The sequence below is a fragment of the Gigantopelta aegis genome, chromosome 11 (genome assembly GCF_016097555.1).
Source record: "Gigantopelta aegis isolate Gae_Host chromosome 11, Gae_host_genome, whole genome shotgun sequence".
NCBI lineage: Eukaryota > Metazoa > Mollusca > Gastropoda > Neomphalida > Peltospiridae > Gigantopelta > Gigantopelta aegis.
The window spans coordinates 26,401,469-26,545,647 of NC_054709.1; the positions used below are offsets into that span (position 1 = coordinate 26,401,469).

At 38.9% G+C, this 144,179-nt stretch overlaps 3 protein-coding genes across 5 annotated transcripts in view; 1 reads left to right on the top strand and 2 right to left on the bottom strand.

Annotated features, from left to right (window-relative positions):
• Positions 1–5,162: 5,162 nt before the first annotated feature.
• On the bottom strand, positions 5,163–24,182 carry LOC121385592 (probable 39S ribosomal protein L45, mitochondrial). Its single transcript, XM_041516333.1, has 8 exons — positions 23,997–24,182; positions 20,768–20,887; positions 16,615–16,750; positions 15,272–15,336; positions 12,532–12,683; positions 9,437–9,491; positions 7,794–7,943; positions 5,163–5,939 (listed from the first exon to the last, which is right to left on the bottom strand). Exons 1-8 carry the CDS (start codon positions 24,042–24,044, stop codon positions 5,688–5,690), a joined length of 978 nt encoding a protein of 325 aa, XP_041372267.1. The 5' UTR covers positions 24,045–24,182; the 3' UTR covers positions 5,163–5,687.
• Positions 24,183–29,878: 5,696 nt separating this feature from the next.
• LOC121384975 (basic leucine zipper and W2 domain-containing protein 1-like) lies at positions 29,879–67,196 on the top strand. Of its 3 annotated transcripts, none has more exons than XM_041515484.1 (13): positions 29,879–29,944; positions 39,961–40,031; positions 42,287–42,369; positions 45,518–45,611; positions 46,874–46,983; positions 50,566–50,767; positions 53,338–53,447; positions 56,572–56,658; positions 57,270–57,353; positions 58,258–58,323; positions 59,699–59,918; positions 63,902–64,024; positions 65,270–67,196. In XM_041515484.1, exons 2-13 carry the CDS (start codon positions 39,968–39,970, stop codon positions 65,290–65,292), a joined length of 1,266 nt encoding a protein of 421 aa, XP_041371418.1. In that variant the 5' UTR covers positions 29,879–29,944; positions 39,961–39,967; the 3' UTR covers positions 65,293–67,196. The 3 variants fall into 3 exon arrangements, with proteins under 3 accessions (XP_041371418.1, XP_041371417.1, XP_041371416.1); XM_041515483.1 differs by having other exon boundaries at positions 29,889–29,953; XM_041515482.1 differs by having other exon boundaries at positions 29,909–29,965.
• Positions 67,197–137,925: 70,729 nt separating this feature from the next.
• Positions 137,926–144,179, bottom strand: part of LOC121385369 (peroxisomal trans-2-enoyl-CoA reductase-like) — a 13,032-nt gene continuing 6,778 nt past the window's right edge. The window contains exons 5-8 of the mRNA XM_041516030.1: positions 142,437–142,533; positions 140,699–140,806; positions 140,133–140,247; positions 137,926–138,136 (exon numbers count right to left, since the gene is read on the bottom strand). Of these exons, the coding sequence (XP_041371964.1) occupies positions 138,060–138,136; positions 140,133–140,247; positions 140,699–140,806; positions 142,437–142,533 (397 nt within the window). The 3' untranslated portion in view covers positions 137,926–138,059. The remainder of the gene's footprint in view (positions 138,137–140,132; positions 140,248–140,698; positions 140,807–142,436; positions 142,534–144,179) is intronic.

Below are 144,179 nucleotides of genomic sequence, written 5' to 3' on the forward strand. Positions count from 1 at the left end.
ATATAAAACGATTCCTTGTAGCCGGTTTCCTCCCTATGACTGTGTCAAAATAGCCGATGTGCTCTAGTGGTGTCGTTAAACAATACCAGTCGTGGTGGTACGAGAAATAACATACCTACAGTTAAAACGTCAATATCAATAATCAGTAAATTGTCCCCTTCTTTTTTCTTCTTTTTTCATCCCCTGCTAGCTACGGTCCTGGTAAAGTGCTCGGTCGATCTAAAAAAAAAACAGAAAGAAATGTTTTATTTAACGACGCACTTGACACATTTTATTTACGCTTATATGGCGTCAGACATATGGTTAAGGACCACACAGATATTGAGAGAGGAAACCCGCTGTCGCCACTTCATGGGCTACGCTTTTCGATTAGCAGCAAGGGATCTTTTATATGCACCATCCCACAGACATGGTGGTACATACCACGGCCTTTGATATACCAGTCGTGGTGCACTGGCTGGAACGAGAAATAGCCCAATGGGCCCACCGACGGGGATCGATCCCACACCGACCGCGCATCGAGCGAGCGTTGTACCACTGGGTTACGTCCCGCCCCCGGTCGATCTAGCATTGATCCCTGTTTGTGACCGCCCACCGGAATATTTCTCATTCCAGCCAGTGCTCCACAACTGATGAAAAAAAGGCTGTGGTATGTTTGATCGCTTGCTACTAATTGAAAAGAGTGACCCATTATGAGGAAGCGGGGGGGGGGGGGGGGGGGGGGTCCTCTCATCTGTGTGATCGATAACCATGTCTGACGCTGTATAACCGTAATTAAAATGTATCGAGTGCGTCATTAAACAAAACATTCCTTTCTTCCTTTCCTTCCTTTCTGTCACTGATTCATGGTTGCCTTCATGACTGTCATAACCTCTTTTGGACTCACCAGAATTATTACATTGTACATAGATATGACATTCGCCTAGTCGGAATTTTAGGCGGTGGATGGACTAAAACTTTTGATGGGGTTTTCAACCTGACATCTCTACAAGTTCCCATCATTTAAAATCGACTGGTATATCAAAGGCCGTGGTATGTGCCATCCTGTCTGTGGGATGGTGCATATGAAAGATCCTTTGCTATAAATGAAAACAAATGTAGTGGGTTTCCTTCTCTATGTATATGTCAAAATTACCAAATGTTTGAATAGTCAATGATTAATAAATCAATGTGCTCTAGTGGTGTCGTTAAACCGTATACAGTTAAAGTGGGAACCCTTCAACGTGGTCAAGACCAGGTTTCGTATTCGTTAACATACTAAAATCAACCAATGGTTTCTGTCTACCTTTGATATTTACATAAGTATAATACGTTGACTTGAGTATACATGTTTATGAATACAGACACGATCCCCTTCAAAGCCGTTATTCATGGCTAGACACCCTTGGGACTGTCACAACTTCTTTAGAACTCACGATTATTTAATTGCTTTTGAAATTCGTTTTGTGCATAGATACATGTACGACATTTAGGTGCGGGAGCCCAGTGTTGCGCAATCTGTCTAGGATCGATCGGTCTGTCGGAATATTTCTCAATCCAGCCAGTGCTTCACAACTGATGAAACAAATGGCTGCGATATGTGGTATCCTGTCTGTGGGACGCTGCATATAAAAGATTGCTTGTTGCTAATTGGGGAAAAGTGGGCTATTGCATAGTGGCAACGGGTTTCCTCTCCCATTATCTGTGTGCTCCTTAACTATATGTCCGAGGCCATGTGGTCATAATTAAAATGGGTCGAGTTCCTCATTAAATAAAATATTCCTTCCTTCCTGGGATGGGACATAGCCCAGTGGTAAAGCATCCGCTTGATGGGCGATCAGTTTCGGATCGATCCCCGTCGGTGGACCCATTAGGCTATTTCTCTTTCCAGCCAGTGCACCACGACTGGTATATCAAAGGCCGTGGTATGTGTTATCCTGTCTGTGGGATGTTGCATATAAAAGATTCCTTGCTTCCAATGGAAGAAATGTAGCGGGTTTCCTCTCTATTACTGTATCAAAATAGCCGATGTGCTCTAGAGGTGTCGTTAAACAATACCAGTCGTAGTGGTACGAGAAATAACATACTTAAAGTTAAAACGTCAATATCAATAATCAGTAAATTGTCCCTTTTTTCTTTTTTTTCATCCCCTGCTAGCTACGGTCCTGATAAAGTGCTCGGTCGATCTAAAAAAACCCAGAAAGAAATGTTTTATTTAACAACGCACTCAACACATTTTATTTACGGTTATATGGCGTCAGACATATGGTTACGGACAACACAGATATTGAGAGAGGAAACCTGCTGTCGGCACTTCATGGGCTACGCTTTTCGATTAGCAGCAAGGGATCTTTTATATGCACTATCCCACAGACAGGGTGGTACATAGCACGGCCTTTGATATACCAGTCGTGGTGCACTGGCTGGAACGAGGAATAGCCTAATGGGCCCACCGACGGGGATCGATCCCACACCGGCCGCGCATCGAGCGAGCGTTGTACCACTGGGTTACGTCCCGTCCCCGGTCGATCTAGGATTGATCCCTGTTTGTGCGCGCCCACCGGAATATTTCTCATTCCAGCCAGTGCTCCACAACTGATGAAAAAAAGGCTGTGGTATGTTTGATCGCTTGCTACTAATTGAAAAGAGTGACCCATTATGAGGAAGCGGGGGGGGGGGGGGGGGGGGGGGGCGGGGGCGGGTCCTCTCTCATCTAGGTGATCGATAACCATGTCTGACGCTGTATAACCGTAATTAAAATGTGTTGAGTGCGTCATTAAACAAAACATTCCTTTCTTCCTTTCCTTCCTTCCTGACACTGGCCTTGTCGGAATTTAGGCGGTGGATGGACTAATACTTTTGAGAGTATTTTCAACCTGACATCTCTACAAGTTGCCATCATTTAAAATTGACTGGTATATCAAAGGCTGTGGTATGTGCTATCCTGTCTGTCCATACCATAATACGACCCATCATAGACGTATAAATATCATTAGAGAACTGTAAACATGATATGACTCAAAAAGGTACACCAAAGCACATCAATTAAAACAAATCTTTCCCATCTTTGGAACAGATACAAAATTGAATTTAAAAGACAATCTTTAATTACTTTTTTTAATTAAAACAAATATTTATGCACCAACCAACATGTTCATGCAATAATGAGTGACCAAGTAAGTATTTGCACACAATACTATACAAGGACAACTTTAATGTATGTAACATGATTATATTACATCCTGGGGGAAAACAAATGGTTAGAAGGCTCCTTTGTTATTAAGAAATTTGGCAAATTTTATCTTTATTTGGATGGGCTTTAAGGGTAAATCAGGGCTTGTAGCATTTTTATAAAATCCACTAGCCATGGGATTTAAAACATTTACTAGCCATGATTAAAAATTCACTAGCCCTACTTTACTTTAAGTTAATACAATATTACTACATAATAGTAATAATCAGATGTCACCTAAAGAGGAAGATACAGCTTAAAAACACTATATTCATATAGGATATTCATATTTACAGAACAGACATATCTGTAACATTTGACAACTTTTTTTCTGCTAGCCATCGGGCATGGCAATAGTAGTTATTTACTAGCCCAACACTGAATATCACTAGCCATGGGAGTGGGGCTACCATAATCTAGAAGCCCCGTCTGCCATGGCAATAGTAGTTATTTACTAGCCCAACACTGAATATCACTAGCCATGGGAGTGGGACTACCATAATCTAGAAGCCCCGTCAGCCATGGCAATAGTAGTTATTTACTAGCCCAACACTGAATATCACTAGCCATGGGAGTGGGGCTACCATAATCTAGAAGCCCCGTCTGCCATGGCAATAGTAGTTATTTACTAGCCCAACACTGAATATCACTAGCCATGGGAGTGGGACTACCATAATCTAGAAGCCCCGTCAGCCATGGCAATAGTAGTTATTTACTAGCCCAACACTGAATATCACTAGCCATGGGAGTGGGACTACCATAATCTAGAAGCCCCGTCAGCCATGGCAATAGTAGTTATTTACTAGCCCAACACTGAATATCACTAGCCATGGGAGTGGAGCTACCATAATCTAGAAGCCCCGTCTGGTATGGTAATATTAGTTATTTACTAGCCCAACACTGAATATCACTAGCCATGGGAGTGGGGCTACCATAATCTAGAAGCCCTGGGTAAGTAAACCTTTTAAGATAAAATATTATAAAACTTTTAATACAACAATGTTTCACAAGGTATCTTGGTTTGTTATGGGCAGCATCTTGCTCAGCCAGTAGAGTGCTCGCCTGAGGTACTTGTGTCTAGGGATTGAATCACCTCGGTGGACTCGTTGTCTGATTAGGGTTTCACATACACACACACACACACACACACACCCCCAAATCACAACAGGTAAATCAAATATTAGTGTTTATAAAGTGAAACCTCTCAAAACCGGTCCCTCTGTTACCTGGAATTCATCCAAAACCGGACATTTTTCATGGTCCGTTTTTTTAAATCAATACAGAACTTAACCTCTCTAAACCAGATACCTCTTAAAACCAGACATTTTACTTCATCCTGAAGGTGTGTGGTTTGGAGGAGTTTTACTATATAGTAAACATGTTTCTGATCATTCTAATATTTGCAACTATAGTCCTTCCCACAGGGAATACCTTTTTTCATACTATGGAATTTACTATAAGTTATTTACTTCTGAGCAGATTGTTTTCTATATTGCACACAAAAATAGTGTGTGTTTTTCATTATTTCCAAAACACTTTAACTTTTTTCTCACGTCAAACAAAACTGAAATTATTTACAAAAAAATACAAATTGTAGGAGTATGGGACGGACTGTAGGTCAAACTTTATTTTATTATTGGGAAGGAAGAAAAATGGTTTATTTACCGACGCACTCAATACATTTTATTTACGGTTATATGGCGGCAGACATATGGTTAATGACCACATAGATATTGAGGGAGGAAACCCGCTGTCACCACTTCATGGGCTACTCTTTTCAATTAGCAGCAAGAATTTTTTTATATGCACCATCCCATAGACAGGATAGCACATACCACAGCCTTTGATGTACCAGTCGTGTTTATTATTGGGATACCAAATCCAGTTTGGGCTACTTATAAATAAAATAACAACCAGCAAAACCTTGAATATAAAGACACTAATATTCTAATCCAGAAAATATATTTAATATGTAACAATAGTCATTACAAAATGTTAAAGTTCAAACACATTTTAGCAAACCCAGCATACTGGTAGTCCTTTTAAATAATAATAATGTAATAAAAAAAAAAATTGACAGTTTTTAACACTCGGCATACTCTAGCCATATTCTCACATATACCGTGAAACCGCTCAAAACCAGACCCTCTGTAAACCGGAATTCCTTGAAAACCGGACCATTATTACAGTCCCTTTTAAAAATCAGTATAAAATTTTACCTCTCTAAACCAGATACCTCTTATTACCGGACATTTTTCTTGATCCTGAGGTTGTCCCGTTTAGAGGGGTTTCACTGTAAACAGAACACGGCCAGAGGCCACTTGAGCTCCTCAGGCGAGCGCATCCGACCCACTATAATATTCTGAAACACAGTATTGCAGCCGAAATCTCTAAAATATTGACCACACTTTGAGTTCAGCAGAAGAGACATTCTTGCAAAATGTCCACTACATTTGCGACTTTTATTCCTTCTACATCATGTGGTCGCAGGAACCGAGGAGTCTTCTTCGGTTTCTTCAGCAGGCAAGGGAGAGAACTCTGGTTTGAGAAATGTCTTTAAGAGAGGTTCGCGTGGTGGCATCCAGTCTGGGATGATCTTGCCGTGAATTCTCCACAAGCCGTACTCGTTAGCGATGTGCTTCTCTAGCACCACATACTCCAAGACATCCTTCGCTATTCTGTCACTGCCGTACATCAACCGGCCAAAACGGTCGTACACCGCAAGTATCTGCAAGTAGAAAATGAATCACATTAAAACATGGGTGGATACCAGGAGCAAGACCGAAGTGGCTGGGATACTTATGGAATAATTTCTGTATCCCATATTGTGGGACATGCATTTTGAGAGATTAGCAGATCAACAGTGCCACACTGTATGATTCTTCATAGTGGCTGATGCAAAAAATGTGTGTGCTGTTCATAATTGCACAAATACATGTAGCAAAATATTCATGATCAGTTCTTAAAGGTAGTCGCATACTTTAACCAAACTTTTAAGTTTAAATACTTTTGTTTAGTCCAGAATATATTTTGTACAAACTTCAATAAGAAATGTCTGAAATATAATAATAATGAAGTCTCATTTATAAATAGCGACATCATTTTCCCTTGTCAAAAGTAGCTGTTTATTCCCTTGATTCATTTAGTTATTTTGGCAGAAATTGTCCCAATTTTGTTTTAATGAACAGAATACTCTCCTCATTCTCTCAAGATGTATGATCAAAAAACATACTTAAAATATAAAACGTCTCCTAGGACAACTCGTTTACTATAACGTATTCTCTCTAAAAATGCTAGGTCATGCTTAAATAAAGGCTATTTTTTTTTCAGCATTTCATATGCATTTAATCAGAAATAGAACAGCATATAGGTTCTATATACAAATGAAACAGTGAGTGAGTGAGTGAGTGAGTGAGTGAGAATGAATAAGTCACATTAATACAATAATTCTACATTAATTTAATTTTATTTATCTCTGAAAATGCTCTATCATCCTTAAATAAAGGCTATTTATTTTTGAGCATTTCATATGCATTTTCCAAGAAACAGAACAGCATGTAGGTTCTGTATACAAATGAAACAGTGAGTGAGTGAGTGAGTGAGTGAGTGAGTGAGTCAGTGAGAATGAATTAATCACATTAATACAATAATTCTACATTCATTTAATTTTATTAAAAACAACAATGTAAAATGATAATATGCAAAAATATATAATTATATCACAGAAAAAACATTATTTAAAATTTTTGCGTAAAAAAACTGCTCTTTTAAAAATGTTATGGAATATCACAGTACTAGCTAGAATGGGAAACAAAATCTAACGTGATGATTGACAGAATTTGATCCTATGGCCATCACACCGTAGGAAAACAATACATATACATAAATGAAAAAGATAGTGGTGGTGTCGTGGTTAAGCCACCAGACTCAAGGCTACTAGGTACTGGGTTCGCAGCCCAGTACCTGCTCCCACCCAGAGTGAGTTTTAACGACTCAATGGGTAGGTTTAAGATCAGTACACAGACTTCTCTCTCACTAACCACTAATCCACTGTCATGGATGGGCCAGATAGCTGATGTGTGTTCTCACGACAGCATGCTTGAATATAAGCACGAAAAAAGTATAAATGAATGAATGAACGAACAAACGGATGAATGAATGATACCCTAGCACAAAAAAATACCTCTGCTATTAGGTGTGAAAAAAAAGGTAAGCACATTTATTACCCATATGCTTAAAAATATCTTGCTACATATCAAAGTAGTACGTCCCACTTGGCGTAACGCCAAGTGGGATGCGTCACTTCTACATTATCGATTGGTGCATTACAATACAGGAATGTCAACTAAACGAGTTGAGTGAGATAAAGTAAGATCGATTATGGGTAATAAATAGAATATTAAACTTGCTACTGTTTCATATCATGTTTATGTCCCTCGTGAATTTTTTTTTATTGTTACTCACTAAAGCTCATGACAATTGAAATCACTCAGAACACAAATATGATACGAAATAGAAGCTTGTTTAATATCCTATAAGTATGTATATGAAAAAGTGAAATACACTTCGAAGTTTAACCCACCTGTTTCGTGTGCATCCTGACTGTGATCTGCGCAAACAGATTGTCTTTACCAAACATCTCCTGTGTGCGCACCTGTGTTACTCGCGGGGGTTCGATCGACTCGACAAACGTCCACCTGAACGTCTTGTTCTCCAAGCCAAACACCATCTCCTGCAGAAGAGGACATTTAGTACTATAAATTATTACTTCGATCACGTACACTACACATTTATAAGTGGTAAAGCACACACCTGATGCACGGCCAGTCTAGGACCGATGCCTATCAGACGGCCCATTGGGCTTTTTCTCGTTCCAGCCAGTGCACCACAACTGGTATATCAATGACTGTGGTATGTGCTATCCTGTCTGTGGGATGGCGCATATAAAAGATCCCTTGCTACTAATGGAAAAATGTAGCGGGTTTCCTCTCTATGACTGTGTCAAAATGAACATGTTTGACATCCAATAGCTGATGATAAATAAATCAATGTGCTCTAGTGGTGTTGTTAATCAAAACAAACTTTTCCTCTCTTTCATCCTTCCAGTCAGTGATTCATGGCTACCTACCTTCATGACTGTCAGAATGTCTTTTGGAGTAACCACAATTATTTCATTGTACACAGACATGACATTGACATTTGTAATTTTTTTCACACATTTAACAATATTACTAATATAAACCGTTGGAAAGAAATAAAGGATCACACCAACACTAACAGGAAAGTGAGCCTGTAAGTAAAACCCTCATCAATAATATAAGGAAGTCAACCATGTTATCGACATTCAGTCTCACATTACTGACATTCAGTCTCACATTACTGACATTCAGTCTCACATTACTGACATACAGTCTCACATTACTAACAATCAATCTAACATTACTGACATTCAATCTCACATTACTGACATTCAGTCTCACATTACTGACATTCAATTTCACATTACTGACAATCAGTCTCACATTACTGACATTCAGTCTCACATTACTGACATACAGTCTCACATTACTGATATCCAGTCCCACATTACTGACATCCAGTCTCCAGTCCCACATTACTGACATTCAGTCTCACATTACTGACATTCAGTCTCACATTACTGACATTCAAAGACACATTACATCTTTGTACTTTATCCAGACATTGCGACACCGATAGCAAATGAAATTTGGTCTACAATACAAAGTGTTCCCATATTTATTTATCTCAGTATACCTACACAGGCTCATCTTTCATTTCATTTCAACTTATTTCTGTGCTTATATCCAATTAAGGTTCAAGCACGCTGTCCTGGGCACACACATATTAGCATGTTGTTGATGAGTCCGTACTTGAGCTATCGGACACAAGGCTGGTAGGTACAGGGTTCGCAGCCCGGTACCGGCTCCTACCCAGAGAGAGTTTTAACAACTCAATGGGTAGATGTAAGACCACTACACCCTCTTCTCTCTCACTAAACACTAACAACTAAGCCACTGTTCTGGACAGACAGCCCAGATAGCTGAAGTGTGCGCCCAGGAAACCCGCTACATATTTTCCATTAGTAGCAAGGGATCTTTTAAATGCACCATCCCACATACCACAGCCTTTGATATACCAGTCGTGGTGCACATAAGTGAGAAAGACAGATGGACTGGTAGGGGACTACTAAATCATTATACTCACTGGAAAAGCTTTCTCCGTGACTAGATCATGGAGTCTATCTTCATTTTTATAAACACTGAAAACAAACATAAAACAAAAATACACATGTACGTCACTCCAAATTTAATGTGTTTTTTTTAATTATTATTTCATCACAATCTTTTTTAAACACAACGGAAACCAACACAAACAAAGAAAGATGTTAATTGATATGGGTTTTTTTAATTCCTTCACAACTAGTGGTATTCCTATTTATCAAGTTTTTCAGTTGTTAGTGAAGGAAGGAAGGCAATGTTTTATTTAACGAAGCACTCAACGGTTATATGGTGTCGGACATATGGTTAAGGACCACATGGTTAAGGACCACACAAATATAGAGAGGAAACCCGCTGTCACCACTTCATGGGCTACTCTTTTCAATTAGCAGCAAGGGATCTTTTATATGCACCATCCCATAGACAGGACGGCACCAGTTATTAATGAAGTACAATGTTTCTAAGTTGTAGTACTAAACCAAACTACTTCCGACTGGGTCAAAGTTTGAGGTGCACCAAACTTTTGACAGAGACCTTAACACCACAAGTGCTGTGATTGGTGATAAATGTGACTGTGTTGGTTGTAAAAAAAAAAAATAGTTTTATCTAGGCCAAAAATGTATGCAATTTTATTTTATCTAGTACCACCCTGTGTCAATTAGCCTTGTTCTTGAAACATGTATGGGGTATATGTACCTGTAAACAAGAGTAGTCGAATTTTGTGTGTACTTGTACTGTCTTTGCCATGAGTAAAATGATCTCCCTTTGTTTGACACCCGATAGCCGACATATTTTTGGTGCTGGGGTGTCACTAAACATTCAGTTCATTCATTCATTAATGTACAAAAATCTTTATTGCAGCGCAATTAATTTGTCCAGGCAAGTGTGGATTGGATTCGATTGGATAACATAGTAACGTGCCTATATCCAATTAAGGTTCAAGCATGTCTCTCCTGGACACAATATCCGACTTTGCCAGTGACTGGGTCCGGGCCAGAAGGGACGGGTGGGGGGTTAGAGTTGAAAATGGGCAGAACTGTGAAAATAGCAATTAGTGAAAAAGTTAATATATTTTTAAAAGTATAATAAAAAGTTAACAAGTCGAAAATAAAATAACCGACTTCTCGGCCGAATATTGATATAATTTGGAACATTTTAGATGGACAGTCCAAAAATATATACAAGAAAGAAGAAAGGCTCGGACTATTTAATAATATTTTTACAAAAGAAGTAATTTCAACATAAAATTTTGAATGAAGATCTATATGTCCATGTTGGTGGCCTCATTAAGGCTGTTAAGGTGCACAAGATGGGTTGCATCCCATCAAGGAAACCCCTAGATTGACAGTCATTAGATGTTGAAGGTGTAGTGCTGTGCTGAAATACAGATCTTGAGAAGCCGGATCCGGCTGAACAAGAGAGAATCAGACTAGGGTATAGTCCACTCGTCATGGGTTGATATAGTGGTGTGGACGTGCCCAACTCCAGAGAATACGAGATGGTATCACAATAAAACAAAAGTAAAGTCTAGAAAAAGAGTAGTAGGGGCCGACCCCACCTCCTATTTCTTCTTAAGAGTGGGGCGGTCAATCTTCCAGTGCTGCTAGGACAGGCTCGGACATGTAGAGACTAAACGCGAACAACCATGGCCTTTTGCAGAATGGCCGTCAGACAAGTCACGGAAAAATGTCAACAAAAAGTAAGCCAGAAAAATGGCGTGGGGGCAAGAAATCTCGCTAAAAAGAATCCAACCTTGTGGTGCTGGCTGTTAAAACAAGAAGTGTCCCAGCATTCAATCAGTCACGATGGCCACATACATCCCAGTAGAAAAGTCCATTTCGTTGAAAAATAAAACAAAATGGAGGATTCCCAAGTTGAGCACACGAAAACACGTGCAGTGTGCACAGGCGAAACAAAACACATCTTACTGTGGCAAGCTCCAGACTGGGAATGGATAGTGCGGAGGGGAAGCGGGAGTGATTACCTATCTATTCTGGCAAAGACTGTTTACTTATTTTGTCTAGGGTGCACTAATAACTAGATTCGTTGCTAAATAAAATTTAAATTAGTCTTTATTAAGAGGCTTTCGTAGTCCGATTGATCAACCATTATTTTTAATGGAGTGATGTAAGTCTACATAATGATATACATATTATATAATATATATATTTCTTCTTGGACTTTTCAATTTTTTAAACGTTACGCCTGGTATATCGTCAACCATAGCAGGCCATAGTTTTTCAAATTTCATGGGAAACCACTCTGCATAGAACATAAGAGTATACTGCAGGATAAGTTACTTCCCTTTAGTGTTGTGCTCTTCTACTGTGTTAGTGACGACAGGTATGGTTGAATTGTAGGAATTTACTTTTAACCCGGATTCTATTTTATTTCTGAGAATAAGTTTATTTGTATTTTCAAAACATCCTGTTTATATATAAAATTGGAAGGAAGGAAGGAAATGTTTTATTTAACAACGCACTCAACACATTTTATTTACGGTTATATGGCGTCGGACATATAGTTAAGGACCACACAGATACTGAGAGGGGAAACCCGCTGTCGCCACTTCATGGGCTACTCTTTTCGATTAGCAGCAATGGATCTTTTATATGCACCATCCCAGAGACAGGATAGTACATACCACAGCCTTTGTTACACAAGTTGTGGAGCACTGGCTGGAACGAGAAATAGCCCAATGGGTCCACCGACAGGTATGGATCCTAGACCAACCGCGCATCAAGCGAATGCTTTACCACTGGGCTACATCCCGCCCCATACAATTGGACTGATACGAAAAATCTTTGTTGGTGTCAGTTTCACTATAATGATCAAATTCTAACCACACTTTTTTTTAGTTCCGTGCCTTGTGATCATGGGAAGCCATCGGATCGGATCGGATTTTAAAAAAATTATTATATATATTATTTTCGCTGAATATTTGTACTCGATATAATCATAGGAAACGAAATTTCGTTTCCGTGATTTTATGGACACGGTATAGGAAACGATCGTTTCCGTGATATCAGTGGGCCTGCCATAACTAAGTTTTGGATGTGAGTCCTCGATATAAAAACTCACTCCTGCAAACATTCCTGTGCCTCTATGACGATGTCCTGCGCCTGTTGTGCAAATTCCTTCGTGTCAAAGTCCTCTTCAAACTGTCGCACTTTTCGCAATTCCATAAACGATTTTCCCTTCTTCTCAAATTCTTTATACTTTGTTTTCACCCCCTGAAAAAGAGTATCCATTGCAGCGATAGAAATAAGCAGAATTTTTCATTTGTCCACCGGACAAGAACATGGAGAAATCTACTTGTCCAGCAATATTTTCACATGTCCAAATAAATGTTTTCTTTTATTCAAGTACAGGGACTGTATTTTTTATTTCTCAAAATTAAACTGCATTGAACATTTTTACTTGTCCACTGGACAACCAATAAGTTACATTTTGCTTGTCCGAGCAGATTTTCACTTGTCAGGAAAAACGGACAAGTGCTTATTTCGAAAACTGCATTGTAACAGCAAAATTTATACACCTAGTTTTCTACATGGCATTATGAATTATAACAAGAGGCCCATAGGTCTAAACGGTCACCTGAGTAAACTGTTCACCCGCATCTACCCATGATACCCATTTTCTGTGGGTGGGTGGGGTGGGGGGGGGGGGGGGTTTGTATCAGAATGAGCAAATTCACAAATTAATTTTTACATGTGTCAAGGCATTTACGGAAGAAGAGAAAATTATTTTAATAATGGTCTTAGTTGTTTTCCCTTTTGGGCCCTACCACTCGGGCCCCTACCACTCGGGGCCCCTACCACTCGGGCCCCTACCACTCGGGCCCCTACCACTCGGGCCTTACCACTCGGGCCTTACCACCTTACCACTCAGGCCCCTATTTTGAGTCTCCATGGGTCAAATTTAGTTGAAATTAATGGATCTTCTAGATCTGAAGAAATTAGTTTAAATGCATTTCTTTATATAACAAAAGTAACCTTCACCCTCTCCCCAGTGGACATGACAAAGAAAGAAAGGTTTTATTTAATGACGCACTCAACACATTTTATTTACGGTTATATGGCGTCAGACATATGGTTAAGGACCACACATATTTTGAGAGGAAACCCGCTGTCGCCACTACATGGGCTACTCTTTCCTATTAGCAGCAAGGGATCTTTTATTTGCGCTTCCCACAGGCAGGATAGCACAAATCATGGCCTTTTTTTTAACCAGTTATGGATCACTGGTCGGTGCAAGTGGTTTACACCTACCCATTGAGCCTTGCGGAGCACTCACTCAGGGTTTGGAGTCGGTATCTGGATTAAAAATCCCATGCCTCGACTGGAATCCGAACCCAGTACCTACCAGCATGTTGACCGATGGCCTAACCACGACGTCACCGAGGCCGGTCAGTGGACATGACATTCACAAATAAGATAAACCATCTATAGACCCTAACATATATGAAGACCGTTTGGTTGTAGCATTTGTAACCTTCTCCCTCTGCCCGGTGGACATGACATTCACAAATAAGATAAACCATCTATAGATCGTAACATATATGAAGACCGTTTGGTTGTAGCATTTGTTGAAGTAGAGGGTGGAGCGAGATTTAGCTCAGTGGTAAAGCGCTCGCCTGATGCGCAGTCAGTCGAGGATCGATCCCAATCGGTTGGCCCATTGGGCTATTTCTCGTTCCAGCCAATGCAAAGGCAGTGATATGTGCTATCCTCTTTGTGGGATGGTGCATATAAAAGATCCCTTATTACTAATGGAAAAATGTAGTGGGTTTCCATTCTATGACTATATGTCAAAATTACCAAATGTTTCACATCCAATAGCCGATGATTAAAAAGTCAATGTGCTCAAAACAAACTTTTGTTGAAGTAGAGATGAAGATTTGTTTAAATTGGCTTAATTTTCTTGTTTTGACCCCCTATATACTATAGGTGTATTTAATGGACTTACTGACAGTGTGTACATGATTCAAGGAGGGGGTGCCAATTGCTTGCACATGAAGCTTTGTAAAAAAAAAAGTAAAGTTTGTTTTATTTAACGACGCCGGTAGAGCACATTGATTTTTTATCTTATCATCGGCTATTGGACGTCAAACATATGGTCATTCTGACACTGTTTTTAGAGGAAACCCGCTGTCGCCACATAGGCTACTCTTTTTACGACAGGCAGCAAGGGATCTTCCCACAGGCAGGATAGCACAAACCATGGCCTTTGTTGAACCAGTTATGGATCACTGGTCGGTGCAAGTGGTTTACACCTACCCATTGAGCCTTGCGGAGCACTCACTCAGGGTTTGGAGTCGGTATCTCGATTAAAAATCCCATGCCTCGACTGGGATCCGAACCCAGTACTTACCAGCCTGTAGACCGATGGCCTGCCACGCCGCCACCGAGGCCGGTATGAAGCTTTGTGTACAAGTAACCCATTTTTCATCTGTGCAATGCATTTTACACATCACTGACACCATCTTATAAATGATATGTCTTACCTTAAATTGTTCTTTTGTTTGTAACACCATAAACGATTTTGTTTTTAAATTTTTCCCTATAAATGATTTTATGCAAAACTTCAATTCCTAGATGCTGGTTCAGGCCTCGTAGAATTGAAAATCTGCGTGACCCATTTATCGGCTACGCAGAAATAAATCCAGGTAACCCATTTTCTTATTGCATAACCCGTTATATATCCAAGTAAATGGTGATCCAAATTTCGCGCACACAAAAAATTGGTTATGCAAATTTAAATTCACAGGATCGTTCTTGCAATTTTCAGAGGTCTGTGGTTGATTTCTCAAGTTAGTTACCTGTGGGGAAATTAGAGATTTTTTACCATCTCCCTCTGGTGGGACGAACTCCTCAATGATGGCACCTGGAAAAGATATATTCATATGTAAAACATAAAATCAATCTTATTAAACTCATTACATGACCCTCTACACGATCAGACATTAAAATAAGTCGTGAACTGTCATTCTGCATTTCATTTTAACTCATATTCGTGCTTATATCCAATTAAGGTTTAAGCACACTGTCCTGGGCACACACCTCAGCTATCTGGGCATTCAGAACAGTGGGTTAGTTGTCAGTGGTTAGTGAGAGATAACAGGGTGTAGTGGTTGTACACCTACCCATTGAGTCATTAAAACTCGCTCTGGGTTGGAACCAGTACCGGGCTGCGAACCCTGTACCAGCCAGGCTTAGATCGATGGCTTAAACACAACACCACTGAGGCTGGACAGTTATCCAGCTTACCACAATGTTACCACATGTCACTAAACTCGAGAACTGAACATTTAACAAAACCACCACAACCTAAAGTTTGATCACCTGTGTTATGTGCTGTTTAAATGTAAATTATGAGTACAATCAATCTAATTAAAATTAGCTCCACTATTACATGTGGATCTAACAGCAGCCCGTTGGAGCTCATGTCCAGTTGACCTTTTATTCGACCAATCAAAACCGTACTTGCAAATTCATGCCAGTGATTTGAAAAGAATTTGAAAACATTCGGGATTATGCTGAGGGTATACGAAATTATTCGGGTGAATTACAAAGTATGCCGGAAACTAATTTCAATATAAAATTTTTTTATAAAATTTGTTTTAAGACGAAAAAAACTGTGATGGTAAAGCCATAAAATCTGTTTATACTAGTATACAATCCAGAGTTTATTACTGTACTTTTCCCCCTGTTTTTTAATGTTGAAATAGACCAACAAGTTCGCCTATTGCATAAATAGTCTCACCCGATATTTTTAGAATTGGTATGCTCCCGAATAATGCTATAAAAGGCGAAGTCTAATTGGTTGATATTTAAATTGTTATTTAAAGATGAAATGTCACCTGGACATGGGAGTACACGCAATGCTGTTAGATCTACTGGTAGACCAGTAGAGCCAATTTTAATCAGATTGGAGTACAATGAGAACAATGACATGAATGAATAACAAAGTATCGACATATTAGTGGAAAGATTATAATGAACTTCATAAAAGTGTTGTAACTTATCAGGCCTGTAATTTGTGGTAACCTGTAAGTCGGTTAACGTTACCATGCACTGTGCTAATTCAATGCCTGCATCCCTGTGTCATGTACATATATATATATATATATATATATATATATATATCCGATTCTTAACAAACCTGTTGCTGAAATGTTGAGTGGGCGATCCTGGTGGTGTCGCGGTGGTAAGCGGCCTTCTTTCTTCATTCTCGTTCTCATTTCATCAGGGGACATCTTGAGATCGGCCATCATCTGACGGAAGTCCGGAAGGTCGACCTACATGAAATATGTATACACAATATCAAAGGTTCATATAGTACAATACGGTTTTATCACTTATGTTTCTAGACTCCGATAATTAACATCATTTCCCAAAGGCCATGTCGTTTTTTATTCCCAGTTTTAGAGTAAAATATTCCAGAACTGAATGTAAATAATTTCCATTTTTAATTATTATATAAAGATATATTTTGAAAACAATATGTAACACTTGGCAAACAGCCCTTCTCTTTCCTATAACGTTTCATAATGCAAAAATTAAATAGATATACTAATTTGAATAAGTACTCAAATTTTGTGCGAAACTAAGACAGTCATAAATACAAGTATAGTAGTACTCTTTTAAATTCTAACTTAGCTTAATGAGATGTTTTTGAAATGAAACTGAAAAATCCCAATTTTTTTAAAAAGAAGCTAAAATTCCCAAAGTCAAATCCATGGGTGTCAAGTCAAATTTGAGAAACAAAACCGTGTAATATTCACACATGTACACGCAAACTGCCATATTAAAGGTTAGCTTTGCCACTCGCCAAATTCACCAATTATGAATTTTAAAAACAACTGGCAAATTTTATGACAATTTGACGAAAAAATTACATGTAGTAACTGATATTTTGTTAGAAAATAGCTCAGTGTCTGCCATTTTTGAAGTTTTATAGATAATTTGGTGAAACTGTTTGCTTGCCAAGAGCTAGACCTGATATTTGTTGTATTTTTACGTTTATTCAAAATTCTCAAAATTGACAGGGAGCAGGCAGCAAATGCTGCTCAAAATGCACAATATACAATCCAATATCCATACATACTCACGGGAAAACGTTCTTGTGCACCCTTAAAATCTCAGAAATACTTACAAACCTTTTGTTTTGCATACATGTACGTGTATTATTTATCTGTTAAAAGCATGATCGACCAGTCCTGTCTTCTGAACCTGAAGTTTGTTTGTTTTGTTTAACAAAGCCACTAGAGCACATTGATTAATTAATCATCGGCTATTAGAAGTGAAACATGTGGTAATAATGACTCGTAGTCAACAGAGGAAACCCTCTACATTTTTCCTATTGTCCGAACCAAATTGTTAATAACTACAAAAAATTACTCTCCTACCTTTAATTGCCGTTAGATTTCCTCCAAAGTTTGTCCAGACACAAATCGCAAAAAAAACACTACAAATATACAGATTCCACACACGAGACTGCAACGATGTCGCCAATATTTTCTTTGCTGAGATTGCATAGGGAAAAATACATGCAGTTTTCTGCCGTCTGCCATGATGCTTGTTTATGGAATACTCTTCAAGAGGGGTGAAAGCCTCCAAAGTATGTGACACAATTAATATGAAATCGATTATCTCTAGTGGTATCATTAAAATAATAATAATAATAATAAAAAATAATAATAATGACGTCATCACGTTTGCTTTTATATCATGTTATGACAGATTAGTCCTAACAAGAACATCCATTGGCAGCCGATACAAAATTACATGCTTTTTTCCCTATGCGCTCTCAGCGTAGTCGATATAGGTGACATGGTTATCATCTGTTATGTGGAATCTGTGTCACTGTAATGTTTTTTTCAAGATTTGTGTCTGGACAAACTTTGGAGGAAATCTAACGGCAATTAAAGGTAGGAGAGTAATTTTTCGTAGTTGTTAACAATTTGGTTCGGACAATAATGCAGCAAAGGATCTTTTATATGTACTTTGCCACAGACAGGAAAGCACATAACACAGTCTTCATCCAGTTGTGGTGCACTGGTTGGAACAAAACAAAAACTAATCAGCTGAATGGATTCACTAAGGTGGTTCGATCCTGCGATGCAAGCACCTCAAGCGAGCACTAACCGACTGAGCTAAATCCCTCCCCTTTGAACCTAAAGAGTAGTCTATACCATGTGTAGTGCACCGTTGATGACATTGTAACAGAACTACAGTACGTATTGCTGAATGGTCGTAGTCGTCTTTTGTGATTACGTAACCGGCTGCGTACAATTCTTTCACTATTTGGCCATAACTCAGGGATGGTTCGGGATGTCAGTATTGTCGTTTCAAAATGATTCCGTAGCCTGATATAGGCATCTTGCAAACGTGATGTCATACATAAGATTCCCTAAATACAGAAGATGTGTTGATAACATCTCAGTAGCCACTGTATAGTGTTCACGGCCCCGTTCCACGAAGCGATCTTAGCCCTAAGATCAACTTTAGTGCATAGGGTAGCTATGTGCTAACGGTAATCTTAGGGCTAAGATCGCTTCGTGGAACGGGGCCCTGATGAACACTAATGAACACTGTGTGTAAACAACTATGTCACAATGTGTTATCAAAAATAATGCATGGTGCTCTCACCAACAGGTGTGTAAGAAAGAATATTAATGGTCCATTATCATAGATGCAAACTGCCATATATCTTTATATTTTTATATTTAGGCTTAAAATTCTAATAATTATTGTTGTTGTTTGGTGCAGGGTTGAAAATTAACACGAAAACCATGGCCCACCTCAAATTCAACTAGCCCTCCAATTATCACACTGAAACTGAACATTAGAATGTTCTTGGTTAAATAATAGCCATGTACTGACCGTATATAGTCTGTCTGCATCAAATGGAAATCAATAATAAATAAATAAAGTTAAAATTCATATAAACACATGTTATATATAGTATTAAGTTTTAAAAAGAAATTCATTATAAATAAAAATGTTTCTGTAAAAAGTACCATTAAATTATATACAAATTAAATATAATTTTTAAATTAAATATCATCTAGGTGAAAACAAAATGCTAGAACAGCCAATGCATGCAGCTTGACTTGCATCGTCTAAGAAATAAAATATAATGCAGAAAGAACTAAAGGTAGAACTGCAGGTGCTTTAGTATTTAGTTTGGGCATGGCAGTTCTCTTTGTGGCAATGCAAGAGGGATGGAATAAACTTTGTGGCGATGCAAGAGGGACGAAATTTCCAGTAAAGGATTTCCTCAGGAGCGGCTGTCCTCCTATAGAAGAGGCACTAGATAGAGATCCATGGAATCTTCTACTATTTTGTCAAATGCTCATTCGACTGAAGTTTGCAGAGATATGGCCCTGGTCATGTATTTCGGTTTTGTTGTTTAGATTACCTTGGATTTTACATCAATTGCCTTAAAGGAATGCATAAGCAAGGCTTTTGGACTGGTATGCATATTCAACAATATATATAATGCACATTATTGCTTAATATCAACAAGTATATTATTATAATTAATTAATAAAACGGTTAAATGTGACGGCTATGATATATAACAGGAGCAACCATTTTGTTCCATTCCAGTGAATACGCCCTCTGGCGAGCTGGTGGTTACATAATAGTATATTATTATATTTAATACATAAAATGGTTAAATGTGAAGGCTATGATATATAACGGGCACAAGCATTTTGTTCCATTCCAGTGAATAAGCCTTCTGGCCAGATGGTGGTTACGTAATATTTAACGTGTAATGTTAGGAATGTGTCTTAGAACTAGAGAAACAAATCTACCTGGCTTTTACACCATGATCAAATAGACATGCATTGCAATGTTCTGTAATAATATACATCCCAATAAGCCAGCAATAAGTATATTATTATTATTCTTCAATACAAAATAAACCACCATCTTTATTGCTTTTCATATACATGTATCTTGAAATCTTTATTAAAATAATATTAAAACTTTGATCAGTTCAGCAAAACTGGAACTACCTGTGAATGTCAGACCACATCTTCAGTTCAACTAAAAGATGAGTCGGCTTGTATTTCAACTTTTTTGTACCAAATACTGAGAAGCAAAATAAGGAGTGTCTTTCCACAAAGTCTACCAACACACAACGATATGTGGAACCAAGCTCTCCCCCCCCCCCTTTCGTTTAATGGTATGGTGCCATGCAGCCGCCCGCCTTTAATTTTCACCCAGTGAGAACACTGTACTTACAATAAACAGTCGCTTAAGTAGTTTAAAACATAATAAATGATGAAACCATCTGTACATACCTTCCTGACTTTTTCTCTTCTCTGTTTCCTCCATTTTGGATCATAGTGTTTGGCCGATGGATATCGAATCTGACCAACAGCTGGTGCCGACTTAAGAACCCAGCTGATAGATTGGATATTCTGGAAATATTACACAGTTTGTAATACAATGTACACAGGGCTGGCCACAGTTTGTAATACAATGTACACAGGGCTGACCACAGTTTGTAATACAATGTACACAGGGCTGGCCACAGTTTGTAATACAATGTACACAGGGCTGGCCACAGTTTGTAATACAATGTACACAGGGCTGGCCACAGTTTGTAATACAATGTACACAGGGCTGGCCATATTCTAAAATATTCAATTGCCTGCCGGGCAAGTTATTATCAAATTTCACTTGCCCACAAATATATTAACTCGTCCCAAAACGTATGTAATTTAAATCAAAATTAAACTGTTGGTGTCAAACAATTTCACGCACTTGTAAACCCTGTATTACTAAATATGTTTATTTCCTTTAATTTGTGAATGTAAAAAAAAAAATTGCTATCGGAATGAAGAAAAATTGGAAATGAGTTTATGATCTTTTTTTAAACTTTAACACTTTACATTAGAATTATCATCGAAAATATGCTACTTTGAGTTAATGATTTCACAGTCAATAACATTAACTTTGCGGGGTTGTGGGTTTGCTTTTGTTTGTTTTGGGGGGGGGGGGGGGTTTTGGAGGGGAAGGGGAGTCATGATGGACGAGTGTACTAAAGAGATTTTTTGTTTTTAAATATTAAAAAAATTATACTCTTCTATTTTTCAGGATGAATTTTACTTGTAGAATTCTGGACATTTAATTTTCACAATTTTCCGGGGGAGTATACCTTCTGTTTTTCCTTAGAAATTCCAGCGTTTGGTGCTCTCGATCTGAGTACAAAACACAAACTCAGTCGGAGACTGCTTTGATCTTGTTACAAATTGTCCTGCATATGCGCCTACTCGCTGTTCTTTAACAGTGTAACAGTTATAGTTTTCTTACTTGCACAACCAAGCGAAGTCTGTAAAAGGCCTCACGGTCTTGGCCAAGTTTTGAAATGACAGACAACACTTGCTGCAAACTACGGAATTACAAAAATTCAGGGCTTCTAGATCATGGTAGCCCCACTTCCATGGCTAGTGATATTTAATGTTGGGCTAGTAAATAACTACTATTGCCATGCCCGACAGCTAGTGAATTTTTCATGTCAAATGTTGCAGTTAAGTCTATTTTGTAAATATAAATATCCTAACCCCAACCCAGCCCTCCAATGTTAGTATTTTTAAGCTATATCTCCCTCTTTAGGTGACATATCTGATTACTACTACTATTTAGTAAAATTGTTATAACTTAAAAATATAGTAGGGCTAGTGGATTTTTAATCGTGGCTAGTAAATGTTTAAAATCACTTATCCCATGGCTAGTAGATTTTTTTTTAAATCTAAAAGCACTGAAATTGCAAGTGTAGCAAAGGGATAAAGAGACAGTTTGTGTTCGGAAATTTCGGTCGCCCAGCGGACGACCGAATTATAAATTTTGCTTGTCCGAGCAAACTTTTACTCGTCTGGGGGGAGAAGACAAGTACTTTTGGCCATTCCTGGTACACACGACCAATTCGGAAAGCCACTGGTCAGTTTTAAGGATTTCTGGAGTTTATTTTAAAAGTTTGTATCAAAGCTGTGATTCACTGGCAGATCTAGAGGATGGTCACAGGGGTCCCATGAGCCCCACCCCTACTCCACCAACTGAAGTGCCCTTTTTAATTTCTTTTTTTGTCCCTCTCTTTTTTTCTTTTGTTTTATTCTTCAGGAATTCCTCATTCTCAGAAAATACAAAGTGTCTTTATTTTAAAATTTTCCTAAGAGCATGTACCCAAAACCCACATACAGATCTCGATCCCTTTGCCTTCCACAAACTGAACTTGGAAAGAGTTCGACCCATACCCCTCTATATCAAAGGCACTAAACTAAAAGACTAACCCTATCCTAGTTCACCAAGATTAACCTCGAGTGCAAGAACAATGCGAGGTTTATCCTGCCGAGGCATTAAGCCGTTAGCAGATCTGGACGGTTCCAAGGAATTTTGCTCAGAACAAATTGCGGTCAAAATAATGACTACCATCATGTTTTCCCACCCTAATCGTGTATTGTGATCTATTTCGAACTCATGGAGACCAAGAAATACTTACTCAATCGGGTTGTGGTCTTTACGAAACTAGTTGAACACCCCCATCTTACCGTAGTACAGAATGATTTTAAAGTGATACTTCAGATGTTAAAAAAGTGCTCAATAAAACTGTTATGTTGTATAAATTATAGAGATATAAGTAACGATATAAGACTATGAAAATGAGTCTTGGTTGTTATTTTGTTTTTGTGTGTTTTTTTATATGAAGATAATTAGCATAACAGTGTGTTTAAAAGTGTGGGAAATACAGATAACAACCGAAAGGCGTATGAATCCGGTGTTTAGAATGTCGCCATGTGTGTCTGCTGAAATTGTCTGCCAGCGTAATTGGCTGCTAGAAATCGATCGGTGGGAAAAAAAACACAGTTGGGACTTTTTTTGTTTATTCAAAGTGAAGATCGTTTCAAAGTAAGTATTTCTTGGTCTCCATGAGCTCAAAATAGATCACAATACATGATTAGGGTGGGAAAACGTGATGGTAGTAGTTATTTTGACCACAATTCGTTCTGAACAAAATTCCTCAGAACCGCCCAGATCTGCTACGGCAGGATAAACCTCGCATTGTGCTTGCATTCAAGGTTAATCTTGATGAACTAACCCTAACCATATACCTAAAACTACCGTAACCATTGAAACGGGGGGCACGGGTTGAACTCATGCCCTGAAATTACCATTTTTAGAATTTTGTTAGCCACCCAGACCCAACCCCCGCCCTTACACAATCCTGATTACCATTGTGATTTACCAAGTGTCCAACAGGCAATTAACTAGTAAAAAAAAAAAGGAAGGACTTTCCTTTGGTCTACCAAAAAAAAATCATGTTGCCTGGAATAGTGTCTATAAAACTTTTTTTGTTAAAAATATATTTTAAAAAAAACACACCAAAAAACCTGTTTGTTGTCGACCTAAGAAATAAAATGCACACCATGCAATTAGTAATGAGATTGTATCTAATAATCTTGACCGGCAATTAACTGGTGACGTCAAATGAATAAATAAATTAATAATCATTTTATTTTTATAACAAACCTGACAGTGTTTAGCTTGTCCAAGGACTTTGGTGATGCACGCTGCCATTCCTCTTTTGTTGTAGATTTCCTCCTTATTGCTTGAGATCCGTCCACTAGGGTAGCGTACAATGTTAATAAATTCACTTCGGTCACTGCCGAGAAATCTGATGGGAGTAATAACTCTTACACTCTGTGCCGACAGAGAATTTTTGTTTTATTATATATAATTTCTATAGATTACATTTTATGTGTCTGCCAAAATTAGAGTAAATTCCATGTTTGTAATCCGTCTGCGTACATACGTATTTCCACATGCGTACGGAGGAGGCATAAGATGTAGGCCTACCAAACCCTCATACTGCTGTCGTTCTCCATATGAGAATAGGACCATTTCCTACACTCCTAACTTTCAGTTCACTTTTGATAGGGATATGCTCATATAGTACAAGTACGTTTTCTATATCAGGGTGAATTGGAAGTTTGTTTTCTTTAAAATAAAATTTAATATCTCTCAGTGAATTTGAACCAAGTACACCAGGAACTTGCTGCTTTCATTTTAACATGCTTGGATCAAGGGCATCTTTAACAACTAAGAAACCTACACTATCTTATTGTTGGTCAAATACACGAACAAGTAATGCAATAAAGCCAAGGTAGGGAATGTCCTGTCCATTTGCTGCAGATATCTGAACCATCCCACCAATATCTATAAGGTCATGTGGTGCAAGGTTTGCCTTGTAGAATTGTAACAGATAAAAATCAACCTCCACTGAGGGGATTCGAACCACAGACTCTCAGTACGAGTGTTCAGTGCTCTACCAACTGAGCTAATAGGGAAGTTACCACTAACTGCTGCCAGTACGAGCACTTTATACCAACACTACTATCGTATTAAGAACACACCGAGTCCCTACATCAGCTCCATTGTTACTTCCCCCGAACAGACAACTGGACTCGGTGAAGATGGTTTTATATAGGGTTCTTTATTCCGGAGAATAGGGATATATAGTCAAACAAACCCTATAAGCAAAAATAGCATTATTAAAATACATTCACAACTATACATAAACAGTCTTAAAAGACCATATTACAATGCGTCTATACACTTTACGGCAATCTGATTGGTCCAGAGGTGCCTTTTTTCCCCGTTCATATCGATGAACCCAACAATATTAAGCCACGCCTATTCCCTAAATAATATATTAAACAAGGCGCATTCATCGTCAGTCTAATCATTACTTGGTTACAGACATCTACTATTGGTACCTGTTTCGTTTACAAAATATGAAAATTGAAGATTTTAGTGTTCGAAGTTAATCATTTAATTGGTTATTTGCAAAAGCAATACTCGTCTACAGATTTCGCAGACATCGGTAGCTCGGACAGCATGTGACACAGTCGGCTTACTACGAGATCAAGGAATCTAATTGGTTGTGTGTGTACTGCCAATATGCTACGGTATCTGTGATTATGTAATGACGCTGTAAAGAGGTGTTTTCAGACGTCGTATGCACGTTTGTTCCTAATTTGCTCTGTCGGTGTCGGAAGGTGTGAATTCCGTTGTAATGAACAGAATAACACTGATGTACGTTTGTTCCCGACAATTTGTGGTCGGGTGGTGTAAATGTCGCAGTAACGACGGTCATTGTAGCGAGGTCTGACTGTATATGTTAAAACAATAAATGTAGGAAAAATATTTTTTGGAAACAAATCGCATCAACATTCGGTAGGCCTATCTGTTTTAAGTTTTAGGAAATAAAATTAAATTTACGCTAGTAGGGCCTACAAATATTAGAACGATCAGAAACACGTTTAATATACAGCTACCAATATGTTGTGTAGGAAAATACATTTGATATGTAATTACAATCTCTACAAAGTCTCTGTTAGTCGATAACATGTTAAAAATTGCAGCAAACTCAGGAATGTCCCTTTAATTAGTTACGTTATTTGTGGTTGTGTCTGCGACAGGATGAGGATGACTGCCCATGGAATCAAGTTTGATACGACTGGTTGGCTGCCCGCTTGCAGTCGTAAACACTAACAAAAGAAAAGAAAGTTTGCCACGGTACCATTGGTGGACTTTCACACTTGTGACAAAACGAGATATTGTCAAGCGTTTTTTAGTTGAATTCAGACCTGTGATAACCCTGTATGCATTCAGAGGAATGCAAGTATTTTATTATAAAAACAAATATATATATATACATATACATATATACATACATACATACATACATACATACATACATACATATATATATATATATATTAATAAATTCTTCTTCAAAAGAGGTGCAAAAATATATATTGTAATAATTAACCAATTTCAATTTAGGCTTAAAATAGTGTAATATTGATCTGTAGATGATATTTGTCAAACATTTTAAAACCTTGATATAATTTAACCAAAATTTATTAATGTCAGTTTCGATTCGTTGGAAATTAGAAATTCTGTAAAATGCTATTCCTAGTAATAACGAGAACACAATTTTCTCGTGGTGGTGACACGAGATCGCGCGCACCGCGGTGCCTGTTCGTAATACATAGTACATACTCTGTCGACAGGTAAAATGGGTTTTAAACTAAATCAATCTAACGGTAGCTGCACAGGTACCTTCGTATGAGCCAGATGAGGCTATGTATTGGCATGCTTTGACAGTCACAAAGTTGTCCGACATTAGGTACAGTCGCTAGAATGGGGTTATAGCTAAAACGGAACCGTGCCAAAACGGCACCAAGCAAAAACGGAACCAAATTGGACAAAACGGTACCTGCGTTGGCTAAAACGGCACCGAAATTTATGGCTAAAACGGAACCTACGATGGCTAAAACGGCACCATAATTGAATTTTATTTGAAGAATAGTAAATAAGACCCAAAAAACCAACAAAACAACTTAACTTAAGATGGCGAAATCACATCGATTCAGCTGCTTTCAAGCTGTTCTGATGTCCATGGCTCAGTCCATTTTGATTAAAAATTTGCAGTACATTTTGTGTCAAAGTGTCAAATCACTATTAAACAAATAAAATGTTTTAATCTTGTCAACTTTGTTGTTAGTGTGTTATCGGCTATTGGATGTCAAACATATGGTCATTCTGACACAGTTTTTAGAGAAAACCCGCTGTTGCCACATATGCAACTCTTTTATGATAGGCAGCAAGAGATCTTTCATTTGTGATTCCCACAGGGAGGATAGGACAAACCATGGCCTTTGTTGAACCAGTTATGGTAAAGACTTCCGAATTCACCCCCCCCCCCCCCCCCAACCCCAACCTATTCATCGCTCTGAACCCTAACCCTAATCCTGAAATTAAAAATAAGATAAGTTATATATATTTATATATGGTGCCGTTTTAGCCATGATAGGTTCCGTTTTCGCCAAAGAAAATGGTTCCGTTTTGGCACGGTTCCGTTTTAGCCTGCACCCCTAGAATGTCATCACATTTGCTAGTAATACTAGGCTATATTAAATCTGAACGGCAAAACTATTTATCTGCAATCAAGACCGTGTCTCTGCGCAATACAGAGTACAATGGACATTTGGCCAAAATAGTGGTTCCGCTTGTCGTATGAGCGGTAGTATGAGAGTATACGCCTAGTAGGTGGTTACAAGTGCCTCTTAACAATGCATATCGCGGTTGGAGAGACAAGGACTGGGATGTGGAGGCGGGAAGCGAAAGACGTTGAAAGATAGGAGCTGCCAGATCGGGAAGAAATGAGATGGAAGTCAAAAGGATAGGACGAAAAGGGGACAGTGGGATAAAAACATTTTTATCACATTTCCCTTTGTCGGTATACGTGCATGCATGGTGTGGGTGATCATAATTATAGAATAAAGTAAAAAAAAGTAAAGTTTGTTTTATTTAACGACGCCACTAGAGCACATTGATTTTTTTATCTTATCATCGGCTATTGGACGTCAAACATATGGTCATTCTGACACTGGGTTTTTTTTAGAGGAAACCCGCTGTCGCCACATAGGCTACTCTTTTACGACAGGCAGCAAGGGATATTTTATTTGCGCTTCCCACAGGCAGGATAGCACAAACCATGGCCTTTGTTGAACCAATTATGGATCACTGGTCGGTGCAAGTGGTTTACACCTACCCACTGAGCCTTGCGGAGTATTCATTCAGGGTTTGGAGTCGGTATTTGGATTAAAAATACCATGCCTCGACTGGGATCCGAACCCAGTATCTACCAGCCTGTAGACCGATGGCCTAACCACGACGTCACCGAGGCCGGTATAGAATAAAGAGTAAGCCTATTAGATTCTACCACTAGGCCTACTGATATCGGTATGTGGTTTTTGTTTTGTTTCAGGGATATGCGGAGCAACATAAGCGGGGTAGGTGGGAGGGCGGATGGATCGGGCATAAAGAGAAGATACTAGTTACTGGTAAAGTGGAATTTCGTAAAATAAAGTAAAATAATAATTAATTAATTTAAAAAAAAAACGTTTTGAAGATTTTGCCGCCCCCTAACATAATGTAGCCCAATGCTAAAGCGCTCGCCTGATGCGCGGTCTGTCTAGGATCGATCTCCGTCGGTAGGTCCACTGGGTTATTTCTCGTTCCAGCCAATGCACCACGACTGGTATATTAAAGGCACCACATGTCTGAGGGATGATGCATATAAGAGATCCCTTTTAGCTACTAATGGACAAATTTAGCGTTTCCTCTTTTAGACTATATAGGAAGGAAGGAAATGGTTTATTTAACGACGCACTCAACACATTTATTTACGGTTATATGGTGTCGGACATATGGTTAAGGACTAGGCTACATAGATATTGAGGGTGGAAACCCGATGTCGCCACGTCATGGGCTACTCTTTTAGATTAGCATCAAGGGATCTTTTATATGCACCATCCCATAGACTGGATAGCACATACCACGGCCTTTGATGTACCAGTCGTGGTGCACTGGCTAGAGCGAGAAATAGCCCGATGGGCCCATCGACGGGGATCGATCCCAAACCGACCGCGCACCAAGCGAGCTCTTTACCACTGGGCTACGTCTCGCCCTTTAGACTATATATGTAAAAATTACCAAATGTTCCAACAGCCGATGATTAATAAATCAGTGTGCTCTAGTGGTGTAGTTAAACGAAACAAACTATTTTCTGAAGCTTCTTTTTAAGCTTCTAGCTTCTTCTTAAGCTTTTTCATATATTTATTTTATTTTTATTATTTATTTTTTGGTATCCACATAGCAACCAGTCCTTTGTCAATAGCAGTGGCGGATCCAGAAAATCCATGGGGGGGGGGGCAGTGGCATGAAGTGGAATGCCAAGGGAACTTTGGGGGAGGTTTGGAGGGGATCGTAAAAAAAATGAAAATTAATATATAATAAAATTATAACTATCGCAAAATTTAGGGGGGACGGGCCCCTGGGGCCCCCTAGATCCGCCTCGTTTTGAACAAATTAATCACTTTTATCATTACTGTATGATTTTCTTACCACTAACCCCAAACCTAACCCATTTTCTTTCTTGGGGAGGCCCCCATACCCTCTTTTGACTGGTTGGATTCAATTCCAGCGCCATCAGCCCTGCCCAAAATTTCTTTCTAACAGAAATACTGACAGTATATACAAATCTGCTATTTTTATTATTATCTTAACATCTATAAATAGCCGTAGTTTAAAATAAGTTGGGGAGTAGTTTCAGAAATAAACATTCCTTTTCTATTACAGGAACTAAATTTCAAAATATGTTCAGGTCGCCAGTACAAGGACAACACTATTAATTGACGATACTACATAGAAGGCAACATAAATGTTTCATAGACCGTTTACATTTTTAGTTTATACAGTACACATATTGTGTAGGTGCGCAGCAGGTGAATTGATTAGCGACGGCGAAGCTAGTCTATGAGCTTCGAGATGTTTCGAGATTTCACGAGAGTTTGCACGAAAAAAACCATTTGCTTTCTTGGTGAAAAAGAAAGGCTGTGGTGAACGTAAGTCAGGTGATAAATTTGGTAAATATTTTATTTAAGTATAAAACTACAAACATTAAATAATGCCTCTATGTTTTTAAAGTAACAAATGATCTATATTTCGTCTTTCGTAGGGTTTTTTAAAAATAACAATAAGGTTTAAATCGAGTTTTATATTCGCGATTTCCGCCTGGATTGGAAATTCCAAAATGGATGGAGGATTAAGCGTCATTTGCACATGTGGTGAAATATTTTAATTACTAAAGAAGGAATATGTATTTCAAGTGAAAATAAAATTATACAAGTGAAACTTGATTCATGGACATTTAAAAAAAACAAAAAAAACGTAGGACGTTATTCATCATTTTAAGTAAAAACAACAACAAACCGAAACAAAATGCCAGACAAAACAAACATCCAGAAGGCTGAACAGGCTGATGTGCTTTACATTAAAAATCACTGAGCTGTTTGTTTCAGTTTTGATTTATAGTCATACTTTGGTCTTTGGAAGTTTAAATGGACTACAGGCTGCTAAGGTACTGGGTTCGGATCCCAGTCGAGGCATGGGATTTTTAATCCAGATACCGACTCCAAACCCTGACTGAGTGCTCCGCAAGGCTCAATTGGTAGGTGTAAACGCTTTCCAGGGGACAATATTTCAAAATCTGAGGTAACTGGAAGTCTGTTCACATGTTTTTTAGGCCAAAAAAAAAAAATTGTTTGTTTCCGGTCACCTGACCGACCCTGAACTTTATGCGACCAAAATGTTGGCGTGGTGACTGACTGAATTTATTACCGTCTCCATCTGGCGACCGACTCCAAGAACGTCTAAATATTAAATTATTTGCCATGTGCGTTCAGAGTCCTAGCAGCGAAAACAAATGAAATTTGTTGACATCATTGTGCAGTCGGAACATTTCACTATTTACGAAGTTGTCCGATCACTGTGAATTCCGTATTAATTGTCGGTACAATTCGGAACTCATCGTTGATTTTAGTAATTTGGCGAAAACAATCCAGATACTTGCAACACATTCATAAATGATACAAAATGAGTAGTGTCGCACTGTGGCGAGTAACATTTTAAGCTTGGCTAGTAAATTTTGTTTGTCCACTAGCCAAAGAAGAGTAAGTTATAAAACCGAGTGTAGAACACTGTTAATAACACATGCTCTTATTAGGTACCACGGTAATTAGCGACACACGAGATCGCATGACACTACGGTAACGTATGTGGCGATTAAACGGCTTTTAATAAAAACTGCTAAATACTGTAGGCCTATAGAGGAAAATATATCGTATTATCGTAACTCTACTCATCTCATACATTGTAAGTTTATTTTCCAAAAACAACAATGTGCGATCTCAACAAAACAATCAAGGATTTCTCGATACCACATGCACAAACTACAAGTCATCGCGTTTTTTTTCGCATGCAAAGGTGAAGGTCATTTGAAGAAGACGTGGTACAATTTTCGTTGTTGGCTACTGCTTAGGCCTAGTACCCAAAATTTGTTAATATACACGGGTGTAGCCTGTAGGAAGATACCAAAAAGTGGGGTGGGTGGATACACACACGTACAAAGTTCCCCGCTTCCTACGCCAGTGATGTAGATAGGCCTATCAACTGCTGAGCATGGGTAATAATTAAATAAACGGAATATTCAAGAATAACCACAAACATTAAACAGTTCACATTTATTTCAGTGTTTCAGTTAATTGGGAATAAATTAATTTGGGTGATTTTAGCATGGGTCCGTTCAATAGGCTAATAAACATTAAAACTATAAGTCTGTCCCACAGGGAATGCCTTAGCCCGAGTACTCTGACTGTAAGAGAGCTAGACGGACATTTGAACATAAACACGCTCTCATTATTTATGTCCAAATGTCCGTCGTCTAGATCTCTTACAGTCAAGAGTACTCGGGCTAGGAACGCCTTTTTTATTACTATGAAATTTACTACAAGTTATTAATTTCTAAGCCGATTGATTTGTAAATTGCACACAAAATTAGTATTGTTTTATTATTTACAATACAAGTTGGACAAATCTGTGAAGTTTTTGTGCAGTCATCTACTGACTGGAAAAATCTGAACTTCTTGTGCAAACATCTATTGACCAACTTGGACAAATTTGTGCAGTCATCCTCTGACAAAACTGGACAAAGCTGTGAAGTTTCTGTGCAGTCATCTACTGACTTTTATTGGTGAAAGGAATAGTTTGAACTTTTTTTGTTTTCCTGTCTTTTGAAAATGGCATGTGAAACATAAAACTGACACTGACCGTGAAATTGTTTTTATTTCTCTCTGGCTGCAAAGAGTATTTAAGTTAGGGTAACCTTTGAACTAAAAAAAAAAAAATCCTACCTACCTACCCTACTTTTTTTGGCCATGTTACCTGAAACAAACATCTTTCTTTTTTTGGCCTTACCTACGTAACCAATTGTTCGGTTACGTGTATTATATTTACGTAACCCATGGGTTATCTGATCGGTTACCTCAAAATTACTTTGAAATTATATTTTAAATACATAGTTTTTAGCTGAAACAAAAAGTTAAATACAAAAGAAAAATTTTACAAAAAAAAATAATTCTTTAATGCTTGCTAAAGTTAACAATATTATAAAATAACTGAATATTAGCCCCAGTAATGAAACAAAATACAGGGTCGTAGCCAGAAATTTTCTTAAAATTACGCACGCCAAGGGCGTGCCCGAGCGGGGGGATTCGGGGGGCCTCCCCCTGTGAAAATTTTGAAACTCCGGATGCCTGTAGATGCATTTTTTAAAATCTGCTTTCGAGTCAATTTTAAGAGGATATTTTATAGAACAATTACAGACAGCCTCGACCTATTCACAGATTTTGTTTTTGCATAATTACGCGTACTGTGCGCAATGGGCGCCTTTGAAATAGATAAATACACATTTGTAGGGATTCCTTTTTGCGATTTGCAGTGGCTATGCTACTTTCACTTCATCGATGGTACTTATAATAAAAGTTATATATTACAGTGACGTTCCAAATGTTTTTTTAAAGCTCATTATGCGATGTTAGTATTTTTTAATTTTTGTGACACTTTTGGATTCCTGTTTACGTTAAAACTGTTTTTAACATATGTAAAATTTTAGCCAATCCAATAGTATGTCTACATATATTCCTTTAGAGATAAAATAGCAGCAGAAAATTTAGCCGTGCCAAGCGGTCCGAGCACATTTCTTTAAAACTTTTTTAAGCTGTAGACTTCGCAAGTTACAACTGTTGCAATATAACGTTGTTTACTGGTTTGCTGCGCATCAAGTATCTAAAAATCAGTCTAAAACATTTGTTGGAATACCAATAGTATGTCTGCATGAATAAATTTCCTGTAATCGTGAAGTTTGCAAGTTTTCATTTCTGAACGTTTACAGTTCATGACGTAACCGATTTGCGGTTCGCGTAAATTTAATTTTGCATAACCGACATGCGAACAGAACAGCGGTTCGTGTGAAATATTGTGCCCTGCTTTCCAGACGGTTCGTCCACTGGACAATTTGTCCACCGGACGATTCGTCCACTCGCATCGGACAATTCGATGACTGCATTTTTTTTCAAACATATTAATAGTTATTTCTTTGACATTGTAATCGTTTCTTAACATGTTCTCCTTCAATGGCGTAAATTCTATCCACTGTACCCTCCCTCGTCACGTTATCCCCATATGCCTAATAACCTCGAAATAAAATAAAAACTTGTCTTCAATTCCAATTTAATTAAATGTACATTAAAAAACAATTCAACAAAACAACAAATGTCTTCAAAAGTTAACATATTTGACAGTAGTAGAAATGCACAAGCGAATGTTTTTGGTCAATTAAATCAGTGTAGAATCGATGAATGGTATTTCGTCGTTGTTAACTGCACAAATCACTGTAGGAGATAATCCATTCAAATATCACTGGAAGAGAAACATCCAACAGTCAGCCGACTAATGAATGGATAATCTCGCAACAGCACGAATCAATTCTTTGGCAGTAATGTCGTCTTTGGTGTAGTGTCTCCAAATGGCAAAGAATTCACCCTGCCGGGTCCTATGCTGCAGCAGTTGCATCCGTCCATACACCCTTGAACGTGCTGTAACCTCACCGTGGTGCAGGGGTGTAACATTCTCTTTGAGAATGGCCAATACAGCACAAATTGAAATTTTGAGTAAAAATCAGTATCTGTGAAATTTGTATTTTTGCACAATTCTTTGCACTGTTTTTATTTAAATCTTGAATTTTTATATTGATGTTGATCATCACCTTATTTGTTTGCATTACCATAGTTTGACACCCAGTAGCCGATGTATTTTTCGTGCTGGGATGTCGTTAAACATTCATTCATTCATTCATTCCGTCCATACAGGTAGTTAGCGGTGCAGCTTTGAAATAAGGCATGTTGTTTTAGACGCTACTGGATCCAACTTGGTGAAACAAGCTTAAGCAGTAATGAGCCTGCATTGCTAATTACTTCACGATATCACAATAGAGTACACCTGTACACTTAATTGGTCAAGCAAACAGAAACCAAACAAGTTGAAAGGGAAGGGCTAAAGATTATCTTTACTGGGCATATTGTACTAAAAACATCCTACGACATGTAGCGTGAAAGGCGTACATTATAGAAACAAATAATAACCGAATAAATAGAAACACCAAGGAATTATGTCTGCAGAGCATTGTTACAAAAACATCTACCAAGCGTAATCTAATGCAATATAATTTATTTTCACCTTTGTAAATTTATGACACAGCAAAAAAAATACGGGGTAAAATATATCTAATAATTTATTTAGCCCCCATGTACATGTAGTACACATTATTTAGGTCGTGGACGAAATGTACTGGGGAAATAAAAATCCAGTGGACGAATCGTCCGGAACTGATTTTGTGTAGTGGACGGATCGTCCGTTGACGAATTGTCCAGTGGACGAATCGACTGCATCCCGTGTAAACCACTTGCACCGACCAGTGATCCATAACTGGTTCAACAAAGGCCATGGTTTGTGCTATCCTACCTGTGGGAAAATTGGATCTCCAAAATTTATTTTAGAGTATTATGGATTTAGAATATATCTCCACAGCTGATCTTTATTGACTCAGGGCGACTATGAATTTAAAAAAAATTGTGCATGGCGAACAGCGATTTTAGGGTCTGGTGAACATGGTGTCGGTTAAAAAAAAAAATGCACTGAAACTGAATCGAATGTGTAAAACACACTGCGTCTGTGCTAGCAGCAGAAGACATAGAATATGATTATGATGAAATCAGAACAGATACCAAGACTTACACCAGACCATGCCTTTTAAGATGCATAGTTGCGATTGCGCATGTAATTTCAATCTTGACGAGTGCGCATAAAATAATTTTGTATATTGATTGCCACTATTAATCTTATGTTGCTGATAGAAAGATCCGTTTAATAATACCAGGAAAAAAAATGTTACAAGAACGGTAGCGTCCATGCAAGATTTTAATATATGACTAATACTTATCTTTGCTATACAAATCGGAAAACACAGGGATAACTAGTCTAACTTTAGGGTCTCGAAATTACAATACTCAACTGTATAATAAATTTCCTGTAATCGTGTTTGCAAGCTTTAATTTCTGGACGTCTACAGGTCACGACGTAACTGATTTGCGGTTCGCATAAATTTAATTTTGCGTAACCGACACGCGAACATAACAGAGGTTCGCGTGAAATATTGTGCCCTGGGTCTACAGAATGAAACTGCTTTTTGCAGGTCGCGATTTCCAGCCCTGAAAAATATTTTGGACAAAAATTGATAGTGGGTTATTGCAAAATGCATTAGTTATAAAAATTTGTATTTTAAGCAAAAAAAATGGAGTAGGTAAATTGTTATGATCTTCCGATGCCAATTTAGTATAGATAATTAGAGCTAGGCGGAATAGAAATTTGAGGTTCGGCATCGAGATCAGTATTTTTGGGTGCTTTACCTCGGTGTCGGTACAGTATTCGGTATTGACATAATACCGATATCGAGCAGTATTTTCTTTATATTCAGCTTTAAATCCATGCCTGAGTTGAGGCTTACCCGCTAATTTTATCCAAATAAAATTTAAATTCCATACACAAGGTCCTCGTATGATTTCTACCTAACCCATTTTGCGTTTGTCAGATATATTGGTAGTGCTTTACTAAATAGCGGGAAGCATTTTTTAATACCAAAATTTCTGTATTTTGAAATTTGCTGGTTAGGGTAAATCATTATTGACATACAGTATATACATAGATGCCAACCATTACAAATTTGGCGGAATCATTACGAATTTAAAGCATAGATTACGCTATTACTATTGTCTTGTTCGAAATACCGATTTTTAGAAAGAAAAATGCAATTTCGCGTATTTGCGTCTGATCGTATTTTTGAAGGCACAAATGTTGTTAAAGGTAGGGTCAACTCAAACAAGAGCCTTATGTGTTGGAAAGATGCATACCGGGACCACCAACACATACTGACACTTTAGCAAATGAAAAACGCGTAATTTTAGAGTTAATAAAAAACCCATGATTATTCCTGCTAACTGGGGGCAGCCATTTTGTTTCGTTTTTGTGACGTCCGGTGGAATAGTTTGGGGCAAAGTGACGTCAGCTCCTGACCATCTCCTGTATGTACAGTGTAAACAAAAGCAGTAATTTTCGACAAGGCGCTTCTGTTTGATCAATCTGACTTGTAAAACAGCATAAATGACGTAATAATATAATAAACTATTTAACTAAATATATTTGAAGTTGCATTAACGGAACAAAATGGGGTTATAGTATTTTTCTCTGTTTAATAATCCAAAGGAAAAATGTACACTATTACGCCTATTGATATGCTATGTTGGAGCAAAAACGACAACCCACGATACCTAAGTAGAGGCACTGATTTTCCGTTTCAGATTTTTCCCTTATCCGTTTCATAATGTTACAAATTCCGGGTTTTTTCCGTTTCAGTATTAAACAAATTCTGTTTTTGTTTCACACACACACCGCAGTTAATTGCTGGTATAAAATAAATATGCAATGAGGAAAAACATGTCGGTGTTTATTTTTGGTTTAAATTTAAACACGAAAATTCGCTACGACACAGACTTCGCACATTTTCGGTTTTCTTTACGATATGATCAGGAAAATCATTACAAACGATCACACTAGTGTCACTATAAACCACTTCCCTTGTATAATTTATTTTGAACAAAGCCTGGCATACAGTATGCAATTACTGCATTCCTTTGTGAGATCGGAAATATGGCAATGCCGCAAATGTTAAAAATTAATAAGCAAGCATAACATAATATATCTTTCACTTCAGTAAATATCAGACAATTTTAGCTCACAATGTTCAGTTTTTCCCGTTAAATCGCCGGGAATAAGCGAAGAAAACACGACTGGTAAAACGTCTAGATACTCTACATTAAACATTTGGTGTAACATACAAAGGTACTAGTGTCGTAGCGTAGCACAGGCAGATGTCGGTGTCCATAGTTTCTAGCTCGAAAAATAAATTTTAATTAATCAAATGCGCTAATTAAAGTTAAATAATGTTTTGGAAAAATATCGGTAATTCCGTTTCAGATAGGTATTTCCGCGATTCCGCGATCGCGGAAAATCAGTGCCTCTACCTAAGTGATAATTTTATTTTCTTTGGGACTACATAATTGGTCAGTTCTGTGGTTTTAGATGGAAAAGTCTACTTAATCAATAGTTTTACAGAACTATTTACAGTAATAAACCATGTCCATTACAATTTTAGGGGTGACAGGTAATATTCCACAATACCGGTATGTACTTTTGTGTCTAGACAGCATCAATTAATTGGCTCGTCTGGTTACCAATCAAATACACACCTGCCAATCAGGAATCACAGGTAGAAGCAACCAACAGCATAGACCAATTAACTAAGAAAACACTCAATGTTTCATTTTAGTACGTAGGTTAATGCTTGGGCAAAACATTGTTAATTGTTTTGACTTGTGTAGCCACTTTGACAATGGTATTTTATTTTGTATTGAAAAATAATATATATAGTGCTGGATATACTTATTGCTGGCTTACTGGGATGTGTATTATTACAGAACATTGCAATGTTATGACTATTTATCATCCCGCAAAAACCAGGTAGATTGTGTTTCTCTAGTTCTAAGGCTCATTCCTGACGTGACGCGTTAGTATTGCGTAACCATCAGCTCGCCAGAGGGCGTACTCACTGAGATGGTACAAAATGGCTGCGCCCGTTATATATAATAGCCGTCGCATTTAACCGTTTTATTAATGAACTATACAATCATACGTGTTGATATTAAGCAATAATGTGCATTATATATCGTTGAATATGCATACCAGACCAAATGCCTTAATTGTCCTCTCCTTTAACACCGGAGAATTGGAACTTTTTGCCTCTTCACTGTCAACAACCCCAGTGTTCTCGCTGGGTGAAAATTAAAGGAGGGTGGCCGTACGGCACCACACCCTTCAAAAAAAAAACCCACACCAATAAACGAAAAGCAAAAATAAAATAAAAAAAGGGAGGGGGGGAGAGAGGAGTAGTTTGGTTACCATATTGTTTTGTGTTGGTAGACTTTGAGAAAAGACATACTCCTTATTTTGCCTACAAAAAAGTGCAAAGGGGTTTATAAAAAGACTCGTCTTTTAATTGAACCGAAGATGATATCGGTCTGACATTCACGGGCAGTTCCGGTTTTGCTGGACCGATCAGTTTTAATATTATTTTTAATAAAGATTTCAAGATATACGAAAAACAATAAAGATGTTTGTAAAGTGATCTAATGTCAGATACATTTTTGTTATTTCCATCTTCATCGAATGAATCGATCGCTGTGATAAAATATCGCCAGCTGATAAAAAGTAGTTTCGTTTTTGTAAAGACGGTGTATATATTATTTGGCACTCAAGATAAATGACTTTAATGATAAACACTACCACTTCCGTTGTTTTTATAAGCGTTCATATCCCCTCAAAATTAAAAGTTTACAATATTTTATAAAGAACTACTGAATAAACAGAATAACAAAGTAAAAATCATCAGTTTCAAGCAATTATATCTGCAACTGAGGACAAAATATCAAACGATAGTTAGTGGAAACAAAAGACAGAATGACCGTTCTGATCACGTGACAAATTTGGTGCCAAATAAGAGGGGTTTTTTTTAATCGGAGATTGCTGAATCCGTAAAAAATAAAGTTTTCATTGCTTACATAAAATATAACTTTTATTGTGTCTGTCAAACATACAAATGGATACAGATATTAGACAAAATAGAGGCTGTTAAAAATACTGTTAAATTACGTTACGGTAACTGTCGTAAATGTTTTGTCAATTGCTTTTTCGTACACAACGCGGCTTGTTTCCTTTGATGTCCAGTGTCAGTGTGCAGACTGATCGTTGTTTTTTGTGTGAAAAAAAAAGTGCATTTGGAAATAGCAGAGATAGGTGCTGGAAAATAAAGAGGGGCGCTCAAAAATAAAGGAGGGCGGGGAACGTGAAAGGAGGGCGGCAAAATGGAATAGCGGGGCGGGGCGCCCCGCTTATATGGAGCAGCGAGAACATTGAACCCTAGAGTGGTTTCCTTCCTTGTTCTTTAAACTTAGGGATTCCGAATAGGAAGCGTGGCGATGTAAAATAAACCAGTTTAGCAATTGGTCTTCCAAACAGCCCCGATGTTTACTGATTGGGTACAGCCTTGAACTTGACTTTACCAAAATGTTGAAAAACGCACTCCTGGGCCATCACTGATAACATTCCTATTTTGGGTGAGGGGTGAGATTCCGATTTTTGAAGGCCTGGATTCCTATGACACTCCAGCTAGGGTTGGCATCTATATATATATATACCCAATAATGATAAACATTACTGTTGTAGATGGTTTTACAAAGCTTTTTGCAAATTTCAGCGGATGCTTTAATGAGAATGCTTCTTCGAAGATAGTTGTTTAATGCTTGAGATTGAAATGTGTATATTTATGATTTTTGTTTTTGTTTTTGTTTTGCAGAAGTTTTATGTCGAATCAGAAGGTTGAGAAACCCTCACTGTCAGGCACCCGTCTGAAAACACGTAAAAGGGGTAGGTATTAGTAGGGATCGAATTTACAGGCATTTATCCAGGCGTTTTGTAGTACTGGACATAACCTCCTTACCCAGGGCTTCCTGATTATCGTCCATCGGGGAGAGCAAATAAAAGATCCCTTGCTGCTAATTGGAAAGAGTAGCCCATGTTGTGGCGACAGCGGGTTTCCTCTCAAAATCTGTGTGATCCGTAACCATATGTCTGACGCCTTATAACCGTAAATAAAATGTGTTGAGTGCGTCGTTAAATAAAACATTTCTTTCTTTTTCTTTCCTGATTATCGTAGCCCCACTCCCATGGCTAGTGATATTCAATGGTGGGCTAGTAAATGACTACTATTGCCATGCCCAACGGCTAGTAAAAACCAAAATTGTCAAATGTTGCAGTTAAGTTTATTTTGTAAATAGGGAATAACTGGTTACTGTCTTAAGATATCGGCTTTATCCTGCGAAGGTTAGAATGGCGAATGCAGCGAGGCTCATTATCATTATTTATTCCAGTTTTGCGTACGCAAATTGAGTATTGTCAACCTAGCAAGTCTTTTGCCGTATGATGTCATACAAGATACATGATGTCATTATTTGTAAGAAGCTAGCTACATTCTGTCACATTAAAAAAGCGTTTCTAAACTTTTAATTCATAAATAAATAATAATATGATTTAAAGAGAGTGTTGATTGAAAATCTAGTCTGAAATACTCGAGTCGAGTTGGGCTTATGTCACGTGACCTATATTTTTGGTCAGTGACCGAAAATAGAGATTTATCTAGTCTTCATATCTTGTCAATGTATACAGTGATTGCTGGATAAATATGAATATCCTGACGTAACCCCAACCCCCAATGTTCATGTTTTTAAGCTCTATCTCCCTATTTGGGTGACATATTGGATTATTACTATTATTTAGTAACATTGTATTAACTTAAGGTGAAGTAGGGCTAGTAAAAGAAATTAATCGCTGATCTAGTGTATTTAAAAAAAATTTCTAGAAACCCTGCCGTAACAAAATCAAGTGGCATTGAAAAATACCGCCCGGTCTGTTGGCCCATTGGGCTATTTCTCGTTCCAGCCAGTGCACCACAACTGGTATATCAAAGGCCGTGGTATGTGCTATCATGTCTATGGGGTGGTGCATATAAAAAATCCCTTACTGCCAATCGAAAAGAGTAGCCCATGAAGTGGCGACAGCGGCTTTCCTCTCTCAATATCTGTGTGATCCGTAACCATGTCTGATGCCATATAACCGTCAATAAAACATTTCTTTCTGAAAATTCCCAATTTGATGTGTAAATATTTTTGGTAATTACGTCTGTACTACTGAATTAATTTAATAAGTGCATTGCATTAATCATTGGCTTAAAAAAAAAAACATTCCCGTAACAGTGAGTTGTGATTAAAGCATGATTTAATTTTCCTAATCCTATCTGACATGACACTGCCAAAAAAAATCATGCATAAATCCCTGACTTAACCTTTACTAACTGCTGGATTAATTTTTGACAAAAACCACATTGAGTGGGTACAAGTTTATAATTCACTTAAATGTTTTATAAATACATAAAATAAAGTTTATATATTTGAAATGTATTATCTTCTTGAATTTATCTAATTATGATATTTTAGATCATTTAATGTTGATTAGAATTAGGCAAAAAGTCGCGTTTATTTACAGGAATTTGTGGCTAGCTGTCCTGTAGTTATGTCCGTTATTCCAGACAACAGTGTTTTGTGACCAGAATGTTTTTTAAAAAAACCAGAACCGAGATTCATATCCCAATATTTGGTGATTTTCTATGTTGGTAAAATTGTCAAATTTATTATCAAATCTGCTGTCACATACAGCTATTGATCTCTGAAAATGACTGACTTGCTGCCATTGTTGTCAAACAAAAATACTTGCCGAAAACCACTTTTTCAACTCAAAATTCTAACGTATTTTCCATTGAAAAAACGATCTAAAGACACTGAAAACTTATTTTCCGTTTCCTGTGAGTGTCGTGTGCAAAACTGCGGGAAATATACTGTATAGAGTACAGTATGTCGACTGGCGTGACGGCTTCTAACTTTCAAATATATTTTAAACACACTAACGTTGCATTTGACCAATTAATTATTAAATAGATTATCATCAGTGTTGCGAGTTAGTAAAACTGAGTGCAATACAGAGTTGCTTCCCTTCTGTTTTCATGCACCTTGATGAATAAGTTCATGTTTTATTCTAACAATTGATTATTATTTTTCTTTTTTTTTAAGATGAAAAAGAAAAGTACGACCCTTTGTCGTTCCGTGATACTGTTGTTCAGGGGCTCAATGAAACAGAGTGTGATCTAGAAAAGGTATGTAAAAACAACACTCATTCAGTCGTACATAACTTGTACTAAATGCTGCTAAAATTGAAAATTGGCGTCGCCCATTTTCAAAATAATATAAAACACTATATAACTTGTTAATATAAAATTATTATTATTATTTTTTTTTTTTTTTATTTTTTTTTTTTTTTATAAATAGCGTGACAAGCAAAATGTTGTTTAGTACTTTAAAATGTTTGCACGAATGGGTTATGCAAGAATGATTCATCACAACCCGCACACAAACGAAGTGATTGTTTGTGCAATATGTGCAGCCTTGTTAAGTCCTTAGAAAAAGTGTTTCATGGTTCATCCTTGGCAAAACAAATAGGGTAGGTAGGTAGGTATTTTTTTTTTTTTTTTTATTATAAAATCGTATCAAACAGAAATACCATAATCAGCCGAGCTGTTTCGAATCTAGTTTGCTGACTGCAAAAAATCAATGGATCATGATTTTATTTATTTATTTATTTAATTGTTTGTTTTTTGCTTCAAACATTTTCAGACATAAAATTAGGTAGGTCGAGAAACCTAATATGCAGGCATCGAAATAAGTCGAGAACGGTCGTTCAGATTACCGGGAGGTTACCACATGTTAGAAAAGTTTCGTTCTCGATAAAAAATTTCAACGAATGGTAGTTTCGTTTCCGAACGTAAACCAGGCAATGCATTCAGGACTTGTGCGTTTCATTTTTTCGTACAAAATTGCACTGATGTTCGTGCGCACTTGTGCAATTGTAAAGCAATTTTGGCAATCCGCGTTTAAGCAGCGCCCACTAGATAAATTTACTTCTGGATTTCTTTCTCGTATCGATGTTCGCGCGCACCGTTACAATTTCAGAACGACTGCATAGTAGTAACAGGAATTCAATTCTAACTTTCATATAGTTGTGGAAACCTATAGGTTACCAGACTATATTTTGTGGTAACCTGTAAATGGGTTACCAGACACAATGCTTATTTCGATGCCTGATGTGGGTCCTTGTGCACTTGTGTACCAGGATTTTATCCAGATCTATATTTCAAAGACTTGATAATTAATCTGGCACTATTCTCCAAAGGCTATTCCCAATATTAGAGTTAAAGGGACACACCCTTGTTACGGCTATTTGTTGACCATTACGGCGTTGTTTTTCGCTATTAAACCCCATTTTTCACAAATAAAATTTGCACTTTACTTACATTTTATAATTTAGAATACACATTTCCATTCACCTGAAGTGCTTTTTGGTAATCCTAATGTTTGTAAAACCACGAAATGCATTTTTTGCTTTTTTTCACAAAACGTGAAAAAAAGTTAAGCAAGCGAGGTCCAATCTATTTTTAATGTCACAGATGTTGGTATATCACGTGACCGTTATCATTTTGGTTCGGTTTGTTTTCTCATGCACGGTTCGCGCAATCAACATCCGATTTGTTGTTGTTCATTTGTGAGATTTTTCTTCACAGTTCGTGAATATTTTCAGTAACAATAAAGTTCAGACAAGTAAGTGTCTCAATACAAAACGTTACAAACCCTTAAAACCAATAATTTTGCTAAGTCTTACGATATCTGGAGAGGGGATACAACCAGGACAGAACAGTTGGATGTGAAATTTGTCGTGACGCAGGCATTGTTGTGCTTCGAGCGACATCTAACTTTCAAAATTATTTAAAGCAATTGGGACACGGGGATTCCCATGGTATTTATTGATATAAAACCTGCTTTTTCACTCCATTTGATAAAAACGTGATCTAAGTGTGTTACAGGTTTGTAGATTAACCAAATTATAATTTATTTTCGCTGGATGGAACTAGGGTGTGCGGCTTTAAAAATTCCCAATCTGAATTATTAAAGGGACATTCCTGAGTTTGCTGCAATTTTAAAGATGTTATCGACTAACAGAGACTTTTTGACGACTGTAATTATATATCAAATATATTTTTGTGCATAAAATATTAGTGGCTGTATATTAAACGTGTTTCTGGTCATTCTAATATTTGTACTAGGTTAAATTTCATTTTATTTCCTAAAGATTATTTCATACGTACAAAATTATTTGAAGACAAAATCCAGTTTGGGCTTCCTATAAATATTAAGCCGACCAGAAACACATTGAATATACAAACACTGATATTCTAAACAAGAAAATATATTTAATATGTAAGTTTAAATCGTAGAAATATTTTATTAGTTGGAAACATCTTACAGTGCAGCAAACTCGGGAATGTCCCTTTAATTATAAAAAAGATAAGTAGCACTTGACAAACACACTTTCCCTGAGAAGGACTATTTCACAATGCAAAATAGATATATTAATTTTAATAAATAACAAGAGCATGCAAGTGTTGTTGCTCTTTTTAAATGCTAACTTAGCTGCATAAGATGTTTTTCAAATGAACCCAGTGTTCGAGATTAACGATATCCCGGAGATACCAGAATTTAATTTTGGATACCAGACTTCAAGAACCCAGTATCCCACCGGGATACCATATAATACTAAATTCTCCTGTGGGATACCAGATTTTGAAATGTTAGTATCCAGTTGGGATACTGCCCCAAAATTTTAATCTCGAGCACTGGAACCTAAATATTCTCAATGTTTGTAAAATGTGTTAAGGCTGTGGGTGTTGATGTCAAATTTTAAAAATAAAACTCTGCTTTAACATAATTTCCCACATTTGATCTCGTTTCGGATATTTTAATAAACTAACCAAAATAAGTTTTTAAGTCTCTTGGCAGGTTTGATTTTACAGGTAATTTCTGTTATTATTTGCAATTTGGATGCCCTATGTAACTAATTACTTTTGTGACCATCTACTATGAGTAATGCGGAAAGTGAAATTCCTCCAAATAATCCTTACATCTGATTAAGTGTCTTTGTTATAATTTTACATAGGTCATTTCTTAATCAATGACAATTTACAGGCCTCCGAGAATTGAAAATTTCTGTTCACCATTATTGGGTTATGCAAAAACTAATTCAGGTAACCCATTTTTTGCCCATTTTTTAGGCAACCCATCATGAACATGTAAATGTCGTAAATTCAATGCGCGAATGAAAACTGGTACGCATTCATTGAACAAAACTTTCGCTTTCTCATTTTTCAGAAGCCTGGCTTTGTAATACCTTGTGTGTGTATTTTCATTCTGTAGGTTTCAAAATACTTGGATGTTTCCAGTTCCCGTCTTAACTACAGACGTTATGCTGAAGTCCTCTTTGACGTTCTGATTGCTGGAGGATATTTAGGTATTTTAATTACTCTCTCTAAATTCGAAGATTCATGGATGTTGCTAGACTTGTTTTCTTTTTCTTTTTGCACCTAATGTTAGAATGTGACACAACAGAAGACGATGCTACCAGCCAAATTGTTACGGAGTAGATGTGCCTCTTGAACAGGTCAGTGGGTGTGTAGAACATTTTGCCAAATTATCTATTCAGCTCAAAAATTGCAGAAACCCTTCCACCCACCCACCCCAGTTATTTGCCTGTGATACTTAAAATTCATAGATGGTGAATTTGGTGAGTGGCAAAACGAGCCCAGAATTTGCAAGTGTCATCCAGACATAGAAAGTCATGTTGATATTAGGGCTCATACTTAATGAGGACAGAACATAGCCCAGTGGTTAAGCACTCGCTTGATGCATGGTCAGTCTTGGATCGATCTCTGTTGGTGGGCCCATTGGGCTATTTTTTGTTCCAGCCAGTGCACCACAACTGGTATATCAGGCCATGGTATGTGCTGTCCTGTCTGTGGGATGATGCATATAATAGATCCCTTGCTACTAATGGAAAAATGTAGCAGGTTTTCTCAGACTAATAAATCATTGTGCTCTAGTGGTGTCAACAATTGCCAAAGTTGTTATGAATTGATGTAGGTCATGGTTTTACTGATGGCAGTTTTGTGCCGCTGAATAAAAATTATTTATCATCTATTAAAGGCTTTTGTAGGAGAAATCGCTGGCACTATAATTTGCGATATCTTCTTATAATCTTGATTGGTCAAATTTTAATCACAAGACAAATGTTTTGTTAGTCACTGTGTTTGTTTCAGCGCTAAACCTACCATTAGTGACGTCACGCCACTGCCGTTCTGCTAGTTAACGAGTCTACCGCTGACATTCAACCCATATCACTGACATTATTTCCAACTGGCACAAATGAAAAGAATGATAATGGATGATAAAAAGAATACCCCCCTCGTATCTTGTGATATCATAATTATAGCACTTGTTGATAAAAGTATAAAATACTTTTATCAACTCGTGCTGATAATTAATAATATCACAACACACTCGGGAAGTATCCTCTGTTTATGTTGGTTGTTGGGATAATTTTTGGTTTTCAGTTAAAGAAATATATAATGATTCGAATAATTGGAATCATCATATATTTCTTTAACTGGAAACCAAAATTGAAATTTTTCTTTCAAAAGTGACTTTTTTAACACCCAATATCAAAATATATATCCTTGTTCCTATTGTTAATAAGATTTCTAAATGTTCTTTCAGCTCCTGGGGGCAGTATTGTTCAAGACCCCGAACCAACAAAAATCTGTAAATCTGACATCTGTGTGTTCTCTACAGAAGAGAACAAAGAAAAGCTCAAATTATTCTATGAAGTAAGTGTGAGGTTTGTCGAGTAATAGCCAAAGTCTGGTCTCGGGCCGTCAAAATCAAAATACATGGATGCCAGTCGAATCAGTTTTTATGTAATTTGTACAGTTTTAAGCCGGTGTATGTCAGAATTGCATCTCAGTTTCAAGCATTTACAAGCAGTTAAAATGTCAAAAGCGTTTAAAGTGTTCTCCTGATGCGTGTTACAGCAGGGATTGATCCCAGTTGATCCCATTGGGCTATTTCTTGTTCCAGCCAGTACACCACAACTGGTATATCAAAGGCTGTCAGGCCTTTCCCCAGGATTTTTTTAAGGTGCTTACATTTTTAGCATCAGTATAACACAAATCAAGCCAAAATAAGTAGGTAGTGGGATGAAAACAGTTACTTTCTTTAAAGTAACCCATCAATTCCCCACCCCCAACAATTTCATAATTTGTGCCATGTTGTTGCTGTTGATTTCAGCGTCGTGTTAAATGCTTGTTGTGATTTCTGCTTGTAAAATACCTATGCTAAGATTGCCGACTTCACAGTATATTCCATTTATAAAAAATATAAATAAATAAATAAAATAAAAACCGTTAATAAAATTAAAATTTACGGCCTTTTTAAAATCCAGCTAACTTATTAAATGTCACCTCACAGTCTTACAAATATATATCTAACATTATCTAACAAATATGATTATTGTAAACTAATTCAGTGTACGTTTAACTGCAATTTGTATAAATACTGCATGTTCATTTCCTGCGATCGCGATCTCTCGACCATAGGTACAAAATTAACAAAGACAAAGGTATTCATTGATAGGTATTCATTGATGGAAACAACTATTGTTTTTCTACAAATTTACATCAAGATTTACTTCTGTATAATCGTATTGTTCACCGGCCTCGGTGGCGTAGTGGTTAGGCCATCGGTCTACAGGCTGTTAGGTACTGGGTTCGGATCCCAGTCGAGGCATGGGATTTTTAATCCAGATACCGACTCCAAACCCTGAGTGAGTGCTCCGCAAGGCTCAATGGTTAGGTGTAAACCACTTGCACCGACCAGTGATCCATACCTGGTTCAACAAAGGCCATGGTTTGTGCTATCCTGCCTGTGGGAAGCGCAAATAAAGGATCCCTTGCTGCTAATCGGAAAGAGTAGTCCATGTAGTGGCAACGGCGGGTTTCCTCTCAAAATCTGTGTGGTCCGTAACCATATGTCTGATGCCATATAACCGTAAATAAAATGTGTTGTGCGTTGTTAAATAAAACATTTCTTTCTTTCTTTTGTATTGTTCAATGTCCGCAACGAAGCCTCTTGACACGTGTGTGTCAGCTGACGTATATTCGCGTCGAGAGCTTTCCTCGGTTCAGCCAACGAATGTTCTTCCTAACGTTCGCGAACTATTTGATTGGTGTCCGTCGTGTCCATTTGGTTTAATGTAAAGCGCACAAACCAGTGTAGCGAACGTTTTGTTTTCGCTCGATCTGGCTGAACTCATCTCTTGGGATAGCCTACATGTCTTTCGGCCCTTAACTGGCATGTGTATTCAAATTGACACGCATTGTCGGTTTGTTTTTATTACTTTGGTTCAAAGACTTTACAAAGTTAAAACAACAAGTTACAGATCTTCCAAATATTGAATTACCGTCACATTGCTGTCATACATGTCGAATGCATGCCATTAAAATTAATAACAATGATTATTAAAATAAACAAACATCATAACGCCTATGCTGTATTCTGGATTTTCTCGTTGCCGCTCGCGAGATCGCTATTACACTAATTGAATATTTGGTATTATTATTATGTTTGAGCTGTCGGATAGATTTATGTAACCGTTTGTTCACATCAAAAGATAGAAAATGGTATAGCCAAAATTTTAGCCACTTGCAAATTTTATTAGCCATTTTCTTAAAAATAATGTTTAACTAGCCAATGGCTAATTTGGCTACCGACAGCGCGAGCCTTGGATGTTTTCAGTGTGTGGGAGTTTCGGGAAGAGGATGTTAGGATAGAAATGATTGATTGCCAACTTAACTGTACTTTTAAAAAGTGCTTCACCTATCGTTTATTCAGTTAAATGGTACAGTTGATTCTGTCAATGGGCATCTTCTTTGATCGGCCTTGAAGCTTGATTGCTCGGCACGGGAATCCCGTTACGCGTAAGGGCCTTCCTGACAGATTAGCGGTACCAGTAGATGTGGTAAAATTACTAAACACCAGTTGTGAGCAGACGACTGGCCCATTGTTAGGTATTTAGGAAGTGTTTTACCTGTCATAGTAATTAGGTGTGTTTGATATACTGGTACACAAGTTGTATGCAACAGATAGTCGACTGCCACGCTCGTACTTGTGAAGATTGTTTGTCTAAAGCACTTCAAATCAAGGCGTAGCGGCAATTGATTTAAGGCACTTCCACGCCGTCATAGCGCTTACTTTACAGACCAAGGCGTGTCGGGCCGCTACACCTAACGGCCCTGGGGAAACCCCTGGCTGTGGTATGTGCTATCCTGTCTGTGTGGGATGGTGTATACAAAAGATACCTTGCTACTAAGGAAAAAATGTAGAGGGTTTTCTCTCTAAAACGGTGTCAAAATTACCCAAGTAGCAGGAGAAGCCATTTGAAGTGTATGGGGTTGAGGCGTACAGCGCTCACTGGATGCGCGGTCGGTTTGGGGTCGATCCCCGTCAGTGGGCCCATTGCGCTATTTCTCGCTCCAGCCAGTGCACCACGACTGGTACATCAAAGGCTGTGGTATGTGCTATCCTGTCCATGGGATGGTGCATATAAAAGATCCCTTGCTGCTAATCGGAAAGAGTAGCCCATGTAGTGGCGACAGCGGGTTTCCTCTCAAAATCTGTGTGGTCCGTAACCACATGTCTGACGCCATATAACCGTAAATAAAATGTGTTGAGCAGTGTTCGAGATTAAAATTTTTGGCCAGTATCCCAGTTGGATACTAACATTTCAAAATCTGGTATCCCACCTGAGAATTTAGTATTATATGGCATCCCGGTGGGATACTGGGTTCTTGAAGTCTGGTATCCAAAATTAAATTCTGGTATCCCCGGGATATCGGGATACCGTTAATCTCGAACACTGTTGAGTGCGTTGTTAAATAAAACATTTCCTTCCTTCCATTTGAAGTGTATGAAGCCTGCATGAGATGAATTTCAAGCCTTATGGGTGTATACCACCAAATCAAATCCCATACACAACAATAGTAACGTATGTGGCTAAAACTCTTACCTGCAGCGTGTCAATCGACATAAACGCCACGGATATAAAGACTACCACCAGTCACCCTTAGAGTGAATGAGAAAAAAATGGGTGTCAAGGTGCTCATTTCTGAGATAACGGGTAGTGCCTCCTGTCTGTGGGATGGTGCATATAAGAGATCCCTTGCTGCTAATCGAAAAGGGTAGCCCATGAAGTGGCGACAACGGGTTTCCTCTCTCAATATGTGTGGTCCGTAACCATATGTCTGACGCCATATAACCGTTAATAAAATGTGTTCAGTGCGTCGTTAAATAAAACATTTCCTTCCTTCTTCTCAGATGTTAAATTATTTCTGTGGTGGTGTTAATTCGTGTAGGTGCTGTACAAGCTGATTCGGCGCTACAAGTACCTGGAGAAGCCGTTTGAAGACAACTTGAAGAAGATCATCGTCTTCTTGAAGGGCTACAAGGAAGATGAACGGAAGAAACTCGCCATCATCACGGGAATCATCCTGTCACAGAACCTCTGCACTGCCAAGGTGCTGTCCAGTTTGTTCGAGGAGCATCTCATTAAAGAAGGTATTAGCATCAGATTTATAGTCGGTGGTATTAGCATCAGATTTATAGTCGGTGGTATTAGCATCAGATTTATAGTTGGTGGTATTAGCATCAGATTTATAGTCAGTATTAACATCAGCTTTGTAGTTGGTAGCATTAGCATCAGCTGTCCAGTCTGTTTGAGGAGCATCTATAGTGTTCTAGCTAGGATTTTGATGGGGCAGGGCGCTAATTTAATTGTATGGCATTTTTTAACGCGAAAATCTTATTTTGGAGGCAAGGGCTGGATATGATCGAATTTTCTACATTCATAAATATCATATATGTAGGAATATCTATGCTGGTTTTAATTTACAAAACGTTTTTGGAGGGAGGGGGACAATCAATTTATAAACCCAAATTTATTATTCTTAAATTTGGATGTTTGATGAAACAGTACATTCATCGCTGTATGCAATAATATTGTACTAAATAAAGACACTATTTAATAAATCTCGTTCCAGCCAGTGCAACACGACTGGTATGTGCCGTGGTATGTGCTATCCTGTCTGTGGGATGGCGTATATAAACGATCGCTTGCTACTAATGGAAAAAAGTAGCGGGTTTTTCTCGGACTAAATTTAAAAATTACTAAATGTTTGACATCCAATAGCCGATTATTGATAAATCAATATGCTCTAGTGGTGTCGTTAAATAAAATCAAACTTTAACTATTAAAATGTTTTACAAAAGGTTTGATCACCTAAAAAATCTTATTCTTTTTTCTATTATATATAGTATTTATACCATTTAATATCATGCCCAAATGTAATTTAAAATAAATAAAAGAAATAATTAAAAGAAATCAAGAAATGAAAACAAAGAAAGGTTAGAAAAAAAGAAGAAAAAAAAAAGAACAAACAAATTAAAAAATTGACATAAGGATATATTTGTAACAAGTTGATCACTGCATTTAAAAATGAATGAATGAATGAATGCATGTTTAACGACACCCCAACATGAAAAATACATCGGCTATTGGGTGTCAAACTATGGTAATGCAAACAAATAAAGTGATGATCAACATCAATATAAAAATTCAAGATTTAAATAAAAACAGTGTAAAGAACTCTGCAAAAATACAAATATCACAGATAGATACTGACGTTTACTAAAAAATTGTGCTGTATTGGCCATTCTCAAAGAGAATGTTACACCCCTGCACCACGGTGAGGTTACAGCACGCGCAGGGGTGCATTTAAAAACGGTTATTATTGCATGTCACGGTCTAGATAGATTTCATTAAATAGCTTTTGCAGACATGCTTTTATCAAAACACAGTTATGCCTACATACACCAAATAACCAGTGTTGCAAGTTTACTCTGTGCCATATTATAAAGATGCAATCAATATGTCATTGATAAGGACTACTGACATCAGTTAAAACTATATGTATCTTGGTCTGGGTATTTGCAAAGGCAAAAATTACTTTCAAAAATTTACTTAACAAAATAAATTTCGCATTTGACGTTCTGTCGAAGTTTATCATGATGGTCTACTTTCAACTAGGCATTTGAGAGGTGGTGTGTGGTTATGTGCGTGACGGTGTGAGGATTACTTCGCATTCAAGCTTTGTAAGACTGCCTGTCCGCTCGTCTGCAGTCATATCGACTAACAATAGAAAAAACCCATACCAAGTTACTGCTGTCGGCTTTCACAACTGTGGCTAAACAATGTATTGTCAAACGTTTTTTAGTTGGGAATTCAGACTCGTAACAACACTGTACACGCTTTGAGAGGAAAGCAAGATTTTGTATTTTGTGTTTGACAATGAATTAGGGCAGGACGGCGATAATCAAGGTCGGTGCGGCACAAAACGGGGGCAGGGCGCAGCGCCCCTCTATTTATTGCTAGCTAGAACACTGATCTCATTATAGTCAGTATTAACATCAGATTTATAGTCAGTAGTATCAGCATCAGATTTATGGTTGGTAGCATTAGATTTCTAGTCAGTGGTATTAGCATCAGAATTCTAGTCAGTAATAACATCAGCTTTGTAGTCGGTAGCTTTAGCATCAGCTGTAGTCTGATCGAGGAGCATCTCATTAAAGAAGGTATTAGCATCAAATTTCTAGTCAGTTGTATTAGCATCAGATTTCTAGTCGGTAGTACTGGCGTCAGCTTTAAAATATGAATTAGGGAATGCACTGTATACAGTGTACAGATATCTTGCCTGCAGTTGCCAGGAGGTTAACCATGAATCCAAAAACCATATAAACGTAATTAAAATGTGTAGTTAAATAACACATTTCTTCCTTACATATACAGCACCCTGGGCCCATATTTCAAAAGCCTATCTTAGCATTATGATACTGTAAGAACGCCATAGCTTATTGACTGTGTCAGTGACATCATAGCTTGTAATGGTTTTACGATGTTGGAGTGCAAAGATAGCTTAAAAAATCTGTAACAAGCTTTTTAATCGGCAGTATTAACATCAGCTTTGTATACAGCACTCAAATTTCTAGTCACTGGTATTAACATAGCCTTTTATATGTGTTAGTGTCTAATATCAGTTCCTAACATGAGTAAAAAAATTCCTTCGTTACAGGTCTGTCACTTGAATTTACCACCTTAATGTTCCGCACTTGGCTGGAAGAGAAGGACATAAACAGTGTCTGGCAGGCACTGAAGAAATCTCAAATTGACTCGAGGCTAATGGTTAGTATTTCATGTTTCACTAGCAGCTACTGGTCAGTATTTCATGTTTTACTAGCAGCTACTGGTCAGTATTTCATGTTCTACTAGCAGCTACTGGTTAGTATTTCATGTTTCACTAGCAGCTACTGGTCAGTATTTCATGTTTTACTAGCAGCTATTGGTCAGTATTTCATGTTTGACTGGCAGCTACTGGTCAGTATTTCATGTTTCACTGGCAGCTACTGGTCAGTATTTCATGTTTCACTGGCAGCTACTGGTCATGTTTCACTGGCAGCTACTGGTCAGTATTTCATGTTTTACTGGTTAGTATTTCATGTTTGACTGGCAGCTACTGGTCAGTATTTCATGTTTGACTGGCAGCTACTGGTCAGTATTTCATGTTTTACTAGCAGCTACTGGTCAGTATTTCATGTTTTACTAGCAGCTATTGGTCAGTATTTCATGTTTAACTGGCAGCTACTGGTCAGTATTTCATGTTTGACTGGCAGCTACTGGTCAGTATTTCATGTTTGACTGGCAGCTACTGGTCAGTATTTCATGTTTGACTGGCAGCTACTGGTCATGTTTCACTGGCAGCTACTGGTCAGTATTTCATGTTTTACTGGTTAGTATTTCATGTTTGACTGGCAGCTACTGGTCAGTATTTCATGTTTGACTGGCAGCTACTGGTCAGTATTTCATGTTTTACTGGTTAGTATTTCATGTTTGACTGGCAGCTACTGGTCAGTATTTCATGTTTGACTGGCAGCTACTGGTCAGTATTTCATGTTTGACTGGCAGCTACTGGTCATGTTTCACTGGCAGCTACTGGTCAGTATTTCATGTTTTACTGGTTAGTATTTCATGTTTGACTGGCAGCTACTGGTCAGTATTTCATGTTTGACTGGCAGCTACTGGTCAGTATTTCATGTTTTACTGGTTAGTATTTCATGTTTGACTGGCAGCTACTGGTCAGTATTTCATGTTTGACTGGCAGCTACTGGTCATGTTTCACTGGCAGCTACTGGTCAGTATTTCATGTTTTACTGGTTAGTATTTCATGTTTGACTGGCAGCTACTGGTCAGTATTTCATGTTTCACTGGCAGCTACTGGTCAGTATTTCATGTTTGACTGGCAGCTACTGGTCAGTATTTCATGTTTGACTGGCAGCTACTGGTCATGTTTCACTGGCAGCTACTGGTCAGTATTTCATGTTTTACTGGTTAGTATTTCATGTTTGACTGGCAGCTACTGGTCAGTATTTCATGTTTCACTGGCAGCTACTGGTCAGTATTTCATGTTTGACTGGCAGCTACTGGTCAGTATTTCATGTTTGACTGGCAGCTACTGGTCAGTATTTCATGTTTGACTGGCAGCTACTGGTCAGTATTTCATGTTTGACTGGCAGCTACTGGTTAGTATTTCATGTTTGACTGGCAGCTACTGGTCATGTTTCACTGGCAGCTACTGGTCAGTATTTCATGTTTTACTGGTTAGTATTTCATGTTTCACTGGTTAGTATTTCATGTTTCACTGGCAGCTACTGGTCAGCATTTCATGTTTGACTGGCAGCTACTGGTCAGTATTTCATGTTTCACTGGCAGCTACTGGTCAGTATTTCATGTTTGACTGGCAGCTACTGGTCAGTATTTTCATGTTTCACTGGCAGCTACTGGTCAGTATTTTCATGTTTCACTGGCAGCTACTGGTCAGTATTTTCATGTTTCACTGGCAGCTACTGGTCAGTATTTCATGTTTCACTGGCAGCTACTGGTCAGTATTTCATGTTTCACTGGCAGCTACTGGTCCGTATTTTCATGTTTCACTGGCAGCTACTGGTCAGTATTTCATGTTTCACTGGCAGCTACTGGTCAGTATTTCATGTTTCACTGGCAGCTACTGGTCAGTATTTCATGTTTTACTGGCAACTACTGGTCAGTATTTCATGTTTTATTGGCAGCTACTGGTCAGTATTTCATGTTTTACTAGCAGCTACTGGTCAGTGTTTTATTTGTTACAGGTTGACTGGTCAGAATTTATCTTACTCGCAATAGTAGTCAATATTTCATATTTTACAGCATCTAAGTCTTCAACCTACGCCGTAGCAGATGAGTTTATCATAGCCATTTCTCGTTGGTGCATATAGAAGATCCCTTGCTACTAATGGAAAAATGTATTGGGTTTATGTACAAAATGCCAAATGTGTGACATCCAATAGCCGATGGTTAATAAATCAATGTGCTCTAGTGGTTTCGTTAGACAAAACAATTTTTTCATACTTTAGTAATGAAAAAAACGTGAGCACATCAAGTACACAGTATTATTGCATTTATGTTTTTATTGAAAACATTTTCACTTCGGTTCAGTATTTTATTAATTCAGTTATATGGATATGGTGTAGGGCACACTCGCACAACTACTAAAATAAATTGAAATGTTTAAAAATATTGAGATGTTTCTGGACAATATTTTAACACATGCAAAAATCCTTATGTTCTTCATGCACTTACTATTTTGTTGAATAACAACAAATAGTAAATATTCAGCACAAATATATATCAATTGGTGTAATCCTTTATTACATGTATTAGGCTATCCCATGTAATGTAGGTCGAAGGGCTTGATTAATAGTATGATAGGCACTGAAGAAATATTTTGTTACTGATTTGATGACATACATAAATTTCATGCTTCCACTATTTAATTTGTGTTAGCAAACGTTCATAATTCACTCAGACAATTTCAAAGGATTTCATACCTCTTGACAATGGCATTTTTTTGTTGCATGAATTCTTTAATAAATTGTCAGTCAGTGTTAACAATTAGATCTCTCTTAAAGAATAAACATTTTGCCAAATGTTTACGACTTGCCTCATATTGATTCATCTGTTTTTGTTCTGATTTATTTTTATTACCTTGGACATAAAGAGCGAAATTTACGAAGCCTGTATTTTATAAATGCAAGTGTTAGAACATTGTAAATTTATATATGTACATAACACCCGTAAGACCAAAAAAAAACCCACCCAGGTTTTGTGCATTCGGCCCAATATATCTGCCATCGCTATTGCCTGTTAATCACCAAGCAGTTGCTCATTAACAGTATGCTGGGGTGTCATTAAACAAACCTTCCTTTCTTCATAGGAGCTGTTTCCGGCCAACAAGAGGAGTTTGGAGACCTTTAACAGGTACTTCAGAGAGGCTGGTTTGGATCAAATAGCGGAAATGCAGGTGGGTGGATTTCCAAATGACTATAATTAGAGATGAAATGGCTGTAGTTTTTAAAAAATGTGCTCAGGCATCATTAAACATTCCCGAACCACCTCGCTTGAGGTACTTGCATCGCAGGATCGAACAACCTTTATGGAACTGACTGTTTTTTTCTCATTCCAACCAATGCAACACAACTGGTCAAAGGCCGTGGGGAAGTGCATATAAAAGATACCATGCTGCATGAGGAAAAATGTAGCAGGTTTTCTTTGTTGATAACAGGTCAGAATTACCAAATGGTTGACATTCAATAGCCGTTGATTAATTAATCGATGTGCTCTAGTGGTGTCGTTAAACAAAAAAGTTTTTTCATTAAACATTCCATTCCTTGGGTATGAAATGATTGTTGTTAGAGGACAGTAATCAGAACGTTTTCTATTTTAGATAAAAATAAATTGCAAGAATAATGCAAAATGCACTAGATCACATTTGAGATCTAAATTGTGGGAAGCTTTACGGCCAGTCTCAGTAACCCGCCCACCAATACTAAATTTCTGGGTTGTTGTGTTTTTTGTCCTGTAATCCACCTTCATCTCTGATCGTTAACCGGACATTACTTTCTTCGTTTGCAGTCAAAACAAGTTGCCTCTGTGGTGAGGAAGACATTGCACTTGGACCTGGCTGAAATGTTGAAAGAAGACAAACCTGCTGAAGAGGTACCATTGTCATTAGTCTCTTACACCTCCGGTCAAGACCATGACCATATGTCCGACGCCATATAACCGTAGAGGCGGGACGTAGCCCAGTGGTAAAGCGCTCGCTTGATGCGCGGTCGGTTTGGGATCGATCCCTCTTGGTGGGCCCATTGGGCTATTTCTCACTCCAGCCACAGCACCACGACTGGTACTTCAAATGCCTTGATATGTGCTATCCTGTCTATGGGATGGTTTATATAAGAAAATATGTTGCTGCAAATAGAAATTAGTAGACCATGAAGTGGCGACAGCGGATTTCCTCCCTCAATATCTGTGTGGTCCTTAATATCTGTGTGGTCCTTAACCATATGTCTGATGCCATATAATCGTAAATAAAATGTGTTGAGTGGCTTGTTAAATGAAACATTTCCTTCCTTCCTTCCATATAACCGTAAATAAATGTGTTGAGTGCGTCGTTAAGTAAAACATTTCCTCCTCATTCCTTCCGGCGTCGTGGTTATGCCATCGGTCTACAGGCTGGTAGGTAATGGGTAACTTTCAGCTGGGTCAAAGTTTGGGGTGCACCCAACTTTTGATAGAGAAGTCCTGTGGTTGGTTATAAATGTGAGTTTGTTGGTTGTGAAAAAAGAATTAATAGTGTTTTTTTTAGATCACGTGATAGCATTTTAACCAATCAAGACGCCTATTACAAAACAGTAATTATAAAATGGAATTATAACATTATATTAGTGTGAAAAACTATTAATCACTCATGATTTTTTGGTACGTTTTAAGATTTTTTATCGTGGTAAAATAATTAGAAAAGTGTAAAAATGTGCATAATTATGTCCATATTTTTCAAAATCATGATTTTTTTTTTTTTTTGTGCATTAATTTATGAAACCATTTTATCTTTTTCTTTTAGGTCAGTGAGTTTGTAGTAGAACAGATGGTGAAATATGACATCCCGGAACATGAAGTGGCAATTCTGGTAAGTGGTATTGTTTTTTTGAGTGTGTGCATCTCAGACTATACTTTCAGCAAACTTTAAGCATATATATACTTATATATAAAAAGCGATATTTGCCAAATAGTTTTTTAAAAATCAGTGATATTGGTATAGTTTTATCTTGAATCAGGAACGCGAAACAATAAACATGAAAACTGTGAAAACCCCCACAAATTGTATATATTTTACATTATAGAATAAATATAAAAAAAGGAATAAAAGTTATGAATTTTAATTCCCATATATGTATAAAAAGTACGAGTATTCAGTTTTGTGTCCTGAAAATTAATAAAAGATGGCCCCATTGAAGCGTTTGACAGCCTGAGCTAGCACGTTTAGACAGAGAGAGTAATAACGTCATCACTGATTGGATGAAATTTGACCTCTACTGGCTCTTGACATAACTACATGTAGCTCTCACTTGTTAAAAAAAAAAAGGTGGAAACCTTTTGTTAATTTTAAAATCCTTTATAATTATTGGATATACTACATTGAACAGTCAACAATAAATACATTTATAGATTATTTCATTATATTTTATGCTATTTCAAGCAGTTTGTATTGCACAAAAGCCTCTTGCTTCGGACTAGGACACTCGACCCGACAGAGCTCCGTACATAGGTGTTGACAGGTGTTGATTGTAACCAGTTGCAAATTCTGAGTCCTTTGTTTTAATTGGAGTGTAATACCTTGATGGCTCTCTAAACCAAGAATAGTGCTATCGTTAATGTCTGTTTAATCTCTTGACTGGCTCAGTGACTTTGACAAATGGCTAGCCTAGTGCCTAGTAGGTCCGACTTCAGTGACTGGCGATATACTTAAGCAGACTTTAAAATCACAAACATCTGAAACACCAGCCATATTTACCACTATTTATTTATTATTTTAAATCATGCACGAGATACCGATGTCTGGGTTGGCCGGTCCACTTGACCGATAGGAATTTGTTCCAATAATAGAAATGGACAGGTGCTTCGGACTGACAAGAATGACAAAAGTGGGACCGGCAAACGCGTGTTTTTAAAAAATAATTTCGGTCTCAGAGATTGAGAATCGGTCCCAGACCAGGAAAAAAGGGCTTTTCCCCACCCCTGGTAACCAGTACTCTGTTATTTGATTTTTTCCAAGGTAACTGATCCCCCCCCCCCCCCCCCCCCCCCTCTCTCCCTCTCTCTCTCCCTCTCTCTCTCTCTCTCTCTCTCTCTCTGTGTGTCTGTGTCTCTCTCTCTCTCTCTCTCTCTCTCTCTCTCTCTCTCTCTCTCTCTCTCTCTCTCTCTCTCTCCTCTCTCTCTCTCTCTCTCTCTCTCGTGTGTAATATTCTGATATGTGACGAGAGAACACATTTCTCTCTTGACAGATCTGGAACAACCTGATGGAAGCGATCGAGTGGAACAAGAAGGAGGAACTGGTCACGGATCAGGCGATGAAGCACCTCAAGGCGTACACCCCGCTGTTTGTTGCCGTGGTGAAGACTAACAAGTCTGAGATGTCGCTCATGCTCCGCATCCAAGAGTACTGTTACGAGAACATGAACTTCCTCAAGTCTTTTCAGAAGATCGTCATTCTTCTATACAAGAGTGAGTGACTGTTTTACAGTGTTTATATAACACAGAGCGAGGGGGATGGGGAAGGAGGGTCGAAGTCTACCACATAGGAGCATATTTACATACAGCGAACAATATAATTGTGACATGATTATTATAACAGATTATAAAATAAATCTTAAATTTATAACTGTAAATTAATTTAAATTAGTAAATCATAAAATAGATTTAAGATATTTAATATATTTAATTATTATATTTAATTAAATTATAATAATTACACACTTCCCGCAACTAACTATATGATTTACTCTACTCTTGATTGGATGACATCGCAATTATGTCAAATAAGATGTCTTTACATAAAACGGGTCGTGGAAAGGATTTAAGATACTTAAAGGGACACACCCTAGTTACGGCTAGTTGTTAACCATTACGGCATTGTTTTTCGCTATTAAACCCATTTTTTCACAAATAAAATTGCACTTTACTTACCGTTTATTATTTAGAATATACATTTCCATTCACCTGAAGTGTTTTTTGGTAATCCTGGTGTTTGTAATACCACAAAATGCATTTTTCGTATTTCTGAAAAACGGATGCACGTTTGAGAAAAAAACGTTGAGCAGACGAGGTCTAATCTATTTTTAGATGGGATATTTCCATTTCAATGTCACAGACGTTGGTATACCACTTGACCGTTATCATTTTGGTTCGGTTTGTTTTCTCGTGCACGGTTCGCGCAATCAACATCCGATTTGTTGTTCATTTGTGAGATTTTTCTTCACAGTTCGTGAACATTTTTAGTAACAATAAAGTTCAGACAAGTAAGTATCTCAATACAAAACGTTACAAACCCTTAAAACCTACGGTATCTGGAGAGGGGATTTAACCAGGACAGAACAGTTGGAACATGTCCAGGAGAGGTGAAAAGAACGCACCCGGGTAAATCCGGTATTTGGCCACTTTGAAAATTTAACATTTGCTTAGTGAGTGCTAGAAACTTTTTTTTTCTCAACAATCCATTGTCCATTCTTAAAAAGCTAGACACAATAACTAAATATATCTCCTTGATATAGTAGCTTGAAACCAAAGTCTTGCAATAAAAGTCACAGTGACAACTATTTATGAACTTTAAATGAAAATATTGTACTGTTACAAACACCACTGTAAAAAGGTTACGGACACTACACACAGAACTAGAACTTGAAACATCTTGCTAACAGCACACATGAGCATTTGAATTTCTCAAATTGATCTAAATGGTGCCAATAGACAGCACATACTCATATTTCACCATTTATACAGTACATCTGTTTCAGCTTCATCTAAAATACACTTGTTTGAAGAGTTTTAGTTGTTCGCACTTGATTATTGTGTCTATCTCGGATGTGTTAAATTTGAAATGTCCCCTTTCGTTGATCAGGCTTGGCTCTGACAAAGTACCAACAAGGTGCTGTTTTGGCTCATAGGATACATCTGATGCTTCTGGCCAAATGCAAATTTTGCCTGACCTTTTCATGTATTTGACTTCAAATTCAGAATCGTGAACACTACTGATTTCCACAATGAAAATGTTAGCTAGATTTCTTTTTGACTTAAAGCAAACAGCTACAAATGTCCCTGGCTTCAGAGTTGGTTGTGTATCAACAACAGTAACTGTAGATAAACAGTGGTTAAGGAGTAACAATTGTTAAGGTGCAATGGGTAATTATTTATATATACAGAGAGCTCTATAAAGTGCCATATCTGGGTTGATGTCAGCTTTCTTTCTCTGCTCATGTCTGAATATTTGTTTCCTTTCTTTGTCCTTTAACTTCATTTGTTCATACTTCACTGGATCTGATTTTTGCTTTGCTCTCCAGTTTTTCACTTTAAGGGCAGTTTTTTTCTTTTGTTCTTTATCTTTATCTTCCCTTTGCCTTTTGCTGATTTGAAGATCTTCATTCGCTTTGATCTCACGTCCATTCTGAACTTTTAGAATCAAAATGTATCATAACTCTCTACGGTCATATTTGTTTAAATATATTTTAGTTTACGATATTGGCCCAATATGGCAATAGCATAGAGCAAGTATGGGTAATGTATAATTTGTATATATAGATAGCTACAAAACTATTTGAAAAATTTATACTTTTATATAATTGGAAAACATATCTGCATACAATAAATTATGTTTCCAAGTTAAATTTCACCAAAATGTACTAAAACCACATAGTACTATTTGATGTGCGGCTCTTGTAGTGTCCGTAACCTTTTAGCATAGGAACACATATTTACCATACACTACATTTGTTATACTCTATAATGTTATATATCCTTATGCAATGTCATGTAGATAAATATTGTGTACAGGGACAATAGAAAATACATCAAAAGTATGCATGGCTGAACATTTTTTTTACAATTGTTTTCATAAATTATGCACACAATTGTTTATAATTTGTGGTATAGATAAGATATTTTTAAATATAGGACTGATAAATGAATTAAATACATAAAACATTTCTTTCGGAAGACAAATTGTACACAGGAAAGTAATTGTCATGAACTGAGTAACATTAGTTTGATCTGTCGTACAGGGCTAAAATGGGTTACGGACACTACATAAACTATAGCTTGTACAGTACATTCTCAAATTTATCTTCTCTTCATTTAAGCCTCATCATTTCTTTATGGTCCATAACTGCCATCTAAATAAAAACTCTTTGACCAATATGTTTCATACCATCTAATGATGACAAATTTCAATTATTTCATTATTTAAGCCACAGACTGGATGATGCAATATTTCAGCAACTTTAATTGCATCATTCATATTCTTGGAAATGTTTTAGCATATGATGATGCAATTTAAATGAAGTAGAAATTAACTTTATATTATTATATTACTTGTATGTTTTAAGCTGACAAACATGATTCATTTTTGGTGGTTACGGACACTAAAGCTTTTTGGTAGAGTCCGTAACCATTTTAGGCTGCTAGGGAAGGAATAATTGAAAATAATGACCAGAATCTTTGTATTTTCCAGGTCTACAATGAAATATCTAAAAGCAGAATGTATTATAATACTGATTATCACCTGTAAATTATAAATACTACCAGGTGGTTACGGACACTACACAATTTTATTTCCAAATATTTAGGCATTCGCTTTAAAAAAAAGAAAAAAGGAAGCTTCATATAGGCTTTTGTTTGGTTTGTACATTATGAAGAGTCTTAAATAGCAGTCCAGAAGTGAAAACTAGTAGGATAAATTAAATAGATGAGTTATTTTTATGCCCATAACAAGAAGAAGGTTGTTGCTATACGAAAATGTATAACGAAGAGCACCCTTCACATATAGTGTCATTGTATAAACAACGTTTGTCCCACAAAATTTCAACATACATCAATTTTTCGGCAATAAAATTATCTTCGATATTTAAGTAAGTAATTTGAAATTAATTGTATTGAATTATGTAAATACTTACTTTGCAAATTTAGTAATTTTGAAGTGCAACATCATAACGACCCAAAATGGGTATATTTTGGGCATACTTAAACTTGGTAAAAAAAATTCTACTATACTTGCAACCTTCAAATTTGGGGTACACATAGTGCATACTATTAGCCACATCGTTTACTACAAAAATATCACATTGTTTCAAAACTATGCATTCTAGGCTGATATAACATGCAGAATGTACAAAGTGGCCAAATACCGTGATTTACCCGACCCCAAGTCTGTGAAATTTGTCGTGACGTAGGCATTGTTGTGCTTCGAGCGACATCTACCGGTGACGTCAGAATACAAACTTTCAAAATTATTTCAAGCAATTGGGACATGGGGATTCCCATGGTATTTATCGATATAAAACCTGCTTTTTCACTCCATTTGATAAAAACGTGATCTAAGTGTGTTACAGGTTTGTAGATTAACCAAATTATAAATTATTTTCGCTGGATGGAACTAGGGTGTGCGGCTTTAATATATTAAATTATTATAACGACAAATTTGGCTTTGTCCATTACAGCCAATGTTCTGTCGGAGGACACGATCGTGAACTGGTACAAGAAGAATCATTCGCCAAAAGGGAAAAGCGTCTTCCTCGAGCAGATGAAGAAATTTGTTGAGTGGCTGGAGAATGCTGAAGAAGGTAATTGATCTCATTCGAGAATTACATGGGGCGGGATGTAGCCCAGTGGTAAAGCACTCGCTTGATGCACAGTCGGTTCAGAATCGATCCCCGTCGGTGGCCTCATTGGGCTATTTCTCATTCCAGCCAGTGCTCCACAACTGGTTTAACAAAGGCTGTTGTATGTACTATCCTGTCTGTGGGATGGTGCATACAAAATATCCCTTGCTCATAATCGAAAAAAGTAGCCCATGAAGTGGCGACAGCAGGTTTCTCCTCTCTATATCTGTGTGGTCCTTAACCATACGTCTGACATGGATGTAATGGATCTCATTTGAGAGTTAAGTATTTTGTGATGAGGGGTGAAGAAGGCAATGGATCTCATTTGAGAGTTACATATTTTTTTTAGGAGGGGTAAAGAAGGTAACTGATCTCATTTGGGAGTTATGTATTTTGTGAGGAGGGGTGAAGAAGGTAATGGATCTCATTTGAGAGTTACCTATTTTGTAAGGAGGGGTGAAGTAGGTAACTGATCTCATTTGAGAGTTTTCTATTTTGTGAGGAGGGGTGAAGAAAGTAACTGATCTCATTTGAGAGTTGCCTATTCCGTGAGGAGGGGTGAAGAAGGTAATTGATCTCATTTGAGAGTTACCTATTCCGTGAGGAGGGGTGAAGAAGGTAATGGATCTCATTTGAGAGTTAACTATTTTGTGAGGAGGGTGAAGAAGGTAGCTGATCTCATTTGAGCTATTTCTCGTTCCAGCCAGTGCTCCACAACTGGTGTAAGAAAGGCTGTGCTATGTACTATCCTGTCTGGGATGGTGCATATAAAAGATCCTTTGCTGCTAATTGAAAACTGTAGTCTATGGTGTGGTAGTAGCACATTTCCTCTCTAGTTACCTCTGAGGGGCTGGATGTAGCTCAGTAGTAAATTGTCTGGCTGATCAATCCCCATAGGTAGGCCCATTGGGCTGTGGTATGTGCTATCCTGTGCAGGATGGTGCATATAAAAGATTCCTTGCTACTAATGGAAATATGTAGCAGGTTTCCTCTCTAGGACAATATGTCAGAATAACCAAATGTTTGACATCCAATAGTCGATGATTAATAATCAATGTGTGCTCCAGTGGTGTCGTTAAGTTTGTTTTGTTTAACTAGTTACCTCTGTGTTCCTTAACTGATGCCCGATGCCATATAATCATAATTAATTAAACATTTCTTTGATTGATTGATTTTCTGTATTTTCTATTCTTATTTTCATTTCAGAATCGGAAGAGGACGACGATTAAGTTAGCTATGCATGACCGATCTCTATCCCACTCTCGAATTCGAATCAGCTGAACCCTTTTACGTCCACATGCGTTTGTCTAAATCATTGTGTGTTTCTGATTGATATTTCGATTGATGACTTTAAAACCGTTTTGGAAGAAACGTAAAGAGATAATGAATTGTCTTGTATAGATCATATTACAAAAAATTAATTGTGCATTTAGAAAATGTTTACAGCAAATTGTTTTGATGAATAGTAACGATTCCATTTTGGGTGTGTGATGTCTTTGAGATGAATATTTTCATATTTTTACTTTATTCATCATAATATTAGAAGAGCTATACATTTTTAAAATTTGTATTAAGTGGATAGATCATGTCTTTTTTCTATGTACATCTATTTGTATTGTATTATTGTTTTGTCATACATGTTCTCATTGGGATGAAAATTAAAAAATAAAGTTGGATAAGTTTTATGAAATTATAATTTATTTTTATTTTTTTTCCTGTCATTTTTCTATTTATCCCCGCAATATTTGTACTGCCAAACATTTCTCACATTGTTTTGTCCTACCAGGGCCATTTTACTATGAACATGATATGGCCTTACTTCATTGACCTGTTTAATCTCATATTTACACTGGCTTGAGATGTCCAGTTGGTTATAAATGCTATAAATATCTATTGCAAGAATTCATACAATCATGTCCAGTTGGTTATATCTATGATTATTTTTAATAATTCAAGCTGGCAGATGTAGTTGGTGGGGAAAAGCCCAATTTGAAAACAGCTCCATTGTTTTATTCCCATACTGTTAAAACATTTTAAAAGAAGTATTAACCATATACCATGTATTATATATAGCCAGTTGTAAAAACAGTTGAAGAGTTGATTTCCAAAATGCTACATATCCATTTGTCAGTTTGAGAGGATCATTGCTGCAACATGACATGGCATTTATCGCACGAAGCTCAGTTTTAACATACAGTTCATTGGGCATAGATTTCATTTTATTGGCACTTGTATTGTCAACTCCTGCAATTAGAAATGTCCATGGCGTGAAAACAAATTCTGATATAGTCCACAACAAAAAAAGAAGCCGAGGAGATTGAAAAACTCCACGCCAATCTCCACAGCATTGCTGATTGCGGGTTGCCGTGGACAGTTGCAAGGGGTTGATTGTTAAGTTGTACTGACATTGGTTTACTTTCATTGCTGGCTCCAAAATATGGTGAAATTTTTGGTAATGAACTCTTCAATTACTGGAGAGTTGAGAGTATGTAGAGTAGCATCCCTTTGAAAGCTCTTATTCTTTTTTCTCTTTTTTTTTTTTTTTTTTTTTTTTTTTTTTTTTCAAAAGTGAAAATTACCTGGTCTTGGAATTGGTTTAGGTTTTGAAAATGAGACTAGCACTTAGTTATAATACATGAGCAGTACATGACAATTTGGGAAAATATTTTCACATTATTCATCAGGAAATGATGTTGAAACAAACATTTGCCTTTTCTCATTGAAGTAACATGTTTTCGCCATCTTAAATTTGCATTTAAAGAGCAAACGGTTATAGTATTGACTTGATTGTAAAGTGAATGGGAGAGGAAACATAATTAAGTCTTCGAATAGCAATATAGTTTATTTAAGAATGTGTTTGGAGGCATTATGCTTTTAAAAAGAAACAGTTTATTTGTATTTTAATGTTGAAAAGCCCCCCATTAAGAAGTTTATTTTGTATTTCCCACCTTTTTGTATGTGTATCCAATTTCCGGAGCAGCTGTAGGATCGTTATGATCCGTAATTTACAGTTGATTGCCAGTATTTTCCTGGCGTTGTGTACATTCACATTATCCTTTTGTTCCTTTTGTACAAAAAAAAAAACATAAATAAAAAAAAATACGCAAACTTTGTGAATAAAGATTGATGTTGATTGTGTGGTTTGTATTGTACTATTGTCCAACTTGGGAGTTCGTCCCATCCCCCAAGAGAGGAAGAAAGGAAGGAAATGTTTTATTTAAAGGCACACTCAACACATTTTATTAAGGGAGGAAATCTGCTGTCGCCACTTCATGGGCTATTCTTTTTTTTATTTCGATTAACAGCGGGGGATCTTTCATATGCACAATGCCACAGACAGGATAGCACATACAACGACCTTTGATATACCAGTCATGATGTCCCGGCTGGAATGAGAAATAACCCAATGGGCCCACCGACGGGGATCGATCCTAGACCGACAGCGCATCCGGCAAGTGTTTTACCACTGGGCTACGTTGCCCCCTGACCCCCCACCTCACTCGCCTCAAGAGCGAGACGTTTATTATACTAAATTGTTTGGTGGGTTCTTTTCCCCAGAATTTATTAATATTTGTTTTGAAAATGTAAAGATTATATTTTATCTTTAATTACAAGACTATAAAAATTGCAACACCATGATTATATTGTTTAGATCTTTATTATTATTATTTTCTATCTTATCTAAAGGGTTACTGATAAAGGTTTGTTTTGTTTAACGACACCATTAGAGCACATTGATGTCGAACATTTGGTAACTCTTGGTTACTGATAAGTAGATAGGGAGATGTGTATATGGTGGGTTTTTTGTTGTGTTTTAAGTCTTCTGTCTGTTGCCAGTAATTATTTTTACCTGCAAGAAGTGTGTTCTGTGGGTATGCGACAGATTTGTTATAGGTCACCACCTATTGCAATCGCTTTTCGTCGTCGTTTAGATTAGTACACATTTTCGACTTCTAGTTCAAAACCACTTGGCCAATTCCAATCAGATTTTGTGGGAAGCTTCCTTAGCGTACGAAGAAACACATTTGTGAGTCTGTCATTCTGCTCCCTGCGTTAAAGGGGCGGGACGCAGCCCAGTGGTAAAGCGGTCACTTGATACGCGGTTGGTTTGGGATCGATCCTCGACTGTGGGCCCATTGGGCTATTTCTCGTTCCAGCCAGTTCACCACTACTGATTAATAAATCAATGTGCTCTAGTGGTGTCTTTACCGGCCTCAGTGGCGGCGTGGTTAGGCCATCGGTCTACAGGCTGGTAGGTACTGGGTTCGGATCCCAGTCGAGGCATGGGGTTTTTAATCCAGATCCCGACTCCAAACCCTGAGTGAGTGCTCCGCAAGGCTCAATGAGTAGGTGTAAAACACTTGCACCGACCAGTGATCCATAACTGGTTCAATAAAGGCCTTGGTTTGTGCTATCCTGTCTGTGGGAAGCACAAATAAAAGATCCCTTGATGCCTGTCGTAAAAGAGTAGCGTATGTGGCGACAGCGGTTTTCCTCTAAAAAAAAAAACCAGTGTCAGAATGACCATATGTTTGACGTCCAATAGCCGATGATAAGATAAAAAAAAATCAATGTGCTCTAGTGGCGTCGTTAAATAAAACAAACTTTACTTTACTAGTGGTGTCTTTAAACGTTTTTTTTTTTTATACAAAAACAACCCTCAATGACCTGGGCCAAAAGGGAAAAAATATGCAGTTTAAACAATAACGTGGATTTTTAAAATCAATTAACTCGAAAATGATCGATGTAAAGGTATTTAACGTCAAACATTGGATTGATGTGGTATTAGAGCGAAAATCTTTGAATACCGTCTGGTGGACAGCGATTGCCAAAAAATTACATAACTTGATCTTTGTAATGAGAGCGTATAACTATCCAAATGTCCGTCTAGCTCTCTTACAGTCAAGGGTACTCGGCGCTAGACGTAGCCCAGCGGTAAAGCGTCGGTCTAGGATCGATCCCCATCGGTGGGCCCATTGAGCTATTTCTCGTTGGAGCCAGTGCTCCACGACTGGTATATCAAAAGCCGTGGTATGTACTATCCTGTCTGTGAGATAGTGCATATAAAAGATCCCTTGCTACTAATATAAAAATGTAGCGGGTTTCATCTTTAAGACTATAATGTCAAAATTACCAAATGTTTGACATCCATTAGGCGATGATTAATAAATCAATGTGCTCTAGTGGTGTCGTTAAACAAAACAAACTACTTCATACCGTTTATATTGCAGCTCAGGATGTGTTTTCGTCAGCGAATCATATACCTTCTAAATATGTTGGGCTTCTTTTTACGAAGCGTATACAGTGAAACCCTTCTAAACCGGACACCCTTGGGACCAAGACAAGTGTCCGGTTAACGAGGTATCCGTCTTAGAGAGGTTACGTTCTGTCCTATTTTTTAAAAAAGGACTGTAAAATACATATATACTGTACACTTGTTTTCTGTTATATATATATATATATATATATATATATATATGATATGATATCTACACACACACACACACTAACTGGCCCCTCCAGTTGCTAGCATCTTCTGACGCCCATGCTACATTATAAGACCGAAGATAAGAATGCACCTTTTATTTGCGACAACACCATAAGATAAAAGTAATAAATGCGTATACCGTATACATAATTAAACAGTACGTAGGTGTATACGTTTTAGCACATTGTGCGTAGTCACCAGGTATTTTGTTACCTAGCAACCGTCGTATATACTTTTTATAGTTTGTTTTATTGAAAAGGTTACCGATTATGGAAAAAAATGGAATGTAGTGGAGTCTTTGTATTATTCATAAACGTTATTGATTTGTTGAAATATATCTGTGTTTTCGTTTGAAATATTTGAATATTTAATGACATACGACGTCAAAGTGATAGAAGCCAGATTTGAGAACGTCTGTTAAACCAAAAGTTCGATAGTAGATGTTAATGTGCGAATGTGATGGACGAAAAACAGCGGAACTGATTGTGTAAGTTTAGTTTCTAGATACTTATTAGCCTTCTTGTTGATAAACATAGGCGTACGAGCTCCCAATTTTGTTGGGTGGCTTGGGGGAGGGAATGCAGTTTGGTTTTTGCCCGAATTAAACGAAAATGCCAACATTTATTTATATTGGCATTACTGCCAAACAGTTGTATAGGCTTTCAAATGAATCAATACGCATTTTCACATGGATTACAATTAATATTGTGGGTAGAATGATGGAAATACATGGTAAAGAAGTCTTAGGTTACACATTTTGCCCGAATATCTATCGTCTCCTCCCCCCCCCCCCCCCCCCCCCCCCAAGTTGAGGATTTTCCCCGCCTGGTACGCTTATGTTGTTAAGTCATACATGTTTTACTTCAGCAATGTTTACAGATGATACTAAAATTATAGTGTAATCGAAGTTAGGATGTCAGTTTTCTAACACACACAGAAACGCCAGCATCCATCCATCCATCCATCCCATCCGTCCGTCCATCCATCCATCCATCCATCTATTCGTCCACTGGTACATGCGTGTTATAGATGTCTAAACAGTAGATGCATGCATGCATGCTCTCTCTCTCTCTCTCTCTCTCTCTCTCTCTCTCTCTCTCTCTCTCTCTCTCTCTCTCTCTCTCTCTCTCTCTCTCTCTCGCACACACACATAAACACACACACACACACACATGCACCCACATACGCGCGCGCACACATGCATACGTACGCATGTACAATACATATACGTATTTATATTTAATTAAGATTGGCCTTGATTTAAAATGTTAATTACATTTTACTACTGGATTGTAGTTTTGATTTGCGTTTATTGACAAGGAAGGAAATGTTTTTTGATTTAACGACGCACTCAACACATTTTATTTACGGTTATATTGCGTCAGACATATGGCTAAGGACCAAACATATATAGAGAGAGGAAACCCGCTGTCGCCACTTCACGGGCTACTCTTTTTCGATTAGCAGCAAGGGATCTTTTATACGCACCATCCAAAAGACAGGATAGTACATAGCACGGCCTTTGTTGCACCAGTTGTGGAGCATTGGCTGAAACGAGAAATAGCCCAATGGGTCCATCGACGGGGATCGATCCCAGACCGACTGCGCATCAAGGGTACGCTTTACCACTGGGCCACATCCCGACGCTGTTATTGACGAGTGTTCTACCGACCAGACGTGTGTGCAGGGGAGGATTTTGTGGTGTGTGTGTGTGTGGGGGGGGGGGGGGGGGGGGGGGATCGAAACCCCTCCCTGCTAATGCAATTTTGTTTTCAATATATCTGTCAGGGTGAGCATGACTCGACCCCCCCCCCCCCCCCCCCCCGCCTTTGAACATCGCTCGCCAGTCCTGCACCCGCATCTTCCGACCTAGGTACCTATAGACCATCACCCCCCCCCCCCCCCCCCATCCCGCCCCCAGCAATACCCGGAAACTGATATTGTCTTCCTGATATTGTTTTCAGATATGGTAACGTCGCAAACAATGGAGGGTACTTTAACCTTAATGGTGATCACTGTCATCGCTAACAGGAATACACATGGTAAGTTTCAACAAAAGTGTTTAAATTTCCATTAAGCTTCTACATGCATAATTATATTATGATTATTTTAATCTCTTTTGGTGCGATTCACGTAGCCCAATGGTAAAGCACTCGATTGATGCGCGGTCGGTTTGGGATCGATCCCCGTCGGTGGGCCCCATTGGGCTATGTTTCGTTCCAGCCAGTGCACCACGACTGGTATATCAAAGATCGTGGCATGTGCTACCCTGTCTGTGGGATGGTGCATATAAAAGATCCCTTGCTACTAATGGAAACATGTAGCGGGCTTTCCTCTCTAAGACTATGTCAAAATTACCAATAGCCTATGATTAATAAATCAATGTGCTCTAGTGGTGTCGTTAAACAAAACCTTTTTTGGTGCGATTCAATGGCTGCAGTTATCAGTGTTGGAGGGCAGAGACAGATTTAAATTTAGATTGCAATAAAGGGCTTCCATAGACAGTGGCTTAACACAACATTGGACTGGGAGACCGGGGATGGGGTGGAGGGGAGTGTCAGCTGCTCTCTTGTGCTGGAAAAATTAGCAAATTTGAGCAAAAACGATAGAGATATTCGGGCAAAATGTGCTAACGTGAGGATTTTTGATCATGTATTTCCATCATTCTGCCCGCAAAACTAGTTGTAATCCGGCCTCGGCGGTGTCGTGGTCAAGCTATCGGACATAAGGCTGGTAGGTACTGGGTTCGCAGCCCGGTACCGGCTCCCACTCAGATCAGAGCGAGTTTTAATGACTCAGTGGGGTAGGTGTAAGACCACTACACCCTCTTCTCTCTCACTAACCACTAACAACTAACCCACAGTCCTGGACAGACCGCCCAGATAGCTGAGGTGTGCGTCCAGGTCAGCGTGCTTTAACCTTAATTGGATATAAGCATGAAAATAAGTTGAAATGAAATGAATGTAATCCATGTAAAAATGGATAGTGAATCGTTCGCAACCCTATATAGCAGTTTGGTAGTAATGCTAACATGAAAACAAAAAATGTGATCAAGATTCGGACATTTTTGTTTAATTCGGGCAACCAGTCCCCCTACAAAAATGGGGGCCCGTACGCCTATGCTGGGCAAAATGTAGGCCCGTAGGAACGATATATGAAATGGGGGACATGTTATGCATGGGGGAGGTCATAAGCTAGTTTTATATGTAGTAGAATATAAAAATGGATACAATTTTTGGCCCCTTTGCTGGTTCCTATGGGCCTAAGATTTTCTGTCAACAGCAAGAAAGAAAGAAATAAATATTTTATTAATGACGCACTCAGCGCATTTTATTTACAGTTATATGGCGTCGGACATATGGTTAAGGACCACACAGATATTGAGGGAGGAAACCCGCTGTCGCCACTCCATAGGCTACTCTTTTCGATTAGCAGCAAGGGATCTTTTATATGCACCACCCCATAGACAGGATAGCACATACCACAGCCGTTGATGTACCAGTCGTGGTGCACTGGCTGGAGCGAGAAATAGCCGAATGGGCCCAACGACGGGGATCGATCCCAGACCGACCGCGCATCAAGCGAACGCTTTACCACTGGGCTACGTCCTTCCCGCCTCCTTACTGATTCCTATGAGCCTAAAATGTTCTGTCAAAAGCATGTGAAGAGTTAGTTAATAGAATGTAGGCAATTTATACTTCACGACACGACAAAATGCAAAGGTAAATTTAAAATATCACTTGTAATGAAATAAAGATAGCACATTTGGAAACTGATAATGCATATATAATTATTCTAATACAAATATTTGAGAAAATATTAGCATTTTTTTTTAGATAATATATTAGGGGGAAAAGAAAGAAAAGAAAAAAGAAGAGAAAACAAAAATTATGTTTTGTGATGGATTAGTTCTTTATCCACCGATTGTATTGAATAAATCGCATTTAAACATTATTATTTTTCCCACTCCGTCGTCATCACCACCATCATCACCGTCGTCGTCGTCATCATAATCATAATCACCACCATCGTCTTCATCATCATAATCATAATCACCACCATCATCATCACCACCATCGTCTTCATCGTCATCATCATCAACATCATCAGTCATCACCACCATCATCATCACCATCACCATCACCACCATTACCATCACCACCATTACCATCACCATCACCATCATCATCACTATCATCAGTTGCTGAGCATTCTTTCTTTTCTCCTTGCCATCTTTCATGACCAGAGCAGTTTGGTTGAACATTAATTGCATATATATTATAAATCTACTATGTCATCATAGCTATCCTGTCTTATGGTCCATTCCTTGACGTGGTGAGGTAGCTTGCATGTCTCAGTGACTCGAATAGCTATGCCAGCTGGAGCATCAGCTCCTGGTAGGGTCACCCAAGCTGGCCTGGTCAAAGGGTATAGACTAGACTAATATGGACTGGACAGACAGAGGACGTCAGTCAAGAAAGACAACTGTCTAGGAGAAGCAAACTACAAAATCAAAACTAGGCTGGAGAGGTTCAGAATCCTAATAAGGAAACTCTCCTAGGAGAAGGAAAACTCCAAACTCAAACCAAGAGTACAGAAGCTATGCATATGCAATAGCGTGGAAACCAAAAGGAAATGTCTGTACATGCATCAAGCTCCATCATAATCAGCATCATCATAGTTATCATTATTACTACCACGATCATCATCTAAATGTCCTTCCTGGTGTTCATTACGGACGACAGTGTATCGCTCATCTCTTCATCGAACACGCTCATTCGCTCTCTGTTTGACTGTCTCTGTGTCTGTCTGTGTCTGTCTGTGTCTGTCTCTTTCTCTCTCAGACGTAAAAAAGGTACCAAACGCAGCCTGTACATATAAATGGCATGTACCCCCCCCCCCCCCCCCCCCCCCCCCCCCGCCCCACACTCCCTCTCTGTCATCATTTCTAGTCTGTTTGCCAAGCCCTCATGTTGGGCTGAACCTTGTATTTCGGTACCCACAATTGCTCTTTGCGGTTTTTGCATCTTTGGAAGGTGCTGATTGAGGATCCGCGGGGTGCAAACTTTACATCCTTGATTATCATGGCTGGCAAAACAAACAACTGGCAATATTTAGGGCATTTTATTACCTATGACAAAACTGTTGATACCATCTTGGACGCCATATTGAATATTTAAAAATGCTCAAGGGTGTCATGTTTGCGCCTCTCGGATCCTCAGTCAGTACAATCCACAGATGTAAAAACCATAGAGAACAATTGTGGAATTGTGGGTAAAGTGATATGGCAAAAATACCCCCCTCCCCCCCCTCTCTCTCTCTCTCTCTCTCTCTCTCTCTCTCTCTCTCTCTCTCTCTCTCTCTCTCTCTCTCTCTCTCTCTCTCTCTCTCTCTCTCTCTCTCTCTCTCTCTCTCTCTCTCTCTCTCTCTCTCTCTCTCTCTGTCTATCTCTCATTTTGGACAGAATAGAGTTAGTTCATTTTGCAGTCCAGGAAACTATTCGGTACTTAAATCATGGTAGACATTACCAGAACACCACATTGATTATAATTACACAAATGTACTGCCATATTCACCCCTGCCTAGTAAATAAAACATCCCCAATAATTTCAACTGGATTTACATTTACAAAACTTTAACCATTCACAAACATTACTGATTTGTTTTCCTTTTTTACTCCACTAAAATCTTCGATAATTTTAGGCACCCCACTCCAGTTCCTAAGACCCTCGCCAGACGGCAGCACCGTAGTAGCAGTTGCACGAGAAACTGGTGTCGGCAGCACGGTCTACACCGTGGAGTCGAATGTAGACACAGCCACGTATGCCGTGATCGGAAATAACCGAAATACGTTCACGTGTCACGGAAAAGACATAGTTCTGCAGAAACAACTGAACGACAAGACGATCGATTGGTATGGACTTCAAATTAGGTAAGTCAAATGGCACTTGTTACTGGTCTCGGTTGTGTCGTGGTTAAGCCATCGTACATAAGGCTGGTAGGTACAGAGTTCGCAGCCCGGTACCGGCTCTCACCCAGAGCTAGTTTTAACGACTCAATGGGTAGGCGCAAGACCACTACAGCCTCTTCTCTCTATCTAACCACTAACAATTAACAACTGACATACTGTCCTGGACAGACAGCCCAGATAGCTGAGATGTGTGTGCCCAGAACAGCGTGCTTGAACCTTAATTGGATATAAACACGAAAATAAATTGAAATGAATGAATGAACGAATGAATGAATGAATGGCACTTGTTTAAAGCAATAGTATGGTGTATAAAGATGTTTGACGCTAGCAGGTAAACCACACCCACTTTCTCCCTCGCTCCCATATACACTTCGATTTGAAAGGTGGCGAAACGTAGCCCAGTGGTACAGCGCTCGCTTGATGCGCGGTCGGTGTGGGATCGATCCCCGTCAGAGGGCTCATTGAGCTATTTCTTGTTCCAGCCAGTGCACCATGACTGGTATATCAAAGGCCGTGGTATGTACTACCCTGTCTGTGGGATGGTGCATATAAAAGATCCCTTACTGCTAATCAAAAAGAGTAGTCCATGAAGTGGCGATGGCGGGTTTCCTCTCTCAATATCTGTGTGGACCGTAACCATATGTCTGACGCCATATAATCGTAAATACAATGTGTTGAGTGCGTCGTTAAATAAAACATTTCTTTCTTTCTTTCGATTTGAAAAGATTGAACATAGGCCTAATAAAAACTACGAAGATCAACCTACTGGTAATAAATAAACAAAATAAATGAAATAAAATATAATAAAAATAAAAATAAAAATAAAAATAACAGAGTTAAAATAAGAGGATGAGGAAGAAGACGAACAGGATAACACATACCACGTCCTTTGATATACAAGTCATGATTCACTGGCCGGAACAAGAAATAGCCCAATGGACCCACCGACTAACAGATCGCACACGGGCTTTACACCTGAGCTACGTCAGGTCCACTAACAGCAAAACATGACTGCAACAAAAACCTGAGCTGTTGTTGTTTATTGTTTCAACTTATTTTCGTGCTTATATCCAAATAATGTTCAAGCACGCTGTCTTGGGCACACACCTCAGCTATCTGGGCTGTCTGTCCAGGACAGAGAGTTAGTTGTTAGTTGTTAGTGGTTATTGAGAGAGAAGAGGGTGTAGTGGCCTTACACCTACCCATCGAGTCGTTAAAACTCGCTCTGGGTGGGAGCCGGTACCGGGCTGCGAACGCTGTACCTACCAGTCTTATGTTCAATGGCTTAACCACGACACCACCGAGGCCGGTCCTCGTCTATTAAGATGGCAGCTGTGTTTCTGCCATTACTGACATTCAATCCCACATTACTGACATTCAATCCCACATTACCGACATTCTACATGTATTTGACACCCAATAGCCGATGTATTTTTCGTGCTGGGGTGTCGTTAAACATTCATTCATTCTACATGTATCTCACATTACTGACATTCAATCTCACATTAATGACATTCAATCTCAGATTCCTGACATTCAGTCCCACATTACTGACATTCAGTTTCACATTACTGACATTCAATCCCACATCAATGACGTTACATTTCACATTAATGACGTTACATTCCACATTACTGGCATTCAATCCCACATTACTGACATTCAAACGCACATGACTGACATTCAATTCCACATTACTGACATTCAATTCCACATTACTGACATTCAATTCCACATCAATGACATTCAATCCCACATTACCGACATTCAATCCCAGATTACTGACATTCAATCCCAGATTACTGACATTCAATTCAACAGTACATGTTTGTTTATTATACAGAAATTATAGTGAATTTAATGTGATCTATAATACACTGGACCGTTCCCCTATGTTTTCTCTCTCAGTATATATATACATATATATATATATATATATATATATATATATATATATATATATAATTACATTATCGTTTGGCCGTTGCAGCACAGACCATGGCGTCCAGGCGACAATGGTAATCAGAGTTGTTGAATCGCCAGTCTTTCCTAATAGTCTGGTCATCCCGGAGGAATTGCCTATAGGAACACGCGTAGGAGATTTTCTTCACGGCGCTCACCCAGACACCAAGTTTTGGTTAACCGGTCAGTATTGTTTTATGACATACCAGGTTTAGCACAAGCTAATCTTTCACTGTAAGCACAAGCTAATCTTCATTCATTCGTTCATTCATTCATTCATTCATTCATGCATTCATTTATTCATTCGTCGGTGGACCCATTGGGCCATTTCTTGCTCCAGCCAGTGCATCACGACTGGTATGTCAAAGGCCGTGGTATGTGTTATCCTGTCTGTGGGATGGTGCATATAAAAGATCCCTTGCTGCTAATCGAAAAGAGTAGCCCATGAAATGGCGACAGCGGGTTTTCACTCTCAATATCTTTGTGTCCGACGCCATATAACCGTAAATAAAATGTATTGAGTGCGTCGTTAAATAAAACATTTCCTCCTTCTCATTCATTCATTCGTCCATTCATTCATTCTTATTTTATTTCAGGTAATGACACGATCTTCTTCAGCTCTTTTGAGAATGGCACCGTGGCAATGAAGCAACGGCTTAACCGTGACGGTGAAAATGGCCGACGCAGTCTTACTTTACAGTTGAATGCGGCACACTTGGGTCAGTCGTGGTCGTCCATCATGCACGTGACTGTCGCAGACGTCAACGACAACAGACCGGAATTCTCGTCTCCTGCGTACAGAATTTCGCTTAGAGAAAACACACAGAAAGGTAAGACCTGTAAACGCCCACATAAATAATGTTGTGTGGGTGGACCCAGGACAAGGGGTATTATATTTAAAGACTGGAGGGGGCATATTTCTCGAAATGGGGCGGGACGTAACCCAGTGGTAAAGCGCTCGCTTGATGCGTGGTCGGTTTGGGATCGATCCCCGTCGGTGGGCCCACTGTGCTATTTCTCGCTCCAGCCAGTGCACCACGACTGGTACATCAAAGGCTGTGTTATGTGCTATCCTGTCTGTGGGATGGTGCGTATAAGAGATCCCTTGCTACTAATGGAAAAATATAGTGGGTTTCCTCTCTAAGACTATATGTCAATTTTCCGATAGCCGATGATCAATTAATCAATGTGCTCTAGTGGTGTCGTTAAACAAAAATAAAATAAAATACATTTCTCGAAATCAGATATTTATATGACTTTATTCAGCATTTCCTGATAGGCTTTCGGGGGCGAGACGTAGCCCAGTGGTAAAGCGCTCGCTTGATGCGCGGTCGGTTTGGGATCGATCCCCGTCGGTGGGCCCATTGTGCTATTTCTCGTTCAAGCCAGTGCACACCACGACTGGTATATCAAATGCCGTGGTGTGTGCTATCCTGTCTATGGGATGGTGCATATAAAAGATCCCTTGCTGCTAATCGAAAAGAGTAGTCCATGAAGTGGCGATAGCGGGTTTACTCTCTCTATATCTGTGTGGTCCTTAACCATATGTCCGACACCATATAACCGTAATTAAATGTGCTGAGTGCGTCGTTAAATAAACCATTTCCTTCCTTCCTTCCTATTTGTGGATGTAAAGCATCAAATGCATCTTCTTGAGCCTTGCTGTCAAAGCATTTAACTTGTTTTAATACCAAAACTGAAGTCTGAAACAGGAGAAAAGGTGAGCGGTTTGAGGGTAACTAGAGAGAAAATTATTGGAATGCTTGTTTAACTTTCCTAGAACATGTTAAAGTTGTGTTTAACGACACCACTAGAGCACATTGATTTATTAATCATCGGCCATTGGATGTCAGGCATTTCGTAGTCCTGATTGGTTGAAACATATTTTATTGCTTTATTAAGTAACGTGTGATTTCAGTTATCAAAAAACCGGCTATAATAGTAAAAAATATGCCTTAGTGTTTAAAAAAGACCCTAGAGTATGTCCCTTTAACAGATGCCCTGCTGTTAACGCTGAGCTACACCGATGAGGATGAAGGAAGTAATGCCCAGGTGTCCCTCGATTTCTCTGCTAACCACAGCCACAACACTGACGCGTTTTACATCCAAGACAACCAACTGTTCACGTCTGCGTCAACACTTGATTACGAAGCACTAGGAAAGGACAACGCCACTTTTATATTGACAATACTAGCACGGGACCAACCAGTGAATGAACGGCAGAATACTGGGACTTGCATTATTATTGTTCAGGTAAAACATTGACGTATTATTTGTTATAGAGAATAATACATGAGTGGCCGCTAGATACCATTTATCTTTTAAAGTGTATTTAACGAGCGAAAGCGAATTTGATACGTTTTTAAACATTTCATTTCATTTCAATTTATTTTCGTGCTCATATCCAAATAATTCCAATCTCTAAAAATCCCTTTATTATAAACCCTTGGATTGGTTAAATTCGTATCACGTGACGATAAAAACTGGCATTCATAGCACCATGAATCTCAGTTTAGCACTATATAGCCGGAACTACTTTATGAATTATGTCAACAAAGGAATCCCCGAGGAATTTCCTTGAGATTCTATTTTTAGACATCAAACAGTAATCGTCTGCTGTCAAACTTTAAACTTCTTCACATATACATTATACCATACAAAATAGGTCGCTTCAGACATTTTTATTAAAGGTTAAAAGTTACTGAAATTACTTACGTTATATGTTTATAGTGAATTCAAAATCCCACAGCTAAAAATCTATTTTGCCGATCCAAAAAAAGTATATAATTCCAATGGAATTTGGTATTTTACAAAAGCGATTTCAAAAACAAAATTCAGTCAGTTCATGCCAACCATTAGCCCGAGTACTCTGACTGTAAGAGAGCTAGACGGACATTTGGACATAAACACGCTCTCATTACAGTCAGAGACCAACCTATGTCTTTTTTTGGCAATTCCTGACTACCAAACGGTAGGCAACGAGTCCCGCTCTAATACCACAACAATCCTATGTTTGACGTCAAATACCTTTACATCAATCATTTTCGAGTTAAGTGATACCAAAAAATCCACATATTAATCACTAATACACTTACTACAGAAAGAAACCCGACAGCACCCACATTCAGCTACGCTTCGTGACACTCCGTCGCAACAATTGCAAAGCTCGGCGATCTATTTCGAGACGTAGACCACGTGATCGCGCACTGGGCGATTCCGCCTTGTGCAGCAGTTACAGGGGCCGTCTCATATCAAGCGAAGTTACAACATGGAAGAGTTGGCTAATGCCGTTTTGGATGAATTTGGATTTCATTACGTCATTAAACCAAAACAATTACACATTATTGATTCCATTTTGAATTTGAAGGATACATTTGGGGTGTTGTCGACATGATACGGCAAAAGTATGTGCTACGTACTGCCTCCTCTTATGAGACGACCCCTGTAACTGCTGCACAAGGCGGAATCGCCCAGTCTCGAAATAGATCGCCGAGCTTTGTAATTGTTGCGACGGAGTGTCACGAAGCGTAGCTGAATGTGGGTGCTGTCGGGTTTCTTTCTGTAGTATGTGTATTAGTGATTAATATGTGGATTTTTGGGTATCACTTAACTCGAAAATGATTGATGTAAAGGTATTTGACGTCAAACATAGGATTGTTGTGGTATTAGAGCGGGACTCGTTGCCTACCGTTTGGTAGTCAGGAATTGCCAAAAAAAGACATAGGTTGGTCTCGGACTGTAATGAGAGCGTGTTTATGTCCAAATGTCCGTCTAGCTCTCTTACAGTCAGAGTACTCGGGCTAGCCAACCATTAGCAGTAACGCGCATTCAACGGCATTGTAGTATGACGTACACAACACATAGTTTCTAAGTTTGCGGGCCACTGCGATGCAATCTTTAAACGAATCGGGTTTTGAAACTAGGCATTTCATGTACATGTCGGGACACAGGAACGAAGCTTCAATTCGAAGCTACAACAGAGAATGTTCCACTTTCCAAAAACGAAACATGAGCATGGCACTGTCAAATCTCACGAATACTTGTGTCGCACCACTTGAAGTCACACATGCCAAAACCATGCTGTTGCCACAAGGCCAGTAAACACAGAAACTCACGACACACCTGTTTCATCCATTTCCGGAAACATTGAAACCACTTTCTCCATGTCAAATCTATCAACACATGGAATTATCACGCACTCAAAATTTTATAACTGTAATTTCAACGTCGTAATTGGTAAATCTGTACAGTAATAAAAAAAATGGCGCCCATCCACAGTTCGTAGTTAAATATTCATACACCAACCGCTTCACATATAAATTATAGCATACAAAATAGGTCGCTTCAGACATTTTTATTACAGGTTAAAAGTTATTAAAATTACTTACGTTATATGTTTCTAGTGAATCCAAAATGTTTTTAGTTGGTATTGACATTTAATGCAAAAAAATTATATGAATTGTATTAATGATTGTAACATTGTCATTCTCTCATTCGGCTATTGACGGGAAAAGCCGAACCACCATAGGGATTCCGCTAATGTTGAGTATGAATTTCGTGTTAATAAAATAGTAAATAGTTGGAAAATAGAGTTCACTTTTTATTTTAAAGAGCTTTACATTAATGACATAACGCGCTACGCTATTCATACAGTGTGTAAAGCGGTTTTGCGTTTCATACTAGCATGAAACTCAAAAATTTTCACGTTCAATTCTTAATTAAGGTTCAAGCAGGCTGTCCTTGACACACATACCTCAACTATCTGGGCTGTCTGTCCAGGGCAGTGGGTTAGTTGTTAATTGTTAGTGATTAGTGAGAGAGAAGAGGGTGTAGTCGCCTTACACCTACCCACTGAGCCGTTAAAACTCGCTCTGGGTGTGAGTCGGTTCCGGGCTGCGAACCCTGTACCTACCAGCCTTATGTCCGATGGCTTAACCACGACACCACCGAGGCGGTCGTTTTTAAACAACGAGTTGTAAGATAAATGGTATCTAACGGACACGAATGCATTATTCTATTTCATACATATCCTCAAAAAACATGTTTTAAGGACATTTTAACATCTTTTTTGACTAAAAGTTATTTACAGCCCTTGCACTTGGGCGTCACAGACAAATGATTGTCAGGTTAACTATACGTAACAGTGTAATCGATTTCGATCGTGCTCTTTTTTCATTGGATATATGGCATTGGTGACCTGGTCATCACCTAGGAGCAGCCAGTCGTATGTCTTGAAATTGTTAACACACATACATGTGTTAACAAGTATGTGTTAACGAAAAAATATCTGATGCGTAAGAAAAGTATTTACATAATGGATATTTTAAGTGTTTAAGGTAATATACCACCATTTGTCATGTCGTTACTTGCCGTAACAGCTTAATATAGTCCGGTTTAGGAAATAATTCCTCATAAAAGAAATACTACAAAATTCTGATATGCTTTTTGAAATCTCCCTTTGATAATTACACGTAGGTTGACCTCTGTAGTGTTTAAATAACTCATTGGTTTGAAGTAACTTGTTATATGTAGTACTAACTGACAACAACAGTGCAAGTGGTATGGTGCCACTTGACCAGCCTCGGTGGCGTTGTGGTTAGGCCATCGGTCAACAGGCTGGTAGGTACTGGGTTCGGATCCCAGTCGAGGCATGGGATTTTTAATCCAGATACCGACTCCAAACCCTAAGTGAGTGCTCTGCAAGGCTCAATGGGTAGGCGTACTACCTCCGAAATTATGTTCGGCGGCTTTAACAGTTCAATAAGTCCGAACCCTCGTGGAAGACCTAAAGTTTGTTATTATTTAACGACACCACTGGAGCACATTGATTTGTTAATCATCGACTATTGGTTGTCAAACATTTGGTAATTTTGACATATAGTCGCAGAGAGGAAACCCGCTAAATAGGTTCGTTAGTAAGCACGGGATCTTTTATATGCACCATCCCACAAACAGAAAAGCACACACCACGGCTTTTGACCAGTTGTGGTGCTCCGGTTGGAATGAGTTTAAAATGAACTGAGGACCGACGTGTCTCTTCTATTCTACCATAGCCTATTGCACAGGATTTTAGTATTTTGGTGTCCAAATAGGATCAAGTAAGCCGTGGTGTACTGGATGGCCCATTGACGGTGATCGATCCCAGACCGACCGCGCATCAAGATATTATGATTGGTCTCCATATTTCATATGACATTGTATGTGCAGATGTCTGCGCTATTCTTCTTGTAACAGGGGGTCAACCCTAACAATGAAATAAATAAATAACAGATAAATAACAAATAATAAAAATAAATTTAATTTAACTTTCGCATGAGGTCGGCAATCACGGTATGAATTGACCTTAAATTGGACACATACTTCGAATTTCTCAGCGGATACACAAGACGAGGTAGAGTTGTAGGTGGGTGGGGAGTGTGGTGCGGGGGTGTAATATACTAGTATATCACATCTTCTCGCTGTACAGGTCCTGCCAGTGAATGAACACCCCCCTGTTTGGGAGTCTCCGGGACTGGATGAAAAGGGTCAGTTTCCAGTGGTCATCCTATCGTCCGACATGCCAGCGGGGACGTCTGTTATGAGTGTCAAGGCTGTTGACAAGGATAGAGAAGATGGAGGAGTAATCACGTATTCCATTTCTACAATCAAAGACGGTGAGTTAAAAGTTTGTTTTGTTTAACGATACCCTTAGAGCACTTTTCTTTCTTTTTTAATCATCGGCTATTGGATGTGAAACATTTCGTATTTTTGACATTATAGTCTTAGAGAGGAAGCCCGCTACATTGTTCCATTGGTAGCAAGGGATCTTTTATATGCACTACCCCACAGACAGGATAGCACATACCACGGCCTTTGATATACCAGTCAAGGTTTACTGGCTAGAACGAGAAATAAACCAATGGGACCACTGACAGGGATCGATCCCAAACCGACCGCGCATCAAGCGAACGCTTTACCACCACCACCACTACTACTACTACTACTACTACTACTACTACTACTACTACTACTACTATTACTACTACTACTACTTCTACTAAGTTATGTCTTGTGCAGATCTTGGAAGTGGCAGTCTTCCTACAGGCAGAATAAGAAGGAATTGTGTATAATTAAATTTCTTTTACATTCATTACAACGTAACGTCATCTGTCGTCAGGGAATGTGATGACGTCATTTTATATGGGCAAGTTGTCTTAATGAGCGTTATTGTTTATGGATAAAAAATAATTCAAAATAAAGTATGACGTTTTAGTGTTATTATTAGCATGTAACATTCAAATTTAATTATAAGTATTGTCTGTTATTTCTTTTACGTTCATCTGGGTATGAACAAAAAAAATCATCTGCAAACTTGTGTGAGAACAGCTTCGCCGATTCACACAGTTTGCGGATGAATTTTTTTTTTCCATACCCCGATGAACGTAAAAGAAACAACAGACGATCCTTAAATATCATCCTGGACAATGGCTTTCCACCAATAGATAAAGCACATTCAGTCAATATCTTGTCAAAAACATCCCTTTGATTTTATCTCTTTAAATTTCCGTCACATTCATTACAATATAACGCCATCCCATTGATCTAGATGTAGAACGGGAGTTTGTTCATTTCCCGATTAATGTATAAATTACATCATCAGGGAACGTCATAACTGATGACGTCATTTAATATTGATAATTTGTCTTATTGAGCGTTATTGTTTTTAACCCAAAAAATAATTCAAAATAAACAAAAAGAAAAAATCATCCACAAACTTATGTGAGAACGGCTTCGCCGATTCACACAGTTTGCGGCTGATTTTTTTTTGTTCATACCCCGATGAACGTAAACGAAATAACCGATAATCTATCACACATATCTAATCTATCTATGTAATCTATCTATGTAATCTATCTATCTAATCTATCTGTCTGTCTATCTATCTATCTATCCATCTAATCTATCTGTCTATCTATCTATCTATCTATCTATCTATCTGTCTATATCTATCTATCTATCTACATATATATATATATATATATATATATATATATATATATATATATGTATGTATGTACTACACAAAAGAAATTTAAGGGTCAAACATTTATAACCAAATAAGTTTCAGAGTGTATTTGATGATGTAAACTACACCAATTTTTTTATTTATTGTTCCATATTTACCAAAAAACACAAATAAACGTCACTGTATACAAGAAAGTCACATGACATGCTGTGAAAGTTGAAGGTTGTCAAACATGGATTTTACACATTAGAACATTCGTTTAATAGTGTGTGAATCCACCCCTGGCGCGAATACACTCGACACATCGTTGCCTCATGCTGTTGATTAGACGTCTGAAGAACTCTTGGGGAATGGCCTGCCACTCTGCCATAAGAAGTTGACCCAGATCATGAAGGTTGGCCGGAGGGGCATGGTTATCCCGAACTCTCCTGCCTAATTCGTCCCAGGCGTGCTCTATTGGGGCCAAGTCAGGCGAATATACCTTGTTGTCTGAGAAAGTCCGTTACCACCCTGGCGCGGTAGGGTCTGGCATTGTCATCCTGCAGAACTGCCCCGCCGCCAATCTGCTGAAGGCCTGGGAGCACCAACGGCCGGATAATCTCATTCAGATAGCGGATTCCATTCAGATTGCCATCCACCACATAGAGGGGGGTCCTGTGGTGGATAGAGATGCCACTCCACACCATGACGCTGCCACCACCGAACCGGTGACATTGTCTAACGTTAACGTCAGCGAAGCGCTCCCCAGGACGTCTGTAGACACGAACCCGACCGTCGTTGAACTGGAGACTAAACCTGGACTCATCAGTGAACATCACTCGACCCCACTGAACACGTTGCCACCGCAGATGAAGCGTGCACCAGTGACATCTGGCCGTTCTGTGATGTGGTAGGAGTGGTGGTCGAACAGCCTGGCGACGGCAGCGTAGATTATTGGCTCTCAGAGATTGCGTATGGTTTGATCAGACACTCGAGTTCCAGTCGCAGTCCGCAGATTGTCACGTAATCGGCGTGCAGTGGTTGTGCGTTAACGTAGAGCAATATTGGTGATGTAGCGGTCCTCTCTATTTGTAGTGCTTCGGAGTCTTCCCGAATGTGGACAATTTCGACCAGAATTCATTGCTTGGTACCGTTGCCACAGTCGGCCAACGACACTCTGACAGACACCAAGTCTCAGAGCAACATTTCTTTGCGTATTGCCATCCTGAAGCCAAGCAATAGCCCTTCCTCGATCTTCGATAGTCAGTTGAAGTCGTACCATGGTCGAATTGGGAGTGTGCACCGTACACGAACGCAAGCTCCAATTATACAGAAATTCAGCATTGGGAACATGGAATGCACGTGCAAAGCGTGCAAATGAAGCGCTTTGTGAAAAAGCAAGTTATGGGCACTTAGCAGACCTTTCGCTTTCGCCCTAATTTACGTGCAAATGTAAGCATGTTTTCGCCATTAGAACTAGTCGACAGTGTCAATGACAGTGGATTTTAATTCATTTATGGGTTGCTTAGACCCACTTTCGTCAAAATGGAACAATACCATGCGTGACATTATGGTCTAGCTAATATAATTGACATTCAGAAAATAATGTCGAAAATATCGTCTGACCCTTAAATTCTTTTGAGTAGTATATATATATATATATATATATATATATATATATATATATATATATATATATATATATATATACTACTCAAAAGAATTATATATGTATATTTCATTTTGGTAACTGATTTTGTTCTTCTTCTGCATCATTCATATGTACCAGGTCATTTATTTGTATATACTGTTTTATTTCAGAAAACGTCAAACTGACTGGTCACAACTTCATGATCAATTCCACGACAGGCGTTCTGTCAACCATTTCACTTCTTTCTGCAAGTCCGTCCGTTAAGGAATACAATCTGGTTCTAGCTGCAACAGATCAGTACTCCAGTATCCACGCAAAGGTTAAGATCATCGTTAAGCCCGGTAAAGAAAACCGCCAACGACCTAAGTTTGAAAAGGGTGTTTACTTGCAGATCGTTGATGACGTAATACAGCCTGGAGAAACTATCGCGAAGGTTAAACTACTTGGGGCAACTATTTTTACATCAGTTACCCTGGTCAATGATAATGGGCAGTTTGCAGTGTCAGCAATCAACAAGGATTTATGGAAAGTAGTTGCCAGGATGGCAGTCTTTGAATCCAGGGGTGGAATACGGAGGATTCAGCTAGAAGTTAAAAACATGCCACGGAGAAAAAATGCAGATAGTGTGGTAGTCATGGTGATGCATAAGAAGCATAGTACTGGAGGTGCTAATTCGTTGGGTAACTTATCAAGCAAACGTCGTACGTTTCACACATGGGTAGATAAGTCTTTGAATAATGTCCATTCAGGTTGTAAATACGACCAGGGCATCAGAATGCCAGATGTTGAGTTAAGTAAACTGATATCCGCAACAAAATTGTGGAACGATTCACAAAACCACGTATCTACATCACCAGAACTAGAGTACAAAGGATCAGAACCACCAAGCAGTGTCGACGAGGTTATCAGATTCCACTTAGCCCCACATGACTTAAATTCCAGGCCACATTCTGTTAGAACATTTACAGATATTTTTAGAAATAAAATTCTAAAAATCAGAAGTGACGGAAAACACTCGTATTACAATAAAGGACGTGGTATTTTAAAAACTATTCTTACTTCTCGACTGGATTCTAAAACGATTGGTGCTCATGTTCTTTCAAAACGTTCTGCAACATTTTTAGATGACCCGTTTTCAAATGACTATGACCAAAACGGCAAGCCAGGGACAACGTCTTTTGATGAGTATGTAGATATTCCTTACATCACAAAGTCTTCCATGAATTCAAACACGCGAGGTGTTTGGACAAATATAGATACAACGGACACTACAAATTCAAGACACCGAGTTGAAAATCCAATATTCAATAATAAAAGTGATTTTGAATTTGAACTTAACAAACATAATTCGAATGGTAATACAACACTGACAACAGGTTTAAAAATGGATAAAATTCCACCAGCTAGAAAATTATCAAAAATTAATGAAAATTCTAGGTCAGGCAAAAGGTCAACTGGTGAAAATCTAGCTGATGCAGGTGGAACTGAGACTAAAGGCTACGTCACAGATCAGGACTTAAATGCAGCAAGAACATTAGTACCACTGCGCCTATCTGAAACATCTGCTTCGGGCAGTAATGCCAACAAAAACAAAATTTCTAAATGGAATGAGCCCACTGGATATCCTTCGGAAACTCCAATAACTGTTTCTGCCAAAGAGCAGGATGTCATAGATTTCGATTTTACCACAGAGTTTAAAGTTGATCATGGGATTGGACCTTTGCTTCCCTTTAATGATTACGAAACAGATGTCACTGAAAATCCAAAAGCAACAACTCGTCAAGGGTTGGATGACACAGATGGCATTAATCAACGTGATGCTGTAGGCGAAAGGAAACATACCCAAAGCATTAACCCAGCAATGACGACAGGGTCTTCAATTTCAGACTTAGAAATAAACGAAATTCCGAAAGTGACAGGTAAAGAAACCAAAAGTGTTGTCGAAGACCTAGACGAATATGATTTAAACACAAACACAGAATCGACAGTGCATTTTCAGAGCTCAGCAGTAAATGCATCGACTAGTTATTCCGTTTCAACAACATACATATATCCTTCGGAGAATTCTGGAGGTGTTAAACCTGAAGACCAAAATGATATGTCCTTCACTTTGTCTAACCAACTAGAAGTAGATAATCGTGTTGGTTCACTGTTTCCAACTCCAGAATTTGAACAGGACGACAATCAAATTTGGACGAAAAAGACAATTCTCGTGACCTCACCAGATGCATCAACACCATTGCCAATATCAGCATCAGCATCAGCATCAAAAATAACATTAACACAAACACCACTGCCTACTTCGTCTACTGATGCAGATCATAAAGCCTATGGGACCACTGACAGGGATCGATCCCAAACCGACCGCGCATCAGATGTTCCAACTGTAACAGAGGTTCCTTTACAGTCGACTGAATCTAACATAGATCATGGCAAAGGCTTAGAGCCATCGGGGTCTTTTTTGGAAGTGGACCATCATGCCAATCCTTTCTTAGACAACGGTCAGACTGATGAAGGCAATGAAACAAAGGTAGACATCAATGAGACGAAACGAGACGTTAGTGGTCCCGAGGGAGAAGCTAGTGTGACCAGTTATCAGCTGACGAAAGATGCGGACTCAATGTTTTGGAAGAAGATGATAACAAAACAACTTGAAAACAAACCTACACATTCACCTTCCCTGCACCATATCAAGTCCACAAGAACATTAGGTCAAGACAATAACAATGATTTAATAAAGCACACACTATCAAGCAGTACAAATGATATTGAAGAAAATGAAGAAAATAGAAATGGTGAAAAGATAATTCAATCACTAGTTACAGAGGGAATTAATGACAGACATCACAATCTGATAATCGTTCCCGTGAAGAGCACAGATGAGATCGATGATAAATCAAAGTCTTTTGTAAACAGAAAACTGCCGCATGTTTCTATATCACAATCTTCCACTCCATTTGCAAAGACTCTGGTTTCTAAATGGACTTCACAGAGTAGATTAACAACCAGTTCTTTGCTCGGAGTGACAGCAGAATCAACAACAAGAGGCAATGCATTCATCGTAAAGGTCACGAGAGGTTTGTATCCACCATGATCTAGATTGCATCAACAATATGTTTAAATATGTGTATTTATATACACCGCATTTTTATATACTAGTCAAAATATTCATTTTAAAGATTTTTCCTCCACAAGATTGTTTGTATCATATTATATTTAAATGTAATTAATCAATGTGCTCTAGTGGTGTCGTTAAACAAAGCAAACTTATTTTAATTAAAAGTTCGCCAATACAACTAGTCTGAAGTTAAAAGTCCGGATACGGCTATTAAAAATCATTGATACAGTTCAAATAATGTGCTGGGAACATTAAAGGGACATTCCTGAGTTTACTGCATTGTAGGATGTTTCCGACTAATAAAATCTTTCAACGATTAAACTTACATATTAAATATTTTTTCTGGTTTAGAATATCAGTATCTATATATTCATTGTGTTTCTGGTCGTCTTAATATTTGTAAGAAGCCCAAACTGTATTTTGTCTTCAGATAATTTCATACGTACGAAAGTTTTATTTTTGGAAATAAAATTAAATTTAACCTAGTACATATATTAGAACGATCAGAAACACGTTTAATATACAGCCACTAATATTTTATGCAGAAAAATATATTTGATATGTAATTACAATCGTTAAAAAGTCTTTGTTGGTCGATAACATTTTAAAACGTGCAGCAAACCTAGGAATGTCCCTTTAAACAGCAAACAAACATCTTAAACCTATTCTTGCGTTGGTTTATCGTGTTTTATATTTTTTATAATCATTATTTTTATAAAGGCGGAACGTAGACCAGTAGTAAAGCGCTCGCCTGATGCATAGACGATCTAGGATCGATCCTCGTCGGTGGGCACATTGGGCTATTTCTCTTTCCAGCCAGTGCACCATGACATATCAAAGGCCGTGATATGTGCTATGTTGTCTGTGGGATGGTGCATAAAAAAGATCTCTTTCTACTAATGAAAAAATATAGCAGATTTCCTCTCTAAGACTGTATCAAAATGACCATATGCTTGACATCCAGTAGCCGATGATTAATAAATCAGTGTGTTCTAGTGGTGTCTTTAGAAAAACTAACTTTTTAAATTAAAAGTTCGCCAATATAACTAGTCTGAAGATAAAAGTCTGGAACTTAAAAGTCTGAAGATAAAAGTCTGGACCTTCAACTTTTAAAAACATTGATACAGTTTACACAGTGTGCTGGTAGTATTCATTAAGCAACAGACAAAAATCTTAAGCCTATTCATGTTTTTTTGTTTTTTTTTCTAACCTTTATTTTCACAGCTCAGGGACAGGCTGGTGTTGTAACTGATCTCGTTATACAAATCGTCTGTGGATGTTTTGCGGTTGTCTTGCTGGCGTTTGGCGTTGGATTGCTTGTTGCCAAATGCAAAGGGTAAGCCACAAAAAAAAAATCGGTCTCTGGTCAAACCAAAGTTCCACAATTGATGCGGCAATGCGGCGGCTTTTTTTTTTTTTTTATTATTTTTGCATGGATTGCACAGAAAAGGTGGGTATATTTGATAACAAAATAAGGGGCATATTGAAACTGAAATCAAAATGCACGTTTTAGTTCATGTGCGATGGCATTTTGGCTTCAAATGCGGTTTTATGCCATAGCCAAAAAAAGAAGAAGAAAAAAAAACAGAAAAGAGAAAAAAAATCGATCTCATACCGCGGGGGGAGGGGGGTGGGGGAGAGATGTTGACGCGCGAGGGTCAACATCGACGCGCGCGCTAACCAGAGACTAGACATTTATTTTGTTTGGCCTTGTAGATGGATGATTCTTATATATCGGGTACCCTGACCTCCCAACCCCCAACCCCTCCCCCAAAAAACAACAACAACAAACCCCCCCCAACCCCAAACAAACAAAAAACAAAAAACAAACCCAAAACAAAACAACAAACAAACAAAACAAAACAAAACAAAACAAACAAACAACAACAACAAACAAAACCACACACAAAACCAAAAAAAATCAACACTTCACGATAACCCTTTCGAATAGGGAAATATATATATATACTACTCAAAAGAATTTAAGGGTCAGACGATATTTTCGACATTATTTTTTGAATGTCAATTATATTAGCTAGACCATAATGTCACGCATGGTATTCTTCCATTTTGACGAAAGTGGGTCTAAGCAACCCATAAATGAATTAAAATCCACTGTCATTGACACTGTCGACTAGTTCTAATGGCGAACACATGCTTACATTTGCACGTAAATTAGGGCGAAAGCGAAAGGTCTGCTAAGTGCCCATAACTTGCTTTTTCACATAGCGCTTCATTTGCACGCTTTGCACGTGTATTCCATGTTCCCGATGCTGAATTTCCGTATAATTGGAGCTTGCGTTCGTGTACAGTGCACACTCCAAATTCGACAATGGTAAGACTTCAACTGACTATCGAAGATCGAGGAAGGGCTATTGCTTGGCTTCAGGATGGCAATATGCAAAGAAATGTTGCTCTGAGACTTGGTGTCAGTCAGAGTGTCGTTGGCCGACTGTGGCAACGGTACCAAGCAACAAATTCTGTTCGAAATCGTCCACGTTCGGGAAGACCCCGAAGCACTACAAATAGAGGATCGCTACATCACCAATATGGCTCTATGTCAACGCACAACCACTGCACGCCGATTACGTGACAATCTGTGGACTGCGACTGGAACTCGAGTGTCTGATCAAACCATACGCAATCGTCTGAGAGCCAATAATCTACGCTGCCGTCGCCAGGCTGTTCGACCACCACTCCTACCACGTCACAGAACGACCAGATGTCACTGGTGCACAATTCATCTGCGGTGGCAACGTGTTCAGTGGGGTCGAGTGATGTTCACTGATGAGTCCAGGTTTAGTCTCCAGTTCAACGACGGTCGGGTTCGTGTCTACAGACGTCCTGGGGAGCGCTTCGCTGACGTTAACGTTAGACAACGTCACCGGTTCGGTGGTGGCAGCGTCATGGTGTGGGGCGGCATCTCTATCCACCACAGGACCCCCCTCTATGTGGTGGATGGCAATCAGAATGGAATCCGCTATCTGAATGAGTTATCTGGCCGTTGGTTCTCCCAGGCCTTCAGCAGATTGGCGGCGGGGCAGTTCTGCAGGATGACAATGTCAGACCCCACCGCGCCAGGGTGGTAACGGACTTTCTCAGACAACAAGGTATCACCAGGATGGATTGGCCAGCATATTCGCCTGACTTGGCCCCAATAGAGCACGCCTGGGACGAATTAGGCAGGAGAGTTCGGGATAACCATGCCCCTCCGGCCAACCTTCATGATCTGGGTCAACTTCTTATGGCAGAGTGGCAGGCCATTCCCCAAGAGTTCTTCAGACGTCTGATCAACAGCATGAGGCAACGATGTGTCGAGTGTATTCGCGCCAGGGGTGGATTCACACACTATTAAACGAATGTTCTAATATGTAAAATCCATGTTTGACAACCTTCAACTTTCACAGCATGTCATGTGACTTTCTTGTATACAGTGACGTTTATTTGTGTGTTTTTTGTAAATATGGAACAATAAATAAAACATTTGGTGTAGTTTACATCATCAATCTAATACACTCTGAAACTTATTTGGATATAAATTGTTGACCCTTAAATTCTTTTGAGTAGTAATATAACTTTGATACTTTACAACCGGCCTTGGTGGTGTCGTGGTTAAGCCATCAGACATAAAGCTGATAGGTACAGGGTTCGCAGCCCGGTACTGATTCCAATCCAGAGTGAATTTTAACGACTCAATGGGTAGGTGTATAAGACTACTACATCGTCTTCTTTCTTACTAACAACTAACCCACTGTCCTGGACATGTAGCCTAGATTGCTGAGGTGTGTGTGACAGCGTGCTTGAACCATAATTGGATATAAGTTGAAATGATAGTTTACACCCATTATATAGATATTTGCCACCTTCAGTGAAAAATGTAGGCCCATAGGTCAAATATTGTTAAAATAGCAGACAGACAGACACTTTGTTTACCAACTGATTCAAAATTGTAAGTAAAAAATGTGATGCCAGACAGGAGGGCAATAAGAGCAGTAAGCGTCAGTTTGTTTTTCTATTTTAAGAATATTTCATTCGATGGCCTAAAATTTACACTGAAAGTGATGCGAGTAAGAAATATGAAAGTTACATTCCCTTACGTTTTTGTAAAATATGGAATACCATATTTAGTAAGGTTATCGTTTTCGGGGGGGGGGGGGGCACTGATATCATAAGCGTACAAGACAGGGGTGGGAGGGGGAGCAACTGCCCCCCCCCCCCCAGTGCTGGAGAAAAACATCAAATTATATATAACATAATAATAATATAAAGAACTATATTCGCTAATTGACTGCAATATTGGTATGATCTCATGACAAGCACAATCCTGACTATTTGGAAGTATATACCATCGATACTAACAGTCTTTTGCAGGTGTAGCCAAAATATCGATATAACCGAATAATCATACTTTAATATGTAACGCGGTGTCCTATTTTAAGCATATCCATACACTTATCCTTATTGCAGGATTAACCTTCACAGATTCTCAGTTATCCCTGGTGCAGCAGGAATTCCTATAAACGATACAGGTATCTCTATCTTCTCTCTCTCTCTCTCTCTCTCTCTCTCTCTCTCTCTCTCTCTCTCTCTCTCTCTCTCTCTCCTCCTCTCCTCCTCTCTCTCCTAATCTCTCTCTCTCTCTCTCTCTAAATCTCTCTCTCTCTCTCTCCTAATCTCTCTCTCTCTCTCTCTCTCTGTGCGTGTGTGCGTGTGTGTGTGTGTGTGTGTGAGAGAGAGAGAGAGAGAGAGAGAGAGAGAGAGAGAGAGAGAGAGAGAGAGAGAGAGAGAGAGAGAGAGAGAGAGAGAGCGTTGTTCTTATAACTTAAAAATGGATTGTAAAGTGTCATTACTAATCAGGTCTATAACTGGGGTTGGGGGTGCCATGGGTGCTTCAACAACACTCATAGAATCTTTTTTTTTTTTTTTAGAAAAAACACCCATGGAGAGAAACAAGGTATCACAACAGGAAAGGGTGACCCTCACTCAAATCGTCAGGAAGTTAATTATTTTACTGACAGTCAGTCCCATATTACACCTCTGTACTTTATACTAACATTACGAATGCTAATACGACTGAAATTTGGAGTGCACAGGGTATAATCTAGACCATTTTTTAAGGGTCTCTTTTTGGTCAATTGGGTTTAAAAAAAAATAAAAAAAAATACAATATTACTACATTTGCGCTACACTATCAGTTGTTCCCTTATTTTGTTCTTTGGTTATAATTAATATCTCTTTTTATACTTCTCTATTGTGATTAGTAATTATGATCTTTCCTTTTATTTGTAGATTCTGAATCTCTATCTCAATCTGACGGACAGATGGCTACGCTAGATAAAAACAAAACGTGCAATTTGAGTGATTCATACTACAGCAATGAAGACTTATTGGATAGCCATCCAGATCTTATGGTTTCCATCGAATCTGAAGAAAATTTAAACTACAACATACACAAACAAGGACGTTTAAATTATGTGACACGAGCTGGAGAGAAACCTGATATAGCATCACCTACAGATCGGAAAACTAGTGGCAAAACACTGGACTCACTGTTTGAGGAAGAAACCACACACACTGTTGATTCCTTGAAGATGTCCGTGCTGAATTGCGACAAGCCAGAAGAGATTCTTAAAGGCCATTCTTTTCATGTCAGTAAAACATACGACCTGACGATGACAGTGGAAAACAAGACATTTATAATCTTAGATCGTTGTAGTCTAGCTTCTGCTACGTCTGCGTCCTCTCGCCAATCAGTTTCAACAGTTGCCCAGGGCAAATATGGTCCCACAAACGAAATGGTCTTTGACAAAGAGGGTAAAGCCGCTAGTACATACCTGACTGGGATGCAACCAAATCCAATGGTATTTTTTGACACTGAGAACAAATCTTCTGATATGTCCTTAAAAGAGGTGGAATCGGACTCAAAAATTGCAGAATCCACAACCAAGAGAATAACATCAGTTGCCATGCCAGCATGCAAAACCAGTGATATGTCTGTAGTCCACTGTGCCAAAAGAAGAAGTCTAAGTAATGACAGCGCACTGTGGGTGAGCAACTATTCAGTAGATCATCCAACTAAAGGCAAGGAGTCTGGATATACCAAAGTCTTACAGGATAATATTAGCACTGGACGTGATAACCAAAACAAAGATTTTGTAGCATCAAAGGTTGATGAAGTGAGCACGATCGACATGACAAGAACAGTAGATGGTATTGGAAACTCAAGCTTACAAACACAAAATGAAATGAATGAGCCAGTAATTCAAAAGGAGGAAGAAACAAATAGAACAATGGATGACATATCTAAGAATGAGTCGTTAATGGTTACAGCTGAAGTGATACCAAAACCATACTTGTCAAATGAAATGAAAAACGAAGATGTTGACAAAACTGCCGATGAGGAAACATTTCCAGGAGTTGTTCGAAGATGTTTTGAAGGACCTACAGATGACGGGTCGTCCATGGACACTGTGAAAACCGCTAGTGACCCTGACTGTACCATTCGGAATGTTGACAATGATTTTGTAACAAAAGTAGAACCATACAAATCCTTAAGTTATGAACATCCATTGGAACTCTCAATGTGCAGACATTCTGCTGTAGACATTACAGATACACCTAGTGCAACAATTTCTAATACAAATGTGGAGCACAGAAATGTACAAACGTCATTTGAAAATGGTGAAAGAAAAGAGACCAAATTCAGTCAAACAGGTTTGGTATCTGACATGACAGTAGACAGCCGTACGTATTTAGAGAAAAATATGATATTGGATGAGAAGAACAATTTGAATTCCAACAGTGGAAGAATAGATATGTTAAATACAACTGATGGTATTTGTCATTCAAAGTCACACAAGAACGATCCTGCTGTTGATGGGCCGAGTTCAAGAACGCAGAAGCAGTTCACCCCACAAAGTAAGAGCACGTCCCTTGCCAACGACGACAAGAATCTGGAGGAAGAGAAACGTGTCGTTGATTCCACTGTAACCGATTCATGTAATGACACATCTCAAAGATGCAGGGCAGATTCTGGTTTGGATTGCAATCACCGTGCACGTCCAAGAGAACCTCTTCATACTTTGCCCATTGACGGGTCACAAAATCAATCCTCCATAATTGTATCCTGTGGCAAAGCTGGCGTTCACAAATCCAGTGATGTTCGGTGTAATCAAGAAGTAAGTCTAGTGTCCATTGACAATTCTCTAAAAGAATCCTCAAAGGTTGCATCAAGTGATAAATCTGGCATTAACAAAGCAGATGCTGATGTCCATTGTAATCTAGATTCACGTACAAAAGAATCTTGTGATGCATTGTCCACTGAAAATTCTGGAAGAGAATTCTCAAACGTTGCATCATATGTTAATTCATCTGAAGGATCATCAATTGTTTTGTCTGTTAAGAGTACTGGAAGACAAGTAGAAAATACAGAGTCTGGTAATACTGTTACAGGAAGCTTTCAAAATGAGACATCTACAAACCTTTCAGAAACAAAATGTTCCACTGAATCTCCAAATGCGATATCCAGTGACATGAATCTTGATTGTGGTGACAATGATAAACGAAAATCAGACACAGAAAAATCACCAAATGCTGAGAAAGAATTTCTGGTCATGATATCAAATCACAAACCAGGAAGGACATTTCCGAAAATGATATCAAATGACAGAGATGAAAGGGAATCGTCGAGTTCCAATGACGCACTAAGCCAGAAGAGAAAGAGACTGATGAGAATAAGTACACCATCACTGATTAAAAAAGAGCTGTCTGATTTTACATTCTGTGCAGCACCATTACCACCACTGAGACCACACCAAGAGACTCGTTCAAAAACCGACAGCGAACTGCAGTGCAAAACTAGAACCAGCTTGAGAAGAACTAAACAGCAAACAAACACGAACGACAACAAAATGATAAAAAGGCTCAAATCCACTCTCGCTTTACCAGACATCGAACAATTTATAAAGCATACTGCTTGTCTGGAAGCATGCAACAGTATTTTACAAGGGACAGATAAGAATGACTTATCAAAGAAGAGTCGGCCTAACAAACAAGCCTATCTCTACCCACGTTATAATGTCATCCCATCCAAAGCAGTCTATTCTCCTTTTGAACGAACGAGCCAAGACGTTGACAAAAAATACAAGACCAAAACGCAACCTTTTGACGTGTCAAAATCGCTTTCGACCAGCGAAACGTTTATTGTAACAAAGCATCGTAACAGTGCTCGTTACAGACAGAAGGTTACCACAAGAACGGCAAAAGGAACAATAGTTTCAGTGAAAAAAGCGTCAGCTATCACTTCTTCACCGAAATTGAAGGCATCAAAAACATCCGAAACTTATTACACTGCTAAGACAGGGAAAAGAAGTATTGAACCACAAAGAGGGAATTCTCGGGGGACATCGATTTATAGTGTTACGCAGAGAACAACCAAAGAGAAGCCGTCCTTCCAGCGCCAGTCTTTGACTACAAAGACGTATAACACAAAGATGAGTATACCGGATTGGAATCAGAGTACAAGAGTAACACGTCCAGCAGGTCAGATTAAAGTCAGCAGGTCCCGTGTCTCACAGCAGATGAATAACCAGGCTCCTCAACTGACTGACCCGGCTGGGAGATGGACGAAGATTCGTCACGAGGAAATATTTGAGATCAAGCAAGATGTTAAAGGAAGTCCAAGGAGTGAAGGTTTGGGTGAGATTCCCACAGACAGTCCGAGGACATCTCAGCTCCCTGTTCTCTCCAGAGGCAAAACGTTCGTCGTGGAAAAAATCAACATGGATACATCAGCATCACAGCAAGGTGTCCCATTAGGCACTGCAAAGTTGGATAAAGGATTGACCTATGTTATGTCCCAGTTAGGTCCAAAAAAAAAGAGTATAAACTAAATTTGTGTACACTTGTGTAAATCGAATGTTCCATCGGCCCTTTTGAGTTGGATTAAGGACTGACTGTCTCATTTAGATCCAAACAAAAACATATAGGCAAAATAATGTTGTACGCATGTGTTATGACATTGGTAAGTGTTCCTTCAAAGATGGATAAAGGATTGACTTGTGTCCCAGTTAGGTCCAATATATATATATATATATATATATATATATATATATATATATATATATATATATATATATATCGAGGGGTTAGTGCCAGCACCCATTATATGGTGAATTATACAAAAATGAGTTAATCACCTTGTCAGCATCATGGGAATGTGTACTATCATTTCACAATGTCTCATTCAATTATTTTTTATGTCCATTTTTACAAAAGAGCAAAACCATGTTTTCAGCACTACCTTATTCTGTCTCTCTAGAATTTTGTAGTATTACCCATAGCTGACAGGCATAACACGTTAGCTCACAACACTGGATTGTTGTGGGCTGTAAACTGTTTGAGAAGATTGAATCCTAGGTGCTATACAGCACGACACGCTAATGACACGCTCTAAGTGTTTACATCCAGCAATGGTGTTTTATGTAAACTATCTCTGGCTGGGTGTTTTGGCTTACAAAGAAATAACAACGCTGGCAGAAGTAGCTAGAAGTAATTGTTTACGCATCACAACGACCGGTCCGTTGGTGGTAATCTCAGATGGACTGCCGACAATGGAGGCGGGTGGGGTGGGGGGGGGGGGGGGGGGAATGTGTGGGTGTTGTTAACTAGTTGCTGAATAAATGCCGGTTATGTAAATAGTTTAATCAGAAGTGATTGCAGAGTTCATTTAGTTCTACAGAAGAAACACGCAGTTGAGAAAATATTAACTGAACAGAGACAGAGAAACTAGTTAAACAGGAAAGTTGTTTTCCCTTATTTTAGTCTGAATAATTACTATGTGTATTAGAGAAAAAATAATATAATTAAATTAATTTGCCGGGGGCAGGACGTAGCCCAGTAGTAAGGTGCTGGTCTGGTGTACGGTCAGTCTAGGATCGATTCCTGTTAGTGGAATCATTGGACTATTTCTCGTTCCAGCGAGTGCTTCACAACTGGTGTTACAGACCATGATATGTACTATCCTGTCTGTGGGATGATGCATATATTAAAGATCCCTTGGTGCTAATAAAAAAATAGTGTCCCACAGTTTCCTCTCTAAAATATATCTGTGGTCATTAACTACATGTCTGACACCACATACCTGTAGCTGTGTTGAGTGTGTCATTAAATATAAAATTACTTTCTTTCTTTCTTTCTTTCTTTTTTTTAAACATGGCTCCCATATGCAACAACCTTAGTTAAAAGAAGAAGCGACCCCTTTATATAAATGGCATAAAATAAATATGCATACTAATAATAAATATTGTTCATTGTAGTAGTTGAAATGTATGCACATTCATATTTTCTGGGCTAAAAGATCTAGATATTACTACATTAACTGGAATAATTGTAACATGTCAGATGTTCCAATGATAAGGGATCTCTGGTCATTATAACAAAGTGGTCACTGCTATTTAAATAAAATGTGTGTGTGTACATGTATATCATTGTACGAGCGCATTAGACAAACATTATACTTAATCACGCACCAGCTCAATGCTGATAACGAATGCATTAAACTGTATTTAGATATTTTTTTACACCTGGTCTTATTGTACTTAATGGCATTCACTGGCTTAAGATGTGATAATAATCCAGCTCAGATTTCAAGATATCACTTGCCGGATTCGTTTCGAATTGTGCTGTGTCATAGCCAGCTTTGTTTTGTAGATCCACCTTCTCACCTCCGCCATATTGAATTATTAGGGGAACAAAAATAACAGTTAAAACTTGATACACAACTATCCACAAGCACCAAACGCCTAGAGTTTGAGGATTTAAAAAAAACAACAATGCACTGAATATGGAATAGGTGATTTTAACAATTCATTAGCCATAGTAAAACACCTACCAGCCCTTCTCCTGTGTGTACTGTACACTGGTGCTAATAATACTACAAGTAGAACATAAAACCAGAATCCAACATGACCAAAACACGTTTATAATCACTCTAATAATTAGCACGCAGTTTGTGAAATATTTGTGCACATACCATGTTAAAACTATCCCAGTAAATTAATTCCATTTAATGTACAATTGCAATGCATCTACAGTTCACCTGAGGTTGACATTTGTTTGACAAAATTTAAAAATACAAACTTTACTTTCTACAAAATTGGGGGTTTCTAATTAACACATTTATTTTATCTCAAATGCCACGTGACACCCTACTTTTTGCTGGTAAAATAAAATGCAAGGTACCACACGTTATATGTGTTGCCTGAGTAAATCGATACATTGTTTTTATCAGATAAATGTTTTATTACAAAATGTTTACATTATCAACAATGAAATCTAATTTTGTGAATTTGATTGTTGACCATTTGCGTTTCGCCTACAGTGTATTACTAAGAATAAATGGATTTTTGTGCATTTTTGTAAAACCTACGAAAATGCGCATTCTGCTAGGAATCAATACACGTTGATTGTAAATATATTTGTCATTTTATTCTCTCTAAATTGCTGTTTAAATCATTAAGTTGAAGAACATTTGTTTTAAAACATGTCAAAACGTAGACACTTTAGAACGAGTGAAACCTTTTAAGGAAAAATGCCGAATATAGTTGCTGGCCCTGTATTCATTTTGTTTTGATAAATTACTGTGTATTAAAAATTATTAAACGTATTAACTTATTTTAACGGTTGATTATTAATTCAGTCAGTAGCTCAACACTACAGATGGAGCAGTTTACTCTGATAGGTTACATTTCGTATTTAATTAGTGTAATAAATATATGTGTTATAACTGGTATGATAGCTTACATTTCATGCAATAATTAGTATAACAAATGTATCTGTTATAACTGGTTTTAAGGCTTTGCTTTGTTTGACAAATTGTTTTTCTAAAGTTGTTAAGAGCTTCTAGCAACCTGCTACAATACCAGGGAGCCAAATTCACCATCTCAGTGTAGGATAAGGTTACTGTGCACACAGCTGGAAACACCCATGGCCATTTCCAGTGTCTGCCATCCAAAGATAATTTGTTATTGTTTACAATTACTTCCTGCCGCCAGTACATTTTCAAAGTATTAACAACACAGACCCAATTAGATGTCTCAGGAGCTGCTGCGAAATTAAACGTTTGCTGTATGCCACGTGGACTCACTGCAAGATAACATTATTCTTCACTTGCAATTCACATAATTTGTCACATATGCTGGACTGTAAGAAAAACTGTTTATAAAATAGCTTGCTCTGGCATGCTGGTTGGAGCTGTTTGTGTTCAAGTTCCAGGAGCCAGAATAAATTAAATAGTTCTTCATCAAATTACATCATGATTTATTATTATTAGCAGACAAAACTTTTAAGGTTTATACTAAAACAAATAACTGCTAGCATCTAAAAGCAAAATATTTAGCAAACATTAACTTTCCAATTTTTAAGTGCATTCCAAAGTTTTCAATGCAGTTTTCTCAGATTGAAGTGGAAAGAAGATAAGTGGTTCTGGCACTAACCCCTCGATATATATATATATATATATATATATATATATATATATATATATATATATATATATATATATATATATATATATATATATATAAACTAAAATTGTTATACAGCTGTGTAAATCACTGGCAAATGTTCGATCAGTCGTTCCTGGGTTGGACTGACTTATTTCCCAATGAGATCTAAACAAAAACATGTAAACTAAAATTGTTATACACATGTGTAAATCACTGGTAAATATTTGGATTAAGGACGGACTCAAGTCCCAGTTAGATCCAATGACAAATGTGCAAACTAAAATTGTTACACACCTATATCATGCCTTGTGAAATTGCATAAATTACTGATCTAGTCCTACTTAGATCCAAACAAAAACTTATAAACAAAAAATGTTGTGCGCATGTGTTATGACATTGGAAAGTGTTCCTTCAAAGTTGGATACAGGATTGACTTATGTTATGTCCCAGTTAGGTCCAAAAAAAGAAGAAGTATAAACTAAAATTGTTATACAGTTGTGTAAATCACTAGTAAATATTTGGATTAAGTACTGATTTATGTCTCAGGAAGGAAATATTTTATTTAACGACGCACTCAACACATTTTATTTACGGTTATATGGCGTCGGACATATGGTTAAGGACCACACAGATATTGAGGGAGGAAACCCGCTGCCGCCACGCAATGAGCTACTCTTTCCGATTAGCAGCAAGGTATATTTTATATGCATCATCCCATAAACAGGATAGCACATATCACGGCCTTTGATGTACCAGTCGTGGTGCACTGGCTGGAGCGAAAAATAGCCCTATGGGCCCACTGATGGCGATCTATTCCAAACCGACTGCACATTAAGCGAGCGTTTTATCACTGACCGACATCTCGCTCCCTTGTGTCTCAGTTACATCCAAACAAAAATGTATAAACTAAATTTGTTATATACCCGTATCATGTCGCTGGTAAGCTTTCCATCAGGCACTGCAACATTGCACAAATGAATGACCTAGTCCCAATTAAATCCCAACAAAAAAGTATAAAGAGATTTGTTTTTGATACGCATATGTTATGTCATTGATAGCTGTTCCTTCAAGGGTGGATAGAGGACTGACTTATGTTATGTCCCAGTGAGATCCAAACAGAAATGTATAAACTAAAATTGTTACACACTTGTGATATCTCACTGGTAAGAGTCTACCAGATCCTGCCACGTTGGATAACAAACTTTATTATATAACATTTAGTGAAATATCTTAAAATATCAGTTAAATAAAAGCTTAGTGTTATCAGTCACTCAATGACGATAATACATTTTAGAGTGAAATTTTCACTATTTCACTCTAAAATGTGTTATAGTCACTGTAGAAAGTGGTATCTCCACTGTAAGAAAGCCGGAAATATTTTGCTGCTGGCATTTTAAAAATAAAGGTAAATTGCCAAAAGTTACATAATAAATAGAACATTTCATAGTTGTTTTGTCAAATATGGTTTATATCTCATCTCGTGAAGTTAGCAACCATATCACACTCGTCGCGCAAGCACGACTCGTAAGATATGATTGCAAACTTCACTCGATGAGATATAAATCATATTTGACAAAAAAACATGAAATATCCTCTATGACTTGTATTACATCCTACTTAGATATAGGGACGGGACGTAGCCCAGTGGTATAGCGTCCGCTCGATGCGCGGTCGGTCTGGGATCGATCCCCGTCGGTGGGCCTATTGGGCTATTTCTCGTTTAAGCCAGTGCACCATGACTGGTATATCAAAGGCCGTGGTATGTACTAACCTGTTTGTGGGATGGTGCATATAAAAGATCCCTTGCTGCTATTTGAAAAGAGTAGCCGAAGTGGCGACAGCGGGTTTCCTCTATCACTATGTGTGTGGTCCTTAACCATGTCTGACGCCATATAACCGTAAATAAAATGTGTTGAGTGCGTCGTTAAATAAAACATTTCTTTCTTTCCCACTTAGATCCAAAGGAACAGGTATATACTTGAATCACCTTCAGCACTCCCCTTATTTATTATATTGGCTAGAGGAAACTCTATGTAATGCTTTTGGCAATCGTCAACAACCAAATGGTCGCAAGCTACTGCATCTAATATACACAGTTTTGCCTAAATCTGATACCACAGAGCTTTGGTTTGATAATTCTCGAGTCTAGTCAAGACATTAAACTTACATGTTGTTGACCAGTACCAACGCTACACGAAGAAACCCGACGCTCCTATACGTCGCCACAAGAAAGTACAGCGTAGGTTCGTTTTACAGGTTTACTCTAAAATGTATAATTTAACATTTTGAGGTTTTGTTATTTATTGGATTCTAACCTCAATAGAAAGTGAACGAACATTATTCTTCGATAAAACACGTAAAATGGCGTCATTACAGCTCAAACGAATATGATTAATGCTTGTTTCAAACTATTATTTGTATTACTTGTAATTATATGGGCAATTCCACGAGCCAAGGGACATGAGAGGGAAAAATAATTTTCATTATTTCATTATGTGCGTGTGTGCGTGTGCGCGTGTCTGTATGTGCGTGTGTGTATGTGTGTGTGTGTGTATTACTCTATACACGTTATGACGCAGATAAACATACTCAAAACAGTATAAACAAAAATCGTTATTAATTGCTGTAGCTTATTTCATTCACATATATCGTGGTTACATACACTCTAAATGTATAATATGTTATAATTTAAATTGCTAATCAATATATAAGGTAAACCATTTATTTTTGCTGTGTGTTATATATTTATGTTTTGTTGCACTCCCCCCAAAAGTGAGATTGTTGTTATAAATTATTTTATGTTTAATAAACCCCTGTTATGTCACAGTCAGTACAGTATCAGTACACGTATAAGCTAAACGTACACTATCAATACATTGTTGTACATAAACTAAAACCGTTATAAATTGTTGTGCTTTATTATATATTTATGTTATGTTACAATTGTTGCAAAAGGAAAGTGAATAAAGATATATAACTATTCCTCGGACTCGGGTGAAATGCCTTTGACAGTGTGTGTGTGCGTGGATGCGTGCATATATGTATTTCTGGATTTCACTTTCCGCAATATTGATTAACATATCACCTTCCACTGATTATGACTTACCATCCGTCTCAACCAGTTCCCCAGGACTAGTACACCAAACGCCGTGGTGTGTACTGCCTACCAACGGGGCAGTGCATATATATATAAGCGATACATTCGGTAGGAACAGCAATTTTATGGCGGTACAAGGTTTTCCCCGCTGTCTGTCTCTCTCAGTCTCTTTTTCCCTGTTTGTCTGTCTGTCTCTGTACAACTGTCTGTCTCTTTCCATCTCTTTGTGTCTGTCTGGATCTCCGTCTGTCTGTCTATTTGTCTCTGTCTGTCTCCCCCCCCCACCCCCCCCCCCCCCCTCTCTCTCTCTCTCTCTCTCTCTCTCTCTCTCTCTCTCTCTCTCTCTCTCTCTCTCTCTCTCTCTCTCTCTTCAACTATGGCTCAATTCAACTGATTGGGTTTTTTCTCGTTCCAACAGTGCACCACGACTGGACAAATGCTGTGGTATGTGCTTTCCTGTCTGTGGGAATATGGATATAAAACATCCCTTGCTTCATTAGGAAAAATGTAGCGAGATTCCTTTGATGAAAGAAAGAAAGAAATGTTTTATTTAACGACGCACTCAACACATTTTATTTACGGTTATATGGCGTCAGACATGGTTAGGGACCACACAGATACTGAGAGAGGAAACCCGCTGTCGCCACTTCATGGGCTACTCTTTTCGATTAGCAGCAAGGGATCTTTTATACGCACCATCCCATAGACAGGATAGCACATACCACGACCTTTGATATACCAGTCGTGGTGCACTGGCTGGAGCGAGAAAAAGCCCAATGAGCCCACTGACAGGGTTCGATCCCAAACCGACCGCGCATCAAGCGAGCGCTTTACCACTGGGCTACGTCTCGCCCCCTCCTTTGATGATTGCGAGTAGAGGGTTTCCTCTCTAAGACTATATATCAAAATTACCAAATGTTTAACATCCAATAACCGATGATTGATTAATCAATGTGTTCACTTTTACTAGCCTCTCCTGATGGACAAGCTATGAAATAAAATGAGGTTTACAGACATAATGATCAGTACTGAATTCACGTTTATATTTTATTACAATCGGAATTTCTCAATCTTGGTTTTTCCAGTTTCTGTGCATGATGAAAACTGTAGAGGCACTAGTGCCAAAAAGACACATACCCCTTCATGACATGACTATTGATATCTTTTGACTCGAACTTCGGTGGCCCATTGGGCTACTTCTCGTTCAGGCCAGTGCTCCACCACTGGTACACCAAAGGTCGTGATACGTGCTATCCTGTCTGTGGGATGGTATATATACATATCTCTTGATATTAATGGAAACATGTTGCGGGTTTAGTCTAAGACTATATGTCAAACTTACCATATATTTGGCATCCATTAGCCGATGATTAATAAATCAATGTGCCCTAGTGGTGTCGTTAAACAAACTAAACGTCTGATTTTTAGAGTTAGTGTGTGTGTGTGCGCACGCATGTGTGTGATCTGTGCGTATGTGTGAGTGTATGTATGTGTTAGTGTGTGTGTTGGTGTGTGTGTGTGTGTGTGTGTGTGTGTGTGTGTGTGTGTGTGTGTTCTGTACTTCTGATACATCTCTACAAACACATGATATAATAACAAGTAACTCATAATTCAATTACTGACAAACAGAATCATGAATAATAATAAAATAATAATATTAATAAAAAAAAATACAAATTTTAAAACATTATTCTGGCATGATATCGGTTATTATATACCGTATGTTTCTTAGCTCTATTAATTATGCCTTTGTTAATGCTAAATTACCTGTGAATCCTGGGACAAAGTGCATATAAAAGATCCCTTGCTGCTAATGGAAAAATCTAACGAGTTTCCTCAGTAGGATACACGTATGTCAGAAATATGAAACGTTTAACGTCCAATAGCTGATGATTAATTAATCGATGTCTTCTAATGGTGTCTTTAAAGAAAACTAACTTTAATTTTAGAGAGAGAAAAAATAAATGCCAGTATTAATCCACTTTTTGATAGGTAAATAACAATATCCATCTCTTGTTAATAATATTATAGTGGTCTACATTTAGCGTATGAGACGGGTGGGGGGGGGTGGGGTGGGGGGGGGGGTGGGGTGTGTGTTAGCTAATGCCCTTAAACTTAGTTGTAATCCAAGTACATAGTGGTTCGTTTGCAACCCTATATATCTGTTTGGTAGTAAAGCTAATATGAATAAATGTTATCCAGATTCGGGCTATTTCGTTTATTTCGGGCAAAAAACCAGTTTCCCCTCCCACAGTCGAGGCATGGGATTTTTAATCCAGATACCGACTCCAAACCCTGAGTGAGTGCTCCGCAAGGCTCAATGGGTAGGTATAAACCACTTGCACCGACCAGTGATCCATAACTGGTTCAACAAAGGCCATGGTTTGTTCTATCCTGCCTGTGGGAAGCGCAAATAAAAGATCCCTTGCTGCCTGTCGTAAAAGAGTAGCCCATGTGGCGACAGCGGGTTTCCTTTAAAAAACAGTGTCAGCATGACCATATGTTTGGCGTCCAATAGCCAAAAGGGCTGTTGTCCACTTTCTTAAAGAAGTTGTGAGCTATTATGTTTTATGTGTTCGCCGCTGGACATTACAAGTGTCAATCACACAAAGATGAGAAATAGAGAGAGAGAGAGAGAGAGAGAGAGAGAGAGAGAGAGAGAGAGAGAGAGAGAGAGAGAGAGAGAGAGAGAGAGAGAGAGAGAGAGAGAGAGAGAGAGAGAGAGAGAGAGAGAGTTGAGGAGAGAGAGAGAGAGAGAGAGAGAGAGAGAGAGAGAGAGAGAGAGAGAGAGAGAGAGATGGATGGTGAGATTGAGAAAGAAGAGTGGGAGGGAGAGTCATTTAAAATAGAAGCCTTTTAGGTCCCACTTTCACGGGGGCTATAAAATACCAGAAAACAGAACAGTATGTACCACTGCCTTTGATGTTCAGTCGTGGGGCACTGGCTGGAATGGACCCCCCCCCCCCCCACCTCCCACAACAACAACAACAAAAACAACATCGAGATTTAGAGCCAATTAACATTAAATTTCCAGAGATTGCTTCATCCCAACCCAGGGGCGAGATTTAGCTCAGTCATTTGAGTGCTCGCTTGAGGTGCTTGCGTCCCAAGATCGATCCACCTCGGTGGATCTATTCAACTGATTGTTTTCTTTTTCTCGTTCCAACCAGTGAACCACAACTGGACAAATACCATGGTATGTGTTTTCTTGTCATAGGGCTTAACGTGCACATTCAGAGCAAAGCTGTTGTAGCGCACGCCTGTCATGGGAGCAGGTGTCAACTTTTGCCAGCACCCCAGCCAGGACAGGAACAAAATACCATTTCATTTCCACTTATGTCCGTGCTTATATCCAATTAAGGTTCAAGCACGCTGTCCTGGGCACACACACCTCAGCTATCTGGGCTGTCTGTCCAGGACAGTGGTTTAGTTGTTAGTAGTTAGTGAGAAAGAAGAGGGTGTAGTGGTCTTACATCTATCCACTGGGTCGTTAAAACTCGCTCTGGGTGGGAGTCGGTACCGGGCTGCGAATCCTGTACCTACTAGCCTTATGTTCGATGACTTAACCACAACCAAAATCCCATGCAAAAGTAGCTTATCAGGGCTAACTCTGCCATTCGCCAAATTCGCCATTTGCGAATTTTAGGAACAATTGGCGAATTTTATTTTGATTTGGCGAAAACTTTTCATGTAATAATTGTTATTTTGTTGGAATAATAAGTGGATTTTGCATATTTGAAGTTAATTTGTTATATATAATTATTAATAATTTTGGTCGGTGCGCCAATATCTTGGAGGAATTACACTATCCAAGATTTTATGAGTTTCGTTGTTATTTATTCAGAAGAGTTCGGTTTTTCCAAGCAGATCATTTTTCAGAAAGTTTGTACATTTTCTAGTATTGCTTTCATGACACGATTGTTTAGTTTGTATTTTATTACTGTAGTAAATAGCGACGTTGCCTGTCAGTATTTCCAGATACTTTACTGGATAGTTCCAAAACCATTCAGTTTGCCGTGTCGCCTAGTCCTTGTCCATCGAAGTTATTTCCCTTTGCACTGCATGATGCAGGTTGCCTTTCTCCAAATCATTTCTCGTTCGTAATATAGGTAACGTCTAACAAAACTGATGACGTCAGTTAGATAATACCTAATAGCTATATTTGCTATAATAATTGAAATACGTCATCATATTGAACTGATACAGCAAGTTTGTAACAATAATGTCATATGCTGAATTATCGAAAACAATTTTATTGACCTGGTCATTTATATATCAGTGTTTTTCTCAAGTGTCACTTAGTAGAATGTGCAGTGTTGTTGCTACTCCATTTAAGAGAGAAGTTCCCCCCCCCAATCTTCGTGTTTTACCGCCCCTCTTTCACATTCTGCCACCCCCTTTATTTTTCTCTGCTCCTCTTTATTTTCCCACATATCCTACTATATTTTACAGCACCCAGCTGCACCATTTCAAAATGCACACTGTTTTCACACACTGAAAAAAATTGATTAGTCTGCATACTGGACATCAAAGGAAACAAGATGCATTGTGTACGAAAGTGCAGCTGACGAAAAACGTCAGTAGCTTATTACAGTTACAGTCAGTGTTCGAGATTAACGGTATCCCGATATCCCGGGGATACCAGAATTTAATTTTGGATACCAGACTTCAAGAACCCAGTATCCTGCCAGGATACCATATAATACTAAATTCTTAGGTGGGATACCAGATTTTGAAATGTTAGTATCCAACTGGGATACTGCCCAAAACTTTTAATCTCGAACACTGGTTACAGTAATGTAATTTAACACTGTATTTAACAGCCTCTGTTGTGTCCCATACCAGTATCCATTTGTCATTAATATATTATACTTCTATCAACGAGTGCTGATAAATTATGATATCACAAGACACGACGGGGGGTATTCTTTTTATCATCCATTATCATTCTTTTCATTTGCGACAGATGTAAACAATGTCAGTAATATGGGTTGAGTGTCATTATATTTGGCAGTGGCAAAGTTATTAACTAGCAGGACAGCAGTGGTGTGACATTACTATAATGGTAGATTTAGTGCTGAAACAAACAGTGACGTAACAAAATACTGTCTTGTGATTAAAATTTTACTAATCAAGATTATAAGAAGTGATATCTCCTGCGGAGAATATCGCAGAAGATATTGCAAATTGTAGTGTCAGCGATATCTCTTACAAAAGCCTTTAATGGATGATAAAGTTGTCTACTTTTCATACTTTTCATACACACACCTCACATCTTTCAGTAGATATTACCACCTATTTTTCTCAAACAATCTCCTACTTTTAAAATCATATCTATAAATGAAATGCAATAGCCTCAACTAGTGTCAGTGACATTAATTTTTATTTTTGTTTTTTTTCAGATTTGAATTGAAAATTGATATTTTTTGGAGAAATGCTTGGAAGGTACGGTGCATATAGTTGTAGACCTGGGCCCCGTTCCACAAAGCGATCTTAGCCCTACTATTGTCGTAAATACCTACCATCGAGACATTAAATGTTTTCTATGATCGTCGGCCCGTTCCACGAAGCGATCTTAGCCCTACTATTGTCGTAAATACCTACTATTGTCGTAAATACCTACTATCGAGACCTTAAATGTTTTCTACGATCGTCAACCCGTTCCACGAAGCGATCTTAGCCCTACTATTGTCGTAAATACCTACCATCGAGACCTTAAATGTTTTCTACGATCGTCAGCCCGTTCCATGACGCGGCGTAGCTTACTATCGTCGTAAATTACAGTGAAAATTTACAATTGGTACGAGGCAGTTGTAAGCCACTAACGTAGCTGTCATATGGCAGTTAGATGATGATTTGATAATTTTATAAGAAGGATACCAACTCTTTGTGTAAAAATGGATCTAATATATACCAAATACCTTTTATGAAACTCTGTGATCGATGAAACACAGTCGAGGCCTAACGACCTTCACACGAAAATAAGGGAGATAACTCTCATGTCTTATGCATTCGGCAATTATCGCTTCCCGAATAAATTGACAAAGTTACTTCATGGTTGTCCCATACCAATGAATACATCCAACATGTTCCGAAAAGTCGGTAAACAATTTATTATTTAACTAATTCGCACTTCTTTGCAAAGAATCTATTAATAATTAAAGGAGCACTTACGACTACTGTAAGGTTGCTTTGTGGAACGGCTGTAAAGTTTACGGTGCCAGTTGTTAAATTCACCTTAAATCACTACAATTAACCTTAGCTACAATTCGATCGTGGAATTCCACAAAGCAATCTTAGTGCTAAGATCACCTTAAGTGCAAAAGGTCGTTACATGTACAGGGTTTCTGCCATAGGGTAAAATGGGTATGACGTCATATCCAAATTTTGTTGCAGGTTGATCTTAGTGCCAAGTTTGCTTTGTGGAACTGAGCCGAAGCCTCCATCCATGGGATCAAACTAAACCAGCCCATATAGACCGGCTTTGAGCTAAGTGCCATCCAGGCAAAAAAATGTAGACCTGTATTTTTTTTAATTCATTAACATAATTAGTAAATTACATACATGTATACTGATGGAAATAAATAAGGGAACACATAAAATTAATAGTGACCATGGCTTCTAGGTTATGGTAGCCCCACTCCCGTGGCTAGTGATATTCAATGTTGGGCTAAGATATAACTACTATTACCATGCCGGATAGGGCTTCTATATTATGGTAGCCCCACACCCGTGGCTAGCGATATTCAATGTTGGGCTAAGATATAACTACTATTACCATGCCAGATAGGGCTTCTAGATTATGGTAGGCCCACTCCCGTGGCTAGTGATAGTCAATGTTGGGCTAGTAAATAACTACTATTGCTATGCCCAACGGCTAGTGAAAAAAAAGTTGTCAAATGCTGCATTTTAGTTTATTCCCTCTTTAGGTGACATATCCGATTATTACTACGTATTAGTAAAATTGTATATACTTGAAGTAAAGTATGGCTAGTGGATTTTGAATCATGTCTAGTAAATTAAAAAAAATTATGATCCCATGGCTAGTGGATTTTATTAAATATTTAGAAGCCCTGATAACATCCAATATTGACTGCAACTAAAACCCTCGTCCACAATATCAGGATGTTTACTGTGTTATTACCACACTACTGACATTTAATCTGACAACATAGCCCATTGGTAAAGTACTCACCTGATTGTAGGGGCGGTATTTAGCCCAGTTGGTTGCGTGCTCACTTGGAGGTGCTTGCATCGCAGGATCAAACCACCTCAGCAAATCTATTCAAATTATTGGCATTTTTCTTTCTCGTTCCAACTAGTGCACTGGACAAATGCCGTGGTATGTGCTTTCCTGTTTGTCAGAAAGTGCATATAAAAAATCCCTTGCTGCATTAGGAAAAATATAGCGGGTGTCCTCTAATGACTATGTGTCAGAATTACCAAATGCTTGACATCCAATAGCCGATGATTGATTAATTAATCAGTGTGCTCCAGTGGTGTCGTTAAACCAAACAAATTTCTTTGCCTGATTGTCTAGGATCAATCCCCGTCGGTGAGACCACTGGGCTATTTCTTGTTTCAGCCAGTCCACCATGACTGGTATATCAACGGTCGTGATATATGTGCCATCCTGTTTGTGGGATGGTACATATACGGGGGGGGGGGGGGACGTAGCCCAGTGGTAAAGCATTTGCTTGATGCGCGGTCAGTCTAGGATTGATCCCTGTCGGTGGACCCATTGAGCTATTTCTCGGTGCAGCCAGTGCTCCACAACTGGTATAACAAAGGTCGTGGTACATGTATGTACTATCCTGTCTGTGGGATGGTGCATATAAAAGATCCCTTGCTGCTAATTAAAAAGAGTAGTCTTTGAGGTGGCGACAGCGGGTTTCCTCCCTCAATATCTGTATGGTCCTTAACCATATGTCTGACACAATATAACCGTAAATAAAATGTGTTGAGTGCGTCGTTAAATAAAATATTTCCTTCCTGAGACATAAATCATTACTTAATCCAAATATTTACTAGTGATTTACACAACTGTATAACAATTTTAGTTTATACTTCTTCTTTTTTTGGACCTAACTGGGACATAACATAAGTCAATCCTGTATCCAACTTTGAAGGAACACTTTCCAATGTCATAATGCATGCGTACAACATTTCCTTCTTCTTCCTTGGTGCATATACCAGATGTTTGATATTGAATAGCCGATGATTAATTAATCAATGTACTCCAGTGGTGTCGTTAAACAAATTTTTAATTAAAAAAAAAAATGTTTATGGATACATGTCTGTGTAATTTGGAATAAAATTTTAACATTTTAAATTTATTTTACTTTTTAATAAATCTTCAAGCCAGTAGCTGACAATTAACAGTTAAATAATATTAATGTAAATATATTGAAGGGGGTTCTGACATGGGATTTATAATCACGAGGGCTTTTGACTAGGATTCAAATAACTATAGTCCTTCACACAGGGAATGCCTTTTTCCATACTATGGAATTTACTACAAGTTATTTATTTCTGAGCCGATTGTTTTCAAAATTGCACACAAAAATAGTATATTTTTGTTATTTCCAAAACACTTTTACTGTTTTACTTACGTCAAACCAAACTGAAATTATTTACAAAAACCCCCATCTTTATAGGAGGATGGGATGGACTATACAATTTATTTTCGTGTAAACTGACTTAGTAGACTAGTAATTTCAGTATTAATTTTTCTGTTGAACATAAAGATTTCTATTACTTTTGGTTTAATTGTTAATAAAATTGTTGAATTCTCTGGTGTTGGAATTAAAACAAATTAATGTTTGAATCCTACGTTTTTTTGTGTTGTAGATCTTTAAATAGACTGAAAGCAGTGTTGAGGCATGCGGTAAGTACATATATTATCCTTCTTTGTACAAGGCCATGGTATGTACTGTCCTGTCTATAGGAAAGTGCATATGAAAGATCCCTTGTTGCTTTATCGTGAGCAAAATGTTCCCTCAGGGTTAGGGTTCCTCAGCTCTATGTTCCCTCAGGGGTTAGGGTTCCTCAGCTCTATGTTCCCTCAGGGTTAGGGTTCCTCAGCTCTATGTTCCCTCAGCTCTATGTTCCCTCAGGGTTAGGGTTCCTCAGCTCTATGTTCCCTCAGGGTTAGGGTTCCTCAGCTCTATGTTCCCTCAGGGTTAGGGTTCCTCAGCTCTATGTTCCCTCAGAGTTAGGGTTAGGGTTCCTCAGCTCTATGTTCCCTCAGGGTTAGGGTTAGGGTTCCTCAGCTCTATGTTCCCTCAGGGTTAGGGTTCCTCAGCTCTATGTTCCCTCAGCTCTATGTTCCCTCAGGGGGTTCCTCAGCTCTATGTTCCCTCAGGGTTAGGGTTAGGGTTCCTCAGCTCTATGTTCCCTCAGGGTTAGGGTTCCTCAGCTCTATGTTCCCTCAGGGTTAGGGTTCCTCAGCTCTATGTTCCCTCAGGGTTAGGGTTCCTCAGCTCTATGTTCCCTCAGGGTTAGGGTTCCTCAGCTCTATGTTCCCTCAGGGTTAGGGTTCCTCAGCTCTATGTTCCCTCAGGGTTAGGGTTCCTCAGCTCTATGTTCCCTCAGGGTTAGGGTTCCTCAGCTCTATGTTCCCTCAGGGTTAGGGTTAGGGTTCCTCAGCTCTATGTTCCCTCAGGGTTAGGGTTCCTCAGCTCTATGTTCCCTCAGGGTTAGGGTTCCTCAGCTCTATGTTCCCTCAGGGTTAGGGTTCCTCAGCTCTATGTTCCCTCAGGGTTAGGGTTCCTCAGCTCTATGTTCCCTCAGGGTTAGGGTTCCTCAGCTCTATGTTCCCTCAGGGTTAGGGTTAGGGTTCCTCAGCTCTATGTTCCCTCAGGTTAGGGTTAGGGTTCCTCAGCTCTATGTTCCCTCAGGGTTAGGGTTCCTCAGCTCTATGTTCCCTCAGGGTTAGGGTTCCTCAGCTCTATGTTCCCTCAGGGTTAGGGTTCCTCAGCTCTATGTTCCCTCAGGGTTAGGGTTCCTCAGCTCTATGTTCCCTCAGGGTTAGGGTTCCTCAGCTCTATGTTCCCTCAGGGTTCCCTCAGGGTTAGGGTTCCTCAGCTCTATGTTCCCTCAGGGTTAGGGTTCCTCAGCTCTATGTTCCCTCAGGGTTAGGGTTCCTCAGCTCTATGTTCCCTCAGGGTTAGGGTTCCTCAGCTCTATGTTCCCTCAGCCTCAGCTCTATGTTCCCTCAGGGTTAGGGTTCCTCAGCTCTATGTTCCCTCAGGGTTAGGGTTCAGCTCTATGTTCCCTCAGGGTTAGGGTTCCTCAGCTCTATGTTCCCTCAGGGTTAGGGTTCCTCAGCTCTATGTTCCCTCAGGGTTAGGGTTCAGCTCAGCTCTATGTTCCAGCTCTAGGGGGTTAGGGTTCCTCAGCTCTATGTTCCCTATGTTCCCTCAGGGTTAGGGTTCCCTCAGCTCTAGGGTTAGGGTTCCTCAGCTCTATGTTCCCTCAGGGTTAGGGTTCCTCAGCTCTATGTTCCCTCAGGGTTAGGGTTCCTCAGCTCTATGTTCCCTCAGGGTTAGGGTTCCTCAGCTCTATGTTCCCTCAGGGTTAGGGTTAGGGTTCCTCAGCTCTATGTTCCCTCAGGGTTAGGGTTAGGGTTCAGCTCAGCTCTATGGGTTCCTCAGCTCTATGTTCCCTCAGGGTTAGGGTTCCTCAGCTCTATGTTCCCTCAGGGTTAGGGTTCCTCAGCTCTATGTTCCCTCAGGGTTAGGGTTCCTCAGCTCTATGTTCCCTCAGGGTTAGGGTTCCTCAGCTCTATGTTCCCCTCAGCTCTATGTTCCCTTAGGGTTAGGGTTCCTCAGCTCTATGTTCCCTCAGGGTTAGGGTTCCTCAGCTCTATGTTCCCTCAGGGTTAGGGTTCCTCAGCTCTATGTTCCCTCAGGGTTAGGGTTAGGGTTCCTCAGCTCTATGTTCCCTCAGGGTTAGGGTTCCTCAGCTCTATGTTCCCTCAGGGTTAGGGTTCCTCAGCTCTATGTTCCCTCAGGGTTAGGGTTCCTCAGCTCTATGTTCCCTTAGGGTTAGGGTTCCTCAGCTCTATGTTCCCTCAGCTCTATGTTCCCTCAGGGTTAGGGTTCCTCAGCTCTATGTTCCCTCAGGGTTGGGGTTCCTCAGCTCTATGTTCCCTTAGGGTTAGGGTTCCTCAGCTCTATGTTCCCTCAGGGTTAGGGTTCCTCAGCTCTATGTTCCCTCAGGGTTAGGGTTAGGGTTCCTCAGCTCTATGTTCCCTCAGGGTTAGGGTTCCTCAGCTCTATGTTCCCTCAGGGTTCCTCAGCTCTATGGGGTTCCTTCAGCAGCTCTATGTTCCCTCAGGGTTAGGGTTCCTCAGCTCTATGTTCCCTCAGGGTTAGGGTTCCTCAGCTCTATGTTAGGGTTCCTCAGCTCTAGGGTTAGGGTTCCTCAGCTCTATGTTCCCTCAGGGTTAGGGTTCCTCAGCTCTATGTTCCCTCAGGGTTAGGGTTCCTCAGCTCTATGTTCCCTCAGGGTTAGGGTTCCTCAGCTCTATGTTCCCTCAGGGTTAGGGTTCCTCAGCTCTATGTTCCCTCAGGGTTAGGGTTCCTCAGCTCTATGTTCCCTCAGGGTTAGGGTTCCTCAGCTCTATGTTCCCTCAGGGTTAGGGTTCCTCAGCTCTATGTTCCCTCAGGGTTAGGGTTCCTCAGCTCTATGTTCCCTCAGGGTTAGGGTTCCTCAGCTCTATGTTCCCTCAGGGTTAGGGTTCCTCAGCTCTATGTTCCCTCAGGGTTAGGGTTCCTCAGCTCTATGTTCCCTCAGGGGGTTAGGGTTCCTCAGCTCTATGGGTTAGGGTTCCTCAGCTCTAGTTCCCTCAGGGTTAGGGTTCCTCAGCTCTATGTTCCCTCAGGGTTAGGGTTAGGGTTCCTCAGCTCTATGTTCCCTCAGGGTTAGGGTTCCTCAGCTCTATGTTCCCTCAGGGTTAGGGTTCCTCAGCTCTATGTTCCCTCAGGGTTAGGGTTCCTCAGCTCTATGTTCCCTCAGGGTTAGGGTTCCTCAGCTCTATGTTCCCTCAGGGTTAGGGTTAGGGTTCCTCAGCTCTATGTTCCCTCAGGGTTAGGGTTCCTCAGCTCTATGTTCCCTTAGGGTTAGGGTTCCTCAGCTCTATGTTCCCTCAGGGTTAGGGTTCCTCAGCTCTATGTTCCCTCAGGGTTTAGGGTTCCTCAGCTCTATGTTCCCTCAGGGTTAGGGTTAGGGTTCCTCAGCTCTATGTTCCCTCAGGGTTAGGGTTCCTCAGCTCTATGTTCCCTCAGGGTTAGGGTTCCTCAGCTCTATGTTCCCTCAGGGTTAGGGTTCCTCAGCTCTATGTTCCCTCAGGGTTAGGGTTCCTCAGCTCTATGTTCCCTCAGGGTTAGGGTTCCTCAGCTCTATGTTCCCTCAGGGTTAGGGTTCATCAGCTCTATGTTCCCTTAGGGTTAGGGTTCCTCAGCTCTATGTTCCCTCAGGGTTAGGGTTAGGGTTCCTCAGCTCTATGTTCCCTCAGGGTTAGGGTTCCTCAGCTCTATGTTCCCTCAGGGTTAGGGTTCCTCAGCTCTATGTTCCCTCAGGGTTAGGGTTCCTCAGCTCTATGTTCCGTTAGGGTTAGGGTTCCTCAGCTCTATGTTCCCTCAGGGTTAGGGTTCCTCAGCTCTATGTTCCCTCAGGGTTAGGGTTAGGGTTCCTCAGCTCTATGTTCCCTCAGGGTTAGGGTTCCTCAGCTCTATGTTCCCTCAGGGTTAGGGTTCCTCAGCTCTATGTTCCCTCAGGGTTAGGGTTCCTCAGCTCTATGTTCCCTTAGGGTTAGGGTTCCTCAGCTCTATGTTCCCTCAGGGTTAGGGTTCCTCAGCTCTATGTTCCCTCAGGGTTAGGGTTAGGGTTCCTCAGCTCTATGTTCCCTCAGGGTTAGGGTTCCTCAGCTCTATGTTCCCTCAGGGTTAGGGTTCCTCAGCTCTATGTTCCCTCAGGGTTAGGGTTCCTCAGCTCTATGTTCCCTCAGGGTTAGGGTTCAGCTCTATGTTCCTCAGCTCTATTTCCTCAGCCTCAGCTCTATGTTCCCTCAGGGTTAGGGTTAGGGTTCCTCAGCTCTATGTTCCCTCAGGGTTAGGGTTAGGGTTCCTCAGCTCTATGTTCCCTTAGGGTTAGGGTTCCTCAGCTCTATGTTCCCTCAGGGTTAGGGTTCCTCAGCTCTATGTTCCCTTAGGGTTAGGGTTCCTCAGCTCTATGTTCCCTCAGGGTTAGGGTTCCTCAGCTCTATGTTCCCTCAGGGTTAGGGTTCCTCAGCTCTATGTTCCCTTAGGGTTAGGGTTCCTCAGCTCTATGTTCCCTCAGGGTTAGGGTTCCTCAGCTCTATGTTCCCTTAGGGTTAGGGTTCCTCAGGGTTCCCTCAGGGTTAGGGTTCCTCAGCTCTATGTTCCCTCAGGGTTAGGGTTAGGGTTCCTCAGCTCTATGTTCCCTCAGGGTTAGGGTTCCTCAGCTCTATGTTCCCTCAGGGTTAGGGTTAGGGTTCCTCAGCTCTATGTTCCCTCAGGGTTAGGGTTCCTCAGCTCTATGTTCCCTCAGGGTTAGGGTTCCTCAGCTCTATGTTCCTCAGCTCTATGTTCCCCTCAGCTCTATGTTCCCTCAGTTAGGGTTAGGGTTCCTCAGCTCTATGTTCCCTCAGGGTTAGGGTTCCTCAGCTCTATGTTCCCTCAGGGTTAGGGTTCCTCAGCTCTATGTTCCCTCAGGGTTAGGGTTCCTCAGCTCTATGTTCCAGCTCATGGGGGTTAGGGTTCCTCAGCTCTATGTTCCCTCAGGGTTAGGGTTAGGGTTCCTCAGCTCTATGTTCCCTCAGGGTTAGGGTTCCTCAGCTCTATGTTCCCTCAGGGTTAGGGTTAGGGTTCCTCAGCTCTATGTTCCCTCAGGGTTAGGGTTAGGGTTCCTCAGCTCTCTATGTTCCCTCAGGGTTAGGGTTCCTCAGCTCTATGTTCCCTCAGGGTGTTCCCTCATGGGGGTAGGGTTCCTCAGCTCTATTAAACAAAACAAACTTTAATTTTAACTTTTTAAAAATGTGTTGAGGTGTTGTTGAACTGACATTCCATATTCCTTTGTTGTGCTGGTGTAGGAATGGGAGAAGGATCCTAATATTGGTCTCGTCATCATGAAGGGGTCTGGAGAGAAAGCTTTCTGTGCAGGGGGAGATGTGAGAGGTTTGTGATGATTGAACACTCACACACACATCTATTACCCATCTAAAGTCCGATTGAACCACATTGTTAAAGTGACATACCCTAGTTTTTAAACACTTAAACATATTTATAACTATTATAGCCGTTTATGATAACTGAAGTCATACTTTATTTACATTTTACAGGGCTTCTATAATTTTTATAAAATTGATTAGCCATGGGATCAGTGATTTAAGAAATTTACTAGCCACGATTAAAAAACGAGCTTAAACACACTAAGATTGGGGGGTGGGGGGGGTGGGGGGGTTACAGGATATTCATATTAAAAAAAAAAGAGACTAAAATGCAGCATTTGACAACTTTTGTTTTCACTAGCCATTGGGCATGGTAATATTAGTTATTTACTAGTCCAACATTGAATATCACTAGCCATGGGAGTGGGGCTGCCATAATCTAGAAGCCCTGTTTTATGGTTTAGATTATCAATTTCCATACATTCGAAGTGTTTTTGGTCTTCCTGGTGTTTTTAATATCACAAAATGCATTTATCATATTTTTAAAAATGCACATGCGACTCAGTTATGGAGTCGAGTTTTAGTCTGTTTTTAGAGGGTATTTCACTATTTCAAAGTCACAGATTCATGTTTCACTCAATTGTAACTTTTTCCAAATGTGTTACAGGTTTGTAGATTAAATAAACTTACTATTAATTTTCACTGGTTGAAACTAGGTCTGTCCCTTTAACAACTGCTATAAATTACACACCTACCTTTAATTATTGTTAGATTTTCCCCACATTTTGTACAGACAGAAATCTTGAAAAAACCCATTACAATGACACAGATTCCACATACTATAGTTTGTCCTATCCTCCTACAAAAAATGATTTGTAAATAATTTCAGCGTGCTTGGACATTAATTGAATATAAGCACGGAAATAAATTGCAAGTGTTTGTGGTGTGTTTTAGTCGAAACCAGACTGATCCGAATTCATCCGCATCCATAGTGGTGGTGTGTCAATGGTGAAACAAAATGTACGCATTGTTTGAAGTCTATGAGAAATTATATATTTGGCAACAGAACTGTTTTGGAATCTTTTAAATTCCACCCAGAATTAATTTTATGTTTTTTTAAAAATTTAAATATAGTTTACCGGTACCTTGATTTATGTATTGTATTATACTTTTTCCCATAGCTCCTTAAACTGGCACTAATTATTTGTAGTGTCTCTCTTAAATATAGGGGTCAAGAACTAGTATTCAAATTAAAATATAATTTTGTAGAAAATATTTAACCTCCTGGCTACTGTCACTGAAGTCAACAGATTAAAATTGACGTCATGCAGTGTTCGAGATTAAAATTTTTGGCCAGTATCCCAGTTGGATACTAACATTTCAAAATCTGGTATCCCACCTGAGAATTTAGTATTATATGGCATCCCGGTGGGATACTGGGTTCTTGAAGTCTGGTATCCAAAATTAAATTCTGGTATCCCCGGGATATTGGGATACCGTTAATCTCGAACACTGTCATGTATGTGCTTGAGTACTGAAGATGGCAGTTGAATAGGTCCTACTATTTCCTGTGGTTTCCTTATGGGAGGAAATGACGTAGGCCTAACTATTTTTTTATTTAGCTGCATGCGTATAATGGAGAGGGTGTGTCGAAAATCAATTTTATATTGACTTTGAAAACGTGTGTCTTTACAGATTTTTGCAATAATTTAAATCAATGATATTAAAAATGGGTTCCCATGACTTGTTTATATGGAACCTAAAAACAAGTTTCCGGTCGGTTCCCATGATCACAAGGCACGGAACCGAAAAAGTTTCCCATGAAATTTGAAATCCTATGGCCTGTGTATGCTGTTTTACTTTTTTATGGAATACTCTTCAAGAGGGTGGAAACCTCCGAAGTGCATAACGTAATTAATCTGATGTCATCATGATTGCTTTTATACCATAATGCATGTTATGACACTGTTAGATTACATCATATCCTTCCACCCCTCTTGGAGAGCATTCCAATAAAAGACAAAATGGCATTCGGCACAAAATTACACGTACATGCATTTTGCTTGAGGGGATCTCAGCGAAGTCGTTATAGGTGACATGGTTATCATCTAATATGTGGAATTTGTGTCATTGTAAAAAAAATTACAAGATTTCTGTCTGTGCTAAATGTGGGGGAAATCTACTAGTTCAGACGTTAGGTTGAAATATCCTAGGTAATATTTTCTAGATATTGTACAGTGCAAGTTGCTTCTACAAGTCATTGATTGGCTTGCTTGCAAATGACCACAACGTTTATTAAGTTCTTTCATAAATATGAAATTGTATTTTGTGTCATAAGCAGTGGCAGTGACAATATAGAAAACTTATTATAAAATCACAGTCATATTATTGGGTAAAAAATTAAAATTAGCTTACGGCTGAAATCAATACAAACATTTTAACATTAAAGTTTGTGTTACAGATAAAAGTAAGGCATGTATAAACTGAGACAGATGAAACAATATATTCTAAAAAAAAACATTTTTTTTTTTTAAAATTTGTAAACGTTTAGCTGTTAAAAGAATGCTGCTATGCCATGAAAAAAAGTAAAGTAAAGTTTGTTTTATTTAACGACGCCACTAGAGCACATTGATTGTTTTATCTTATCATCGGCTATTGGACGTCAAACATATGGTCATTCTGACACTGTTGTTTTTAGAGGAAACCCACTGTCGCCACATAGGCTACTCTTTTATGACAGGCAGCAAGGGATCTTTTATTTGCATTTCCCACAGGCAGGATAGCACAAACCATGGCCTTTGTGGAACCAGTTATGGATCACTGGTTGGTGCAAGTGGTTTACACCTCTTACAGTGGTGAGCACTCACTCAGGGTTTGGAGTTGGTATCTGGATTAAAAATCCCATGCCTCGACTGGGATCCGAACCCAGTACCTACCAGCCTGTAGACCGATGGCCTAATCACAACATCACCGAGGCCGGTACGTCACTTACATTACATCATGTAATGTGCATATGGTTATGTGACGTAATGGCTGATGGAATTACTTTAGATAACAAAGGGATTATTATATTTAAAAAATATATATTTAAAAGTGACAGCAGATAATAAAGAGAATAAACAACTTGCCGTTAGGAGTTAAGAATTATCTGTCTCTTATGAATTAATGTTGTACGTAACAGTGGCGTAGAAAGGAGCCAAAAAGTGGGGGGCACACTCGTATATTTACACACTTTTACACTATTATAAAGCAAATATAAAGCAAAATATCTGAAAAGTGTGGGGAGGGACACATGCCCTCCTTGCATCATATCCTTTCTACGCTAGTGCGTAAGCGCTCACTAAAAGCTTGGCTTTACAACATACATTCATTTGAGATAAATAATTTGTATTTTGGTTCTAGCTAGCTAGTTATTTTTTAAATCCCTTCATTATTTAGTCTCTTGCAGTTTTAAATACTATTTTAATTATTACATGTGTGCACATTTAATCTTACTATAGTAATAACAGGGTTGGGCAAACTTGAACTTTTTTCTTAAATGTTGAGTTTGCAGAGTTGTATCTGTGACCATTTTGCCCATAGAATCTGAATCGGATGGAATTTTTTACATAGCAGGATGTTTGATATTAATAGGGATGTGAGAGCTATGTGGAAATGTGCTTTTCCATTTCATCTAAAAAAAACCCCAAAACATGATGTTCAATACTGTTGACCACACACGGTTCATTTGCATGTTTTCACAGTTTCAAGTTTATGATATGTGTCTTATATTATAAGTTATAACCAGTTTAGATTTGTTAGCATTCAATGCAATTTTTGGCAGTTCCAGGGGTTGCAAACAACAATTTTCCTTCAGGGGCCCTTGAGCGTCCCCTGGACCCTGGCCAGAGTAAGCTTTTTCGTTCCAGCCCCTCTCACATCCCTGTATTAAAGACCATTCTGACCATATAATAAAACAAAATCTGACTGTATTTCTGAACAATAGTCTAATTTTATATCTTTATACATATTCCAGCAATAATAGAAGCAGCCAAGGTTGGCGACAAATTAGCAAATAAGTTCTTTTATGAAGAATATATTCTCAACAACAAAATAGGTAAGAGGTATATTTTTATTTATAAAAGTTTTTTTTTTTTTTAAATAATAGTTTGTTTTGTTTAACGACACCACGGAGCACGTTGATATGTGAATCATTGGCTATTGGATGTCAAACATTTGGTAATTTCGACATTAAGTCTTAGGGAGGAAATCCACTACATTTTTTTCATTAGTAGCAAGGGATCTTTTATATGCATCATCCCACAGACAGGATAATACATACCATGACCTTTGTGCACTGGCTGGAAATTGTTTTTTTTTTAAAGTATGCGGGGCGGGACGTAGCCCAGTGGTAAAGCGCCCGCTCGATGCGCGGTCGGACTGGGATCGATCCCTGTCGGTGGGCCCATTGGGCTGTTTCTCGTTCCAGACAGTGCACCACGACTGGTATGTTAAAAGCTGTGGTATGCATATAAAAGATCCCTTGCTGCTAATTGAAAAGAGTAGCCCATGAAGTGGCGACAGCTTGTTTCCTCTCTCAATATCTGTGTGGTCCTTAACCATATGTCTGACGCCATATAACCGTAAATAAAATGTGTTGAGTGCGTCATTAAATAAAACATTCCTTTCTTTTAAAGTATGCTGGCATTAATCCACACTAGGGGTTAGGATTTAGCTCAGTCGGTTGAGCACTTGCTTGACGTGCTTATGTCGCAGGATCGAAACACCTTAGTGGATCCATTCAACTGATTGATTGCTTTTTCTCATTCCAACCAGTGTACCACAACTGGTTAAATGCCATGGTGTGTGTTTTCTTTTCTGTGGGAAAGTGCATATAAAAGATCCCTTGCTGCTAATGGAAAAATGTAGCGGCTTTCCTCTGATGACTATGAGTCAGAATTATCAAATGTTTGACATCCAATAGCCAGTGATTAATTAACCAATGTGCTCTAGTGGTGTTGTTAAACAACACCGTATTTACTGTTAGTAGACCTCACCCTTTCTCTCTGTCTGTCCATCTGTATATGCGTGTGTTACTCCTCCCTCTTATTCTTTACCTGTTTCTCTCCCTCCTTGGATTTTCAGTCTCCCTCTTTCTCCATTCCAGCCAGTGCCCCACAACTGGTGTAACAAAGGCCGTGGTATGTACTATCCTGTCTATGGGATAGTGCATATAAAAGATCCCTTGCTGCTAATCGAAAAGAGTGGCCCATGAAGTGACGACAGCTGGTTTCCTCTCTCAATATCTATGTGGCCCGTAACCATATGTCTGACGCCATATAACCGTAAATAAAATGTGTTGATTGCGTCGTTAAATAAAATATTTCCTTCCTTCCCTCTTTCTCTTTCTCAGCAGATTTATTCTCTCACTGTGCACCAAATGTCATAATTAACATATCTATTTATTCTTGATGTTTTCACTTTAAATGAATTAACTTTCTGTTTTAGGAACTTACAAGAAACCATTTATTGCCGTTATCGATGGAATCACTATGGGTGGGGTAAGATATTTTCCGTTCTCTTATTGACATTTCAGTTACGATCTTATTGATATTTAAATTAAAATCTTGCGTAAAGTAAATTTCACAAAGTACTGTGACTGTATTGGATATATATAGAATACTAAACGAGCTTGCCTGTGATCATGAGTTTCATAAAAATGGTATGACAGGCAAGCTCGTTTGGTATTTTATTTATTACAAACCACCTGCAAACAATCCGCAAGACCTATTACACTTTATTTTTCTACGAAATGGGTCAGCAAGTGATCTACGTCACACTCGTGTCACGCCAATATTACTCCAGTTAGATATTGTGTGATTGTTATGACATGAGCAATATCTTACACTGGTGTGTAATAAGAAATGCTACAAAATTATCATAACTTGATGAGTAGGGTGTAGTGGTCTTACACCTACCCACTGAGTCGTTAAAACTTGTTCTGGATAGGAGCCGGTACCTGGCTGCGAACCCTGTACCTGCCAGCCTAATGTCCAATGACAGTGGGTTAGTTGTTAGTGAGAGAGAAGAGGGTGTAGTGGTCTTACACCTATGCACCGAGTCGTTAAAACTCGCTCTGGGTGGGAGCCGGTACCGGGCTGTGAACCCTGTACCTACAGCCTTATGTCCAGTGACAGTGGGTTAAATGTTAGTTGTTAGTGAGAGAGAATAGGGTGTAGTGGTCTTACACCTACCCACTGAGTCATTAAAACTCACTCTGGGTGGGAGCCGGTACTAGGCTGCGAACCCTGTACCTACCAGCCGTATGTCCGACAGCTTATAACCACGACACCACCAAGGCCGGTCCTGGTATACATTGTAGAACTAATTATTAATATAAATCTTGTTGTCTTGTTTCAGGGTGTTGGGCTTTCTGTTCATGGGCGATTTCGTGTTGCTACAGACAGAACACTTTTTGCCATGCCAGAAACTGCGATAGGTTGGATAATTTGTCTTTTTTTTAATATTAAAATATTTATATTGTCTGACTGTAGAATTGTTCTTTATATTAACAATTTTGGTGATTTCAGAATTGTTTTCTAATGTTGTGATTACAGCATTGTTACCCATCTTATAACAGTTTTTCTTGTCACGAGTCACGCCCCCGATCATATCAGAGGTCGGACTTGGGATGGGTGTTTTCGAAACCACAGTGGTATATGATCACGTAAAACAGTTATACCTACCTAATTACCGTAACAGTTTTGAGATTTAAACATTTGTCATGCTTGTTTATGTATGATTTCAAAACAGCTTCTTGTTAACCAGCTTCCTGTGTTAACTAGTGCACAAATCATCCTGATTTTAATTTGAATGATTGCTCTGTTAAGTATTATAATGCCAGGGCTTGAACTTTGCCAGTTGCCATCATTGAGATATAAATTGCTGTAGGCAGGGAGCATCACCAATGGCACTTTTATGCCGTTGGCAAAGCTCCACAACAATGGCAAGATGTATACAGCTGGTGTACAAACATTATCTGCCAGTATTTAATATTTGCACATTTAAAATATGTCTTCAAACAGCAAAATAACATTTCAGTCAACATTATTTGTGGCAAAAGTCACATTAAAAAAATTGCCATAGGCAGGCTCAAAATTGCTGTCGGTGGACCTTTTCGACCACAGCAATTCTTTTTAAAATTGCCATGGGAGACAAATTCTTAATTTCGAGCCCTTTTATGTTAACTACATGCCTTTGAGAATTGACAATTTGCATAAACTATTTATGGGTTATGCAAAAACAAATTAAGGTAACCCGTTTTGTTTATACGGAACGTGTCATGACCATATAAATGATGTCATAAACACAATGCACGAACTATTCTTACGTGAGCGACGCGCGAACGAAACTATCACTCTCGCTATTTGCAGAGGCCTGTAACTATTACATGATTGCGGGGCGGGTCGTAGCCCAGTGGTAAAGTGCTCGCTCGATGTGCGGTCGGTCTGGGATCGATCCCCGTCGGTGGCCCCAATGGGCTATTTCTCATTCCAGCCAGTGCACGACAACTGGTATATCAAAGGCCGTTTTATATACTACCCTGTCTGTGGGATGGTGCATATAAAAGAACCCTTGCTGCTAATCGAAAAAGAGTAGCCCATGAAGTGGAAACAGCAGGTTTCCTAAATCTCAATATCTGTGTGGTCCTTAACCATATGTCTGACACCATACAATCGTAGATAAAATGCATTGAGTATGTTGTTAAATAAAAATATAATTTTCATTACGTGATTGCATGAATCTTCCCGAATGCTGGTTACAAGATTGCTGCCTTTATAACCGTTGCATGATAGCAGGTGGTTTCCAGATGCCAGCTATTGCTCGATTGTAAGACATTGTGACTATTTTCATTGCAGGCTTATTCCCCGATGTTGGCGGAGGTCATTTTCTGCCACGTCTGTCTGGTAAACTGGGGATCTACCTCGCACTGACTGGATTCCGCTTGAAGGGTCGTGATGTGCAGCTCGCGTCCATTGCTACACACTACGTGGAATCGGGCAAGGTGAGTAGGGCGAGACTGAGTGTCCAGTCTGGGTGACCGAGTGTCAAGTCTGTGTGACCAATTGTCCTGTCTGTGTGACCGAGTGTCCAGTCAGTCTGTGTGACCGAGTGTCCAGTCTGTGTGACCGAGTGTCAAGTCTGTGTGTCCAATTGTCCTGTCTGTGTGACCGAGTGTCCAGTCAGTCTGTGTGACCGAGTGTCCAGTCAGTCTGTGTGACCGAGTGTCCAGTCAGTCTGTGTGACTGAGTGTCCAATCAGTCTGTGTGACCAATTGTCCTGTCTGTGTGACTGAGTGTCCAGTCTGTGTGACCAATTGTCCTGTCTGTGTGACCGAGTGTCCAGTCAGTCTGTGTGACCAATTGTCCTGTCTGTGTGACTGAGTGTCCAGTCAGTCTGTGTGACCGAGTGTCCAGTCAGTCTGTGTGACCGAGTGTCCAGTCAGTCTGTGTGACCAATTGTCCTGTCTGTGTGACCGAGTGTCCAGTCTGTGTGACCAATTGTCCTGTCTGTGTGACCGAATGTCCAGTCAGTCTGTGTGACCGAGTGTCCAGTCAGTCTGTGTGACCGATTGTCCAGTCTGTGTGACCAATTGTCCAGTCAGTCTGTGTGACCGAGTGTCCAGTCAGTCTGTGTGACAGAGTGTCCAGTCAGTCTGTGTGACCGAGTGTCCAGTCAGTCTGTGTGACCGAGTGTCCAGTCAGTCTGTGTGACCGAGTGTCCAGTCAGTCTGTGTGACCGAGTGTCCAGTCAGTCTGTGTGACTGAGTGTCCAGTCTGTGTGAGGGATGGGGATTTAGATCAGTGGGTAGAGCACTCACCTGAGGTGCTTGGTCATAGGAATTTTAGTTTTTGTTTAACGACACCACTAGAGCACATTGATGTATTAATCATTGTCAATTGGATGTCAAACGTTTGGAAATTTTGACGTATGGTCTTAAAGAGGAAATCCGCTACTTTTTTCGATTAGTAGCAAAGGATCTTTTATATGCACCATCCCACAGACATGACAGCACATACCACGGCCTTTGATATATCATTCGTGGTGCATTGGCTGAGATGAGAAATAGCCCAATGGGCACACCGACGGGGATCGATCCCAGACCGAACGCGCATCAAGCAAGCACTTTACCACTGGGCTACGTCTCTCCCCTATATGACGGAACCCCCCCTAGGTGGATCCATTCTGTTACTGCAGTCTTCATCAGGAACCACCTCAGTGATCACATTCTCTGATTGGAGTTTTCCCGTTCCTAGCCAGTGCACCATGACTGGCGTATCAAAACCTGTGGTACGTGCAGTCCTTTCTGTGGGAAAGTGCAAATAAAAGATCTCTAGCTACTAATGGAAAAATATAGTGGGTTTCATCTCTAAGACTATTATGTATATGTCAAAATTACCAATGTTTGACATCCAATAGCGGATGATTAATAAATGTGTTCTAGTTTAACTTTTTAACTTTCTTCACCAGGAATGGTGAGCGATCACTCATTCTCATCCCCACACTCACCTGCAAAGTTTTAGGAGAGCTGCAAATTTATTGCTGTATTTATAGATTTGAAAATATGCCATAGGCAAATTTTTAAAATTATTTTTATTTTTATTTTTATCCCACTTCCCCCTTTCCTTTCTCTCCCATCTCATTTCCTCTTGATCTGGCAAATTATCCTATCTTTCAACTTCTTTCGCTGTCCACCTCCACATCCCAGTCTTGGTCTCTCTAACCGTGACAGGTGCTTGTCTCTTGTGGCTATCTGTGCCACACACCTGCCATACCCCATCAGCTTTTAGCTGTGGGCTTAGTGTGACCACTTCGGGAAGTGTTCAATAGTTACTTCTGGCATTGTTAAAAGGTACTATTATACACCCCTACTACTGGTGGTCGTTAGTTAGTGCCATGGGTCAGACCAGCTTTATTAGCGGCAGAGGACGAGGATGCCAGGTGGGTGCAGGGAAATACACAGACTGTACCTGTGTAGAAAGTTGAGACAGGTAGGTGGTGGTGTGAACAGCTCAGAAGACAGCCGGAGGAAACTGACAGAAAAGGTCGAAACATTGAAATCGTGGGAGAAATTGGAAAGTGTTTTATATTAAGATAATGAGAATGATAGGCAGAGGGTGATACATGAAAAAGATGAATGAATGTGTGCCATAGGAAAATTTTATAGCCTATATGAATAGAAAAATCACAGAAAGCAGCAGGGGCTGCATTTTTAAAAATTGTGTCAACAGTTGATGAAAACAAAATTTATGTATTAAAATGTAGCAACATATTACTCTATGAAACTGATGGTGATTTTCTCATGAACAGCTTGCAGATCTGGAACAAGCCTTACTGAATGTGTCACAGCCCGATGACACAAATATTAGCTGGGTGCTTGATGACTTTCATAAACAGGTGAGATAATGAAGGTTTTATAACACTTACTTTAGGTTAAAGTCAGAACTGGGATACGAACCCAGAACCTACCAATATCTATATACAGTCAAACCTGCCTTCGCGGCCACCTCCATATGGCGGCCACCCTGAGGTCCCCCCAATGAATTTTACTATATATTTTACCTCTATATGGCAACCACCTGCTCAACGCGACCAGCGGCCACACTTTTGTCATAAAAAAGTGAAAATGAACCTGCTATCGCGGCCACAATTGTTTTTTAGTGCAAGTTATAAAGAAATGTCGGCAATCGTAAAAAAAAACGTCAGATGTTTTTGTTGATATAACCAATTGGGTTGATAAACAGCGGTCCTTTAAAGGTCGTTGGTCGCTTAGCTGTGTTCGTTAATTAACAAGTGTTTTTAATCTGGATTAACGGTGCGATGTACTAGTCATCGGCGGTGGTCATTAAACGCAGTTGATAAGAGGGTATGTAGCCTAAAACAACTGGAGTTAAACGTGTCAACTCTAGAAGGAATTAAATACTGCTGCAGTTTATTTCTGATATTTATTTTCAAAATGCCACCTAAACCCAGTAAGCCGATCGCGTTAAAGTGTGTCAAACATGAGAGTTGAAAATACGTGCAAACAAAGCAAGATACGTGACTTCTTTAGCAAGTGAACATTAAAGGATAATCAGTGACTTTAATGCGCAGAACAGTGCTCCATTATTCTGTTTGTTAAATATTCTCTTTTTCACTTAATAAAATTTCATATAGATGATAATTTTTTGTCTGCATAACACGCACATGGATAAATATTTTATAAATTACCATGAAATCACTTTTGTTCATAAATTACTATAATTTTTATTTAAATTTTGGATTAGTGAAGCCAATGAATTTAAGAACACTACAGGAGCGGAACATAGCCCAGTGGTAAAGCACTCGCTTGATCCCCGTCGGTGGGCCCATTGATCTATTTCTCATTCCAGCCAGTTCACCATGACTGGTATATCAAATGATGTGGTATGTGCTATCCTGTTTGTGGGAGGGTGCATATGAAAGATCCCTTGCTACTAATGGAAAAATGTAGCGGGTTTCCTCTCTTAAGACTATATGTCAAAATTACCAAATGTTTGACATCCAGTAGCCGATGATTAATAAATCGATGTGCTCTAGTGGTGTCGTTAAACAAAACAAACAAACAAACTAAACAGTCTGAATATACACACATACCCAAAGCTCTTTTCACCTTCAACATCACCACAGGCTGGGAGGGTCTTTTGTGCCTGCAGGTCAGGTCAGAGCATATATATGGTGTTAAAGAATCAACTAAACCGTTTATTACGCTAACATTTCTTTCTTTTTCTCACGATTCTCTGACTAGAGTGTTAAAGAATTGACTAAACCGTTTATTATGCTAACATACCTTTCTTTTTCTCATGATTCTCTAACTAGAGTGTTAAAGAATTGACCAAACCGTTTATTACGCTAACATACCTTTCTTTTTCTCATGATCTCTGACTAGAGTGTTAAAGAATTGACCAAACCGTTTATTAGGTTAACATTCATTTTTTTCTCTCATGATTCTTGGACTAGAGTGTTAAAGAATTGACCAAACCGTTTATTAGGCTAACATTCATTTCCTTTGTCTCATGATTGTCTGACTAGAGTGTTAACGAATTGACCAAACTGTTTATTACGCTAACATTTCTTTTCTTTTTCTCATGATTCTCTTACTAGAGTACTGGAGATGATAAAGAGTTTGTGTTGAAGAGTCAACTCGACGCCATAAACCGACTATTCTCGGGAAGCACGGTCGAGGAAATATTTGAACATCTAGAAAAAGATGGTTCAGAGTGGGCGATTAAACAACTCAACATTCTACGCAAAATGGTATTTTATTTACATTACCTATATACAAAGTAGTTCCTAATATCTTCATTTCAGGGAGGTGAGAGGGGCTGGAACAAAAAAGCTTACTGCGGCCGGGGTTCCAGGAACCGCTCAAGGGTCCCTGAAGAAAAATTATTTGCAACCCCTGGAACTATCAAAAATTGCATTCAGTGCTAACAAATGTCTCTCTGCCCCAGGTTGGGCCCCTGGCCTCCCAGAGACCGAACCCTGGGGCGGACATGCTCGAAACCTTCATGGTATATGAGCATGCCAAAGTATAACGCAACACTAACAAATCTAAACTGGCTATAACTTATAATAAAAGGCACACATCATAAAGTTGAAACCATGAAAACATGCAAATGAACCTTGTGTAGTCAACAGTACTGAACATCATATTTTGGTCTTTTTTTGACGAAATGGAAAAGCGCATTTATGTGTTTCTGCGTAGCTCTCACGTCCCTGTTATTTGTATCAAAGTGACATGTAAAAAAATAATGTTCCAGAGACCAGCATTGTTGTGCGACAGAAATGCACCATGTCCTATATACACGTAAGGCCTATATTTTATGAAAGCGATTTCAATATAGTACATTTGCACAATACTTCAAACTTTATATATAATTATTTGTAGTAACCTGCTGTTGTTAGTGATGGGAATCGGTTGGTATTTCATCATTGATCATCGGTTGTAATCGGTTAGCACCAAGCTTTGAATAAGGACCATGTACCTATTGTCGTGTGCACCCTGCAAATGGGGGGCGGGGCGTAGCCCAATGGTAAAGTGCTCGCTTGATGTATGGTCGGTTTGGGATCGATCCCCGTCGGTGGGCTCATTGGGCTCCAGCCAGTGCACCACGACTGGTACATCAAAGGTAGTCGTATGTGCTACCCTGTCTGTGGGATGGTGCATATAAAAGATCCCTTGCTGCTAATCAAAAAGAGTAGCCCATGAAATGGCGACAGCGGGTTTGCTCTCTCATTATCTGTGTGGTCTATAACCATATGTCTGATGCCATATAACCGTAAATAAAATGTGTCGAGTGTGTGTCGTTAAATAAAACATTTTTTTTTTTTTTTTTTTCAAACAGCTATAGTTTAAAATGTGCTGAGATGTCATTAAATAAATATTTCTTACTTTTGTTTTCAGTCTCCGACATCAATGAAGATTACACTGCGACAACTACAGATGGGAGCTAGCATGACACTACAGCAGGTTCTAAACATAGAGTACCGACTCTCACAGCGGTGTATAGAGGACCATGACTTTATGGAGGGCGTGCGAGCAGGTAGGTGTACATTAATGACTATAAAGTTATAAACATAGAGTACACTCTCTCACAGCGGTGTATAGAGGACCATGACTTTATGGAGGGCGTGCGAGCTGGTAGGTGTACATTAATGACTATAAAGTTATAAAGTTCTAAACATAGAGTACCGACTCTCACAGCGGTGTATAGAGGACCATGACTTTATGGAGGGCGTGCGAGCAGGTAGGTGTACATTAATGACTATAAAGTTATAAACATAGAGTACAGACTCTCACAGCGGTGTATAGAGGACCATGACTTTATCGAGGGTGTGCGAGCAGGTAGGTCTACATTAATGACTATAAAGTTATAAAGTTCTAAACAGAGTACCGACTCTCACAGCGGTGTATAGAGGACCATGACTTAATGGAGGGCGTGCGAGCAGGTAGGTGTACATTAATGACTATAAAGTTATAAACATAGAGTACAGACTCTCACAGCGATGTATAGAGGACCATGACTTAATGGAGGGCGTGCGAGCAGGTAGGTGTACATTAATGACTATAAAGTTATAAACATAGAGTACAGACTCTCACAGCGATGTATAGAGGACCATGACTTAATGGAGGGCGTGCGAGCTGGTAGGTGTACATTAATGACTATAAAGTTATAAAGTTTTAAACATAGAGTACAGGCTCTCACAGTAGTGTATAGAGGACCATGACTTTATCGAGGGTGTGCGAGCAGGTAGGTGTACATTAATGACTATAAAGTTATAAACATAGAGTACAGACTCTCACAGCGATGTATAGAGGACCATGACTTAATGGAGGGCGTGCGAGCTGGTAGGTGTACATTAATGACTATAAAGTTATAAAGTTTTAAACATAGAGTACAGGCTCTCACAGTAGTGTATAGAGGACCATGACTTTATCGAGGGTGTGCGAGCAGGTAGGTGTACATTAATGACTATAAAGTTATAAAGTTTTAAACAGAGTACAGACTCTCTCAGCGGTGTATAGAGGACCATGACTTTATCGAGGGCGTGCAAGCTGGTAGGTCTACATTAATGACTATAAAGTTTTAAACATAGAGTACCGACTCTCTCAGCGGTGTATAGAGGACCATGACTTTATTGAGGGCGTGCGAGCTGGTAGGTGTACATTAATGACTATAAAGTTATAAACATAGAGTACAGACTCTCACAGTAGTGTATAGAGGACCATGACTTTATCGAGGGTGTGCGAGCAGGTAGGTGTACATTAATGACTATAAAGTTATAAAGTTTTAAACAGAGTACAGACTCTCTCAGCGGTGTATAGAGGACCATGACTTTATCGAGGGCGTGCAAGCTGGTAGGTCTACATTAATGACTATAAAGTTTTAAACATAGAGTACCGACTCTCTCAGCGGTGTATAGAGGACCATGACTTTATTGAGGGCGTGCGAGCTGGTAGGTCTACATTAATGACTATAAAGTTATAAAGTTTTAAACATAGAGTACCGACTCTCTCAGCGGTGTATAGAGGACCATGACTGTATTGAGCGCGTGCGAGCAGGTAGGTGTACATTAATGACTATTTCTCATCCCAGCCAGTGCACCATGACTGTTATATCAAAGGCTGTGGTATGTACTATCCTGTCTGGGGAAATGCACATAAAAGATCCCTTGCTGCATTAGGAAAGATGTAGCGGGTTTCCTCTAATGACTGCGAGTCAGAATTACCAAATGTTTGACATCCAACAGCTGATGATTGATTAATCAATGTGCTCTAGTGGTGTCGTTAAACAAAACAAACTTCTTCTTCTTTTGTTTAACGACACCACAAGAGAGAACATTGATTAATTAATCATCGGTTACTGGATGTCAAACATTTAGTAATTCTGACACATTCATCAGAGGAAACCCGCTACATTTTTCCTAATGCAGCAAGTGATATTTCACATGCACATTCCCACAGACAGGAAAGCACATACCATGGCCTTTGACCAGTCGTGGTGCACCAGTTGGAACAAGAGAAAAACAAAATCAGCTTTTTTTTCCCTTTTTTTCCCGTTAACTGATTGGAATATATTTTATTTCATGTACCGTAACTAAAAAATATACAATATTCTTTCTGTAAGTATCGTATTCATTTTTTCTTACTTTTTTCCAGTGGTTGTAGACAAAGATCTGAATCCAAAGTGGAAACCAGCAACAATAGACGGTGTAACACAAGAAAAAGTAGACTGGTACTTCTCTCCTCTTCCACAAGAGAGGGAACTGGTTATATCATCTTGAAGAGAACCAGTGTTTTTGTGCATATATTTAGAAGAGTTTTATTTATATCTCTTTAACAGCGATTTAGGTTTTTTCCTGGTGAAAACACTGATGGTGCAATTGTACATGGAGGAAAGCATTAGGTTATGCGATGCATTTCAAGCAACTTCTTGCATGAATAATATACAATGTATGCATAACCAGTGAGATACCTAACCCTGACACACTTTTACAGCAATTATAGTTTCTGTACTACATTACTGATACTCCAGATGTCCAAAAATCTATTTTATAATATTTTTTAAATACATGAATGTTTGGAATATGTGAAAAAAGTTTCCGGTGATCCTGAAATTTTCAGCTTTTAAATTTAGAACTTAATGGTTCAGCACATTGATTTATTAATCATCGGCTATTGGATGCCAAACATTTGGTCATTTTGACATATAGTCTTAGAGGGTAACCCGCGACATTCTTCCATTAATTAGTAGCAAGGGATCTTTTATATGCAACCATCCCACAGATAGGATTGCACATACCACAACCTTTGATATACTAATTATGGTGCACTGGCTGGAGCAAGATATAGCCCAATGGTCCCACCGACGGGGATTGATCCCAAACCGACTGCACATCAAGCGAGCGCTTTACCACTGGGCTACATCCCAACCCTGAAGTTGTATGTAACCCATATGTGAACAGAATCGCTGTTCACAGGGAATATTGTGTCTTGTACAAGTCGACTGAATGGTTTCTACAATTTATCAGCATTATGATAGCTTTAATACACATGTAGATTCAGGGAACATCTTGTTTTCAAACTCTTGATCAGAGATATTTCTAGTCAGTTGTAAATTGATTAGCAACTACTGTTTAATGTTTTAAAATTGTGTAAAACTACTGTTGAATCGCGACAATACTGAGCAAAATGTTCCCAGAGATTTTAAAGAAAAAAAAACCCTCACCAAATGTTATCAAAAGGTTTATATTTAGCATTTTGTGTTTTATTGTCTTCATATACTGGATTAAACCTGGTGATGCTGAGCAGTCATTCGGACTTGAATATCGGGTGTGAACTACACAATTATGTGTGTGTTAAGATATAGTGCTCTAGTTAACTGTGTTTTGGTGCTTAACTGCTGTATAGTGAGATTTCGTTGCTTACAGATTGGCATTCCTCGATAGCAAGATATCTGAGGTGTGGATGTTCATACTCTGATAAATTTGTAATACTTTGTATATATGTTTGTGTTTTTTATTGTTATTACAAACCTATTCAGTCTTCTTGGAAATTCTTGAAATCCTAGGTTAAAATCATGACGTGACAGCGTAATTTGATGGGTAACGTCATCATTTAGGACAGTTTTACGATATCATAGCGCTAAGATAGCTTCGAAAATCTGGGCCCAGAATTATACATGACCGATTCCCCCCCCCCCCCCCTCCGAGGAAAGGACAATTAAAATGCAAGGAAACACAATGTTCCATGAGAGGAAAACTGTAGATCCGAGGAGAATTCCCACCCCTGAATCTTACTATAATAAGGACATTGTCAAATCGTGTGATAAATTCATCTTGTATAGTACATATTAAATAGGAAAATGACTTTTTATTTTTACTGGAGTTTAACGCCCTTTTATTACTTGTGTCATATATGATTTACAAATTACGTCACATCATATTTGAAACATTACACAAGACTGCTGTCTAGAGGGTTATTTGAAGTGCCTTTTTAATGTTTATTAATGTTTTTAATTAATCATCCACAATATATAACACTAAATTGCCCTTAAAATGCATCTTTGTGCATTTCAGGGCTGAAAGTTACATGTAGCCGCCTTTCAGCGGAATTCTGACCTTTTTGGCACACCACAAAAAATTAAAGTTGGGGAGCACTGGCTGGAACGAGAAATAGCCCAATGCCAATGGGTTCACCGACGGGGATCGATCCTAGACCAACCGCGCATCAAGCGAACACTTTACCACCGAGCTACATCCAACCCCAGAGAGAATGGGGAGACATTCCGACCAGCTTATGGGTCTGGTCAAATTAATAATTTAAGTTCCAGCATGACAACATTTTATTACCCGTAATATCACAGCATTAAGTTCAAATGTTACTAGTCAACCAATCATTCATAAAAATAATTCAGTTCTTTGTTCCAGTTTGAACCATGATCCAGTGAAATCCATTCATAATTCACAGCTTGGATTTTGGTGGTGTATGGCTACCGTTGTCATCGGTCTCCCAGCTGTATGGAACCGACTTCTTGTGATCTGAAAACAAACAAACAAACCATGTTTCGTATACAAGGAAAACAGGAAAACAAATGGATCATTGAAGGATATGGAAATCTCTGTCTGTCTGTTTGCCTGGCTAGGTATATTAACAGACCATGTAAGAAGGTAACAGCAACATGCACTGCAGAATGCCTTAAGAGGTATACAAGAGTTCTTGGGGAAAAAGTCCACAACTTAATGCCAAGCAAATTTACACGGGCAAGTCGAAAACTTTATTACAGTGACGGGGTGCAAGGGACCTGGGAGATTATCAAAATGGGTATCTGCTGATGCTCATGGATAAACTTGGAGACGAAACATGCTACATTTTTTCATTGGTAGAAACAGATCTTTGATATGCACCACCCCACAGACAGGATAGTACATACCACAGTCTACTGATGGGGATTGAGCCTAGACCAAGTATGCTTCAGGAGAGCACTTTCCCACTGGGCTACATCCCACACCTGCTTAAAGGGACAGACCCCTATAGTTTCAACCCGAGAAAATTAACACTAAGTTTAGTTAATCTACAAACTTGTAACACATTTTGATAAAGTTACGATTGAGTGAAACGTGAGTCTGTGACTTTGAAATGGTGAAATACCCTCTAAAAATAGACTAAAACTCGACTCCATAACTTACTTCTCAGACGCATGTGGGTTTTTTAAAAATATGATAAATATATATTATGATATTAAAAACACCAAGAAGACCAAAAAACAACCAAAAAATCAAAGTAAAGTATGATTTGAGTTATCAAAATCGTCTTAGTCTACAAATAATATAATAGCAAAAATATGCCTTAGTGTTTAAAAACTAGGGCATATGTCCCTTTAAGATGCAATATAAACGACTGAAAGCCTTTTAAAAAGCTAAAATTTGTATACGACACCACTAGAATACATAGAATACATTGATTTACTCGGCTAATCATTGGATATTGGATGTCAAACATTTGGTCATTCTTTACACATTGACTATAATTAAGAGGAAACCAGTCTACATTTTTCCAATAACAGCAAGGGATCTTTTATATGCAGTTTCCGAAAGACCGGATAGAACATACCACAGCTTTTGAGTCATGGGACACTTGTGATGGGACTGTTGACGAGTTTCCATCCTACAAACCAAGCAAGGACCTCGGGTAAGCATTCTACCCAGCGAGATAAAATCCGCGTCCCACTCACTAAAACAGACTTTGTCGGTGTTTCTGCCAGAAAGAGACATTTTTGGGTATGACACTGTGGAATTGAATACAACCACAGTTAACAAGTGGTATGGAGGCCTCCCATAGAAAGAAAATGGGTTACTTTTAGGGTTCGTGTTAAGAAAAACATATACCCTGTAGTTATGAAGAGGTGAGGAAGAGGAGCAGGGGTCGAATATGAACCTAGCAGACCCTTTTGTGTATCTTTTCCCTGGATACCTATAAATATATAAAAAATCTTACACTGAACTGTAAAAAAATAGTTTTATCCGAACCCCCACCTAACCTATGACCCTGGTAAGATATGTGTTTCTGTTACTTCTGACACGCCCGTTGGTGAGAACATCATGCATTATTTTTGATAACACATGGATTGTTTACACACGTACGTGTGTTAACAATTTCAAGACGTACGACTGGCTGCTCCTAGGTGATGACCAGGTCACCAGTGCCATGCATCGAATGAAAAACACCACAGTGAAAATAGATTGCACTGTGACATATGGTTAACCTGACAATCATGTGTTTGTGATGCGTAAGTTGGATACAAGTGCAACGGCTATTAATAACTTTTAGTCGAAAAAGATGTTACAATTTGCTTAAAACATGGTTTTTGAGGATATGTAAGAAATACAATAATACATCTGTGTCCGTTAGATACCATTTATCTTGCAAGTAGTTAAAAATGTATCAAACTCGCTTTCGCTCATTAGATACATTTTGAAACAACTCGTGAGATAAGTGGTATCTAACAGCCATTTGTGTATTATTCTCTATGTGTACCATCAATATTCCATGTCCAGGAAGGATACAGACTTCCTCCTGCATCGACCTTGACCGTCTCACCGGAGATGTACGATGCAGCGGGTGACAGGAGAAAGCAGACGGCACCCGAAACCTGCAGCAAAATATGTATTTAATATTACAGACCAAATTATGTCAATACAACTGAGGAAGAAAAACATTCCACCTGCCCTGGTTATATGGCGTCGGAACATTTGTGTAATGACACCACTAGAGAACATTGATTTATTAATCATCGACTATTGGATGTCAAACATATAGTCATTGTTACAGTCATAGAAAGGAAACCCGCTACATTTTTACATTAGTAGCAAGGGATCTTTTATATGCACCATCCCGCAGACAGGATAGCACATACCATGGCCTTTGATATACCAGTCGTGGTGCAGTGGCTGGAATGAAAAATAACCCAATGGCCCACCGACCACGAGCTATAAACTTGAATTGATTTTTCAAGAATTATGCTATATATGTATATTAAAATATGTAAAAATAGTGGAAAATGGCACTGGAAACTTTAATGATGCTCCTTTAAATGAGTTTACCTCTTCAGTGAGTCCGAGACGTTTGGCCGGAATGTTAGGAAGAACACGCTTGAAGATATCTGTATCACCGTAATTATCAGCTGCCGTCTCCGAGTAAATGGAACTGCCCTGTAATCAATAAAGAAAAGTTAATGATTTTTTTATTTTAATGACACCACTAGAACACGTTAATTTATTTTTCATTGTTTAAAGTAAAAATTTGTTTTGTTAAACAACATCACCACAGTTCACCGATTTATTAAACATCAACTACTGGTTGAAAGTTAAAAGTTTTGTTTAACAGCACCACTAGAGCACACTGATTTATTAATAACCAGATACTGAAAATCAACATTTGCTAATTCAGATAGGCCTACCTACTCTTCAGACGAAATGTGCTACATTTTTCCATTATAGCAAGGGGTATTTTATTATTTACTTTATCATAGACATGACAGCACATACCACAACCTTTGATATACCAGCCCTGGGGCACTGGTTGGGACGGGGGGGGGGGAGAAATCCAAATAGAGAAAGAGGATTTGATTCTTTGACCCTTGCACCAATCAATGGCTGGAATGGGAAAAAACAATAAGAAAATGGTCCCACCAAGGAGGTTCGATCCTGCAACTCAGGCACCTCAGGTGAACACTCTACCAACTGAACCAGATCCTGTCCCTATATTCTGTGATGTAAAACATTATGACTACTGCAGGTTTGATGGTCCTGTATGCATACATGTATGTATGCAAGATATGGTCCGGACAAGGATTTACTGTTATGTGCAGTAGACTGAAAAGTAGGTCAGTGACCTAACAACACACCACCATCTTATATGTTGTTCCTACATGTAAGGTTTGATGAACCTGTATGCATCTGTATGTAGCATATAGTCCGGACAAGAAAAAGTTAACAGATGGACATACAGACAGACAATGCCATACCATAATACCCACCCATCATAGACAGGATTTTCAAGAATATAGTCAATACAAATACATTGATCAAATTAGTGTTCCAGATCAAGTTTGACTTTTATGGCGATTTACCCACTTTTAACAGAGTTATATGGTCCTTGAATTCAGGAGATAAGAAAATGTGTTTTCCAGAAAACAAATTCCCCGCAATGCCTCAAGATAATAAGTTGAAATTGTGCGCATACCTTTATCATGTAGTGTTACAGATCATGTTTAACTTTCATGGCCATTTACTGCTTTTTTCACAGACTTATGGCCCTTGAACTTAAGAGATATGAAAACTTGTTGGGCCTGGTACTCTCTCAGAATGCTTGTTTACTTATTTATTTAAATATTTATTTACATTTATTCATGTAGTATGATGAAATAAACATTCTTCACTACCGAGTGGATGTTGAAAAGAGTTTATTTGCTTTGTTTAACAACACCACTAGAGCACACTGATTTATTAATTGAATTTTTGACACATAGTCTTAGGGAGGAAACCCACTACATTTTTCAGTTAGTAGCATGGAACCTTTTATATGCATCATCCCATAGACAGGACAGCACATACCACATCCTTTGATGTGCCAGTCATAGTGCACTAGCTGGAGCGAGAAATACATGTAGCTCAATGGGGCCACCGACGGGGATCGATCAAAACTGACCGTGCATCAAGTGAGCACTTTACACTGGGTTACTTCCCACCATGTTGAAAAGAGAGGAAACCTGCAGACTTGACTTAATCCCTTACAAAGGCTTGACCTAATCCCTTACTGGGGCTTGACCTAATCCCTTACAGGGGCAACAGCATTCACACGGACTCCATCCTCCGCCCACTCAATAGCCAGAGACTTCGTGAGGTTGTCTACTGCTGATCTGGCAGCTCCTGTATGACTGAAAGAAAAACAGATTTTAAAAAAAAATTACATATATATTTTTAACAATATTCCAATGACTTAAGACAATTATGAGGTGGAACACAGCCCAGTGGTAAAGTGCTCACTTAATGCATGGTCGGTCTGGAATCGATCCCCGTTGGTTGGCCTATTGGGCTATTTTCGTTCTAGCCAGTGCACCACAACTGTTCTATCAAAGGCCATGGTATGTGCTATCTCTGGTATGGTGCATATAAAAAAATCCCTTGCTACTAATGGAAAAATGTAGCGGGTTTCCTCTCTAAGACTTAATGTTAAACTTACCAAATGTTTGACATCCAATCTTAGAGAAAAAACAACCTATATTTTTCCATTTGTTGTAAGGAATCTTTTATATGCACCATCCCATACAGCATAGTACATATCACGGCCTTTGATATACCAGTCGTAGTGCATTGGCCGGAACGAGAAATAGCCCTATGTGCCCACCGACGGGGATCGATCCCAAACCGACCACGCATCAAGCGAGTGCCTTACCACTGGGCTATGTCACAACCCTTTTTGTGTAAAATGACTTTCACAAAGTAAACTGGATTTTATCTGTAATGCTGAAAAAATTATTTTTATTTACATACATTGTATTGTATGACATTGTGTAGTTTTGAGGTTTCAATTTTTTTAAAGATCATTTCAGTTTTTATTTTTAAATCAGTATCACATCCCTGTATGCTACCAGGGATCTATCCAGGATTTTTCACCAATGTCCCATGTCTGATGGGATTAGGACAATCAGTGCGAGTAAATCATACTTAGGATATTTTTTTAGACCACTAAATGATGCAGTACACCACTGTTAAATTAATTTATTAGAACAAATATACATGTAATTAAATATGTATATATATTTGGAATTTTCAACATAGAAATTGAGAATTTTCAGTGCCACTTTCTTTTTATGGCATATGTTCGGACCCACAGAAAGCCTGGATAAATTCCTGGATACCGTATCACCAAGTATCATTACACTGATATCTAATATGTCTGCACAATACTGGCAGGGCTCAAACTTAAGAATTTGTCTGCCACGGCCCACTGACGGCAATTTTGAGCCTCCCTATTTTGCTGTCTGAAATCTATTTCAATGTAAAACATTGTGTACATACATTTTAGTGTATACATTTCCCCATCATTGGGGAGCTTTACTGGTGGTAGCCATATCTATTTATCCAGTGGCACTCACAAGAGTGCCATCGGTGACACCCCTTGATCTATGGTAATTTATATTTTAATAACAGTAATTACGCTATATGGTATGTGCTTTCCTGTCTGTTGGAAAGTGTATATAAGAGATCCCTTGCTGCATTAGGTAAAATGTAGCGGGTTTCCTCTGATGAATACGAGTCACAAAAATCAAATGTTTGACATCTAATTGCTGATGATAAATTAATCAATGTGCTCCAGTGGTGTCGTTAAACAAAACAAACAAACAAACAAACAAGAGGTAATTACCGTTTGCGTAATTAAGTTCGAACCCTGATTGGTTTTGGTCAGGTCGGAGGGTTCATTTCATTCATACTTATGTTTGTGCTTACATGTACATGTATATCCAGTTACGGTTCTAACATGCTGTCCCGGGCACACACCTCCGCTGTCTGGACTATCTGC

Excerpts from the sequence above, each read along its gene's own strand:
- LOC121385592 (XM_041516333.1), bottom strand. The coding sequence starts at position 24,044 with ATGGCAGCGTGCATCACCAAAGTCCTTGGACAAGCTAAACACTGTCAG. Across the intron at positions 20,888-23,996 it reads GACAAGCTAAACACTGTCAG|AATATCCAATCTATCAGCTG; the intron begins GTTTGTTATAAA and ends TAATATTTCCAG. Across the intron at positions 7,944-9,436 it reads TCACGGAGAAAGCTTTTCCA|GAGATGGTGTTTGGCTTGGA; the intron begins GTGAGTATAATG and ends CCTCTTCTGCAG.
- LOC121384975 (XM_041515484.1), top strand. The coding sequence starts at position 39,968 with ATGTCGAATCAGAAGGTTGAGAAACCCTCACTGTCAGGCACCCGTCTG. Across the intron at positions 46,984-50,565 it reads AGCTCAAATTATTCTATGAA|GTGCTGTACAAGCTGATTCG; the intron begins GTAAGTGTGAGG and ends TAATTCGTGTAG. Across the intron at positions 58,324-59,698 it reads AACATGAAGTGGCAATTCTG|ATCTGGAACAACCTGATGGA; the intron begins GTAAGTGGTATT and ends CTCTCTTGACAG.